The 144,179-nt window shown below is 41.7% G+C and overlaps 3 protein-coding genes across 4 annotated transcripts; 2 read left to right on the forward strand and 1 right to left on the reverse strand.

Annotated features, from left to right (window-relative positions):
• Nucleotides 1–36,178: 36,178 nt before the first annotated feature.
• STIL (STIL centriolar assembly protein) lies at nt 36,179–67,441 on the reverse strand. The gene is made up of 11 exons (XM_060021696.1): nt 67,152–67,441; nt 57,598–58,099; nt 55,427–55,513; nt 51,950–52,057; nt 49,444–49,556; nt 48,937–49,124; nt 47,738–47,985; nt 45,104–45,187; nt 43,483–43,569; nt 37,127–37,277; nt 36,179–36,495 (listed from the first exon to the last, which is right to left on the reverse strand). Exons 3-11 carry the CDS (start codon nt 55,468–55,470, stop codon nt 36,421–36,423), a joined length of 1,098 nt encoding a protein of 365 aa, XP_059877679.1. The 5' UTR covers nt 55,471–55,513; nt 57,598–58,099; nt 67,152–67,441; the 3' UTR covers nt 36,179–36,420.
• CMPK1 (cytidine/uridine monophosphate kinase 1) lies at nt 66,265–98,814 on the forward strand. Of its 2 annotated transcripts, XM_060021711.1 has the most exons (6): nt 66,265–66,583; nt 90,977–91,123; nt 94,896–95,048; nt 96,296–96,372; nt 96,615–96,711; nt 97,731–98,814. In XM_060021711.1, the coding sequence occupies exons 1-6, from the start codon at nt 66,413–66,415 to the stop codon at nt 97,770–97,772; spliced, it is 687 nt and encodes a 228-aa protein (XP_059877694.1). In that variant the 5' UTR covers nt 66,265–66,412; the 3' UTR covers nt 97,773–98,814. The 2 variants fall into 2 exon arrangements, with proteins under 2 accessions (XP_059877694.1, XP_059877702.1); XM_060021719.1 differs by lacking the exon at nt 97,731–98,814 and having other exon boundaries at nt 96,568–96,690.
• Nucleotides 98,815–129,241: 30,427 nt separating this feature from the next.
• On the forward strand, nt 129,242–130,195 carry FOXE3 (forkhead box E3). The gene has a single exon (XM_060004908.1). It carries the CDS (start codon nt 129,242–129,244, stop codon nt 130,193–130,195), a length of 954 nt encoding a protein of 317 aa, XP_059860891.1.
• The last annotated feature ends 13,984 nt before the right edge of the window (nt 130,196–144,179 follow it).

Consider the following 144,179-nt stretch of genomic DNA (forward strand, 5'->3'; position numbering starts at 1 on the left):
CCCTTCACCTAAAAAACTGGGAAATAAACCTAGTGATATGAGGTGACTTGCCCAATGTTATGGAATTTTGAGCAGAGGGACAAGTGGAACCCAAATGTTGCTGACTCCTAACTCAGTGTTCTAGATGTGTCTTTTTTCCCTTCCTATCTTTGGTTTCCTGCCCCAAACCCCCTCCTCCAATGCTATACCTATTCAGATCTCCATGCTTTCCAATAAGCTGTTCCCTCTGTCAGAAATATCACATCTTCCCCTTCTCTTCCATATTGCTCCTGTAAGATTTTGGAAAAACCTGGAGCATTCGCAAAATAACTGTCCTCTTAATATATCCTCACGTCATATAGTTTTATTATAAGCCCTGACCTCACTGTATTGCTAATGTTTGCATGTGTCTCCCCCATTAGATCGAGATCCTACAGGACAAGTTGTCTTGTTCATCACGGTATGCTCAGCATCCCAGCCCAGAGCCCAGCAGAATCAACATTAGACACCTGCTGAATGACTAGGGGTATAAAAGGTGCCGGTGGGGAGAGGAAGAATGGAGGGAATGGCTACTGCTGGGCTGGATGCTATGAAGGGCTAGGTGTTAACTATAAGTGTGTGACCTTGGCCCACTTATACCTTATTTGTGTCTGTCTCATCATCTGTAGAAAGAGGTTGATGATGTCTGCCATACATACTTCAGTTGGGTTTTTGTTGTGAGGATTATATGAGGAAATGTGTGGGAAAGCACTTTGAAGAGTGTGAAGCAGTCTGCAAATCTAAGACATTATCATTAAATTTATTTTGCAGGCATAAAGGTCTCTGTTAATCTAGGAGCTAGGAAAGGTTCTGCCCTCAAGAGTAATGTCTAGGGGCTTCCCTAGTGGCACAGTGGTTAAGAATCCACCTGCCAATGCAGGGGACACAGGTACGAGCCCTGGTCCGGGAAGATCTCACATGCCACGGAGCAACTAAGCCCGTGCACCACAACTACTGAGCCTGCGCTCTAGAGCCCGCGAGCCACAACTACTGAAGCCCGCATGCCAGAACTACTGAAGCCTGTGCACCTAGAGCCTGTACTCCACAAGAGAAGCCACCACAATGAGAAGCCCACACACCACAACGAAGAGTAGCCCCTGCTCACCGCAACTAGAGAAAGCCTGCTCACAGCAACGAAGACCCAACGCAGCCAATAAATAATTAATCTTAAAAAAAAAAAAAAAGAGAAATGTCTAGAAAACAAGGGCACAGAAAACTCTTTTGCTCCTCTAATTTCCTGGAGCCATTACAGTACTCAGTAGAGGTTACCACGATGTAAAATCATTGACGTGAATTCTTTAATATTAACAGAGCTGGGGTTCCCTTCTTTAGGACTGTTGACCAAAAAACCAGTAGTTTCTAGTCTTGGCCAAAGGGCAGGGGGACTTCTTGGCAGAAAATAAGGCCGGCAGCTTGGAGGACAGCACATACCTGAAATAGCACTGACTGTAGTATTCAAAATCATTCATTCAGCTCAAGATCTGTGCCTCGTAGGCATGTGAAGTGCTCTGCACAGCGCCCTGTGAGCATGTAGTTAAGTCTTAAAAGATGGAAGCTATCGTGATTACACTGTTGTGGCTCTTCATAGTCCGAATCACTCGTTTTGGCTTTTCATCATACACTGTCTCATACTGTTGTGCCACTGTTTCCAGTGTGTATCTGTTTCCCCTAGAGCCTTTACAACTGGCAAAGGCAAGACTTATGTCTAACATGTCTACATCCACTTCTCTGGAGCTTATTTAGCACAGGCAGGGAAAGGCAGAGGACAAGTGAGCATAGAGTAATTAACCATCAAGGGGCTCAGAGGTTGAGTGAAGGGACATTTGATGAAGGGTGTGGAGGTGCCGACTGGCCAGGACCTAGACTAACAGGTTTCTTTCCCAGGTAATAGAAGCTCCATCATTTCCTTATTCCATTTGACGTAGCGCCCACATATCTATAAACAGTATTCTGTGGGACTGGATGAAAGAAAGAAATTCAGACAAACGTCACTTGAGAGGCAATCATCTCCAAAGTCTTTTCATCCAACTTTTCCCGTATTAATGCTGTTTCCAAAGATGCCGAAAAGCTATTGTAGATAGCTAATTTGTCAGATAGCTTCCAGAGTGAGTTCTCTTCTTAGAGAACTTCTAGAGAGGCTTCAGTGATGGTCCCTCTTCTCTGGATGTTAGTAGGAGACATGTTTTATTGAATTAATCTACAGTCTAAATTCAGTCTCCAAAACTGCTTAAGTGTCTTATCAGAGGCCTTGAATTAGATGTGCTAACAGTAGTGATGGAATTAAAAGCCTTGGGTTCAGTTTTTATTGCTAAAAAAAAAAAAGCCTAAAAAGCCTTGAGTTCAGTTTTTATTGCTCAGATAGAGAGCTTCTTGTTTGGTGTGAAAATTACAGGATTCCCAGAGATAATGGTATAGTTAATGAGGCTGTCAGTGCATCAGCATTCTCTCAGTTTTTTAAATAATATGCAATATAAATTGTACTTACACCCACTTCTTGGGTGAAACACTGAGGGCTAAAGTTAAACAGAACACACTTGAAGTGGCGATGACAATTCCATTACTTAAAAATTTACTCCAATGAAACCTATAAGTGGATTTTTAAAATATTTATTAAAATAACCGAAGCCCCAGACATTGCCAATGGGAACAAAGGTAAACACAGAGAATCACCATCAGTGACATTTCTATATCTTGATTTTAACCTGAAAGGGCAATGTAACAGGGAAGTGTACACTAACTGGTGCCTGGCTCCAGTGGGGAACAGCAGAGAGCATCATGTTGCCATACTTTGGCTGGCTAAGTATAAATTGTTTCATCAGATTATTACCTTAGAAGTCCCCAGCTGGGTATTTAGAGACCCAAAGTCCATTTCTCTCCAGTTTACGTATCAAATTTTGATATAAGGCAACGACGTCTTAATTTAACTTCAGCAGAAGAGCTTTCTCTCTCAAGTGAATGAGGACTTTTTCATTTATGTTCAGAAATAACCATTTAAAACTTATTTCTTAAGAAGGTGAGGAAAGGAAGCAACTACTGATGCACTAAACAAGTTGGATGGATCTCAAGGATATTATGCTGAGTGAAAACCAATTTCAAGAAATTACATACTATGATTCCATTTATATTAGCATTCTCAAAATGACAAAACTTCAGTGATAGAGAACAGATCATTGGTTGTCAGGAGTTAGTGTTGGAGGGAGGCTGTATTTTAAAAGAGTAGAACTAGGGAGTTTCTTTGTGATGATGGGACAGTTCTGTATGCTGATTGTGGTGGTGGTTATGCAAATCTATAAGCAATAAATTTTCATAGTTACACACCAAAAAGTAAATAAATGAGTGCAGCAACTTGTGAAACCTGAAAAGTCTGTGGTTTAGTTACTAATATTGTACCCAATGTCAATTGCTTGGTTTTGATCATTTACTATGGTTATATAAGATATTATCATTGGGGGTTGCTGGATAAAGGGTACACCTGAACTCTCTGTATCATTTTTGTAATTTTTGGGGAGTCTAAAAAGTTTTTTTTTTAAAGTGGAGAAGGATATGCTACAGCAGAGGACAAAGGAAAGTAGTCAATCTAGACATTTTTATTAAGTTCCATTAAAAAATATTAAAACATCTGAAAAACTCACAAAGTTTATAAAACACACTCATACTCAATAATTTTATTATGTGATCGCTAGTGCTGTATGTTGAAAATGTTACATTAACATCAACCCACAAGAGTGCAAAAGTTTTACTTCCACAGTATTTAACAAATATGCATCTTAAGACAACATCTATACTCCTTGTATAAAAGATCTTAAGTTACTTTTAAAAATAAAACTTTCCCCTTAAATTCAATAAGGGTTGATTTAGCTAATTTACTCAGGGTCATGATAACTTTATATTCTTTTGGTGATAATGGGTAGATGCAAAATGCTAGGAAAACAGTCTTACTTTTCAAAATGTACAGTATAAAAGAGCAATTCAGATTCATAGTTGGATAGCATCTGCTTATCTAAATTTGTTGAAATAACTGATCTTAGGATTTGTTTAAAAAAAAAAAAATCCAGTGATGCTGAACACCACTATTTGAACAAAGGGCATTTAGCCCTCCTAATAGCCAGCCATCTCATAGACAATCAGGTCACTTGTTCAGCTCTTTGCCATCAGCTGCTACCAAGAAAGAGTGATCCCTAGAATGACTAGGAATTCCAAAACTATCAAAAGGCTCTGGCTTCCATAAGTATCTTCAGGAGACATCCCATCCTCATATCAGGAGGGCGGGGGAATTAAAAGTTTAAAATAATTTTGGCAACTGTCTGAGACGCTTCACATCTAAGAAGGTGCCTACTGAATTCATACTATTCATTTGCTTTAAAGTGTCAGAAGGTTTCAAACTTTCAGGAAAAATCGGAGTGTCCCTGACATTTTCTTTCTCAGGATGTTGGGTGAACTCTGCTTTTCCAGTTCGGAGTTTCACTGCAGGACTTGATTTAAGGTTCTTTAATAAGAAATCTGGGTTTTCATTCAACTGTGGTGTTGCTTTTGGCTGAACAACTTCATTTGTAATATTTCTCAATACTGGCATATCTGTGTGGGTGCCCATGGAGTCACAGTTACAAGTAGTTATCTCCCAAGCATTCCTAGAAGGCTCTTTCTGACAATCAAGTTGTTCAGCTATGCATGTAAGGTTTTGATTCGCTAAATGTTCACTCTTGGTATCTGTATTGTTTGGAGGCTCCTCTTCATCTTCACTATTGTCACTGCTTTGAATCAGTCCATATCTCTTCATGTATTTTTTGGTTGCAAATGACATGTTGTTTGGTGAAATTAAACTAAGGCCCACTGTGTTTCTGTCTGTATTAATATGTAGAAGACTAAAAGATGAGTCACAGTTATTTTGGTTTGATCGAGTGAGAGACAGTTGTGACAGCTGATTTTCATTTAAATATTTCAGAGCTATAGCATTTGCCTCCATGCTCAAATCCACACCGTTGGGGCTTAAGCCACTCATGCCAACATTAGCAAATGACATGCAGTTTAATCCAGAGATCACTGCTTCAGGGCTGATGCATGCCAACACACTGAAAGACAGAACAGAGCAGGCCATCATTTATCTTATTTTGAGTACTAAACAGTGTAATTGTAAATATGTTCCATTCTATGAAGGTAACAGTAAGTCTTCAGCTTTAAGCTTGATGGTGCTTTTTATCTGAAAGCTCAGACATCTAAGTCTTGATGATCCAGATACATTCAAGGGGTAACTATGATAACCTAGAAGGTAATCCATGATGCAAAGACTGAAAGTGGAACACAAATTAATTTTCCTAAATTTATATCAGTTATGGTTTTAAGACCAAATATAAGACCCCAAAATGTAAAGCTTTTTAATACTGGTAAAATAAAAATAAATAAAATCAAACAGAAAACACATCTGATAATATAACAAGATTTGGTGAGTAGCTCAGAATGTTACATTGTTCATAGTTGAAGAGATTCCATTTGTAATGAATGAAAAATATCAACCAGTCTCTGGATATGGACATGTGTGCGTGTGTGTGTGTATACACCAATTTTCTTTTGTTAGATATAATCCTCACTCACTTTGGCTGGTGTATCTCATTAACAGTAATCAACTGACTTGCCTTTTCCTGTATATCACATATACAATAATAGCTGCTAATTTTTATTGATGCCTTATTATGTGCTAGGCACTCTGCTAAACATTCAGTGCCTTATTTAATCCTTGCAGAAACCTTTCTCTGGGAGGTTGTCCCTATCATGTATTTCAAACTTATTCTCCATTACAACAATTCACATTTCTCTTCCCCTACTTTTCTGTTTTCTCCTCGGCACTTATGGCTACCTATATATTTAACTCACAGTTCTTATTTATAGTCTAGCTCCCTCATGAAAATCCATGAGGGCAAGGGATTTTTTGTCTCTTTCCCCCACCACTGCAGTATCCTTGGTGCCTGGAACAGTGCCTGGCACAGGGTAGGCATTCAATAAATATTTACTGAATGAATAGGTATTATTATCTTTATTTTACAGTTGAGAAAACTAAGGAATAGAGATTTTAACTAATTTCCCTAAGTTGAACAGCTAGTAACTGGCAAGCTGAGCCCAGGTCTGCCTTACTCTCTGGGACTCTATAACCACTGTTTCACTACACTGTATTCAGCAATTTGTATTTTGCTATCAGAGTTTTTCTATTCCCTAAAAATCAGAGTCCTCTGTGTACTATTATATTATATATATAATATTACAATATAGTATATTATTATTATATTCCAGTCAAACAATATGCTATGACTTTCCATACCATCCAACGAAGAAATTCAGCTGTTTTATACATGCCAGCCACTGCCTGCATCCCTACCCTCACAAAACCCAAATAACTATCAGGTATTTTTATTCTCACAAGTACCTGAAATTCTGAAGAAACTATTTTCAACCATCAATATCCCCTAAAACCAGTGATGTCATTACCAAACAATGGAAGAATGTGCTTAATAATGCTGTTCTTTATAACTACCTTGGAATTCTTCCTCAACCTTCTTGGTATTTACTGCTTTGGAGACTGTCTTAATAAGATGGAAGAGATAGTACCAATCTATCTAGATATTATTCTTTTATGATATATTCATAGTGCTAATATCTTCTGAATATAAAGTCATTTTTCTACTTTCTTTGCCTATTTCCTCAAAATTATAAGCAATTTGCATATTAAATCAGACTTGTACATATTAAAAATATATCTATAGATAATATTAATGTAAATAATATGAAGGCAAATAAAAACTTCTAATTCAAAATGTTAAATATTAAGAAAAAGTAGATCTAATTTGAATTAGATCTTTTCTTTTAAACCATTTTTAAAAATTGAAGTATAGCTAATTTACAATGTTGTGTTAGTTTCAGGTGTACAGCAAAGTGATTCAGTTATTTATATATATATTCTTTTTCAGAGTCTTTTCCATTATAGGTTATCATAAGATATTGAATATAGTTCCCTGAGCTGTACAGTAGATCCTTGTTGTTTATCTATTTTATATGCAGTAATATGCATACGTTAATCCCAAACTCCTAATTTATCTCCTCCCCCCATCCCCTTTGGTAACCATAAGTTTATTTTCTATGTCTGTGAGTCTATTTCTGTTTTATAAGTAAGTTCATTTCTGTCATTTTTTTTAGATTCCACATATAGGTGATATCATACGATGTTTGTTTTTCTCTGTCTTACTTCACTTAATATGATAACCTCTAAGTCCATCCAAGTTGCTACAAATGGCATTATTTCATTCTTTTTTTATGGCTGAGTAATAATAGATCTTTTATAGAATGGTTAAAAGATCCATATAAATCCATGAAAACAATCAATACCAGTTCAAAAGGTTCTTCAAGTTTCATTGTCTAACACAGCTAGCTAGTTTCGATTTGGGGTCTGGAGGAAACACCATTACTTTGAAAACAAAACAAATCAATAATACTCAGGACAAATGCATATAAACACTAGTGTAATTAAGATGAAAAGCAAAAGTAGGCCATTCCACTGATCAAATCCTAAAAGCCTTGATCACAGATATACTATATTAGAATCTCATTAGATATACAGTCACAAAAGGATGATGAGAGTCCATTTATGTTTAAATATGAGAGTCACATGCCAACAATTAAGGGAACGATTCCAGCTTACTTAAAGATGAAAACCAACCCTGACTACTGTCCTGTTTGAATCCCAATTAGTTACCTCCTACTTATCCTACATAGGGTTTTCAACTAGAGGAAACATACCATTTTCAAGTAGAGAGCAAGGAAATAACTAGAGAGACTGCTAAGGATCTGTTTTGAATTCAAAAGGTCACTCCAATTGGGAATATGCCTGTAGAGGCTGCTGCCAGTCCTCCATCTTCCCTACAATTTCTAGGTATGTCTGGGACCTTCTTTCATTGTTTTCCTGTTTTTGGACCTTCTTAATCTGCAGTGTTACGGAACAGGAAAACAGAAAGGAAATCTTCCTTCCCCTGTCTCAGCTACTCTTCTGGCTAGAAGATATGCTCCTGCAGTCCAGAACTGGAACGTGAAATAAGTTTTCACATAGGTACAATGACAAAGGTAGCTGGTTTATAGAACTAGGACAACAACAGGCATTACAAGGATTACAAAGATTACTTTTCTGGAATACCAAACTACAATTTATACACTATTTCTATAGGAAAAATGTGTCTTAAATTCTAAACAACTGCCTTATGAACTTTCAGCACACCAACTATATTATACCAATATCTGTTAAAAGATAACAACACAAGGCCATAAATACTGACAATAAGTATTACAGAGGTACTTATAAAAATAAGGCATTCATTGTAAACCTCAGTGATGACCCGAGTAGTTTGGATTTCCTTCCTTTATCAATTCATGAAGACCCACCAAATGTGGTAGAAGCAATGAGGATTCAGATAGATAAAACTCACAATCTTGCTGGAAAGGCTATCACAAGAACATGCTATATAATTTATTAGAAACAAGGTACTCTGAGAGTACAAAACATCAATATTCTGGTGAGGGGTACCAGAAACATTGACAAAGGAGGTGACGTCTGAGTTCAGCTTTGAAGGATAAGGATCCTGGCAAGCAGAAAGATAAAAAAGAGCATCCCAGGTAAAACTAACAGCAAGGAACTTTGCAAATGCCAAAGAGGGGTAAACTGGAATTTGGTAGAGAGTGGTAGGAGATTATACTAAAAGAACTAAGTTCAAGACAAACTGTGAAACAACGTGAATTAATTAGGTAGGTTTTAGATAGTCTTATGCTTGGAATCTCCTCTCAGCCTAAGACTACTGACAACAAAATATGACTTATATGTGTTAGAGAAATAGTTTCAGTGCAGTTTCATTTTTAATCACAATAACATAGAGAATCCATTAATAATGCATAAAATATAAATTAAAGATAATTTAAGAATTTTTGGTCTAATTTAGCACAGATCTTTAAAATGGTCAATTTTAATATAGGGTAATTATAATACAGTATGAAAATATGCTAGGTACCTCTCCTATGTGCTTCCATGATATACTATATCCTTCCTTTTCATAGCAGGTATCAGAGTATTTTATAATTGACTATTTATTTGTGCATCTTCTCCACTGAACTATAAGATCTATGAGGGGAAAGATGTCTTTCCTAGGTTATCTTGTATACCATGATATTTCTCATAGCTGGCTCACAGTAGCAGCTCATTGTATATTTATTGAAGTAAAATGAGTAAAAGTATTGGTGAACTACTAACACATATAGCTGGTAGGAAGGTAAAAATCTTACTCTTTCAGAAAGCAATGTAGTGACAGCCTTAAAATTTTCCTACCATTTGACTTAGTCTTTCTACTTCTGAGACTCTAGTCTAAGGAAATAATCCTAAACCTAAAAAATGCAATCTTGGCAAAAGGATGTTTATCATAGCAATATTTAAAATAGTAGACATTGAAAAAAATTTGACTCAGTTCTGACAAGAGGGGAAGGGTTAAGTAAACAAATACTATGCCCTACTTACTGGTTTATTAGTTCCCCACTAAAGATGATGCTTAGAAGACGTTACAACAACTTTGAAAACGTGATTATTTTCCAGTGTAAAACCAAAAACACTTTTTTGGGAGGGTATATACAGTATGGTCAAAACACAAAGCAGCAAAATATACACCACCGTTAAGACCCCACCAAAAACTTAAGCAATAAGCGTAGAGCAAAATAGTAAAAAAACAAAACAAAACAAAAAAACTATGGACTTTGGAGTTAGAAGAGTAGGTTTAAAATTACAGGTGTGGGGTCTTGAGTAAATTGGTACTTAATTTCCTCATCTATAACACATGTATAATAATAGTATCTATCACACAGATTATTGCAAGGATTAACTGAAATAATGTTGCATAAAACTTCAGCACAGTTCCTCATACATTATGAGCACTCAATAAATGGTTGCTGTTAAAATTATTTTAGAAAAATAAAAGGAAATACAAAAGCAAAATTTTTAATAGTAAATGAAGTTGGTTGGTATGAATATGTTTTGTTTTGTTTTTTTTGGCCTCGCGGCTTGTGGGATCTTAGTTCCCCGACCAGGGATCGAACCCAGGTCCTCAGCAGGGAAAGCACATAGTATTAACCACTGGACCACTAGGGAATTCCCCTGAATATGAGTTTTCCTTGTCTACTTTTCTAAATTTTCCAAGGTTTCCAAAATAAACATATTACTTTGACAATGGAAACAAAACAAACTCTATTTCCAAAGCTCTACAATATTTTACACAATTTATAACATAAAATAAAGCTTTTTAAAAAAAGTTTTCATGTGAAGATATAGCTATATCATTGTAAAATTTTAGCCAGTTTACCCCTCTATGGAAATGATTAATTTAATATATTGTTTTGAACTGAAAATAATTTTTTTCACATCAGCTTTTACTTCCTTGAGAAAATCATCTTACATGAAACTAAAATCCTATCTATGAATGTATATCTATGGATTTTTCAACTCATATAGGTAATTGAATTTTAAAAATGGGAACAGCCCACAATATTAAATGAAAATGTCTATTTTGTAATGGTAAGTAAAGAAAAATAAACAAAATTATATATATAGTAAAACAGCAACTATGTTTCCTAATTTTCTTTGGGTGTTATTAGTTCAGATGACATTTTCTTCACTTTGTAAAATTCCAACCCCGAGCATGTATTATTTTTATAGCATAATTTATAATATAAACTGTCATTTAAATAAAGAGAAGAATGTGACTACTCCACACTGATACATCAAAAAGGCGTTACTTTCCATTTCATTATAGGCATTTAAAAACAGAATCAAGTTCATTATATACTGAAAATTTATTCATTTCAATGTTTCATACTTAAGAGATTAAAACAGGGTGGCCACTATGAAGAAATACATTACTTAGAAACTATTCCCGGGCTTCCCTGGTGGCGCAGTGGTTGAGAGTCCGCCTGCCGATGCAGGGGACACGGGTTCGTGCCCCGGTCCAGGAAGATCCCACATGCCGCGGAGCGGCTGGGCCTGAGAGCCATGGCCGCTGAGCCTGCGCGTCCGGAGCCTGTGCTCCGCAACGGGAGAGGCCATGACAGTGAGAGGCCCGTGTACGGCAAAAACAAACAAACAAACAAACAAACAAAAAAACTATTCCCTACAGGCAGCCATACCAAAACGTAAGGGCTCCACACAGATAGCAGGGTGATTTATGCATTTTAACAGATGTATATAGCCTCTATCCCAAGAGTATTGAAATAAAACCTTCAAAAATGCTAGACTCATTCCTACACTGGTGGTAGGCATATAAACTAGTAAAACTATTTTGGTCGGCAATGGCAACATCTACCAAAACTTCAGATGCACATATCCTTTGATCCTGCCTATTTCCAGGAATTTATCCTACAAAGACACTTGTACAAGTATATGTAGAATGATGTTCACTTAGCATTGTTTGAGATAAGAAATAAGAGATTCAGCCTAAAAGTCCATTAATAGAGAACTTGGGTTCACTATATTATAGTACATGGGCACAACAGAATATTATCCAGCTGTTTAAATGCATGAGAAAGAACTGCATATACCTATAAAGAAAAGTACCTAAGATATAACGTTAAGCAAAAACCCCAAATTGCAACACTTATCACACAGATACATACTTGAACATGCCTAGAGCATTTCTAGAAGAATACCAAAGAAACAGTTAAGAGAAATAATCTAGGAGGAGTCAGACTGAGGAGTCTGGGACGTGGGGGCTTTTGCATTCTATCTGATATTCTTGCATGTTATTTGATATTTTTTTAAATCATGAAATTGTATTATTTTTGTAACTAGAAAATGACATCAAAAATAATTAATAGAAAGCACACTAGCCTTAATAACATAATTTCCAGATTTTATCCTCTTTAAAACAAGTATGTGTTGAGGTGATCTTTGATGAAGAGGAATCTAAACAGAAGAACATGGCCAGTTGGAACTGGTGAGCAATAAGTAAGGTTCATATAACTATATTCTTCAAAACACATTTCTACAAAAAGGAATTTTTTTTTAAAGGAAATAATCTTGTTTTAAAATTTATTTACTTTGGGCTGCGTTGGGTCTTCGTTGCTACGTGCAGGCTTTCTCTCTAGTTGCGGCGAGAGGGGGCTACTCTTCGTTGTGGTACGTGGGCTTCTCATTGCAGTGGCTTCTCTTGTTGCAGAGCATGGGCTCTAGGCGTGCAGGCTTCGGTAGTTGTAGCACACAGGCTCAGTAGTTGTGGCTCGTGGGCTCTAGAGCGCAGGCTCAGTAGTTGTGGTGCACGGGCTTAGCTGCTCCACGGCATGTGGGATCTTCCCGGTCCAGGGCTCGAAGCCGTGTCCCCTGCATTGGCAGGCGGATTCTTAACCACTGCGCCACCAGGGGAGTCGCACAAAAAGGAATGTTTTTGCCTTTTAGATGGCATAACTGCATTAACTGTACATCCAGTAGCTGGCGCAGACTCCATCACCTCCAGGAAAACTTTTCCAGACATCAAAAATGAGCAAAAGCTCATTTCTCTTTCTATAAGACTCCCAGAGCATATTGTTGGCCAATATCCCTCAAGTTACTTAGGTATATAACCTGCTCCTCTACTAGAAAAATCTAAAGGGTAGAAACAATCTCCTATATTCATCATATAGTAGACCCTGAAAAAAGGATAAGCCAATTGAATTGAGTGGCAAGCTTATACCTTTTTTCATGAGACAGCTGCAATACATTTAAATTTTTATCTTTTAAAACAAATTTTAAAGTTACCTGGCATGATCCACTTTATGTACATTTTTCTTCATTTTAGTAGGAGAATCAATTTTTACTCCAAGGCTTCTTAGTTGCTTAAGGGTTGCATTAAGAACACAATCTTTGTCCACCGGTCCTGAATCATGGTTTTTTTTTTTAGTATGGTAAACATTCTGCATTCTGGTGCATTCGTGACTGATAATTACTGCTTTGGTGGATGGCTGCTCAGTTTCCTTGTGGGAGTTATTCAATAGGTGGTTCCCTTGACCCTGATGAAAAAAGAAAAAGGACATATTTGAAAAATCACTATTAACAGTCTTAGGAAACAAAAATGCAAATAATAGTGGTAAGTAATGCCAGAGAAGAGCAAAATATTATCCTGCTAAATTCTACAAAATATCAAATACATTTGCCAAGTTTTATGGAGTTTTTATAAAAGAAGCCCATCTTAATGAATGAATGATTTCATCAGATCCTACAGAAAACTTAGAATGTTTGTTCAGAATTTGTTCATTTTAAAACCAAAAGATTTAAAATCATTTGAGTAATATTTCAAGTATTTTTAAGGATTTATAGTAAATTCTTTATAAACAAAAGTTTAAAATCATGCCTTCATTTGAAAAATGATAATGTTTCAGAGTTATAAGTTTGATCTTTATGTTACTTTGAGAATTTGACTCCTCTCTTTTCTCGCTTTGAATGAGAATGACCTGTGATCCTATCTCTGCCTTCCTGACATTAAATCATATTTCATTCCCTTGAGCACACGGCTGCTAGCACCAGTCTAGGACCTAGCAGGCAAATAACAAATATGTGTTAACTCATGAATACTTAAGGCCCTATGACATATGTTTAATTAGCCTTCAATTATAAATGGAGAAATCAAATGTTCCAAAGTCTACAATTGGTAAGCGACAGCCACGGTCATTTGACCTTCAAGTCCCAGTTTACATTCTAGCTTTTCCAAGATGACTATTTCCTCCAACCAGAATTACCCCTTTTTATTGTGTATTGCCTTTGCTTACAGCACTTCTCAGCCTGTCCTATAGTTATTTGTTACTGGTATCCATGGGCTATTTCCCATAGGTTTTCAAAGGCAGAGACGGTCATATTCATCTGTATATTATCCACTTAGTTCATTTTCTTATACTAAGCTAAATATTCAATAAAAATCTGCTTATCTGAACTAAAGTCAGTAAATATTATCATAAATATTCTACTACTTTCCAATTTTCAAGTTTCCTGCAAACTCTCGCTTATTTTTCTGGTACTAACTTTAGTTTGAATTTGGCATAATGTCAACATATTTTTAAAATAAGACATTTTTTCCCTGGCTATCTAAGTATCTGATGACTGGCATGCTTACAATGAGTTACTGAATTTAGGTTATCACAATTTATGAAAAGCTAAAAGAAATAAGTGACATATCATTAATTTGGGGAAAAACTTTTTATATCAAGGTCCCAATCAGTTTAAGGATAGGAAAGGCTTAACTCACATATCCTAGACTAAATAACCATCTCACAAAAGATGAAATGCTTTACATTTTCTTACCAACACATCCTGGAATAGTTTCTGGTTATCAGATGGTTGATGAGGCAAGGGTTGCATTACTTGCTCAGTTTTGGGTTCCCCTGATGTTACAGAGCTATTAGTGGCACCCTCTGTTGGTCCACTTTGGAAGCACATGCTTACACTCTCCGCCAGCAGAGGATTTGGAAAGAATACAGGCACATCAGGTTCTTTTTCCACAAGTGGAGAAGAGCTGCTTGAAAGGACATACATATATAAAGTAAGTGTTAGTTATCAAGGTATCTTTAATGTATATTTGAAGTGCAGTAACTTTGGGAGAACGGGGTAAGACTCGGCAGCATTCTGGTTTGTACCGTCAGCTCTTAGTGGTACTAGATAAGCATTTCATCTTGATTGGCTGTATATAAATGGTTAAGATGGTAAATTCTATGTTATTTTGTTTTACAACAACAACAAAAAAACAAGCAAAAACCTTAAAAGGTTTATTAAAACAAACACAATTCCTTATACTGTCAGTCAAAGCTCTCTGAAATTTGGTAGTCAACTTGGCTTTTCAGCCAATCTCTTTCAATGCCTGTTTTATTTTATATTCTGAACAAACTGGATTACTAACAGTACTCTGAATTCTGCCCATAAATTTTGTCTACAACAGAACAGTTCTCAATCTTGGCTACAAATCAATATCACTTGTAAAGTTTTAAAAAATACAACTGTTTGGACTTCTCCCTTCAGAGATTCTGAATTGGTGAAGGGTCCAAATTTACCTGTATTTTCAAGCGCCACTGAGCCAAGACTTACTGTTCTAATGCCTTTAAATTGGCACACTCTCATCAAAATCCTATCTACTGCTTGAGGGACATTTTAAAACTTTGCTTCCTCTATGATGTTCTAAAACCTTAACTGGATATGTCCTCTTGCTTCTTTCAACCCCCATTAGCACTTCCTTTTATCTCTTAGGTCACATATATTCTCATTTATAATATAGTTTGTTCATTGTGTCTGGGGCAAATTTCTTAATCTCTCTGGGCCTCAGTTTCCTCATTCATCAAATGCGAAAAATGATATCCACCTCCCTGAGTTGAAAAACATGAGACAGGATTAAAGGAGATACAAAGTACCTAGCATAGTACCAGATAAACATAGTGGGTGCTCCATAACTGCTAGTTCTCTTCATCTCCTGCTGCTATCCCCTTGCTTCCTAAATATCACATTGAACCTTTATCTTCAACCATGTTAACTAATTTCACTTTAGTGAAAATACCAAAACTCAAATGTAGAAGCAGAAATCCAGCCTTTAGAGATTTTATGGCTTTTTGGGAAAGTACTTGTACTGAGCAGGATTTTTATCATGCAAACATTTGCAAAAGCACTTTATAAGGAGAGTCCATGTCAGTTACTGAGTTTGCCTTATTCTACCTTTAGCTAAATGATGACAATAATTAGGTACTAATTCTGGTACTATTCTATGTGTTTTAAATACATCAACTCATCTAATCTTTACAATGCTGATAGGTACTACTTTCACCGTCTCCATTTATAGACAGGAAAACAGAGTCATCTAGACATTATGAGACCTGCCCATGGTCACACTGCTGTGATTCAAATCCAGGCAGTTTGGCACCATGCTCTTAATCACTCTACTATATTGCATTTTCAAGAATTTAAAAATATGTGTCTTGGTGTCTAACCTACCAAACAAAAATAAAAGCTAAAAAAGAAGACAAGAACCAAAACATTAAAGATTTCAAATTAAAAAAAATTGTTTAAAGATGATTCTAATATGGCAAGTATTAGTAGGTATGTCCAAAGCACGACTTCTTAAAAAAAAAAAGCAAGCTTGTGTCAAAAGAAATATCATCTACCACTCTCCCCTGGGAAAAAGCAACCAATTATCATATATGCTGCAAGCCAAAAAATTTATCTTTCACAAACTGCTTTAACATTAGACTGATTCAGCAAGACATCCAAAGAGGGCAGGGAACCCAGGTGGCCAGGTGCCATGTATGAATACTTAGCACTGGGAACCACAGCATGAATCAGACCAGATGTTTGGGAAGAATCTCCTAAAGAAGCACCCAAACCACCATATACCACACTGGAGATACTATTTAATCCAAGTCATATATTAAGCTGAACAAAAATCAGATTTACATCTGTTATATGTTGGAATCAACAGAGTTAGTTAATTGCCCTGAAAAAGCAATTAACTGCATTCTATCAATGAACTCAGATCTGTTTCTGAAGTTAAAAACCAAAATGGCTTGGAGATTTTTTTTTTTTTTGATGTGGATCATTTTTAAAGTCTTTGTTGAATTTGTTACAACATTGCTCCTGTTTTATGTTTTGTTTTTTTGTCCAAGAGGCATGTGGGCTCTTAGCTCCCCAACCAGGGATCAAACCCACACTCCCTATATTGGAAGGCAAAGTCTTAACAAGTGGACTGTCAGGGAAGTCCCTGGATTGGAGACTTTTTAAAGTTCTGACTTAAAAACTATTTCAGGGGTAAAACCTCCTAATTCCTGATAGTCTACAGTTTACAGAAGTTAGGGAGAATAAATAAGGATAACCACAGTTCATGCCTCTTTGTTCTCAGTTTCTATAATTATTCCAAATAAAATGTGGACTTATTTTGGGGCTCACCCCAAATTGCTCTTCCTATCACTGAACGTTTATGAAGGAGCTAACATGGGGAACCAGACACTGGGTCAAGTCCTAAAGATACAGAAATGAGTAGGATCCCTATCCTGTAGGAATTCAGTCTAGTCGGGGAGACACATATACAGATCTTTTTAATACACTTGTGGTACATACTATGAGTACTTAATTGAATTGTAAGGTTAAGACATATACTCTACTGAGCAAAGCAGATAAATATTTCTAGTTTTCTGGAGGGGTGTATTTATTGTTTTAATCATTATTGTAACCAGAATAATTTAAAATGTCAAATATTATCAAAAGGCTTATAATTTTAAAAAGTAATCAACGGCCTGCCCCATGCCACCCCCACCACTGAATTCACCTCTTTTAAAACTGTTTCATGTGATATATTACCCTGTAGTGTTTTAACTTACATTATTGCACTACCTTTAACATTTATGCTACACCTGATCCCTTCCACCACAGTCAATTCCGAGGCACCTTCACCTCACTTGGTCTTTAGTCTATTAACGAGTCTCCCTACTTCCACTCTTAATCCTCATCAGTTCACTTGCCACAAAACAGCTAGAATGGCCTTTAAAAAAAGAAAATCAGATCATACCAGCCCATCATTTAAAATCCTCCCTGGTTCTAATGAACACAAAATAAATTCAGAACTCCTTTTTACAACCTACAAAGCCCTACATAATTTGGTTCCTGCCTGTTATCTCTGACCATATTTCCTGTGCTCTCTCAGTCACTAAGTTCAGCCACAATGGCTTTCCTGCTTGTTTCTGGAACTCTCAAGCTCACGCACACCTCAGGGTCTACACTTGCCATTTCCTCCACCTGGAACACTCTTTGCCAGATATTGTCATGGTTGGCTTCTTCTCATCATTCAAGCCACTGCTCAAATGTTACCCCCTCAGGGAAGGCTTCTTTCACCACCCTACTTAATAATGCCTCCTCACTCCCATGCCACTATCCCAGTTACACTCCACTTGGTCACCCTGGTTTATTTTCTTCAGGCAGTTGTCATTATATGAAATTATATGATTTCCTGCCGATGTGGTTACTGTTTGTCTCTACAACTCATGGAAATTCCATGATGTCAGGAGCTTTGTCTGACCTACTGCTCAATCTCTAGGGCCTAGTTCTGTGGCAGCACATACCAGAAACTCAAAGAATATTTGTTGAATTTATTTCCAAATTTGCTAAGGATCTAAATTACTTCACAATCCTTATCTTTTTTTAATGAAAATTTCATAATGAAAAATTTCAGACACAAGAGGGAATAGTTTAACAAATCACTATGTACCATCACTTTTTAAAATTACCTACTCAGTCTACCTTACTTCAACTATACCCCTAGCCATTTCATCCCCACCAGCTTATTCTGAAGTATATCTCAGGTAACAGGTTGTATCTCTCAGAAATAAAGACTTAGCTATACATATATAATTGCAATATGGTAAATCTTTAAAAATTTACAAAATTCAGGACCCCAGCTCCAACTGGGATCTAGTGTTATCAGAATCTCTACAGTGAGGCCTGAGCATACATATTTTTGAAATTTTCTTCAAATGTTCTGATTCAGCCAGACTGTTTTACACATCCAGTGAGCGACATCTGGGAATGGTTCTAGAAGGCTCAGAATTATCTGTTACAGGGAATTCCCTGACGGTCCAGTGGTTAGGACTCCTCGATTCCACTGAAGGGGGCACAGGTTCAATCCCTGGTCAGGGAACTAAGATCCCGCATGCCACGCAATGCGGCCAAAAAAGAAAATTCAAAAAAAAGAGAAAACAATTGTCTGTTACATAGGAATCACATTAGGAAAGACACCAATGAAAATACTTTTAGAAAACAAACAGTTTCTGAGTTAGAGTACCAGAAGAATATTAGAATTTAAAAAGAAAAAAAGAGGTAAGATGAATACTGAATCAAAGAGATCTTACTTGGATATAGAAAGTTGCTGATTAAATTCTTCCACAGCAATGTTGCTCTCTTCAAAACTGGGAATATCAACAGCTTTTAATGAAGATGCACTACCAGGAGTACTTGTGACTTCATTATTAATATCGACAGAAAAATTCATGTCCTCACTGGAAATCTTGGTATCATCTTGTCTCAGCTGAGATTCAGGCTCTTGATCATCACCTGCCGCATTCCAAAACAAGCTGGCACCTAGACGTTAGATGATTTAACAGATACTGAAACAAACATTCACTTATAAAAATAATTCTCTGACAAACCTTTGTTAAGTAACACTAGCTATATTAGTTTAACACAATTACCCAGAACTGTTTTCAGATTATATTTTCTCAGAAATGCCATGAAGAGGTAAGTGAAAGGTGAAAAGAGAGAAAACTGGGGTACAAAGGGAAAGAGGACATTCTGGGCCCTACCTCTTCAAGAGGTGTGGCTCTCAAATGATGTGTTTTACCTATCAAGGTTCTAAATATGATTTGGGGTGTATATGTGTTTTGAAAACTGCTGTTCTGAAAAACAGGAGAAAATATATAAAATGCAAATCCCTAGGCTCTCTGATTTTGATTCTTAAATACAATATTTATGATGCTATATTAGAGATGTATCAGACATACATAATATCAGGCGAGTATTTAAAAATCAAATGTCGGGACTTCCCTGGTGGCGCAGTGGTTAAGAATCCACCTGCCAACGTAGGGGACACGGGTTTAAGCCTTGGTCCGGGAAGATCCCACATGCTGCGGAGCAACTAAGCCTGTGCGCCACAACTACTGATCCTGCGTGCCACAACTACTGAAGCTCGCGCGCCTAGAGCCCGTGCTCCACAACAAGAGAAACCACCGCAACGAGAAGCCTGCACACCGCAATGAAGAGTAGCCCCCACTCGCCGAAGCTAGAGAAAGCCCGCGTGCTGCAACAAAGACCCAACACAGCCAAAAATAAATTTAAAAAAAAAAAGGCCTTCTATTTTGCTTACCAAATGAAGTAGACATGGCTTTGTGAAATATGCAGTAAAGCCTCTCCATGACACAGTAATGTGTAGAGTACCAGACAACTCAGAACCCTGTGTTTCCCCACTGAGCCCTATTTTCTCTACCATCTGTTCTGCCATCTCTCAATTCCACCAAGATTCTACATTCCCTTCAAAGCCCAGAATCAATAACACTGCATAGATGAAACCTTCCCTGATCCCTCAAACCACAGATGACTTCTCTCATTAGAACTGGGGGTTCATCTTGAGAAAGCAGCAAAAACAAACAATATATTATGTTATATGGTTTCCAATCTGTTTTCAGGTATAGTTTTCAGAAAGAGTAAAATTACACAAAGACTTAAGTTATACTCTCATCACCTTGGTTTTGACATTATGTGTACCATGTACAAATTTAAAAAATGAAATTACCTGTGCTTACAGCAATGCTTACACTTTTTCTCATGTGCAAAGCAGGGGGAGATTGTGCTTCCATGGAAACCAACTCCATTTGTCTGGCAGCTTGCACTGTGTCTTCGACAGTGGTTGTCTTAGGGGAACAGGGCTGCAGAGACTGTGCTTCCAACAAACGCTGAATCTGTATCAATTAAAAACATACTTTACACTGACAGTGAAGTAATCAACCAAACTGGCATAAGAGTTTAAAAATGAATTACAAAGTGCCCCCGTTATAAATAACTGACTTTTAACTATATTTTCTCACATTTCAACTACATTGTACCATAAAACTTAATCAATGTCGAAAATCATTGTCATTAGTTATTAAGAACTTAAGTGGGCTATCTATAAATTTAAAAATAAAAACATACAGGTGTTTAGATTAGCATTCATAAATTGACACTCACATAGAAAAGCCTTAATGTTAACACTTCAAACATTTTATTCCTATTTCACTTACAAACCAAAAGTAAGATAGGAGGCATACTCTAACTCCATATACCAAATTTGAACAATTTTTTACACAAGATTCATCTTATAAAAGCTAACCAGAATTGCCCGCATTTGGTCATGCTGAAACTAGAAATATTAATAACAGTCTCTAACACTGAGTGCTTCCTGTTTACAAGACACTACAATAAGAGCTCTTATGTATGATTTTTACAATGACTCCATGAAGAATGTACCACTATTAAGCACACTTTACACAGAAAAAAACTTGAGGCACTAAAAATAAAGTTACTTGCCCAGATCACATAACTAACAAGTAGCAAAGCTGAAGTTCAAACACCAAAAGCTTCCCCTCCTCCTTTTAAAATTGAGATGTGATTCACATACAATAAAACTTATCCCTTTGAAGTATACAATTCCATGGTTTTTAGGATATTCACAAAGTCTGCATCCATCACCACCATCTAACTCTACAATATTTTCATCAATCCCCGAAAAATCTCTGTACCCATTAGCTGTCACTCTCCATGGCCCCAGAACCTAGCCTTTGGCAGCAACTAATCTACTTTCTGTCTCTGTAGATTTGCCTATTCTGGACATTTGATATAAATGAAACCAAACAATATGTGGCCTTACATCTTGCTTCTTTCACTTAGCATAACGTTTTCAAAGTTCATCTGTGCTGTAGTACCTATCAGTACTTCATTCCTTTTGATGACTGAAATATTCCATTGTATAGATAATGTCACACTGTGTTCATCTATTCATCAGTTGATAGACTTTGGATTATTTCATCCTTGGCTATTATAAATAATGTTGCTATGAACATGTGTATACAAGTTTTTGTGTGAACATATTTTTTCATTTCCCCTGGATATACACCTAGGAGTGGAAAAGCCTCCCTTTTTAAACACTGTAATTTTCTATTTCCCTGTAAGTTATACTGTTGTGTTCAACTCATTAACTTTAGTAGATTAACTTTATTAATATAGGAAAATAAGTATTATCAATAATTGTTGAGATCAATAGAAATACGACCTGCATTAATAATACAAAGTGGCATATGTACTTATAGTGGTTTGGAGCATGGGCTTTAGTGTCATGAGGATATAAGTTTAAATCCTACTCTGCTACCGTTTGGAAAAGCTATTTAGCTACTATGAGCTTCAACATTACCTAAAACTAAGGTTGTTGTGAGGACTAAGAGATAAACAAAATAACTGTAATTTGTTGAGTGTTTACTATAGCCTCATCCTACAGTAAGCACTTTATCTAGACTGACAGGTGTGTGTGTGTGTGTGAATATATATACATATACATATAAATTCATTTAACCATCAAATCTACATATAATACCAATCACTGCCCTCAATTTACAGCTGAGAAAAGTGAGGTTTAGAAAGACTGCCTAGGAAGTACTCGATAAGAGATTTATTATAAAGCTATAGAGATTAAACTGAATGGTAATAGTGCTGGAATAGACAGGCAGATCAATGGGGAACACAGTACAGAAACAGATACAAACACATGATACTTTAATTATACAATAAAAAATGCATTTCTAAATCACTAACAAAAAGATATATTATTCAGTAAATATATGGAGTCAGTCATCTAAGGATTAAAAATAAAAAAATCTTTTATCTCATATACCAAAATAAAGCAACAAATATAATCCTGGGGGCGTGGTGGTAATGAAGACTAAATTTTTTATGATCTTAAAGGGAAGAGGCTCTTCTAAACATAATACAAAACCCAAAAAGAAAATGACTGATAAATCTAATTATGTCTAAGCTGGAATATTCTGTACAAATGATTAAAACACAAAACACTTAAGACAAACTGTAAGAAATACCACATACAGATGATAAAGAACCAATTTCCTTAATATACAATAAGCTCTTATAAATTGATTAGAAAAGAACTTAATAGAAAAATGGGTAAATAGCAGAGACTTTATAGAAAGAAAATACAAATGGCCAATAAACAATAAAATGATCACTCATAATAATACAATGCAAATCAAACATTTCTATTAATAAAGACTGATAACAATTTAAGAGTAGATATGTCCAGTATTAGAGACATGGGAAAAATTTTCAAGTATTAAATTGGTATAGCCTTTCTGGTGGCCTTTTTCACTCATTCAAGTTACAAAATATGTATTAAACAACTGTTTTTTTTTTTTTTTTTTTTTTTTTTGCAGTACGCGGGCCTCTCACTGTTGTGGCCTCTCCCATTGCGGAGCACAGGCTCTGGATATGCAGGCTCAGCGGCCATTGCTCACGGGCCTAGCCGCTCTGCGGCATGTGGGATCTTCCCGGATCGGGGCATGAACCCGTGTCCCCTGCATCGGCAGGTGGACTCTCAACCACTGCGCCACCAGGGAAGCCCTGAACAACTGTTTTAAGTGAAGTATTATTCAAGGTGCTAAAGAATACAGTGATGAAGCTCCCTGCCTAGAGCTCCCTAGAGACAAAAAACTAAAACATGTAATTAAGGCCTGACTGAATGATGAGAAAGAGCTAGCCATTAGTAGAATTAGAAGAATGTTTCAGGCAAAGGGGACTAGAAGCTTAAGCACATAAAGTGGAAAGATGTTTGTGTTTTTGAAGAACAAAAAGCATACCACTGCAGCTGAAGTGTAGTCAACATGGAAGACAGTGGCAAGAGATGAGTGAGGAGAGGGAGACAGAAGATGAACCCAAAGGATTTTGAGGGTCAAGGTAAGAAATTTTGATTTTATTTTAATTGCAATGGAAAACCATTGTGTTTTAAGCAGGATCCCTATGATCTGACTTGGGCTTTTAAAAAGATGGCTCTCATGTTTCCAACTGCAGGAAAACATGAGGGAACAGTACTGGAAGCAGCATGTATGGAGAAGAGAAAATGATGGTTTGAATTAGGGTGGTAGCAGGAAAGATGGTAAAGAATAGTTAAGTTCAGGATACAGCTAGAAAAGTAAAAGCCTTGGTTTTTATGCATAGGATTTTGGCCTGAGCAGCAGGATGAGAAGTGATGTCATTAACTGAGATAGTAACGATAATGAAAATAATAATAATAGTTAACATTTACTGAGCACTATATGCCAGGCACTATTCTTGGCCCCTACCTAGTAACTCATTCAGCCCTTAGAACTCCATACACTTATGTATATTCCTCTTTTGTGGATGAGAAAACTTAAGTCAGACACATAAAGTAACTTGCCCAAGATTGTATAACTTACGTCACACCAAAATTGGATTAGAACCCAAGGAGTCCACTCTCTTTAACCACTACACCAAAATAAGACTTTGAATATTAGAAGAGGAGCAAGTTTGGGTACCTTTGAACATTTAAATGTGTGTTCCCTTTGACTTCAAAATTTTACTTCTAGAGATCTATGCCACAGTGGTACATGCATATATACAGAAGATACAAGTATAAGGGTGTTCACTGCTGCACTGTTTACAAAAGCAGAAACTTCAAACTGCTGAAATAATTGATAAGAGACCAATTAGACAATTTCTTGTACATAACAAGGGAATCCTATGCAGAATAAGACAGTTCTATAGAAACGTATATAGAAAATGTTATGATACTCTCAAAAAATTTAAATAGGGACTTCCCTGGCAGTCCAGTGGTTAAGAAGACTTTGCCTTCCAATGTAGGGGGTGCAGGTTTGATCCCTGGTCGGGGAGCTAAGATTCCACATGCCTCGTGGCCAAAAAACCAAAACATAAAACAGAAGCAATACTGTAAGAAATTCAATAAAGACTTTAAAAATTGTCCACATCAAAAACATCTTAAAAAAAAAAGTTTAAAAAGAAAGTTAAATAAGATGTTACCTTAAAAAAGTTTTAAAAAATATGTTAGCAAAATACTATGTGAATTTATTATAGAAGCATTTTCTACATCATCTTTTGTGTTCTCCAAGTATGACTCATAATCTACTCCAGAGCCAGTAGTCTATAATTTACATTTTAAGTATATAAATCCCAAGTACTAAGATTTCTAAATAGCTTAGAAGACCTTTTTAGCCGCTATTATCTTTTTTCAAAAAACAGGATCAAGGGCTTCCCTGGTGGCGCAGTGGTTGAGAGTCCGCCTGCCGATGCAGGGGACGTGGGTTCGTGCCCCGGTCCGGGAAGATCCCACATGCCGCGGAGCGGCTGGGCCCGTGAGCCATGGCCGCTGAGCCTGTGCGTCGAGAACCTGTGCTCCGCAACGGGAGAGGCCACAACAGTGAGAGGCCCGCATACCGCAAAAAAAAAAGACCAGAAAGAAAGAAAAATTTCTTTTCAATGTGAAATATTTAGCCACATTAAAAATTCTGCCAAATGTTTATAATCTTTTGTTACATTTTACAATTTCAGAGGATATACCTGGGTTCAAAAAAACAGCAAAGCTGAATTTTTCTTGGGTGTCTTATCTAAAGCATTTTAAAGCAGAATTTGAAAAATGTCATTATCTTGTTTTTGCAAAATGCGAACACTATGACCCCAATTTTATAAAAGACTTTTAAAAAAAAAATCACACATGTATATATGTCCATTTTACATATATTAGTATAGTTATAGGGTCATGGAAAAAACTATGAAAGTATCTACTTCAGGTTGTTTCCACTGGTACCACGGGGAAAGGAAGGAGTGGGGGGTTTGTGGTAGGTATGTGGAAGAAGGGTGTCAGTTAGCAAAGAAAGAAAAAGACACAATACAATAAAGACTACACTGTGCAAGGATATAATTAAAAGACTAAGAACTTTGTCATAAAGGCCTGAAGAAAGGAAGCATTTCAGAATAAAATGAGTAGAACAAGCCTAGTATAGATACACAGAGGCGGCACTACATGTACTCTGTAAGGGTACACTGGCTAAAGGTTAGTTTACACACTATAGGGTTGACAAACTACAGAGTATCAGAACCTACTGTGCAGGCTTTATATTTAGTTGTATATAGAGTTTAGTAAATTATACAGACTTCTCATTAGAGGCAAAAAGTGAAAGAAAAATACAATTATGTTGTAGGTTAGGATATGCACAAGACAGAGAAGAGAGGACTTGCTTTCTAGGCCTAGTTCTACTCCTAACTAGCAATGTGTCATTGGGTAAATTATTTTTTCTCTCTAATCCTCATTTTACTTACCTGTAAAACAGGGACGAGAATTCAGTTTCCAAGGTCTCTTCTAGTTCTGACATTCTACAATTCTACTCCATAAACTATAATTACTGAAGAGTTGCCAGTTATTTTTTCAAAACCCTATTAATACCAAGAATTTAACAGAAGAAAGCTAGCAAACCTGTGCCTGAAGTAGTCGCAGCTGTCTGTCTTGCTCTGTGACGAACCTATACGCATCCGGAGATAGTCCCATCATTCCATTATCTGACCCAGTCTTGGGGGTGTGCACGCATACTGCACAAGGCCATGGGTTACATGAGTCCACGTGTGGAGGTAGTCTTGCCACAGGCGATGGTTCTACATTGCTGTGGGAAGAACAACCCCCCATGTTTCCCTGAGGTCTCAAGGCTACAGGACTACTTGAGGAACAGAATGCATTATACTGAGCTGGACATCCACTTGGATGAAATAATGAATGTTTTTGAAGGGCTTCAGACTGGAGGTCTTGAGTGGATCCTACTGTATTCATTCCTTGCCAAGAATTTATTGGACTATATTGAATACAGCCATGATGCTGAAAACAATTGCAAACATTTGTGGAATAGTAAGATGGTGGTGGGGGAGTAGGTATCTGAAATTCCATTGGTCTTCCTGAATTATGGGGTGAAAAAACAAAATTGTGTGGGTGGGACTGTGGGGCAAAGGAAGACTGCCTGGAATTAAATGTGGAGGATCTTACAGGATACTCTTCTTTGTGTACATTTCCAGCAGAAACTGTTTGAAGCTTTTCAGATGCCTCAGGAGACGGTCCATTAAAAGAAGATGGTGTAACACTGCTCCTGATATGGGGGTTGTTCCCTTTCTTACAGGTAGATGGCCGTCTTACTTTGCAGTGTCTCAAAGGAGCAGTGTCCTGGTTTAATTGATTTGGTAGCCCTCTCACGGAAGGCTCTCCAGCTTCAACTTCTGGGCTGTGTTTCTCATCATAAAGCTGCGGTTGCAATGGCTCAAAGTGTTCAGAATGGTTAATCAACAAAGGAGGATTTTCATTATTCACCATTTCCAATGGGTTAGGCACAGGGTTTGATTCTATGAAGTTGCCATCCAATACAAGTGAAAGTTCAGGAACTGATGGCTGGATCTTAGAAACCTGTAAGTGGGAAAGAAATTAAAGAGGAAAAAGTACCTTTTAGGATAATGATATATGCTTCATTTTCCTTTGATTAGTATTTTCCAAATTACATCCAGTTATTTATTAAAAAGTGTTTATTCTTTATTTAGACAGTTAACAAATATTTTCTGGGCATCTATGTGCTAGTACTAGAAATGCAACTGTGAACAAAATAAATAAGGTCCTTGCCCTCACAAACTTATTTAACAATGAAACTCCTTTCCCTGGAACACTGATTAATGTTGCTTAGATCACAGAACACAATATGGGAAACTATGTTATAACAGATCTCTTTTTACCCTCTCTGAAAAAAAAATTATCAGACCTGATGCTTCAACACATCTAGTAAAGAATAATGTTTCTGCATCTTAAATAAGGGTCTTCCAATAAGTATTCAGAATATTCTACTAAGTGAAATTATTCACTGCTATTCTTTTTACTGATATCAACTAAAAGAGTTGGAAGAGAGCCAAAAAGAATAAACAAAATACTAGCTGTGGCGAATTTGGTTATAATTTAATATTAATTTTAAAAAGCCTTTCTCATTCCTTTTTCTTCTAATAAGTAATTAAGACACAACAATTCTAAAATAACCCACTAGTTGGCCTCAATAAAAAAATTATGGCAGGTTATTAGCAATCTCCAAAAGGAAATAGAATGTTTTCTCAGAATATGGTAATAAGAAACGATGTTGAGCTCTGGTTAATGTACAGAATGTTGTGTCTATATGGGTTAAAAGCACCAGATTCTGAAACTAAACCTCCTAAATCACTAGGTTTACCAAATCCCAAACTTCCTGAATTCCAGCTTTACTACTTAATAGTTATATAATCCTAGGCAGGTAACTTAACCAATCTGTTCCTCAGTTTTCTCTGGGAATAATAATTATATATACTTATTACAATATGTGTACATATTCATATATATTATTACATATAATAATTATATGTACCTGTGAGGAATATATATATATCTCTTTATATATAGTCAAAGCCATATACATATAGATAGCTATAGATATCTTAGAATGAACTTAAGGAAGTTTTAGGTAATATTATTGAGTGCTTTAACATGAAGAGACTTTTAGGTTTCTAATCACAAAGGTGAGTTCTAAGATCAGTGATACCTTCTGACTCACTGGATGAGGACTAGGAATTGGTCTTGGAGAAACATCTTCATCTTCAACACCAGAGTCATGATCACTTATTGGCATTTTCCCTGGAGGTAACTTTTGAGAAGACCTAAAGAACAGAGGGGAGAAAATATAAATCTTCAGTAATTTAGTTTTCATTTGTTCTTTCTTTCTGAAGCTCAATAAAGTCCTTTAATAAGCCACAATAGTATCTGGATCATTTAATTTAGTATCTGACAACCAAAAATTATTTTATTTTTTCAGGCCAGTGCCAGATGATCAGGAAAGCTGAGCCAGTCAGACTCATGCTTAATAATCTACCCTCTTCTCCTGATCATGGCAAGTTTAACCCAGTTATTCTTTTTTTTTAATTTATTTTTAATTGAAGTATAGTTGAATTACAATGTTGTTAATTACTGCTGTACATCAAAGTGACTCAGTTATCTATCTATCTATCTATCTATACACACACACACACACACACACACACACACACACACACACACGCACGTGCGGGCACACATACATTCTTTTCCATATTCTTTTCCATTATAGTTTATCACAGGATACTGAATGTATTTCCCTGTGCTATACACAGTAGGATCTTGTTGTTTATCCATTCTATATATACCAGTTTGCACTGATAATCCCAAACTCCTAACCCAAACTTCTCCCGCCCCCCTCCCCCTTGGCAACAAGAAGTCTGTTCTCTACGTCCCTGATTTTGCTTCTGTTTCACAGATAGGTTCATTTGTGTCATATTTTAGACTCCACATATAAGTGGCATCATACGGTATTTGTCTTTCTCTTTCTGACTTACTTCACTTAGTATGATTATCTCTAGTTGCATCCATAACCCAGATAATCTTAATGTCATAATAAAGCAATAGTTACTGAGCATTTTCTGATTAATCACTTAGGGGAGTATAGAAATTAATAAGATACAGAGCTTGCCATCAAAAATTTATTATCTGATAAGAGAAATGTATACTCACTGTATTAAACATACTGCATTAAACACTGTGTTAGAAAGAAAAATCAAGTAAGGAATTACATTTTCTATGTACTTATATCTGTGATGGTAAAAAACTCTGAGACATTAATTGAAATACCTCCTTCCATTTAGTCAGTTGAAGTTATTGTGTCACAGGTGCCATGTCCCAGTAGAACATAGAAAAATTTTAAGTGCTGGTACTGAGTTTCAAAAGCTGAAATTAGAGTTTAAGACTAAAATTTGAAAGACTATACACATCCAGTTTTTTTCCATCCTAAACTAAATAAAATCTCAGTAGATGAGGTAAGGAAGACAAAAGAAAAGCCAGAAGGAAGCTAAGAGAGCTTAGACATCAATGGAACTCCTAAGAAAGGGTCCTGTCTCCTTAGCAGGAGAACAACAGAAACCCCCAAGTAGATATGGAAGATTTGACAGCAGAATAGACCTTAGTCCCAAACCCTGATAGTCTGTAGAGGCAAACACAGAGTTCTTTCTGTGCCAAGGTGCTGCAATGAAACAATCTCACAAAGCTCTCCTCCCACACCCAAGAAGGACATGGAGAATACAGAATGATATTCCATATGCCTCAGTGCAGCATGGGCATGACCCAGAGAGCCAGTGACCTGAATAGGGTAAGGAGGTCGCAGCAGGATCTTGCACAAACCAACTGCCAAAAACCAGATGCAAATGAAAACACCTCAGGGACTTCCCTGGTGGCGCAGTGGTAAGACTCCACACTCCCAATGCAGGGGGCCTGGGTTCGATCCCTGGTCAGGGAACTAGATCCCACATATATGCCTCAACTAAGGAGCCAGCAAGCGGCAACTATAGAGCCCGCAAGCCAGAACTAAGGAGTCTGCCTGCTGCAACTAAGACCTGGTGCAACCAAAGAAAGAAAGAAAGAAAGAAAAAGAAAGAAAGAAAGAAAGAAAACACCTCAGCAGATGGCTGAGTGGTGTGGATGGATGATAATCATGTCACCCCACATCACCAGTAGTGGCAGAGCATTAGTCCCCTCTAAATTACATATAATCTCAGAAGAAACAGAATAAACAGACCTTGAATTAACTGAAATTTGGCTTCTATAACTGAGCAAAATGAATAGGGGCTCAAAATAGAAATTAATTTCAATTACTTTTTTTTTTGGCTGTGGCACCGCGCGGCTTGTGGGATCTTAGTTCTCCAACCAGGGATCAAACCCAGGCCCCAGCAGTGAAAGCACGCTGTCCTAACCACTGGACCACCAGGGAATTCCCTCAATTACTTTTAAAAAGAAAAAAAGTAGGGGACTTCTCTGGTGGTCGACTGGTTAAGACTCTGCACTTCCAATGCTGGGGAATCGGGCTCGATCCCTGGTTGGGGAACTAAGATCCCACATGCTGCACCAAAAAAGAGAAAAGAATAAAAACAAAAAAAGTTACATTTTTGGTACACCTGAGTTTGTGGCAAGGAATTAATATTTGCTACATATTTACTTATGATAAACATATACAAATATACACATAGATACACACATATAAAATTTCCCAACGCTGAGCAATAAAATCCATTTCTGAGGGACTTCCCTGGCCATCCAGTGGTTAAGACTGTGCTTTCACTATAAGGGGTGCAGGTTCAATCCCTGGTCAGGGAACTAAGATCCCACATGCTGCGTGGCACAGCCAAAAAAACACAAAAAACAAAAAATATTCATTTCTGAGCTTTTTTAGCACCCAAGACAAAAAGAAAAAACTTAATGTTGTATAATTTTAATACCAGTTATCTAGGTAAGATAAACATTTTATTAAAATTAAAATCTAAAAATAAGTGATCCTTGGGGCTTCTCTGGTGGTGCAGTGGTTGAGAGTCCGCCTGCCGATGCAGGGGACACGGGTTCGTGCCCCGGTCCGGGAAGATCCCACATGCCGTGGAGCGGCTGGGTCCGGGAGCCATGGCCGCTGAACCTGCGTGTCCGGAGGCTGTGCTCCGCAAAGGGAGTGGTCACAACAGTGAGAGGCCCGTGTACCGCAAAAAAAAAAAAAAAAAAAAAAAAAAAAAAAAAAAAAAGAGTAAAAATAACTGATCCTCATCAAAGCTTTGGTCAGAGTTGAAAATAGACACGGCCAGACTTCCCTGGTGGTGCAGTGGTTAAGAATCCACCTGCCAATGCAGGGGACACAGGTTCGAGCCCTGGTCCCAGAAGATCCCACATGCCGCGGAGCAACTAAGCCTGTGCACCACAACTACTAAGCCTGCGCTCTAGAGCCCAAGAGCCACAACTACTGAGTCCATGTGCTACAACTACTGAAGCCTGTGGACCTAGAGCCTGTGCTTGGCCACAACAGAAGCCACCGCAATGAAGAGCAACCCCCGCTCGCTGCAACTAGAGAAAGCCCATGCGCAGCAACGAAGACTCAATGCAGCCAAACGTAAATAAGTAAATTAATAAATTAATTAATAAATAAAAAAAGAAAATAGACACGGTTTTTCAACAATGTTAAAGAAATTCCAAGTGCCCCCTTAATTTGGCTTTTTCTTCCATAAACATTCAATAAAATCTTGAATAAAACCTTAAACCTTAAGACAATGAAGGTGGTCCTGCAAGTCTGTAAGAATATAGTTTTCTGCTGATCTAACCCGCTTCAAGAATAACTTAAGGGCTTCCCTGGTGGCGCAGTGGTTGAGAATCTGCCTGCTAATGCAGGGGACACGGGTTCGAGCCCTGGTCTGGGAGGATTCCACATGCCGCAGAGCAACTAGGCCCGTGAGCCACAACTACTGAGTCTGGAGCCTGTGCTCCGCAACAAGAGAGGCTGCGATAGTGAGAGGTCCACGCACCGCGATGAAGAGTGGCCCCCACTTGCCGCAACTAGAGAAAGCCCTCGCAGAGAAACGAAGACCCAACACAGCAAAAATAAATAAATAAACTCCTCAACATCTTCTTAAAAAAAAGAAAAAAAAAGAACAACTTAAAATGCCCAAAGATAGCGTATACCTCAGACATCTTTCTAATCCCCAGAACCTGTGAATATGTTAGTGTAAAAGGAAAAAGGGAGTTTGCAGATATGATTAAGTATCTTGAGATGTGGAGGCTCAATGTAATCACAATGGTCCTTATAAGATGGAGGCAAGATGGTCAGGCAGAGATGGAGATATGAGGAGGATAGAAGAAGTCAGAGAGAGATTTGAAGATGCTATGCTGCTAGCTTTGAAGATGGAGTAAGACAAGGAATGCAGGTGGCCTCTAGAAGCTGGAAAAGGGAATATGGATTCACCACTAAAGCTTCCAAAAGGAATGCAGCCCTACCATCACTTTGATTTTAGCCCCAAAGATCCATTTTGGACTCCTGACCCCCAGAACTAGAAGATAATAACTTTGTATTGTTTGAAGTCACTTAAGTTTGTGGTACTTTGTTAGAACAGCAATAGGAAACCAATATGGATATAGTCATAATTCCCATTTTACAGATGGGATAGTGATGTTTACAACCAAGACTTGAACACATATATGTCTTATACCATAACCTGAACTCACAACTATTATGTTATGTAGCCTCTATAAATAGTTGGCATAGCTGGCACTTATTTTAAAACTGTATCATAGTTAACTTCCACCTACAGAATCAAGTGTTAAGGACAGATGAATGAATGCTATTTAAAAAAGGTCAAGGGGCTTCCCTGCTGGCGCAGTGGTTGAGAGTCCGCCTGCCAATGCGGGGGACACGGGTTCGTGCCCTGGTCCGGGAGGATCCCACATGCCGCGGAGCGGCTGGGCCCGTGAGCCATGGCCACTGAGCCTGCGCGTCCGGAACCTGTGCTCCGCAACGGGAGAGGCCACAACAGTGAGAGGCCTGTGTATCGCAAAAAAAAAAAAAAAGGTCAAGCTAGGGACTTCCCTGGTGGTCCAGTGGTTAAGACTCAGTGCTCCCAATAAAGGGGGCACGGGTCTGATCGCTGTTCGGGGAATTAAGATCTTGCGTGCCAGGCGGCACGGCCAAAAAAAAAAAAAAGTGAAGCTATTTTCGCAATAATTGCAATAATCTATAATGAACCTTATACCTGCTTGTTTCTCATACAAGATACTAAACAGATAGTATTAAAGAGGCCCAAAGATAGGTTAAGGTTATAATCAAAAAGTTGAGAAAAGGACAAATCAGTTGTAAGTGCAAGTTAAAAATAACAAGTTTCTGAGCTACAGAATCAAAGAATAAACCAGCATTCCAAAGTAACTTTTAAATGAGGTTATTAAATACTTGGCAAATATTAACTTAAATTAATGAACCTCTCAAATAATACAGAGAATTCAACACTCCATTACTGAACTATAAATTCCATGAGGAAAGGGATCGTGTCTGCATCTGTTTTTAATACCACTATATCCCCAGCTCTTAGCACATTATCAGGCACATAGTAAAATAAATGAGAAAGCTAGAATAGGGATATGAAGAGTTAATTTTATGTGTCAACTTGGCTAGGCCACAGTAGCCAGATTTTTGGTCATACATTATTCTAGATGTTTCTGTGAAGGTGTTTTTAAGATGAGATTAACATTTAAATCGGTAGACTCTGAGTAAAGCATATAATCCTCCATAATGTGGGTGGGTCTCATCCAATCAGCTGAATGCCTTAATAGAACAAAGACTGACCTCCCCAAGAGGAGGGAATTCTGCCAGCTGACCACCTTTGGACTCTAACTGCAACTTTTCTCAGGCTGCCAGCCTACACTGCAGATTTTGGCCCCGACAAGCCTCCCCAACTGCACAAATCAATTCCTTAACACAAATCTCTCTATGTATATATATCCTGTCGCTTCTGTTTCTCTGGAGAACCCTAATACAAAGGAAATATCTACTTTACCATAAAAGGTATATATGGACCCAAAAATTCACAACCATTATTTAATATTCTCCAAGTGCATTTGCTTTAAAAGTTTTCTTTTTTAGGTAGAGGAGTTATTTTTTATAGTAGTTTATCTGATAGGCCTAGGTTTAATACTACAAGGAAGGGAAGAAGAGAAGGCAAACTAAACAAAAACAGGATGCTTCTTCTTAAACAAGATAATGTCTCGACAAATACTTTTGTTCCCCTATGTAATAAATCAACTCAAATGAGAACCATATTAGAGTTGTCACTTCATTAAAATGATCATCCAACTTCTGAGTATGAAGGAATGCATTTAAAGCAAGGATACCTATGGTAAAAGATTTACAAATAGTTTCCTCAGAAATATTTAGGGAGTTATTTAATTACTCACCAAAAAACTAATAAAATTAATTTAAAAAGTACACATGACAATAAAATATCTTTTACCTCTTAATTGAAAGATTCTTGGAAACTTTGTTAAAAAACTCTCTTTCTGCATTCTGGCTTTCAGCACTCAGTTCAAAATAGACTGGGTTTTTGTCAGAAGGTTCAACATTCTGAAATAAAGTATGTCATACTTTGAGATGTGACTTACATAAACACCAGAGAATTCTATTTAGATGACAAGTAGCTCTGAAACACTGGGGGGAAGGCGACTTCTGAAACTATAATCTTTTAAAAAAAATAATTCTTTCAACTGAGATATAATTGACATATGACATAATACTTTCAGGTGAACAACATAATGATTCAATATTTGAATATACTATGAAACACACACTACAATAAATCTAGTTAACCATCCATCACCATGCAGAATGATAAATATTTTCTTATAAGAACTTTCAAGGACTTCCCTGGTGGCACAGTAGTTGGGAATCCATCTGCCAATGCAGGGGACACGGGTTCGACCCGTGGTCCCGGGGGTATCCCACATGCCGCAGAGCAACTGGGCTCATGCGCCACAGCTACTGAGCCTGTGCTCTGAAGCCCACGAGCCACAGCTTCTTGGCCCCTGTGCCACAACTGCTGGAGCCCGTGCACTGGGAGCCTGAGCTCTGCAACGGCAGAGGCCACCACAATGAGAGGCCTGCACACCGCAACGAGGGGTGGCCCCTGCTCGCCACAACTAGAGAGCCTACGCACAGCAACGAATACCCAACGCATCCAAAAAGTAAATAAAATAAATAAATTTTAAAAAAAAAGAACTTTCAAAATACAATATAGCATTATTAACTATACTCACCATGCTGTATATTATATCCCCATTACTTATTTACTTTATAACTGGAAGTTTGTACCTTTTGACCACCTTTGGCCATTTTGGCCACCCTCAAACCCCCGCCCCCAACCTCTTGCAAACCACCAATCTGTTCTCTGTGTCTGTGAGTTCAATGAAATGTTTTTTTGTTGTTGTTTAAATACTGCACATATAAGTGACATATGGTATTTGCCTTTCTCTGTTTTATTTATTTCACTTAGCACAATGCCCTGGAGGTCCATCTATGTTGTCACAAATGGCAGGATTTCCTTCCTTTTTTTACAGCTGAATATTTTCCCATTATATTAATATAATATGATATAATGTAATATAATATAAGATAAATTACATTTTCTTTATCCATTCACCCATCCATGGACACTTAGGTTGCTTTAATATCTTGGCTATTGTAAATAATGCTGCAATTAACATGGTGGTACACATATCTTTTTGAATTAGTGTTCTTGTTTCCTTTGGATAAATACCCAGAAGTGGAATTGCTGAATCATATGGTTCTATTTTTATGCAACCTTTTAAAAAAACTATCCGTCTCCCTACTACATAAATGAAAGTAAAAACCTAATTATCTTTACTATGTAACTTACTCAATAACCAGGGATTCAGTTAAAATAGTAACTTTAAACTGAGCATACAATCTGAAGAATAAAATGAGTGATATATATGTGAGATATGTCTCTAAAATGGAAATAGACCTCATTTAAGATGATTATGTTTATAATTAAAATACAAAAACTTGATTCATGAATCAATACAACCTATAAATGAAATTAAAGGCACAAAATAAGATCTGAGTGGTAACACATGGTAATTTAGGGCTAGTAAAATTTTTTTAAATTTTATTTATTTTTGGCTGCGTTGGGTCTTCGTTGCTGTGCGTGGTCTTTCGCTAGTTGCAGCGAGCGGGGGCTACTCTTTGTTGCAGTGCACGGGCTTCTCATTGCGGTGGCTTCTCTTGTTGTGGAGCATGGGCTCTAGGCACGTGGGCTTCAGTAGCCGCGTCACGTGGGCTCAGTAGTTGTGGCTCACGGTGTCTAGAGCACAGGCTCAGTAGTTGTGGCACACGGGCTTAGTTGCTCCACAGCATGTGCGATCTTCTGGGACCAGGGCTTGAACCCGTGTCCCCTGCATTGGCAAGTAGATTCTTAACCAGTGAGCCAACAGGGAAGCCCGGGATAGTCAATATTTTTGTAAAAAAAAAAAGCAGAATTATTGTTCATTTTGGCCTTAGAATATTTTTACATAATGACATTTACGGTTTCAAAGATCTACTTTTTCTGCGACCATCACCTAAATGTATTGGGTTGGCCAAAAAGTTCTTTCAGGTTTTTCCATAAGATCTTACAGAAAAACCCAAACGAATATTTTTGCCAGTCATATTAATCTATTCTGATTCCTAGGGTTATATATTATAGACACTGACTTTTAAGTATGAGAAACCATTTGTTATACCCATACATTTAAAAATTAACAATCAGGACAAAGAAAACACTAAGATCACAAATTAACTCTCAGTATCATAAAATGATACAACATATACATTAAATTTGATATAGTCTTCAAAGGTTTTAGGAAAACATGGGAAAGTTACTCTGTAGATAACGTTTGATCCTGCATTAGAATTTGGTTCTGGAGATATGGCCTAAAATTTACAAAACAAAATTAACCATAAATGAATAAAGTTAATATTTAGTAAGACTGATTATAAATAAAGCCTAATAATTTGAGTACAACCCTGAATAGTCATAAGTGTGCTAGGAAATCAAATCACTTACTTTGAAAAGATGTAATGTTTCCTTACTAGTTAGTAGCTGGAATCGAAGGTCAGGCAACCTGCCATCACAAGGGAGGCATTCATAAAACTCAGGATCCTTATGTGTCACAGAATAGAGAACTATAATGAAATTTCCAGATTCTGAAAAAACCCTGGATAAAAAAATGCCATTTAATTAAAATTTACTGAGAATAACAAGAATACACTCAAAGAATTCTATGTGAGTCCCTCAATCTAGTTAATAGACTAACTAAACAGTCCAATTTTTGGAAGAAAACTGAGGGGCAAATTTATGCTTACTTTTCCCTGACCAGGGATCGAACCCATGCTCCCTTTAATGGAAGCGTGGAGCCTAACCACTGGACCACCAGGGAATTCCCTATGCTTACTTTTTAATGTTACTAATTTTTAATTTTTAAAATACATTTATTACAGAATACATATTCCTTGTAAATACTTTAAACAAAAACAGGAATGTATAAAATAGAAAATGAAAACATCCCATTCCACTCTCCAGTTTACAGTATTTACTTCCAGAATTTTCCCCTAGGCATACGCAAACATTTTATACAATTTAACAAAAACAAGATACTATACACACTATTTGCATTTGTTCCTTTTTTTTTGAGGGAAAAGAGAAATAACATTTAATTAAAAGCACACAACATGATTACTAGTGTATTTCTAAACCACATATTCAATAGGTCTGTGATATAGTTTTTTTTTTAATTATTTTTTATTGGAGTATAGTTGCTTTACAATGTTGTGTTAGTTTCTGCTGTACAGCAGAGTGAATCAGTTATACGTATACATATATCCCTTTTTTAGATTTCCTACCCATTTAGGTCACCACAAAGCACTGAGTAGAATTCCCTGTGCTCTACAGTAGGTTCTCATTAGTTATCTATTTTATACATAGTAGTGTATACATGTTGATTCCAATCTCCCAATTCATCCCATCCTCTCCTTCCCCCCTCGGTATCTTTAAGTTTGTTCTCTACAACTGTGTCTCTATTTCTGCTTTGCAAAAAAGTTCATCTGTACCATTTTTCTAGATTCCACATATAAGCGATATTATACAATATTTGTTTTTCTTTCTGACTTACTTCACTCTGTATGACAGTTTCCAGGTCCATCCACGTCTCTGCAAATGGCACTATTTCGTTCCTTTTTTATGGCTGAGTAATAGTCCATTGTATATATGTACCACATCTTCTTTATCCATTCATCTGTCGATGGATATTTAGGTTGCTTCCACGTCCTGGCTATTGTAAATACTGCTGCAATGAACACTGGGGTGTATGTATCTTTTTGAATTATGACTTTCTTCAGGTATATGCCCAGGAATGGGATTGCTGGGTCATATGGTAGTTCTATTTTTAGTTTTTTAAGGAACCTCCATACTGTTCTCCATGGTGGCTCTACCAATTTACATTCCCACCAATAGTGTAGGAGGGTTCCCTTTTCTCCACACCGTCTCCAGCATTTATTGTTGTAGATTTTTTGATGATGGCCATTCTGACTGGTGTGAGGTGATACCTCATGGTAGTTGTGATTTGCATTTCTCTAATAATTAGTGATGTTGAGCATCTTTTCATGTGCCTCTTGGCCATCTGTATGTCTTCTTTGGAGAGATGTCTATTTAGGTCTTCTGCCCATTTTCTGATTGTTTGGGTTTTTTTTGTTATTGAGCTGCATGAGCTGTTTGTATATTTTGGAGATTAATCCCTTGTCAGTTGCTTCATTTGCAAATATTTTCTCCCATTCTGAGGGTTGTCTTTTCGTATTGTTTATGGTTTCCTTTGCTGTGCAAAAGCTTTAAAGTTTCATTAGGTCCCATTTATTTTTGTTTTTATTTTTATCACTCTAGCAGGTAGGTCAAAAAAGATCTTGCTGTGATTTATGTCAAGGAGTGTTCTGCTTATGTTTTTTCCTCTAACAGTTTAATAGTGTCCGTCCTTACACTTAGGTCTTTAATCCATTTTGAGTTTGTTTTTGTATATGGTGTTAGGAAGTGTTCTAATTTCATTCCTTTACATGTAGCTGTCCAGTTTTCCCAGCACAACTTACTGAAAAGACTGTCTTTTCTCCATTATATATTCTTGCCTTCTTTGCCACAGATTAGGCGACCACAGGTGCATGGGTTTATCTCTGGGCTTTCTATCCTGTTCCATTGATCTATATTTCTGTTTTTGTGCCAGTACCATTCTGTCTTGATTACTGTAGCTTTGATGTATAGTCTGAAGTCAGGGAGCCTGATTTCTCCAGCTGTTTTTCTTTCTCAAGATTGCCTTGGCTATTTGGGGTCTTTTGTTTCCATACCAATTGTACAATTTTTTGTTCTAATTCTGTGAAAAATGCCATTGGTAATTTGATAGGGATTGTACTGAATCTGTAGATTGCTGTGGGTAGTATAGCCATCTTCACAATATTGATTCTTCCAGTCCAAGAACATGGTATACATCTCTCCATCTGTTTCAACTTTGATTTCTTTCATCAGCATCTTACAGTTTTCTGAGTACAGGTTTTTTACCTCTTTAGGTAGGTTTATTCCTAGGTATTTTATTCTTTTTGTTGCAATGGTAAATGGGATTGTTTCCTTAATTGCATTTTCTATTTATTATTTGACAATCTTGGATTTCTTTCCATGTCACTGTTCTATATTATACCTTAGACCTCCCTATTCTTTTTTAGTGACTATCCAGTATTACAATTTATAGATGTGCTATTATTGATTCACCCAGACTTCTAAAAGTGGATATTTAAATTATTCACAATAGTTCACTACTATAAACACTGATAAAATGAACATTCATTTTATTATTCACTACATGACTCAACAAATATCTGTAAAGTAATCAAGAGTCCTTAAAATACACACCAAAACCCACTATTTAAAAATGCTTTTAGGGCTTCCCTGGTGGCGCAGTGGTTGAGAGTCCACCTGCCGATGCAGGGGACACGGGTTCGTGCCCCGGTCTGGAAAGATCCCACATGCCGCAGAGCGGCTAGGCCCGTGAGCCATGGCCGCTGAGTCTGCGCGTCTGGAGCCTGTGCTCCGCAACGGGAGAGGCCACAACAGTGAGAGGCCCGTGAACCCAAAAAAAAAAAAAAACCTTTTAGTAGTTGTCTCTACTTTGTAAAATGTTGAATGAAAGATAATTTGGGGATATATTACACTATTAACAAAACAAAGCAGTGAGGGTTTAGGAGGCAGAATGCCTATTCTGCTCAATTCCTCTCTCTAGGGTCAGACAAGACCACTGATCAGAATGCTGTAAAGTACTAACCTAAGCTATGCCAAGCAGTGCTGATACCTCCCTGGTTAAAGGCCGGCAGTAATTAAAGAGTCCAGGTATCAAAGAAATTCCCTAACGCTTCATTTTGACAGAGAGAGCTTCAAAACTAACTTCACCAAGCATTTACTATCAATAAATAATTAAAGCAAGACCCGTCACTGATAATAAAACTTAATATTACTAATACGTTAAAATGAATATTTAATTTCTCTTTTATTGCAAATAAAACTAACTATATTATATAATTAAAATAAAATGTAAAAAGTAGAACTGTAGCTTCTGGAGAAAAAACAAGAGATTTTCATTTCAATAAAAATCCTTTCTAAGCAAAATAGAAAAAAAAAGATGGATAAATCGGACTTTAAAAAAAGTCTGGGGGCTTCCCTGGTGGCGCAGCAGTTGAGAGTCTGCCTGCTAATGCAGGGGACACGGGTTCGAGCCCTGGTCTGGGAAGGTCCCACATGCCGCGGAGCGACTGGGCCCGTGAGCCACAACTACTGAGCCTGCACGTCTGGAGCCTGTGCTCCGCAATGGGAGAGGCCGCAATAGTGAGAGGCCCGCGCACCGCGATGAAGAGTGGCTGCCGCTTGCCACAACTAGAGAAAGCACTCGCACAGAAATGAAGACCCAACACAGCAAAAATAAATAAATTAATTAATACACATGTATTCACACAAACACAATGGGATATTGGCTTAGAATGTATTGAACATATAATTAAAAGAAAAAAAAAGTCTGGGAAAAAATATTAACCGAAGTGAAATGAAATGACAATCTGGGGGAAATAAATTTTTGCCACATATCTATACCAATACAAATACATATATGTATGTACACACGCACCTTTTTATAACATATTTATATACACATATATAAAATCTTTGCAGCATATAACATACATTTTAAGAAATATATACTTTACATATTATATAAATGTATATATACAGAGAGTGAAAAAGAAAAAGAGAGCTCTTACAAAGCAATGTGAAAAAGATACACAACCCAACAGAATAATGGCAAGAGACATGATTAGGAGGTTCCCAGAAGATGAGATTATAAAACGTCAGATTTGCAAAGATCAAAAGTCTAATAATGGGGGCATCCCTGGTGGCGCAGGGGTTAAGGATCCGCCTGCCAGTGCAGGGGGCAAGGGTTCGATTCCTGGTCCAGGGAGATCCCACATGCCATGGAGCAACTAAGCCTGTGCGCCACAATTACTAAGCCTGCACTCTACAGCCTGCGAGCCACAACTACTGAGCTCACACGCCACAACTACTGAAGCCTGTGCACCTAGAGCCCGTGCTCTGCAATAAGAGAAGCCACTGCAGTGAGAAGCCTGCGCACCACAAAGAAGGGTAGCCCCGGCTCCCCGCAACTAGAGGAAGCCCACGCCCCAATAAAGACCCAACGCAGCCAAAAATTTAAAAAAAAAAAAAAAAAAAGTCTAATAATGGCCTTCCAGTTACTTCTCTGAGGTCTTGTTGTTTTTCCCTTCCCTCACTCCTCTCCAGCCACGCTACATCCTTGCTGTTCCTTGAAGATGCAAGGTGATCTTTCACCCACAGCTTTGTACCCATCACCCTGTGATACTGCCCCAGACAGCCACATGGCTTACTCCCCCATCTCAAGTCTTTGTCTGCCTGACTGCCCTATTTAAAACTGCAACCCTACCTGCCACTACCAGAGACACAACATCCACCTCCCCTGCTTATTTCTCCACAGCACTCATCACCTTGTAAAATACTATTTATTTTACTTATTTTTTCTGTTTACTGCCTATCTCTGCAGGGTCTTTATTTTGTTTACTGTTTATTGCCAATATCATGAATAGTGCTTGGTACATAGTAGGTGCTCAACAAATACTTGTTCCACAGTGTTAGTGAGGGGATGGAGAAAACAGGCACTCTCAAACACTGTTGGAAAGATTATAAACTGATAGTCTTTGAAGCACAAATTGGCAATATCTACAAAATTTAAAGTGATATACTATTTGACCCAGAAAAACCACTTTTAGGAATTTATTCCACAAATATACTAGTATATACACACAAAGATGTATACACAAAGTTGTCCGCAAGCAAAAGGAGTAGTTTTTAAAATATAGTATATATTATTTACTATTCAGTTGTAAAATATGTGTATTAAATCTGTATGTGCCAAGATTTAGTAATGATTTCCAAGGTATAATGATATAAAGAAAAAAGCAACAGAGAAAAGGTAGAACGGTTTGATCCCATTTGTGATTTAACTTTTACAGACCAGGGAAGGGTGTTATTTGTCTATGCATTGGTATTTCAAGAAGGAAGCACAAGATACTCCTTTAACAGTGATTGTCTCTGGGGATAGGATCTGGGGAAATGCGGTGGAAGAGACATTTTTATTATGTATCTTTATATATATCTGATTTAGTGCCATGTACTTATACTGCCTTTTCATTAAAGTTTTTTTTAAAAAGTGTATTATAGCCACCAAAGCAGACAGAAACAAACTCTGGAATTTTCATTTAATAGATGAAGAAAGTAAGAGGCAAATAATGGCAACATGTACAAAATAACAAAATTAAATGAGGAGTTGAGGTTAGAAATAAAGTTTCCCTATTAGTTCCAATGCTTGTGCTTTAGTTCCAAGAACATTAAACTTCATCCCAAGTGCTTCTTAAGGTACTATCAGCAGCACAGGGTAACAATAAAACACTTGAAACAAATTCAAACTCATTTTCAGGCACTTCCATGAAAATTAATCTTTTTTATAAAATAGGATGCTAGAGTAGATGATCCCTAGGGGTTTTCTTCCACTCATAAAAAGTATGTCTTTTGTGTTACAGTACTGTCATTAGGCAAGTGAATTCCTTCACATTTCCAAGTATAGCACAATGTCACCTTTTTTGTCTGGTTTTATTCCCATTTAATATAATGTTTGACTTCCTTAGTGTGCCTGTTCTTCTGGTTTCTAAGTATTATAAAAGGTTAAGGCATTGCATGAACGTTAAATAACACCAGTAAAACATGAATGGAGGTGAAGATCAAAATAAAACCCTACAGAAAAAAATATCACTTACCTTTCTTGAATAGAAGAACTGAACATATATCGCAAGCAGCAAGCCCACACCTGAGGACTATAGATATGTATAATTCCAGACAGCCAGCTAAAACAAAAAATAGAAATTAAAAACTATAGTCATTTTACAAATTAGTACTTAACATCCTTTAGATTATGCTCTTCTCAAGGTAATGTGGCAGAAATTCTTGGCATTCATCAGGAACAGATAAAAGGGCTCATAAATAAGAAATCTATGAACATTAAACCATGCTGATAATTAAGAGGGAGACTATAGATATACATATAACCATAGACAGATTCAGAGACAGAGCACTACTTTCTGTCCTCTTCCACTGAAATGATGGTAAAACTGTGGGAAAGAAAATGGTTAACAATAGAGGTGAAAGCAGAAATCAATTAGAATCAATTAGCCTGCACTAGAAAGAATAGTCTGAATTAGGGGAGAAAGAAGTTAGCAGCCTAAAACCATAGAGTTATTGAGAGGATTTAAGTCTATAATTATACAGGTAGGCTGAAAAACGGAAACCGCTTTTAAAAAAAATTTTTTTTTATTATTTTCTTAAGTATTTATTTATTTATTTTGGCTGCACTGGCTCTTAGTTGCAGCATGCAAACTCTTAGTTGTGGCATGCATGCAGAATCTAGCTTCCCGACCAGGGATTGAACCCCGTCCCCTGCATTGGGAGCACGGGGTCTTACTCACTGGACCGCCAGGGAAGTCTCAGAAAACTCTTAATAGATATTCACTTAGCAGCAATAACACACAGCCACTACCAGGACCAGAGCAAAAAGACTGTAAGGAGATTTCGTGGTCCACAGAACATTTCTGTACTCTCATTTTTTGTCTGCATACACCATTCCCACATATGGGTTCCCTTCCCAGTCAATCCTCTCTTCTATTATCTATACACTTAAAGGTCCAGCTCAAGTTTGCCTTCTCTAAGAAAATGTGCCCTATCATCTCTCTTGCAAACAGTAATAGCGCTCACTGTCTAAATTGTTTATTTCATAGTAAATCATACACTTTCTTATTATTTATCTTTCTATGTGGGAATATTTGAATATTTTATCGCCTCACCTTTAATTATTAATTCCTTGAGGAGCTTTAAATCCCAACACAGTATGAAACATAATACTATTTATAGGGTAAGCACTCATTAAATACTGAATTAGTATAAATTTCTGACTGAATAATCTATCTAAATGTCATTAACCACCAACTCGAAAAGAGATCTCCATAAACACTAAAGAGAATTTCTGCAAAATTGCCTGGCAGTGAATTTTAAACAGTGTTATCCTGAGTCCTGAGTTCTTCAAGATGCCTTAAGGACAGGGGTAGTGAATAAGGTTAAAGAAACAGGGCTCTAAGGCTTCAACTTCAACCAGAAGAATTCAGTTTTGTTTTATATACTGGAATTCTTCCTAAGATTGGACAAAAATCTTATTTTAACTGATTCAGCTGTTAAAATAAGAAAGCTTAAGCATCATTAGCATTTATGGTTTTATAAGGTGATCCAAATATTAATACATATTCATAGTACAAATGATTCACATGCTTATAATATACATTTGAATACATACATGGCTGAAAAGGTTTTCATAAGTAATGCAATACTTACATTCCCACTAATGGGAGAGAATAAATCTTGGGATCAGTTTCCAGCAAAAGTAACAATTTGCGTGTCTCATCCATGGTAAGATATCTAAACAGAAGACATTCATGTAAAAACAATTGGAAATATGCACTTTTACCTAAAAGAGATAATCTGAGTGCTGAAGAAGTATATTTTAGGCAGAGGAGAGGATTCAAATGAATAATTTCTTTTACATACACATGCACACAAAGAAAACAGTTCAAAGTGTAGAAAAATATTCTACTAATTATGAGGATGACATGGAAGAGATTTAATATCTTAAAATTTCTATGTATTAAAATGGTCACTGAAGATTACATACCTTTTGAAAAAGTTTGCTCTAAAAAGTATCAACTTTTTTAAATCAAAAGTATTAAAATCAAGGCTAACAAGTGCAGAACCAAATAGGTTTCCCTGGGAGAAATGAATTTCCTGTTGCTGGAAGTATTCAAGCATGCAGGTGACTTGACAAGATTGCAACAGATGTGACTTCTCACTGAAGGGGGCTGAATTAGGTGAGGGATATTCAATCTTCCATGTACTATATTCCTCCAACCGCTATCAAAGAATTTTGCAACCATCATGATAGAACCCCAAAGCTCACTTTTCCCTAAAAGGACATTATACTACATTTATACTTTGTTAATATAAGATACTTATTACTGACAATAAGTTTTAAGAATTTGATAAGTACAGTACAACTGTCAAGAGTTTACTGTTATGGCTTTAAAACACAAAAGTAAAAACAATGCCATTTGTGATATAAAGTCTTAATAGTATCACTGAGGATACATTTTATTGCTATAATAACCCTAAAACACAAAGATGATGAATTTATCAAGCCATGTGACAATATGATTAAGCCTGAGTTGGCACGAGATTTATGTATCAACAATGACCCTTACACCTGCTTTGAGAGCTCTTCTGCCTTGACAACCTGATAAACCAGTTTAGGCTTTCCATGATTTTCCCAGGCAATTTGGACACACCTTCCTGCTTTCCCTGCACTATATATAAAACCCTATTACGTTTATCCACATTGTGTTTACATGATAATATACTTAGTGGACAGTAAGTACGGTTTTTTTATATATTTAATGCCAGTGTATAAAACAATACTATTCCACAATGGATCCTAATAAATATTAGGGTAAACAAGTGAATGTGGTCAAAGAAAAAGGCAAACGTCATAAATTAAATAATTCTAGGTAGAAAGGGGCAAGAGGAATAGGTGATTAGGTAGAATACTGAACATCCTGGGTTACTACTGGTATGCCAAGGGGTCACAAAGGAATAATTCAAAGAAAGGTAAATTCATGCTTCACTAGATGGACTCAGGTACTAAGGAAAATAAATTAATTTTTTGGTTAATTTTAACACAAATTTCTATGTACCAATTGAGAAGTATTTTATTACTCCAAGAGAATTAAATGTTCAATTTAATTCAAACACTTTTTAATCACTATCACCTTTGACCATTCCATGATTTTGGAATATAGCAACGCTTTTTCTTTTGTGCCACCCCAACCAGAAAGGTGCTCTGATCAGCATGTGGGAACTTTCTTGCTGTTCCAGGGACACTCTGAAAAGAAAATCCTTTTTCTTATCCTCTTTTGAAGAGGCATATTTGGTAGACAAGACTTGAAGTTGAGTTTACTTTGCCAAACATTTCGAGCTCTAGAGACCTAACAGGAACTAGGGTGGAGTCAGTGGGAAAGGAAGCCAGAAGTGAACTGCTTAGACTTTAAAGCAGTTGGTGCTTACATTGTCTGATTTAGCTCAGTAGACAATGGATAAAGAAAGTGGATGAGGATTCAGGGAAGCAGCCCTGCTGAGGATCAGAAAGCAAGCAATTTGGCTTACATTTCCTAAGAAACTAAGAGTGTTAATAGGAAGCTAGAGAGGATGCTGCTTCAGCTATGTGAGGAAACTCCACCCTCAAGTGGTTGACAATTTGGTAAGCAAGAGTATCATACATTATAATTTAATAATCTCCTTTATCTGCAGTGCTCATTATTCACAATTAAAACTGCATATTATAGGACTTCCCTGGTGGTGCAGTGGTTGAGAATCTGCCCGCCAATGCAAGGGACACGGGTTCGAGCTCTGGCCCAGGAAGATCCCACATGCCGCGGAGCAACTAAGCCCGTGCACCACACTACTGAGCCTGAGCTCTAGAGCCTGCAAGCCACAACTACTGAGCCCACGTGCCACAAATACTGAAGGCTGCGTGCCTGGAGCCCGTGCTCCGCAACGAGAAGCCACGACAATGAGAAGCCCGCGTACCGCAACGAAGAGTAGCCCCCGCTCACCGCAACTAGAGAAAGCCCGTGCACAGCAATGAAGACCCAACACAGCCAATAAATAAATAAATTAATTAATTATTTTAAAACCCCTGCATATTATAAATAATTCTCCAGCCTCCATTAGGCTCATTACCAGAAAACTATATTCAGCAAAAATTAACAATTTTTTCACCTTCCTTGGTTGTTTATCTAGCTGCCACAGATCTCAGGCATGTAAACTGACCAAACAATTATTTCACATTACGTGAATAACATGAAAATATACTAATGTGACAAATATTTAAAATTTTGGATGAATAGGTCTTTTACTTACCCATATTTATAGGTACCTTGAACTTGAGAAATATTCAGATTACTGCTCAAGTTTCTTGCCAGAGCTGTTGGAATAATGGGGATGGGCTTCACAGGTGTGCATTTAAAGGTATTTGCTAGAGTTACTGCTGCCCAATCCAAGTCAAAATCCACAGTGTCCAAACTCTCCCTGGAAGTGATATGAGCTCTTAGGGAAAGCAGTTTACCACAATCCAAGGAATCTTTGCTACACACATGATGCTGCAGAGCCTGAGGAATCAATATTACACAATTATTTTAAAGCTTTGAAATTTGTCCGTATCTCTGAAGGTTTTGTTTCATATATCTTATATTAATAAAATTAAACAATTTCTGATTTGCAACATTTCAATTCTCTTATTTCTTCCATGTGACCAAAAGGTTATATGAATAATTATGTTAAAGCAAAAAAGATTTATATACCAAGCTCCATCATATATTTCCAACCTATATGTCCCAGCAGCATTTTAAACTCTTACTGGAGAATGTCGCTTTCAATAAATATTTATTACGTGGGTAAAAATGGACATAAATTAACTTTGACTCAGTCTCAGAGAATCTAAGGTCCATTCCTCTCCGATTCTTTTCTATTACTCCAAATTGTCAAGTTAGTTCTTCCTCTGTAGTTACTCATGCAGACTGTGCCCTTTCTGGTCTCACTGCCACCACTCTGCTATAGGCTAATACACCCCCCTCTAATACACACCTGACTACTGCAATGGCCTAACTATTCTGACTTCAGTCAGCCCTCCCTATCACATTAACCATCCCTGATTTAACAGTATTTCCTCTTTTCAGAAATTTTCAATGAAAAACATGGCCCATTAGATAAAGTTCAAATTCCGTAGCCTGGCAGACAAGGCTCTCTATGATCTAAACAAACTAATACTCAAGTCTGACTGCCCACAAATCCAGCAAAACTCTCCACCCTCAATGTTACCTTGAGTACATGTTGCACTTTGCTATCTTGGTCATGTTGCTTCCTCTTCTGGAATGCTACCCATATTACCTACCTAGGATTTCTCTCCTCAGAAACCATATCTAATTGCATTTTAGGTCAACATCATTTAGTCAGAAATTAAATGAATACCTATTAAATATGGGTTTATTAAAATATAACACAGTACACATAGTTTGATTCTTGTGTTGGATAAGAAATAATCACATATCAACAAATCTCACCTTAAAAGCTGAATTGAAGTCATCTGCATTGTGCACTATTATTTCTCTTGAACAAAGTCCTTGAGTATGAATTGTGCATGGGATCACAAAGTCCCCAGGAAGAGAAGCAGTAGGGGTTCTTTCTAAGCATTCAGGTACCTCTCGACCAGGATCAAAACGATCTATTGTCAATGTCACACTTTCTTCATCTGAAGAACAAAAATAGCAGTTATTATATAGCACGCCAATTATGAAATGTGAAATTAACCAAGCAAGCCTAGATTACAGGAAAGTATTTTGTTCATACTAAGAGTACATTAAACTTTCATTAAAAAAAAATGACTTACATATATATTTATCCACCTGACCAAACTGTAAAGTCTATGATGAGTAGTGTCAACTTTTACTCATCTTCATAACGTTGGTATACAGTAAAGAAAATTAGCCAAAGTACATTACAGTAATTGACTGAAACAGTAAACATAAAATCTATTATACTCATAAAAATAATTTTTCAAAGTATATTACCTTCATCTACTGTGAGAGAACCAAGTAAAAAGCATGGCAAGTTTTCTTTATTCTGCTTAGCATGACGACAAGCAAGTCGGATGGTCTTTTCAGTTACCACAAGCTTTGGATTTCTGAAAAATAACAAATGTCTTTTACGAATGTGGTGGATCTGACAGCCTAAAAAACCTTCCTGCCATGAAATGTTGCCTAAGATATAATACACATCTTTTAAAATGTACAGAAAGATCACTGTTGGGAAATCCTAGGGTCAAAGGCAGCAGGTAAGGAGGGCTACCTGGAAAGCAGAATTGCAATAAGCAGACACTGAAGTTATAGTTGTTCTCCAGGCATTCATAAAATTCTTAATTTTATGAATTTTAGGATCAAGAACCTATGAGCCCTCCTGTTTTTGTAAACAAAGTTTGATTGAAATAGTCACATCCATTTGTTTACATATGATCTATGGACTTCAGATACTAGCATTACTGAATACAGAATATAAATACAATTCACATGTTTAAAGAAATATAAAAAGGACTCTAGAATATGAGTAAGGAACAAGATACTATGAAAAAAGACAAGACAAATTTATTATTCTATAAACTGTGTGTATATATTATAAATAATCTTTCACATATATAGCATACTCCCACATTTAAAAACCTAAATGAGGGCTTCCCTGATGGCGCAGTGGTTGAGAATCTGCCTGCCAATGCAGGGGACACAGGTTCAAGCCCTGGTCTGGGAAGATCCCACATGCCACGGAGCAGCTGGGCCCGTGAGCCACAACTACTGAGCCTGCGCGTCTGGAGCCTGTGCTCCACAACAAGAGATGCCGTGACAGTGAGAGGCCCACGCACTGAGATGAAGAGTGGCCCCCGCTCGCCGCAAGGAGAGAAAGCCCTCACACAGAAATGAAGACCCAACACACCCAAAAATAAAAATAAACCCAACCAAATATTTTTTAAAAATCAAATTAAGGTATATGTTCTAAACTACCCCAGGAAAAAAAAAAAAACCTAAATGAACAGATTAGATGGCAACTAAGCACAGCTAAAGAGAAAATTAGAAGAGCTGAAGAGCAAAAGAAATTACTCAAAATGAAGTAGAGAAAGATGGCAATAGAAAATATAGGTTAACAGACATGTAGAAAATGAACAAGTCTGACAAATATTTAAACTTCCACAAGACACTCTCTGTTTTTGTCAATGATACCACCCTTCTCTGAGAACTTAAATACTTTTTTTTTTTTTTTAATTTATTTTTGGCTGTATTGGGTCCTCGTTGCTGCATGCGGGCTTGCCTCTAGCTGTGGTGAGTAGGGGCTACTCTTCGTTGAGGAGCACGGGCTTCTCGTTGCGGTGGCTTCTCTTGTTGTGGAGCACGGCCTCTAGGCATGCAGGCTCAGTAGTTGTGGCAAGAAGTCTCAGTAGTTGTGGCTCGCAGGCTCTAGAGCGCAGGCTCAGTAGTTGTGGCGCATGGGCATAGTTGCTCCGTGGCATGTGGGATCTTCCTGTACCAGGGCTTGAACCTGTGTCCCCTGCATTGGTAGGCGGATTCTTAACCACTGCACCATGAGGGAGGCCCTTAAATACTTTTTGACTTGTAATTTTCCTTTAGTTCCTCTATTCAGTTGATCATCAAATGCTATACATTTCTTCAAAACACCTTGTTTCATTCTTTCCTCTTGGTCTCAACACTGCTACACTGCTCTAAACCCTTATAAGAGCTAGCATTTATTGACTACCTCCTATGTCCAGGTACTGTGCCAACTGCTGCTTTACAGCCTGTCTCATTTAATCCTTACAAAAGTACTATGAAACAAGTGTCATATCCCCATTTTATAAATAAGGAAACTGATCCTTGGCTCCTTTACTGAGGTCACTTAAATAAGAAAGGGTAAAATCAGGATTTGACCCTCCAGGAAGTCTGACTCCAGTTACACCACCTTAAACCACTACAGAATAAATCTACGTTCCTTGGATTACAGAAAACCATCTTGCATTAGGCTGACTCTAGGGTCTCCCCACTATGATCCATCCTTCTTAGAACTCTGCTTTTAGCAAGTAACTTTCTTAAATATAAAATCTCAGTGGATCTCTATTTTCTATTACTTGAAGATTAAGCTTCTATGTCTTTCTTTCACAATCCTGGCCATAACCAAAATATTTTATGTTCCTTCTAATATGGTCTATTCAACTCAAAATCAATCTTCTCAGTGTTCCTCAAAGACACCATGTGGAAACATGACGAAAAACTCAGTTTTTATTATATTTTGTCTCTTTTGATTTCCTATAATACTTAGAACTTTAGATTTGCAGAATATTTTAACTGTGAAATTAAGATTACTTCTTAAAAGCACAAGGAACAGATTTAAGAAGCAGCAGAAAGAATACTTTGTATGAGGGGAGCTCCTGAATAGAAAAGTTTAAAAAAAAAAATTGGGTCACTGTAATCATTGCCTTACATATTCTTTTGACTCCTGTTTAACCTGGTTTGATTTGGAAAGAGAAACGTTTTATACCTGTGGTAATTGAGACGTAAGTAGATATAATCTCCAATTGGCATTGGGTTCCAAAGTGCACATTTTGATGGAGGAAAATAGAAAGGCACCATCCTGCTTGAAGAAAACCTTAAAAAAATTTTTTTTTTAAATCAAAGCACAATGAAAAACAGTAGAAATTTTACAAGAAACAGTTTAACTGTAAATGATAGGGTTTTCAGATTACTTTTGTAATTTTAGAATTGAAAAATATTTTTAAAAAGTAAAAAGGAAAGAAAAATCACTTGTAACTCTGCTATCAAGAGAATAAGCACTCAAAATTTAGGTATGACTTTCTGTCCTTTTTATCCTATCCATATATATATTTATATACACGTGAGTCTTTTTAAAAAGAACTGGGAATATCAATTCTATATAATCTTCTTTAAGTAACTGAAAAATGAATATAAACCATGTATTTACATTTAAATTTAAAATTAATATCCATCCTTCTGAACTGATTTCTAGATAACACTTAAAAAATCATGAAAAGCACAAAAACTTTTCAGGGTTTTCAAATTTGGTATCTTGGGCCCTATCACATGAGTTTTTTATGTTATTGTTCTGTGTTTTTTGGGGTTTTTTTTGGCAGTGCCACGTGGCATCAGGCACCAGGGATCGAACCTGTGCCCCCTGCAGTGTAAGCGTGGAGTCTCAACCACTGGATGGACAGGGAAGTCCCACACATAAATTTAATTAGTGAAGCATCAAAAGGACATCATTAATAAATCTCCACAAAGATCACTCAAGCAATGTAAAGCAAGATTTCAATGTTAAATCATATAGGATATCATCACAGAGTTTTTAATCACATGTAATTAAAGCAAGAAATCTCTGACAGTGAGCTACCTACAAAAGTGCATTTGCATGGTAGTAGATTATGAAATAGTTGAACTGAAAAAATATTTATCATATCATGCACTAAGAATATCTTGTTCTAGATCTTACTTTCATGTTTCATCTGATAAAACTTCTCAACTAAAATATTAGCCCCAGGGCCTTTCCTAATGGTCCAGTGGTTAAGAATCCACCTTCTGATGCAGGGGATGCAGGTTCGATCTCTGGGTTGGGGAACTAAGATCCCCCATGCCTCGGGGCAACTAAGCTCCAGTGCCCTCAACTAATGAGCACTCGGGCCACAACTAGAGAGAAGCCCATGCACTGCAGCGGAGGATCCCGCGTGCCGCAACTAAGACCCAGCACAGCCAAATAAATAAATAAAATTTTTTTTTTTTAAAAAAAGAAGTCAATTGCAGTAAAAAATATACATATATTAGCCCATTTACTGATCACCTACTATGTACCAGGCATCCTACTGGCCACTTTACATATACAATATTTCTCACTAAAACTGTTCCAGAAACACTTTATTGTCCACTTTATAGATAACAAACTGTAGCTTTTATAACTTGATACAGCAACTAAGTAGCAGAGCTGGAATTTGAATCTAAGTGTGGCTGATTTCAAAGCTTATACTAGTAGAAACTGAATGATGTAGTGCTTTATCCACCACATTCTTAGCTATTTGCTTTCAAATCTTTGTCTGATTTGAGCTCATAATATCTATAAGGATTTTTAATCTCCCTTTTTTGAAATGAGGACACAGTCTGAAATTAAGAAATTTGTTCAAGGTCACAAAGGTAGTAAGTGACCAACTGTCAAGTTATCTATACCTCTATATCTAATATATTTATTATTTACCAATTGGTGAGAGGCAGTATGATATAAGGGTTAAAAGCAAAGCCTGGAAATCAGCTGCTTAGGTCTGAAACCTGGCTTCAAAATTTGCTGGCTGTGTGACCTTGATCAAGTTATTTAATGTCTCCGTGCCTCAGTTTCCTCAGCTGTTAAAAAGAATAACATCAGTATCTCCTGGTAGAGTTATACTGAATATGAGTCAATTAATGTAAAATGCTTAGAAAAATTCCTGGCTTATTTTAAGTGCTCAATGTTAGCTATTTCTTTCTGCTCTAAGTAGTCCATTGTACCTTTAAAGCCCAACCTACACTACTTCAGGTTTACTTCCTTGCAGTACAGAGTAGAAATCATTTCAGGTTTAAATATTGGCTATACCATTTACCAACTATATAACTTTGGGTTAGTTCATCTCTCTATGCTAGTTTCCTCATTTAAAAAAAAAAAGAGGGGGATAATAATAGTACCTACTCCTCATGGGTTTGTTGTGAGGATTAAATAAAAATAATGTATGCAAAGTGCTTAGCACAAGAGCAAGATTTCAATAAATGCCATTATTAGTCTTTTTTCTTAATCTAAGGTATACAGGTAGACTTCAGAGGCAAGAGAGACACAAATGCCCTGAAATTGGGTGCAAAATGTTGCATGTATGTATAAAAGTATTTTTCCTTATAGGGAATGAGATTCATGGCTATCAGATATTCAAAGGGGTCTGTAACCAAAAATAATTCAAAACTGCTGCCCTAAAGCCCACAGATTACTGAAAACCAGAGTTCAATAAATGAATTAAAATACTAGAGTTGAATATACCAGGAATAATCAGTTTAAATCACACGAGTATATTAACTTCTCTAGAATGTAAGGAATGGATTTGACCCAATAATAAAATTAAAGAGAAGAACAGAGGTTGACAAATTTTCAAAGAATAAGAGGTAGCAACAGGACAGAACAGAAGGGCCAAAATTAAGTAAAAGGAATATGATAGCCTCTTTGGGTCATGCTTCCCATTGTCTTCATCAAGAACATCTGGCACAAAGAAAAATAATACAGAAAATAAAGGTAACTCATGGATGCAATTCTAGTTTAGAAGAAAAAAATTCACACGTCAGCATTAATTGTTCTTCTCTGGGGGAGAAAAGAACAATAAATGATCCAAAGAGCCAAATAACACAAGCCAATTTGCCTGGTCCTCACAGTAATGACAAACTGAGAAAATCAGGAGACAGCTGGCAAGCTCCTCCTTCCTATACCACTTGAGTGGGCAAAGGCTTAGGGACATGTAGGAAACTTGATACATCCAATGTGAAATTTTTCCCATCAAGGAATTAGGGTTTAGAAGAAGGAACTCAACCACTTTCCCATTTGTCTAGGATGTAAATAAATATGTATGTGATCTTTAGCCTCAAAAGTTCAGGTACTATTTCATGAATAAAAAGACCCTCTGTGAAACTAAAATAAGGGAAGGAGGAAATAAGACTAATATTTACTGAGTGCCTACTATGTCCCAGATCCTTTAGTTTAGTAATCTTATTTAACCCTTCACAATTATCTTCTGTTAGAGATTACTGTCCCCAATTTACAGATGAGGAAACTGAGGCTTAGAGAAGTTAAATAACTTGAACACGGTCATCCACCTAATAAGAGGTAGAGCTGGGATGTGGACCCAGATTTTCCTGGTTCTAAAGATTATTTTTTCCCTTCTATTCCAACCCAAGTTATATGAGCAGCTGTGAAAGAAAACATTTTGTAAAAATATTTCTATACCTGGTATTCATCTGGGTCCCTGTGAGAGGATACGTAGGCTCCATGATAGTTGGTGAATGATTTACTCAATTTCACATGCTCAGGATCCTAAAGAAGTAAAAAGAATATTACTAATGAGTGACAAAAACGAAAAACAAAAGGAAACACGATTTAACCACATATTAAGAAAATAACAGACAAAGTTAGGTTACTTAAGTGAAGTGTCTTCAACCATAATTAATAAGATAAAGTGCCTGTGGATTCTGATCATTTTCATACTTTACAGTATTCAGTATAATTAATGTTAATATTTATTCTAGGCAGCAAAACCCACCAATATATCTATTCATTAAAGAAAGTACAGATTCTGCCCCAAGATCCTTGTATGAATTTAGTGAGCTGGGTAGGGCAGTCGTAGTTTGGGCATGAGATTTTGACCAAAAGCCTCATAATATTCAGAAAACCACAAAGAAGCAAATAGGAACAATTTGGGCCAGATGTTTATTAGGTCTATAATAAAGTCAATGAATCTTCAATCTTGTGGAGATGGGAGGCAAATGCTGCATATCCACAAACTAACTTGTATCAGTGCCAAGTCAGTGGTGTTTCTTTGGCTCCACATACCTTCTCTGGGTAATCTCATCCACTCTCAATTGTTTCCACACCTATCTGTATATACCAAACTTTCGGCTTCTGCCTCTCTTTTGAGTTTCAAGCCCATATTTCTAATTGCCCACTGGATATCTAAATCTAGATATTATCTAAGCAAAATACAAACCTCAAAGTCCTTTCTTTACAGTTCATTATTTGCTATGTCTTTTTATTAAATCTTAGAGTTAATCTTTAGGCCCTGTACATTCTACTTCAATTCTAGCAAAAATGAATTGTTTAAAGCAAGATAAGGAAGGAGAGAGTTATTCATGCTGGTGCAGAAGTCATTTAGAAGAATTTTTTAGTTAAAGTCAGAAGTTGGAAATATTTACAAGAACAAAATCCTATTGAAAGTGCCCTTGTAAGGTTGATAAAAAGTCCCTCTTAGAGGCATCTGGACGTCACACAGCTTCCAGGCAATGCATGTTTTAAACTCTAAAGTCCTTCTATGCTACTTGGTTGTCATGGATAACAATATTCAGATCGATAGTCGTAACTCTAGGAAGTAATAAAGTGCCGTTTTTCTTCATTAAACAAAAGAGTCTTAAAACTCCATATTTGTCTGCTCTTCCTTTATGCATTAGGGTAAAAAGATAATGTTGACCTACTTCTCATTATTAAAAAAACACACGAGACAGTTTATTCTGACAGTAACACACAAGCAATTAAAGCTAGTGAAACATAACACATATACCTAGCAAAACATATTCTCCCTGGATAACAGAAAGCATCAAGTCATCCTTACCTCTTCCTTCCTCCCTCTTCCCCGATGTAAATTCTGTCTTTCCATCTCTGCTACCTGAGTTCCTGACTTCATCAGCTCTCACCAGATTTACTGAAATGTCCCCACAGTGCTGCTAGAAGGGTTATTTCTATATAAATCTGATCAAGTTATTCTGCTTGAAGAGTTGATGGCTCTTCTTTATGTACAGAATAAAGGACCTTCAAAATCTGGCCCCATCCTATTATTCCAAACTTAACCCCTATTCACTCCTCCAACAACACAATCAAAGTGAACTACTTGCAGTTCCCGAGTATCTCTGCATGCAGGCTGTCCCCTTTACTTGGAAAGCTCTGGTAAACCCCCAGCATCCTTCACAATCCAATCCGAATGTCAACTCCTCTGTGAAACCATTTCCTAGGCACCATGGTGGTGTTACTACCGCCTGTGTTCACATACACAGCATTTTCACGCTTTGTTGTTTATACATTACTTCCAGTAGACCACGAACTTCAAACGTTAACTGATTCCCTACTATGTAGCTGTCCGAGCACACAGGGCTTTAGTCAAGAAATTTTCACAGTAAAAACTTTAAACGGCACGTTATCGATTCCAAACCACGTTCACACACCTATGTACAAACGATTCCCAAGGAATTCATGGTCCGCTTAATTTGTTTCTCCTACTAGCTTCCCTTCATTTCATTAGTCCAGGCTCCTGGAGGCCTGAACCCACCACTGGGCCCTGAGTGTTGCCCACCCTCCTTCCTCTCGTCCTGCTGCCGCTCCTCAGGGGAACCGAAGCACATATCCCCACTCACCTCAACCTCCGCCGAGTCGAGGTTTGTTTGTTGGGCCGGAACAGAGGTCGGCCCCAAGGAGCGCCTCCGCCGACGCCGCCCCGCCTCTGGGACGTTGAGGTCGCGGGAACCAGGGCGGCAAACAGAAACTCGCGAAACCGAAGTCCGCGCCGCGCCTGTTGACTGGTCAGAAGCCCAACCCGTCAGGGAGCAAGGGCGGTGCCGAAGGCGTCACTCACGGTCGCCGCGACACCCTGGCGCTCCAGCCAATCAGCGCCCCGCACTGGTCCCATACCGACCAATCCCAAGCTTCCGTGGAGAAAGGAGGGCGCCACCCGCCATCCAGGATTAGATTCCGGAGGATTTAAACACTTCAATTTCGTCAACGGTTAAGTTCCGGGGTGGGGCGGGATTTGCGCACGCGCAGTGAAAAGCCCAGCCTGGCGGATGAGAGGATGGCAGAGGAAACCGGAAGTGCTCGTTGCCCTGGTCCTCGCTCGGCGACTAGAAGCGTACCAAATCCCTTGATTGGACAAAAAGAGAGGGGAAGTTAGATTTCTTCCAGTTTCTTTCCTAAGAATCGTCCTTTCCTCTCAATAACATAAAAAAATTTTAGTTCCTTCCTGTTTGAGCAGAAAAGAACGTGACAAATTTATAAGTCATTTATACTTATCTCCACAACGAAAACTGGTATTATGTATGATGTATGGTATTGGTATTATATATAGTATTGGTATTATATATAGCATATGGTATTAGTATTAGTGTGATGATTTATAGTTATCTCCACAAGTATCGTTGGTAATTGAGCCTTCTCCATTATCGTATTTGACTGTCCTAACAGTCAACGTAGGTATTACTATCCCTATTCAACAAGGGATCACACAGCTAGTTATTGCAGAGTCCAGATTCGAAATGTCAAATGTCACGTTTCTCTAGAGTTTTGTTAGTTTCTTGAGCAATGTGGGAGTGTGTTGAAGTCTGCGCTGCATTTGTAGCCTGTCTTGTTCTGAATATGCATCCACCCTTTTGACAGAGTGAAAACACCATCCTGAAAAATGTATCAAACGAGCCAAGAAATACATGCTCCATAGAGCGTCATTCTCTGCTTTCCTGGAAAAATTCCTAGAATCTAGGGCACACATTTTAAGAGAAATGCTGGTGAGTTCTTCAGCTCTGGTGTGAGAACAGGAAGAGGCTTAGCCAGTGATGCACGTCTGACAAAGTTGGCTGACCCAGTGGGGAACTCTGGAGCAAATATTGCCCATTGGAGGAGTCCCACATTAGGCAGAAATGACTAGAACCCTTGCTGTGCTCAGTCATTGCCTGGAGCTTCCCAAAAAGAGCAAGCACAAAATTAAGGCAGATCCAGAAGACCATAACAAGAGGCCGTCAGCTAAGTGTACTCTGCGCAGCTAATTGTCAAATTCTTTCTAGAGAGAGATACAGGTGGCACACTTAGATGGCTGCCATGCTTTACATTAAGTGCAAAGGCCCTGGGGTGAGAGTTTCCTGGCATCTTCAACGAAGAGCAGGAGGCCAGTATGTGCTGAGCAAAGTGGGTTAGAAGAATATCAGCAGCTGAAGAGGGAGGAGGTGTTGGTAGATCAAATAAGGCATTATAAGGACTTACCTGCACTCTTCAGTTAGACTGGAAGCCAATGGAAGATTTTAAATAGGAGAATGACAAGATCTGATTTTAGGTTTTAAAAGCATTACTATGGTTGCCACATAGAGAATAAACTGTAGGGAGCAAAGGCAGAAGCAAGGAGACCAGTTAGAAGGTTGCTGCAATAATGTAAGGGAGAGATTGATGGCTTGAACCGCAATGGAGGTGGTGAGAGGTTGCTGGATTCTGTGTATATTTTGAAGGTAAACTCAACAGAATTTGATTACAGAGTGAATTTAGGATGTAAAAGAAAAAAACTTTGTGTGGGCCCCTCATGATTTATGTTTTCTTTTAAGAACTACTTTAGGGCTTCCCTGGTGGTGCAGTGGTTGAGAGTCCGCCTGCCAATGCAGGGGACACGGGTTCGAGCCCTGGTCTGGGAAGATCCCACATGCCACGGAGCAACTAGGCCCGTGAGCCACAACTACTGAGCCTGCACGTCTGGAGCCTGTGCTCCGCAACAAGAGAGGCCACGATAGTGAGAGGCCCGTGCACCGCGATGAAGAGTGGCCTCCGCTTGCCACAACTAGAGAAAGCCCTGGCACAGAAACGAAGACCCAACACAGCCAAAAATAAATAAATAAATTAATTAATTAATTTTTTTAAAAAAAAGAACTACTTTAAAATATCTGAAACAGAAATGTAAGATGAAATGAATTAGACAAAAAGGAAGGGGCAAGCATAACACACAACTCTCTACTCCTTAGGTGTAGGCTGGGCATATTGACAGCTTTCCAAGGTGTACAGAATGTAAAGGAGTGGGGAAAAGAGTTACAGTGGAGAAACCTGACCATCAGTATTTCAGCCAGGTGATCAAGGCCAATAGTATGTATACTTGATATGCTGTGATGAAAATGGCACTTTACCTCTGTGGTCTTCCTTCCAATAATCTATAAATCCAGACTTATCCTGAGAAAAACATCAGACAAATTCCAACAGTGGGGAAACCTATTAAGTATCTGAACTGTACTTCTCAAAACTGTAAAGGTTATCAAAACAAGGAGAGTCTGAGAAACTAGCTAAGAGGAGCCTAAAGAGATAACTAAATGTAATGGGCTATCATGGAACAGAAAAATAAGACTGGGTTAAAAACTAAGAAAATGTAAATAAACTATGGATCTTAATAATAGTGACCAATATTGGACAGTTAATTGTAACAATGTACCATACTAAATATAAGATGTTAATAATAGGGGAAACTGGGTGGCGGTGGGGGGGTGGTATGAGGAGACTCTACTATATTCTCAATTTTCCTGTTAGTGTAAAACTGTTCTTAAAAATAAACTCTGTTTAAAAAAAAAGAAAGGAGGGGGCAAAAGGAGAGTTGAAGTATATGCTAATTTTTTGAACAACAGCAATAAAATAAGATAAATGCCTTCTTTTTTGCTTAATAATAACTCAAAAAGACTTCAATTAAACATTTTATTACCACTGGACTTCTAAGCAGGATATACGTTAAATGCTATGGATAGAGTAGATATTTTTTGAATTGAATGAAAAGTAATTACTGACTTCATTTTTGGATTGGAATGACTCAGCCTCATATTTAGGACAACGTGGAGGAGTCCAAAGGGCTTATTCCTTAGGTATTGAAAATTTTTTTTTGAAATATGGTATGATGTAACAAGCACTGGCTTTGGGCATCTGGCCCCAATTCTGCCATTTAAACTCTCTAAGATTGATTTTCCTCATTTGTATATTGTATATTATCATAAAAGAGTTAATTCATAATAAGTGTGAAAGTTAATTAAAAGGCTGCCCATATATTATTAGTCCAGGTATACTGACAACTGCCAGTGTTAATAAATGAGCAACACATTGCTGTACGTACATAGAGATTAAGGGAATTGATTTGTTAAATTAGAGAATAAGCTTAGTGAAATAAAATCTACAAATTTTCTACCAAGGATCTACTACACATTAAGCTTTGTGCTAGATGGCATGGGGAATTGGAAGGACATGACAAGCAAAGAACAAGGAAGGCACAATTTTATGGGGGGGTAATAAGAGGTAATTATCCAAAGCAAATATGAATTATTGTTAGATTACAGGCCAGTTTAAATAGACTGAATATATACTGTGCTATTCTTTGATCCTTGCTTATATATATTTATGTTATTTCAGGACACCATGGAATTGCTATGGCTATTGGCCCCTACAGAGAAAAGCTACCGGTATTATTTTTCAAATTTCTAAGCACTTTAATTTGCTTCACAGAGAACCATTTCCAGTATGTCATACTTTGTTTTTGTTTTTGTTTTGCGGTACGCGGGCCTCTCAGTATGTCATACTTTTAAAAAAATGTATGAATTTGTCGCATAAACAATGCTACAAAGAAAAAAATGTAAAGAGAAAAATTAATCCAAAATTCTACATTCTAACATATCAATTGTTTTCATTTTTCCTTATTCCCTTTCAGTCCCTGACCACGTGACATGCTCTTTATGATAAGACCTGGTAAATGTTCAGTGTTATAAACCCTGATGTACCTGCTAATAGGCTAGTCGTGGGAATTAAAGAGCTATTGTTTTCACCAGGAACAGGGAAGTTGGAATCAGTTACCGGTTCTGCCCTTATTTACTAAATTTCTCCAAACACCCAACTTTCCCTTTCTGTATTTACACTTCTGAGCTAAGCTGGACTGCTGCTTTTTCAAAACAACTACAGCTTTGCTTTTAAGCAACATCATATTTTTAAGGGGGACTGTTAATCTGTTAATTTATGCACAATTCCTTGAGACTCAAACCTCTTGGGAGAGGTAATAATAATTTATTGTGTCAAGTCATGTGACTTATTTTACTTATTTTTTAGAGCTTGGATTGTTTGGAATAAAGACTAGAATGAGCAAATAACACACATCGGTAAATTCTCTGTAAGTATTGGCCACACTGATTTTTTTTACCATCATCCTGATTTTGCAGACAAAGACACTGTAGGCATAACCAAACTACCTAGGCTTGCAAAGTTAACAGGCAAAAACACTGTAAGACCTGCCAAAGACAATCTCCCTTCACTGGTCAGGCTGCCATTCTGCAGTATGGACTGAGCTTAGCCGACAGTCACTCCCAGGAGGGTAGGCATATTGTCTGTTGCCAGATTTGGCACATCAGCTTTTAAAAGACCATGTTTCTTTTAACCAATGCTCTCAGAATCTTTGATAAAAGCTCCTTTGATAAAGCATTACAGCAATAACCGTGCAAATCTGAATAACGTGAATCTTCATTTTAGAACCTCCATTAAGCATCAGGCTGTGTAATGGGCTAAGCATCCTTCCAGGAAATAGATCACAATATAACAGATGGCTGTGAAGTCCTGAATGCAAAGCATATGGCCTGCCACCCACCCACCTGTGCCACCCACATGCCCTATCTTTGCTCCATCACCCAGACTGATCCTAGAAACCAGTTCCTAGGTACACTCAAGAAAGGTATTTCTGGAATTACAAGGAAGTAGTTGCCAAAGACCATTGTAGATAGAACTTGAGTGGCAGCAACCAAGTTATATATTCTGAATCTTCCAAGAACCTTGGAGTTCCCTTAAGAGAGCAAATCACGTTGTAACAGTAGACATTGTTATGTTGTACAAAGAGTAATCAGACATAGTCTCTTCCTTCAAGGAGCTCTAAATCTAGTAGGGAGATACACAATACGCCACAGTGTTAGGCCAGAAGTAAACAAGGAACAGAGTAAGTGTGGTGGTGGTGGTAGTGGGTGTAGAAACAAAAGAGGGGCACCTAACCCAGTCTTGGGAATTTAGAGAGAGCTTCCCGGAAGAAGTAAAATCTGAGCTGAATCCTGAAAAATGAACAGCACATACCAGCAAACAGGTGTGGTCAAGAGTGGGAAAATGAAAGTATGGGAACAGATATCTAAAGGACAATTATGATAAACAGGACATAAATGGTGACAAGGCCCTACTTCTCAAGACCCTCAAGAGTTCACTAGGAACATAGCTATACTCTGGGAACAGTATGCATACACTGAATATATGCCCCGAAGACCTAACGTACTTGATAAATAAACTCATATGGGTAGGAGTGGGTTTTGAGGATAGCTCTTGTAATACATCTTTCTGAGATCAGTCTTCTCATCTGTAACAGAACTTACTTTGAAGGGATTTTGTGAGTGTGGAACTTCTTATCTCATAAAGGGTCAGTAATGTATAGAAAGAACGCATATTTTGAAGCTATACACGCTAAGTTTGAGTTTGACTTTGCTATCTACTGCCTCTGTGGCCTTGAACAAAGTACTTCCACTTCCTGGTTCTCTTTTTCAATCTGCAAAATGACAGTACTAACTTCATAGCATTACGAGCATTTTATAAGGCAAGGCTTGATGTTTAGCCAACAGACAACTGGTGAGATTGTGTTGGTGGTTAAAAGTGAATTATTTCCATATGAGTTAGATATAGCTTCTCTCCTGAGAACTTTGAATGCCCTCTTCCCCTCTCCTGGGACACCTAGGACCTCCTTAAGACCCCACAATTAGAGGACTGATGCCTGGCACAGCAAATCCCCGCCCCAGAAATCTCTATAAATATTCTGATTGTACTGATTATTTAAAAGTTTGAATATCATCCAAAAACTAAGGAATATAAGTGAAATCCTTGGCACATAGTGGATATTCAATAGATATCAATCAAATTTATGTAATCTATGGATTCAATCTATGGATTTAGGTAGGAAATGGCCCTCTACCATTTACAGGTGACAGCCATTTACTCAATATATTCTTATTGAGACATTTTCTTATTGAGGGTCTGATTGTTTGCATCTAGGTGGAACTCATTGCTTCTCTGCCACCTCCAAGGAGTAGAAGCACTGATATAAGGCTAAGGCAAAATGAATTCTTTGGGGACAAATGAGGACCAAGGCACTAAGAGTTAGACCTTTCACTCTAGACAAGCAGAGGGGTTAAATGTTCGAGCATCAGAGTAGCACCGTGTCGTTTACGGATCCTAGCCTCCTTGGCTTGGCTCCATGGGACTGCCTGGTGTGGTAAACAAGTGTCTTGGAAAGACACTCCCATGTGTCTCCTCTCTCTACCCACAGCACTACTCAAACCGAACACTTCTGGTCACCAAATGTGTGTGACGTTTGGGCTGGGGGTGGTGTTCCCACGCCAAGCATTTCTTGTTGTTGTAATCCACTAAGGTTTGCTGTGTAAGAACAGATAACCAGAATAGGCCCAAAGAGCCAACAAATAATAAACTGTCCTTTTGGCCTAGTCTTGTTCTTCCTGGAAATAACTTCCTGGAAAACCCTTGGTGGATGTGGATATCTAGGTTTCACTTTTTTTTATATCTTTCTTCTTTAGTATTTTCCTCAGTTGCCTAGCATGGTTGGCAGGAGATGGGCAAGGTGGAGGATACTAAGAACTTAGCCTACTGTAGTCAAGTTCTCCAGGGAGTCAAAGAGAGAAAAGTCACTACATATTGCTCTAAGTATACAATGAAGTTTTGAACCCAGACTCATATGTGGAATCATTAGTACTGGTGGATTCTATCATGGGAGCCAGAAAGACTATCTTTTTGTTTCTCTCCTAACGCATGTGAAAAGGGCACAAGGCTTTCACTAAAAGCCAAAGAATAGCTTCCTAGGCCCTTTTCCACAGACCCCCATCCCCTTAACATCTTTCAAATCTGGCAATTATGCCATAAGATACAGAAAAGTCACTTAAGAGAACATGCACAATGGAAAAGAGGCACATTTGCTTCAATATGGCCTTTTTTTTGTACTCCTACTACCTCTTTATAACATGACCAGTCATTCTTACTTTCAGCTGACATGTCCTAGGTCCTCCTCCCTGGTAGGTGGAGGATTTGGAGCGTTCCTCTAAGCTTGGATTGGACTTCTAACACCAGGCATTCTGCTAGGCCAGGGGGCAGCAACTATAGCCTGTGGGCACCTGTTTTGGTATAGACTTACAAACTAACAATGTTTTTTGCATTTTTAAATGGGGGCTACCATATTAGACAGCAGGGCCCCTATCTCCCATCCTAAATGAACTTTGCCTTGACCCTTATTCTCAGTATTGTTTTCATTTACTCATCTCCTATCCACTCCTTTTTCAATCGGGATTCAAATTAGATACAGTGTATGATTTGCTTTGGGCAGAACTGTAGAGTTCATAAGTTTCCCTGCTGCCAAATCCAATTTATCTGTACTCATTTGTTTTTAAGTGTTCACTACTACACCACCACAGTCCCACCCCAAACACTCTCTTTGCTGGAACACCACATTCTCCTGGTTTTCCTCTTAACCTTTCTGGCTCTGCCTTCTCAGGTTCCTCCTTCTCTCTCCAACTTTTAAAGGTCTGTTCACTAAGACTCATTCCTTGGACTCCTTTTGTTCTCAAGGTTTTTCCCTAATGCAAGGGGCAGGGAAATGGAGTTATAGTTAAAAGGGCTTCCCGTTGCAATTAGAATATAATCCAAACTGCTTTCCTTAACCAAAGGGCCTGACTGATCTGCCGTCGGCCAAACTCTCCCACCTTTCATTCCCTCCTTCGTTTCACACAACTCTGATCTCACTGGCCTTTCAATTGCTCTAACAGTTGAAAGTTTTAGGCTTTTTGCACTCGCCTTTTCTCTTTTTGTGGGACACTCTATCCCAGTCTTTGCCTAGTTTTGCTCTTTGCTATCCTTATGCCTTGGCTTCTATGTCACCTCTTCAGAGGTCTGACTACCTTACCCAAATTACATTCATCTCTTGTTATTCCTCCTTTTGGTTCCTTCAAAGCCGATATTGCTGTTTGCATTTATTTATTCGTGTGTTGACTTGTTCAGGTCGGCTGCCTGGCCCCTGGAATTTAAACTTGCGAGCAGCGACAATGGGCTTTGCTCTCCCGTGGGTCACATCCCTTACGCCAGCACAGGCCCGACACCAGGAGGCTCAGGATAAAAGACCCGCGGACCGAAAGAATCAATGAGCCAGCAGAGGGGCGGGGAGGACGCGAGCGCGGCCCCGCGTGGGGGACGTAGGGGCGCGGCTAACGAGAGAGCAGCGGAAGCCCGCCCCTTCCGGCCGCGGCGCGGACGCCTCGGCAGCCACGGCGGCTGGACCGCGGCTGGCGCAGGCTCGGCCCGCCCCCTTTTCCGTGCCCCGCTCCCGCTCCAACGCCTGCCCGGCCGCTGTCAGCTGCATCAGCGTCCTACCGACCACGGTGCATGCTTCGCCGCTGCGGCCGCCGGCTGCTGTACGTCCTAGGCCTTAGCTTCCCGCTGCTGACCGGCCGGCCGCTTTTCCTCTGCCCGCACCGCCTCATGAGGCCGCAGGTCGTGTTCGTCCTCGGCGGTCCCGGCGCCGGCAAGGGGACCCAGTGCGCCCGCATCGTCGAGGTGAGGCCCGGGCAGCCGGCGGCTCCCTGTGCTTGACCGGACGCCGGGCCGGCCAGTCCCGCAGCGCGCGTCTGTCCGCGCCTCCCCCACGCGCCCCACCCCCCACCGCCCCGGAGCCGCGGACTACGGGTCCCGATGACCGGCGCACCGTCGGCGTGGCGGTGCTTCGGGGGTCCGCCGGCGCGCGGCATGTCGGAACTGGTAGTCCACGTCCGCCCGCCTCGGGGGTACCCAGAAAGGAGGGGGACCGTTTGGGATTGCTTTGTTCCTGCGCCCCTCTTTCCTTACATTTTGGGGACCAAGTTCGTCTCGAGAGTGGGCTGGGAGAGGTATCCCGGGAGGGTCCGCTTCCGGGGCCCCCAGCGCGCAGAGGTCACTGTGTCGCTGGTTGTGGGGCGGCCGGAGGCGGCAGCAGCGTCGATTTGGGTTAGAGGCTGGGTGAGCTCACCGCTGCCTGAAGGGGAGACCGGTTTTTCCACCACGCCCATTCCTGCAGGCCCTCTAAACTCTGAACCGTCTACTAATTAGTCTTTATCCTAGAAAGGAGACCCGGGCGACAGGGCGTTACCTTAGGTGTTCTGAACCCGTCCAAGTCAGTACCAGCCCTGAGGCTCAGCCCGGGTTGGTGTGGTTGGAAAAAGCCGTGGAGTATGAGATCAAACTTCAACCTCTGGCCCGGCTGCCAACTTACCCTGAGTCGATGGCCAAGTCACTTCCTCTCTCCGAGTCTCGGTTGCCCCCACTAGAACAGTAGAGGCTGTGCACACAGATTTAAACTCAGTATGAAATGCCTCCCAAGTCTAAAATGGTGTTACTTTTTTTTTCCCCCAAAGCGTGGTAAGGTTAATGCTTCAATTCCGTTAACAATTTTCGAACAGATACGTGGTTAGCTGCAGTGTGGGTGAAAGGCTTATTGGAGAATCTGGGGAATGTTTGCGAGAGAAGGAAAACAGAAGATATCTAGAAACAGAAGAGCAGACCAGTAGTGCTGTAAAACACCAAAGAATCCTTGTGAAACTCGGTGACCAGCAAAAGTTTTGACCCAGAACTTCGAAAATAGTTTCCTCCTCTTTTCCAGGTTATGGCTTTTATTAGCTTTGGGATTTTACTCCTCACCCACTCCTGTCCTATATTTTATTCTCTAAAGAGCATCCAGAAAAAGTTGGATGGTAAAATCTTCATTATGTGTTTTACAGCTGTATTTATAATTGTTGATCATTTGTAAGACTATAAGTGGAGCTAATTCAAGCAAAAGATACATAAATATTTTTCTCCTTATTTTTGTTCGTTCTTTTCACTTTTTAAAAGACATGACAATTGGATGGTTTAAGGTTTTTGTTGTATATATGAAACCTCTTACATGTAAATAGCATAGTAGGGGAAGGAGAAAAGACTTTATTTTTGTTTGTTTTTTATTTTTATTGAAGTATAGTTGATTTCCAATGTTGTATCAGTTTCAGGTGTACAGCAAAGTGAATAAGTTATACATATACATATATCCACTCTATTTTAGATTCTTTTCCCATATAGGCCATCACAGAGTATTGAGTAAAGTTCCTTGTACTATACAGTAGGTCCCTATTAGTTATCTGTTCTATACACAGTAGTGTGTAAATGTCAATCCCAATATCCCAATTTATCCCTCCCCCTCCCTTCCCCCCCCCCCCCCGCCCCGTAACCATAAGCTTGTTTTCTACATCTGTGACTCTGTTTCTGTTTTACAGATAAGTCCATTTGTACCATTTTATAGATTCCACATGTAAGAGATATATGATACTTGTCTTTCTCTGTCTGACTTTCTTTACTCATGATGACAATCTCTGGGTCCATCCATGTTGCCACAAGTGGCATTATTTCGTTCTTTGTTATGGCTGAGTAATATTCTGTTGTATGTATAAACCACATCTTCTTTATCCATTCTTCTGTCAAGGACATTTAGGTTGCTCCTATGTCCTGGCTATTGTAAATAGCACTGCAGTGAACATTGGGGTGCATGTATCTTTTTGAATCATGGTTATCTCTAGATACATGCCCGGGAGTGGGATTGCTAGCTCACATGGTAGCTCTGTTTTTAGTTTTTTAAGGAACCTTCATACTGATCTCCATAGTTGCTATACCAATTTACATTCCCACCAACAGTGTGGGAGGGTTCCCTTTTCTCCATACCTTCTCCAGCCTTTATCGTTTGTGGATTTTTTTTTTGTGGTACGCGGGCCTCTCACTGTTGTGGCCTCTCCCGTTGCAGAGCACAGGCTCTGGACGCGCAGGCTCAGCGGCCATGGCTCACGGGCCCAGCTGCTCCGCGGCATGTGGGATCTTCCCGGACCGGGGCACGAACCCGTGGCAGGCGGACTCTCAACCACTGCGCCACTAGGGAAGCCCTGTTTGTGGATTTTTTGATGATGGCCATTCTGATGTGTGTGAGGTGATACCTCACTGTAGTTTTATTTTGCATTTTTCTAATAATTAGCAATGATGTAATGATGCTTTTTAGCCATCTGTATGTCTTCTTCGGAAAAATGTCTATTTAGATCATCCGCCCATTTTTTGATTGGGTTGTTTGTTTTTTTAATATTGAGCTGCAGGAGCTGTTTGTATATTTTGGAGATGAATCTGTTGTCGGTCACTAATATTTTCTCCCATTCTGAGGGGGAAAAGACTTTACTAGAGTCAAACAGATATGGGTTCAAACCCTAACTGTTCCATTTACTATCTCTTTAGTCCCAGAGAAGTTGTTGTTTTACCTTGGGTTCCTCTGTAAGAAGGAAGAAATAACACCTGTCTGGTATGGTATTTATGAATATGAAATGAGGTAAAATATCTGGCATGCATGGATGCAAATAATTTTTTCCTCTGTTTTAGAGTTCCTGTTCTTAATTTATGAGGTTGGTTGTTTTTACTTTGAAGTGCACTGTAGTTTTACTTTTTAAAAATTGGTTTATGGGGCTTCCCTGGTGGTGCAGTGGTTGGGGGTCTGCCTGCCGATGCAGGGGACACGGGTTCGTGCCCCAGTCCGGGAGGATCCCACATGCCGCAGAGCGGCTGGGCCCGTGAGCCGTGGCTGCTGGGCCTGCGCGTCCGGAGCCTGTGCTCCGCAATGGGAGAGGCTGCAACAGTGAGAGGCCCGTGTACTGCAAAAAAAAAAAAAAAAAAAAAAAAAAAATTGGTTTATGACTGATGTTTTGGAATGTATTTAAATATTTTGTTTTTGAATCATAATGTGACTTTTAAGTGTTCACACCCAAACTGATAATACCCATATTACTCCAATGGGTTAAAAATAATCTCCACATTCTGTAATTAGTATTTATTCTTTACTCTGTTTGATAATGGTGGATAATATTTTAAACCTGTTAATTAAGAATTATAAGGTTTCCATGATGAGATATGTTCTATAATGTATTATCTTATTCTTTAAGATTTCAACACTTATATGAGCTTAAATTCAACTGTTTTCTTACAATTGCAAATAGCTTATAATTCAGCAGTTGCTGTCTTCTAGTGGATTAAACAATGGAATGTCTATCGTCAGTTAAGTCAGAGGATTTTTTGTTTTGTTTCTTTTGTGAGTCTCTTGCATTTTTACTCAGTGTTTTATTATACGGGCAAATGTAAGCTGAATCCCAAACGATTGTAATTTTTGGAGTTAATTTTTTTCTGTAGGGGAAAAGTTATATAAATCAAGGTTAAATTCCCCAACTATCATGCCATTACTAATTTAGCTAACAGGGTACCTGAAATGTGGCTGAAACAGAATTGTTTCTTTGGGAAGATTACATTAATTTCTAACTCAGGCCACCAGAAGTACATCTTTGGACCCTTGCTACAGAACCTGAGAATATCTGGCCCTCTAATATCCTGGGACATTGCAGTTATGGTTGAGGGTGTCACCACAGGGAAGCTGTTGCTTGTTTTTTTTTTTTTTTTCCTGCTGTGAATTCTACCTGTACTACTTGCTCTCCCAGACCTTGAGGAAGAAAAGGCAAATCTGATGCAGCATCTTCTGAAAGTGTTGTGAACTGGAAAGGAAAGGTTTGAGGGAGGCTTTGAGATTGAATTTTGCCCATTTAGTTGAACTGATCTTTTTCAGTTTTGTTTTATTTTCTAACTAATTTTTAAGTCTGTCTTCTCACACTCAAATTTGTTTTTGAAAATTAGCCATTTTCTAAAGCAGTGCAATCAGGAGTCAAGTGCTCAGAGTGGAGTTATTATTGTGGAATAACTTGTGACTAAAAAATCATGATGGAAGATACTGTGTCATTTTTGAATTTTTTTAATTAAGCTTTATTTGTATTGTTTTGGCCCAAGAAAAATTATAGTGCCATAACCTAAACTTGTCTGAAAATAACAACCACAGTTTTGCATGTGTTAGCTGGGATATTTAAACCTACTCTCTTTTAAAGATGGTGAACATTCTCCTTAAATGAACAATTATGCTAAAGTTTATATCCATGCCAAATTGCTTTCGGGAGCACCCCAGAAGCATTTTTATCATCTTGTGTTTTAACTTCCTCCAGGACCTGTATGGATAACTTAGACATTGTACCCTACCTGCTATGCTTAGAAAGTTTTGGGTGATACTGACTTTAAGTATGTAGAAAACAGAAATTTGATTTTATTTATCTTTTTGTCTCTAGTGTTGAACATTGTGCCTGACATATAGGTGCTTAATAAGTATTCTTTGAATGAATAGATAGCACACCAGTTTGTCCTAAAGATGTAAAAAAATTTAAAATTCGGTCTCCAGGGGGCGCCCAAGGAGCAGTTAGTACTCCCAATTTCAGGACCAGAAGCATTTGAATGAAACCTCTGTCTTACTCTGATTTCTCATGTAACACTTCAGTTTACTCTCAGTGAATAAATGGTATAGTTGTAAAAATCTGATGAGCATTCTAAAACTTTTAAGCTCCTGGTTACAAATCCCTAAAGCAGACTACCACTCATTAAAGAAACGAGATAGGAAGATCCACTGGACATTAAGCTTGCTTCAGAACAGGCCTTTCTCCTTTTGGTGGGATGGGCTGGAGTAAGAGATAGGTTTTTTGGGCTTTTTTGTTTTTTTTAAAGGAAAGTTTAAATTATCTGTAAAAGAGAGTCCACAGAATCCTCGACTCTCCTGAAGCACCACCCTTTCATTAAGGTAATGGTAATGTGGGATTTTTGTTGTTGTTGTTGTTAAGAATTTGGAGGAGGGGAGAATATGTTCAGGTTATTTACTATTCTTACTTTTGAAAACTTCATTTTTTTCTTTCCATTTTAAGTTACAGTAGTAATACATATTTGTTGGTGACCTCTAACCCTGAGTTGGTGACCTCTCACCAGTATTTACTGTCTGGTATTAACTCTTTCTCAATATTTTTACAAATAAAAGTGCATATAGTTACCTTTTTAACCTCCAAATGGGACTATTCTGTTTTTTTTTACTGAATGTATCATGGCCCTCTCAGGCCTCTACACATAGACTTAACTTATTTTTATTAGTAGCTGCAGAATAGTCCATAATATGGATGTTACCATAGCATAGTTGTACCATTCCCCCCATTGATGGACACTCAGGGTAGATTTCAGGAAATTATTCTGCTATTGCAAACAGTGCTTCAGTAAATTTCCTTGTAAATATAATATTGCATATGGATGCTTTTATTTTTGCAAGCAAAATTCCTAAAAGTGGGATTGCTAAGTCAGAAGATAAGTGCATTTTTAATTTTAATTGATAATTGTTTGATTACTTTTCAAAAACATTATACTTACATTTCTATCATCAGTTGTATGCTTTTTTTTTATTAGCACTGGATGATTATCAATCATTTTAATTTTTTCAAATCTGTTAATCTCCTCTTCAAAGTTTTTCTGAGTAAATTACTCATTTTTTCCAAGAAGTCCATTAAGGTGAACGGCATAATTAGACTTAAAAAAAAATTTCCCTTTACTTGTCATTTATTCAGAAAACATTCTTTGAGAGCTAGGCACTGTGATAGTTGCTAAGGTGAATAAGACACAGACCCTACTGTCAAAAGTTTACAGTGAGCTGTGAGATATAGAAGTTAAACAGTGACTGTGACAGGACAGAGTGATAAGTCCTATGACAGAAATATACACACAGACCATTTAGATAAGGGACATTTAAGTTACAGCTCAGTGGGTCAGGGAAGGCTTCCTCGGGGGCAGTGATATGTATGAGCTGAATTTAGAAGGACAGTAGGAAAGAAGCAGCCAGGAGATGTGGGGGAGTGGAGAACACTTAAAGCAGAGTTACCCTTGCATAGGGTAGTTGGAGGTTTCAATTCTGAGAAAAGGCTAAGGAGAGTAAATGGACGCAAGTGAGATTGACCCAGAAAACACTTCCTAAGTGCAAACTATTTGCTCTGTGTTGGGGGATACTGCCTTCTAGAGGTTCTCAATTTAGAGTAGAGATAAGACACATACTTAATAGAATTTCATGAGAAAAGATATGAAAGATTTTTGCAAATATTAAAGTTAAATTAAATTTTTAGACTAGGTCAGATTTCTCTATTATGTGATCTCAAAGCACTTCAAAACATCTGTCAGTTTGTTATTCTTTTGTCCTTTCAGTTTTTAATTCTGTTGTCCTTTATAACATTTATGTTTGTAGTTCACGTTTAATTTCATGGTTATTGGATTGTCTCCCTCATTACACCATAAGCTCCATAAGGATGAGAACCTTAGATTTCTAAATTTACTCTTATATCTTCAGTGTCTAGTACAATGTCTGGCATAAATTGATGCTGAATAAACATTTGGTAAGTAGATTTTGAAGCCAGTCATACCTGGATTTCTGCCATTTAGTGAGTTATTTAAATTTTTGGCTCTTTGGTTTTCTCCCCTGAAAATTTGGGATATTAATCTACTTTACAGGGTGATTATGAGGACTAGCCAAGAGAATCCATGTAATAAAATGTCTGGCACAGTGCCTACTTTGTGTTAGCCACTTCATATATGTTAGCATCTCTCTCCTTGCCTATTCTGTGCTTATCTATAAATAGTCAATGAAAGAAATATCTTGAGCAGCGTCAGTAGCTACACTTCGGCGGTCATTCTTAGTCAGTAGACTGAAGAAAAATTGATTTGCAAGGATATGAACAAATGTCAAAGTGTCATACCAGTGTATTGTCTACTAGGCAGTATGTAGAGTTCAGACTCCGGAGTTAGACTGTCTGGGTTTGAATCTTATCGTAACACCTACTATGTGTGAGATCTTAGCAAAGGTTTAGTTTCTCTATGCCTCAATTTCCTCATCTGTAAAATGGGAACAATAATATATAGTATCTAACTCAGAGGGGTGTTGTGAGGACTAAATGAGCTAATGTATGTAAAGTACTTAGAGCAGTGCCTGGCATGTGATAATTCCTATATAAATGTTAACTATTATTTTTATTATCATCATCATCATCGTACTTTTTCTGTGTTAGTTTTGCCTGCCCTTTTGACTTGCTTAAGAATTTTTTCCTTCCTGATTTATTCCTTTGTACTTTGGAAGCTGTACAATCTGTTTTTAGTGGTTACCCTAGAAATTTTAAGCACACATATTATTTAACTTAAGTCTAATATTAATATTTTTACTCTCCCCCAAACAATACAAATACCTTAGGACACAACTCTATTTTCTGTCCTATTCTTTTTTTTAGGATTTTAATTCTATATTGACATTTTTTTTAATCCCCGCAAATGACCTGTTAATGTTTTATAACAAATGTTTGTTTAGAATAACTTACATACATACCATTTTCTTTACTAACCATTTATTTTTGCACCTCAGATCTTCCTTCTGAGATCATTTTCTTTCTTGAAGTATATCCTTCAGAAGGTTCTTTAATCAGTATGGGCTTGTGGTTAGGAAATTTTGCTGTACTCTTTACATGGTAGGTTCTTTTTTCCTAGTTCAAGCACCTAGGGTATCATCCTTGAGAGGTCCTGACTTTATGTGGAGCTCATTGATCTGACCTCCAATCCTATTTAGGTCTCAGTCTTTGTCTCCTTGCCCCTCTCTGTGGCTGATTAAATCCTGGGCTCTAGCCACCTGTGATTTGGGGATGGGGAAAGTCCCCAGGGCAGCCATAGCTCCAGCACTCTCTCGCTCTTCTGGATTTGTGCTTTCTTGATTTATCTGAATTTGAGTTACTCCTTTAATTTTTGGCCAGCTCAGTCATACATTAAAAAATAATAATAAAATTATATATTAATAAATATACAAATATTAGAGATTATGTATATGTATCCAACTACATGAGTGTGCTGTGCTGGGAGGGGTTCCTCTCTTTTTTTTAGTAAGTTTTATTTATTTATTTATTTATGGCTCTGTTGGGTCTTCGGCACGAAGGCTTTCTCCAGTTGCGGCAAGCAGGAGCTGCTCTTCATTGTGTTATGTGGGCTTCTCATCTCGGTGGTTTCTCTTGTTGCGGAGCACGGGCTCTAGGCTCACAGGCTTCAGTAGTTGTGGCACACAGGCTCAGTAGTTGTGGCTCGCAGGCTCTAGAGTGCAGGCTCAGTAGTTGTGGCGCACGGGCTTAGTTGCTCCGTGGCATGTGGGATCTTACTGGACCAGGGCTCGAACCCGTGTCCCCTGCATTGGCAGGGGAATTCTTAACCACTGCACCACCAGGGAAGTCCTGGGAGGAGTTTCTCTGAATGAATGTATATTTTCCACCCCCATCAAAATTAGACACCTCTACCTAGGTCTGCCCTAGCTCAGAACACCTCTTCAATGTCAGTTCTTCCCCTTATCCTTACTCCCATTGAAATCTACTTGATTTACATCCTTTGGATTAAAGTTTTAGTGATGGTAATCGATTAAACACCTAGTTAAGATGCTAATAGGAGAGGACTGTAGTCACGTGAGACCTCCGAAAGTCACATAGGAGTACAGTATTTTAATGGTTGTTCTTCTGAATTGAAATTGAGAGCATTTCAGAGAAACCACTCTAGTAGTGGGACTTTCAGACTAGATAAGAGAGAAAAGGTGGAGACGGGATAACCATCTTACTCTTTGTGTCATGTTAGCTTGATCACACTGACTCTTGCTAACCTTAAAGCTAGTACTTTTAGCCCAGTTGGCATATGAGAATGTATTTATTCTAACATTTCAGTTAAATTAAGGACATTTTTATAGACTGAACATGTGATAAGAGCATTTAGAACTTAATAGAGAACAGGTGTGACTGAACATACTGTTAGCTGACAGTTTCCTGCTGCTGGTGAACAAAGCTAACCAAACAGCACTTTGGTAAAGGAAGAAGCCCCAGTTATTACGTACCATTCTTAGAAACTTTCACTTTGAGGAACTGGATCCCCAAAAAACCACATGTTCCATGCTTGGTTTCCATCAGTTATCTCCAGAAGACCGGTAAGTTGGTTCCATTTATCATTAGGGTATATTCTATACCAACAATCAATTGAATATGCTTAGTTTGGGGCTCTACAAAAGACTGCTTCTTTGCTCACTTTGTGTTTGGAATTTCCATGATGCATTAGTCATTGATGTTTGCCACTGAAAAGTTCTATGTGTTTAACGTATAAGACTTTAAGTATAATTAGGTAGATAATAACATGAATTTCTGTTCTCTTGGTGTCTACTGGGAGTAAAGAGACAGTCCAGAAGATGTTTTATTGATATTATGTAATTGGGAATTGACTTGATGGTTAATTTAGGTTTTTAAACTGGAAATTTTTATTTGCTACTTATTTAATGATTGTTGGGTGAGGCAAGTGGAAATGGAAATGGTGTCACAAGTGGAGAAAGGCAAGAACGAAGCAAACGAAGGATGGTCAGAATCTGGCTGAATGGTGGGTCAGATATGCCTGGCTCTGTGTGTGGATAAAGTTCCTGATCCTCTCTCCATGCTAGAATACAACAAAATGATAAAGTCCATGAACTTGGAGTCTCCTTTTCAATTTCCACCAGCAGATTCTGTCATGCGAAGGCCATAGTAGCTTGATGGCAAGACTCTGTATTTCCATGTCTGTCACCTAGGAATTACCTCAGAGGCCCACTGTGGAATAATCGTCACTGAGAGTCAGGAGACCTGAGTGCCAGTTTCCTGTCTGCTAACTAGCAAGTCAGCTTATCTCAGTTTCCCCTTTCATAAAATGAGAGGTATGGAAATAGGTGGTCTTGCCAGCCCTACAACAGTTCTGTATACTGAGACTTCATTGTTAGATAGTGTTGTAATCCTGTGTAGTCACATTCAAGAGGCATGTTAATCCAATCATTATGAATATGTGTATCTTCTTTGCCATTCTATGCTGTATGAATGGGAGCACCAAGGAATTGTATTTAGTAAATTCCCACTGTATTTCATGTTTACATAGAACTTCAGAGTGATAACAAAGAAAGTGTAAAGGCTGGAAAAGGAGTAGTTTTTTGAAGTAGAACAATTGTGTGTGAATTTTTTTTAATTAAAAATATTTAAGAAATGGGACATTGGAGCCAACTTTCTTACAATATAGCATAGTAGTAGAAACAGTGTAGACTTTGAAGTCAGTTGTTGGTTCACATCTCAGTCTAACACCTGTGACTGTGTTGCTTAACTTTTCTGATTCTGTTATCTTCATTTGTAAACTGATGATAATAATGACAATTTCACTAGATTGTTATAAAGATGAAACAGCATAATGCTTCTACAGTGTTCAGCACAGTACATGGCACTCAGTAAATTTGTAAAGGCTAGCATTATTTTAGAAAAGATCTACAGTGAAGAGATCAAAGAGTAATTTAGATTAAAGTAGTTTTGGGGAGCATTGTATTCCCATTGTTTACTACAGCATAAGGAAATGATTACCCACACTAATCAGTTTACAGATTTTTAAAAACCCAGGATGGTATTTTAGAGTCTATCAAACATGAAAGGTCTTTCTACTTAGAGAAAATGTTTGGAGTTAACTTAGATTTTAAAATCCTAGAAAGGGCAAGTGGATTTAAGGAAAAGTTTATAGTATACATGCTCTTTATATTCAAAATAGGTTACTAGTTGCCAGATGGAGCTAATGACCTAATGACTGGATAAGTTTCATAAGTTAAGCCTGAATATGCACCTTAACTGTCCTGTTATTAAAAATATGCATACTTTTACTTTTGGTTACTTTTAAAAAAAAATATTTATTTAATTTATTTGGTTGCACCGGGTCTTAGTGCAGCTCATGGGCTCCTTAGTTGTGGCGTGTGAACTCTTGGTTGCAACATGCATGTAGGATCCAGTTCCCTGACCAGGGATTGAACCTGGGCCCCCTGCATGGGCTCCTTAGTTGTGGCATGTGAACTCTTGGTTGCGACATGCATGTAGGATCCAGTTCCCTGACCAGGGATTAAACCTGGGCCCCTGCATTGGGAGTGCAGAGTCTTAACCACTGCACCACCAGGGAGGTCCCACTTTTGGTTACTTTTTAATTATATAAGTAGTACACATACATTATAGAAAAATTAGAAAATACAGATGAGTAAAAAGAAGGGTGTAAAAATTACCAGTAATCTTACCATCCAGAGAAAACCACCATTAATCAATATTTTGGGACATATTTTTCCAGAGATTTTTTTTTTTTTTTTACTAGGCTCATACTCTGGAAACCTGATTTTTACTTATAATATCACAAACATATCACCATGTTAATAAATGTACTTTTACTACATAATCTATATGATATTGTACTCTGTAGATTACATATTTAATTAATTGATTCCTTGTTTTGGAAATTTTGTTTCTGACTTTTCAGAAGTTGTATTCTGTGTTTTTTGAAAAATACTTGGAGATATAATTTATATACCATACAACTCATCCATTTAAAGTGTAGAATTCAGGACTTCGCTGGTGGCACAGTGGTTAGGAATCTGCCTGCCAATGCAGGGGACACGGGCTTGAGCCCTGATCTCGGAAGATCCTACATGCTGCAGAGCAACTAAGCCTGTGCACCACAGCTACTGAGCCCGAGCTCTAGAGCCCGTGAGCCACAACTACCGAAGCCCATGAGCCACAACTACTGAAACCCGTGTGCCACAACTACTGAAGCCCACGTGCCTAGAGCCCATGCTCCGCAACAGGAGAAGCCACCAGTGCGTGAGAAGCCCACGCACTGCAATGAAGAGTAGCCCCCACTTGCCACACTACAGGAAGCCCGCACTCAACAATGAAGACCCAACACAGCCAAAAATTAATAAATAAAATTATTAAAAAGAAATAAAATTTAAAAAGCATAGAATTCAGTGTTTTTGGTATATTACGTTATTAATTTTTTTAATTTTGGTAAAATATATCATGAAATTTACCATTTTAACCACTTTAAGTGTACAGTTCAGTGGCATTAATTGCATTTACAGTGTTGTGCGACCATCACCACGATTTCTAAAACGTTTTCATCACCCCAAACAAAAACTCTATTAGGCAATAATTTCCCATTCTTCCCTTCCCCCAGCTCTTAGTAACCTCTAATCTACTTTTTGCCTCTGAATTGCCTATTTTAGGTACTTCATGTAAGTGGAATCATACATTTGTCCTTTTTTTTTAATGGCTTATTTCACTTAGCGTAATGTTTTCAGGGTTCATCCATGTTAGCATGTATCAGAACTTCATTCCTTTTTATGGCTGAATAATGTTTCATTGTATGTATTTATTACATTTTGTTTATCCATTCACCTGTTGTTGGATAAGGGCTGCTTCCACCTTTCCGCTATTGTGAGTAATGCTGCAATGAACACTGGCATACAAGGATCTGTTTGAGTCTTTTGGGTATAGAGCTGGGAGTGAGATTGCTGGATCATATAATAATTCTGACTTGTTGAGGAGCTGCCAAACTGTTTTCCACAGCAGCTGTACCATTTTACATTTCTGCCCGTGATATGTGGTTTCTTTATCCTCACCAACACTTATCATTTTATGTTTGTTTGTTTGATTATAACCACCCTACTAGGTGTGCAGTGGTATCGCATTGTGGTTTTGATTTGCGTTTCCTTAATGACTAATGCCGTGAGCATCTTTCTTGTCTCACGTGTCCTTTTTTTTTTTAAATAACCATCCTGAAGGGTGCACTGGCATCTCATTATGGTTTTGATTTGCATTTCCCTGATGACTAATGAGGAACTTTCCCATACTGGCCATCTGAATATCTTCTTTGGAGAAATGTCTGTTTGAATCCTTTGTCCTTTTCTTTTCCCCCCAGAATATTGCATTTAAAAAATTATCTTTTGCAATTTTTAAAATTGGGTTATTTATCTTTTTATTGCTAAGTTGTAAAGTTTTAAAAATATATTTTTGGTACAAGTCCCTTATCCAGATACATGATTTGTAAATATTTTCTCCCATCTTGTGGCTTGTCTTTTCATTTTCTTGGTAGTGTCCTTGGAAGCACAGAAGTTTTAAATTTTGATGAGGTCTCATATCTTGCACTTTAGAACATACAGTATGCTTTCTATTGCCTGTGGTGCAGAGATTAAAAGATTGATAAAGTGAGGCCAGAACTGTAAAAGAGGTATAACTGGTAAGTGTATTGTGCCTGGGACTGAGAGTTGAGGGTGGAAGAGAGAGGAGATAGTGGTAGATGGAAAGGAAGAGTGGGAGCAACAGATTCTTGATACTTCCTTGACTGATTCCAGGGCATAATTGGGTCCAAGTTAAGTCAGGCTAGAGAGGTGGGAGAGGTGGTCCATTTTGCAAAATGGTTTTCAGCATTCTTCCTGTTGTGTAGTCGTGGCAGGAAAGAAAGCTTTCCATAAATATTTCCCATAAGCTTACCACTTTTTAGGACATTTCCTTTGTGTGAAGAAGTTAGATTCTAATCAAGAACCAGTAATCCCTTATATCCTGTTCTACATTATATAAATGGGTACAGTTGTCTATGGTCAACATTGAATCCCAGGCTGGGCTAGGATATGACGGCTATACCATCAAAAATGTATATTCTTAGACTGACTTTAATTTTAGATTGAGAAAAATGTAATCATGAAGGTAAATTTTACACCAAAAAAGTTTGGAAACATATACTATTTTTTAAAGCCAAATATTGATTTTCTTCACACTTTGTCCTATTAGCACAGGTTGATGGACTAAAAATGAAGATGATTCTTTGTTGTCTAAGCTAGATTAATTTTCTCTTTTTAAAAAAACGTCAGTTGAGAGTGGTTGGCACAATAAAGTTCTGAAAGTGCTCCAAGGGGTCATTCTGGAGACTAGAAGTAGTGTGGGTACATTGTCTGTCATGGAGGTGTCATTTCCAGAACATCTTGCTTATAATTTTGAACTCTAGTGTCTAGAGTAAGGCTTCACTGAAATATGTTTCCTTTTAAACTTTTGCTGCTGTGCTTTTTGGATCCTCTCAACTGAGTATGTCTCTAAATTTCCATCTGTTTTTAGGCTATAAAACTGGACTGCTTTCTGTCTCTTTCTATAACTCTTGACTTCATGCCCATGCAGTGTGTTTCAGTGTTGCTATATTATACTTTTGTTTCTCCTTTGTTTAAGGAATGGATCACTTTCCAGAGAAATTTTTATCTAAACATTTGACTTGATTTTTGCTGCTATTCTCTACAGTGATTTAGTTTTAAATTTTAAATAAGTTTGTGATTGTACAGGTACTGTTTTTCTTTTTTCTTGAACTTAGATAATGTTTTTTTTTACAGCATTCCATTACACACATTATTGATAGAATATATTCTTTTATTTATTTATTTATTTATTTATGGCTGTGTTGGGTCTTCGTTGCTGTGCGCAGGCTTTCTCTAGTTGCAGTGAGTGGGGGCTACTCTTTGTTGTGGTGTGCAGGCTTCTCATTGCGGTGGCTTCTCTTGTTGCAGAGCATGGGTTCTAGGCACGCAGGCTTCAGTAGTTGTGGATCGCAGGCTCAGTAGTTGTGGCTCACGGGCTCTAGAGCGCAGGCTCCGTAGTTGTGGCACACGGGCTTAGTTGCTCCGCGGCATGTGGGATCTTCCTGGACCAGGGCTCGAACCCGTGTCCCATGCATTGGCAGGCAGCTTCTTAACCACTGCGCCATCAGGGAAGCCCTTAGACAATGTTTTTTATGTAGGGATTTTTATTCCTAATGTGAGGCAGTTCATTTTGCTGTTCTCTTAGGATTTGATATTAATAAAACACTTAAATCAACAATCTTACTTTGTGATGCTGTATCAAAAATAAATTAATTAAATTAAAATTTAAAAAAAAACAGTCTTTGTGATATTTGCCATTTAGAGATGTGTGGATAGAATATATGCTTTTTTTAAATTAAAAATTTAGTAAGTTTATATACATGTACATTGAGATTGAAACAATTCAGAAGTACGTAAGGTGAAAGTTCTCCTTAACTTTAGCCTACTCTTTTTTTTTTGGTTGCTTTGGGTCTTCATTGCTGCGCATGGGCTTTCTCTAGTTGCGGTGAGCAGGGGCTACTCTTCGTTGCGGTGCGCAGGCTTCTCATGGCAGTGGCTTCTCTTGTTGTGGAGCATGGGCTCTAGGTGCACGGGTTTCAGGAGTTGTGGCACACAGGCTCAGTAGTTGCAGATCGCGAGCTCTACAGCACAAGCTCTGTAGTGGCGCACGGGCTTAGTTGCTCTGCTGCATGTGGGATCTTCCCGGACCAGGGATGGAACCCGTGTCCCCTGCATTGGCAGGCGGATTCATAGCCACTGCGCCGCTAGGGAAGTCCCAGCCTACTCTCCTTATGTAATCACCTACCAACGTTTTTGTGTGTGGCTTTCTGGTCCCCTTTTGATGTATTTATACACAGATAAAAATGCACGCACACAAACGTTGTCTATTGTTATTTTTTTGCTTAACAGTGTATCTTGGATAGCTTTCCATATCAGAACATGCAGATAGCTCAACTCCATTCATAATATATACAATAATCTATTTAACTATTCATATATTTGTGGACATTTAGATTTTCTGTTTACAGATGATGCTGACATAAACATTCATTACATATGTCTTTGTGCACATGTGCAACTATTTCAGTAGCACAGCCCCTAGAAACGGAATTACTGAGCCAAAGGGTATGCAAACTTAAATTTTGTTAGACTCTGCCAAATTGCCCTCTAAAAAGGCTGAACCAATTTACACTCCCACGAACTGTCAGGATGCTGGTTCTTCCCCACTCCCACCCTTGCCATAGCGAGATATGTCTTTATTTTAACCAATCTGATGGGTGAAAAATGAAATCTCATTGCTTTAATTTGCATTTTCATGATTACCAGTAAGGTTGAGCATCTGTTGTTTTCTCTGAATTGTTTTTTCTTTGCCCATTTTTGTATTGAGCTATTTTCTTTGTTAGTAGGATCTCTTTGTATACAACGTATATTACCCTATCACCTTTGTATGGTGAAAATATTTTCTCCCAAGCTATTGCTTGTCATTTGGTTATATCTGTGATAAGTTTTTATTGTTCACGTGGTCAAACATAAATCTTAGCTGTTTTGGTTCTTGTTTTGGAGTGTCTTTCTCTATCTCAAGATTATCTTCCCCTGGTACTATCCTAGGGTTGTTTTGTTTTTTGCTTATATTGTATTGTTTTAGAACTCTAATTTACCTGGAATTTAGTTTTGCATATGATATGATGCAAGAGTCTAATTTTTTTTCAGATGGGTAGCCAGTTGCATAGTATCATTTATTAAATAGTTCATCTTTTCCCCATTGACTTTTAGATGATGACTGTCACTTATTGAATTCCCATTTATACTTGGGTCTGTTTATGGACTCTGTTGAATTTCATTTTTCCGTTTGTCTATTTTTATACCAGTATCATGCTGTTTTAATTACTGTAGCTTTATAATATTTTATGCCACCTGGTAGGACACGTTCCCATTTGTAGTTGTTAATATTATTTTCGAATTTGGTCATTCTCTCACATTTACCCTTCCTGATAAACTTGAGAATCAACTCATCAAGTTTCATTAAAAAATAAATAATCCCAGGTGAAGTTTGATTGCGGATGCCATCAATTTATAGATTAATTTGTGGAAAATTTAAATATTTACAGTATCGAATGTTTCTATCCAGGAACATAGAATGCCTTCTTTTTATGATACTGATTTTAAGTGTTTCTAGTTTCTTCTTATAATTCTTATATACTAGTTTTAGATTTATCCCTAAATTTAAGTTTTTAGTACTGTTTTGTATAGGATTTTTTAAATTGAGGTACAATTGACTCGAATAGGATCTTTTAAAATGTATATTTTCTAATTAGCCATTGCTAATTGGTTGGAAGGCTATTGATCTGTTTGTTTATAAGAAGATAGTAAGCATTCTTGTTCTCATAAGATTTTTAATGTACTCAAATACATCTGTGATGCCAGTTTTTGGAGCCTGTGTGTTTGAGGGTATTTTCATAGTGAATTGCATTTTCATGTATCATATTTTCCTTGTTCTATAGTTATTCTTTGACTTCACTCCTTTATTGCTATGTAATTAGTAGTTTAGCCACTGATTATCTTGGACTTTGCTCCAGGAATAGCCTATATGAGTTAGTCTAACTCCTCCCTGACCCGTCTGAGTGCTCTCATAGTAGGTCTTGAATCTAGTAGCGTAGACCGTGTTTTTAGGAGTATGTTCTTCACACTCCTAGTTTTAACAGCTAATAATGATATTTGGCTGTGGCTGATAGTGTAATGTAGTATAGATATGATTTCTGGTAGTATAGATATTATTTGTTTTACAAATGAAGAAACTGAAGTCTAAAAAAGGTTAAATAAATTTCCTAGAGTCACACTGGATTGTGAAAGAGTTTAGTTATAAAACCTTATCTCGGGCTTCCCTGGTGGCGCAGTGGTTGAGAGTCCGCCTGCCGATGCAGGGGACACGGGTTTGTGCCCTGGTCTGGGAAAATCCCACATGCCGCGTAGCGACTGGGCCCATGAGCCGTGGCTGCTGAGCTTGCGCGTCCGGAGCCTGTGCTCCGCAACGGGAGAGGCCACAACAGTGAGAGGCCCGTGTACCGCAAAAAAAAAAAACCCAAAAAAACCCTTATCTCACATTATTAGTTCAGTGTTCTAAGTATGTGACTTCATGCACGGTTCTTATGTTCTTCTGATCCTTGCTGAAGCCTCTGTGTTTCTCTAAATGCATTTCTCCATTTGTTTGATAATGTTGCAAGTGCTCAAATTTTATGTTTGCATATATTACTGAATTCAGTGTTTGGTATCCTTTGCACATTTTTCTCAAGTGTTGATTGGTAAATCCAAATAAATTCTAGTTCTTAAAGAGAACCCAAGCTGTTAAAATGTTGTGGTTATTTTGTAGTGAGGCTCTTTACAAATTGTATTCCCAAGTAGTTATATTTCTTAGGGTGACTTTCTTTTGGTATTCCCTGGGTAAATGGTATTCTCATTTTAATGTTACTTACCTTTTTTTAAAAAAATAAGTACAGTTGGTACTGTACTGCTTAGTGTTTAAGAAACCTCTCTTTCATAAAGTGAATAGAGGCTAGAGATTCATTTGAGTGGTTTGATGTATATCCTCTGAGTGTTCTCACAGGAATTGAATTAACTGTGAATTCTAGGCTCTTAGACCACCTGCAACAGCGTTTGTGTTGTAGTGATATGAGTGTGTTGCTTGTAGGCTCTGCAGTGACTATACGAATTGATTATTTAGGGCTTCCCTGGTGGCGCAGTGGTTGAGAGTCCGCCTGCCAATGCAGGGGACACGGGTTCGTGCCCCGGTCCGGGAAGATCCCACATGCCATGGAGCGGCTGGGCCCGTGAGCCGTGGCCCCTGAGCCTGCGCGTCCAGAGCCTGTGCTCCGCAACGGGAGAGGCCACAACAGTGAGAGGCCCGCGTACCGCAAAAAAAAAAAAAAAAAAGAACTGATTATTTAATTAACAAGATGAGATGAGTGTTTCTTAAAGATTAACAAGACCTCTGTACCTATCCATTAATGTTGGAAATTTTCAAATTATTGAGCTCCTGGAATCCCTGGAGGCTTCTGGGCCTCATCTTCATCTTTGACTATTTTCCATCCCTTTCTGTTATAGGGAATGTGCATTGATTCAGAATGGCTGAGATGAATTAAAAGAAGTAAAAATACTGGAAATGACCAACTGGAATGAAATTGGAGTGTGAAAATTCCAATTCACAGTTGCTATAGGGTCCATTTGGTATGTAGAACAGATGCCAAAATCCTCAATATTCTGAGAAGTCTTCTGCAAAATGTCAGAGGGATATTGAGGCCTTACACAAATGAGAAAACAGTCTATTTCATGGCTTCTAAATCACCCTTTCTTTAAGTTTTATTTATTGTTCTACCTTCTTGTCATTGCCTCTGAAGAATCACCTCTTCCCCAAGCAGACAGTGCTGGTAAAGACTGAATTCCTTAGGAAAAGTTAATGCAAATATGAAAAATTGACTTTATTAATTAATAGTAGGGCTCAAGTCACTGTAAATATGTAAGTCATTATTTCATCCTTTGTGAATATAACCTATTTATTTCCCCAAATTAGCACATTGCCTGGCACTTTATAGAGACTTAATAAATATTTATGGATTTAAAATAAGTTCCATGTATTGCCTGAATTAAGGTTTTCTTACGTGAAGAGGAAAACATTGAGGAAAATAAAATAGTGCTGTAATTGTCTGCAGTTGAATGGATTATATCCCTCCTCCTTTCTCCTTTGCAGGATATAAGCTTTTAAACTATCACTCTTTAATTAGAGAAAGAAATATGCTTCATGTTAATTTGGAGTCTGTCTGCTAAAGATTTTGCCTAGGAAAAGATTTAGCTTGGTTTATAACTTTCATAGTTTATAGTTAATATGTAGATTTGTAATTAAATAGGCATGGTCAGACGTGATGTACACATTTGGAAATACAATGAGGGCGGAGTAAAAATGAGATTGGAAATCAGCTAGCAATTTAAGTCAGATATTCTATTTAACCTTTCTCCCACTGTCTTCTTTCCTTCCTATGCCTCCTTTCCTCCTTCCGTCCTCTTTTCCCTACCCCTTCCCTTTCTCTCTCTCTATCCACTCCCATTCCTCCCTCCTTCCCTCCCTCCCTTTCTTTCTTTCTTTCTAACCTCTGTAAAATGGTGATTATAAGAAAAATCCTTTTTCTAACCCTCTGTGGGTAAAACTGGAAGGAACCCTAAACAGTTCACCAATTTTAAGCATCTGGGCACTGTACAGCAGTTCTTAGAGTCAAAAGTAAGTTCTCCAAGACTGGCAGGTAATGTTACTGGAAAGTGCTTATCAGACATCTCAAAGTAATCAGAAAAAGTTCTGTTGGAAATGCCTTTTGAAATAAATGATAGCCTTACATGAAGTGTTGCTGGGATGCTGTAAGCTCTAAAGACATTGTTTGCAACAGTGCCAAACTGGTGAGTCTGGATGGCTCCGGATAGCATTTCCAGGTGTTACGCTGAAGGTGCCTTGTTCACAGTACATAATCAGAACTAGATTTTTAAGGTTCACTCATCTTACAGGGAATGCAAAGTAACTTAGTCTTAGATGCTTCATAGATGTGTCAGCTATTTAAAGGACCAATAGTTTTAATTCAGTTGCTTTAAAAATATATTTGTTTCTGCTATCTCTGCTGTGTTCCCTCTATGTAGCTCAAGGCTCAGTAGCAGTCCAATGGCACTTTCTAATTGCCATACTCACAGGAGGAGGTGCCTGGCATGTGGTTCTCCTCTGCCCCCAAGGACTTGCCATTTACGCATCATTTGTACCTTGAACTCTTTTTTTTGCTATTGTTTTGGTTTTGATTCTTTTTGTTGTTGTTTTTATTCACATAGAACGACATTACCTAAATTTAGAAAGGAAGAAAGAGAATTGCTAAGAAGGGAGAGAAGTTATCAAGATGATTTGAGATTTGATACCGTAAAATTGTCAACATTTGCTTAGTTGTAGTAACAGAGTGCTGTTCTGTACTTGCTGAGAGTATGGTGCATTTCTCCTCCCTCCAAATCTTAGTGTCTAATTCACAGAAGTTATTGAGTTGTTTTTCAGCTTCTTAAAGGAGAAAATGAAAGTAAAAAAATTTAGACGTTTACTCTAAATGAATTGAATTTATACATTTGTCACTAGAAAACTACTATTTTTAGCTGAATAGTGGCTTGTAATTGTAGCTATTATAGTTTATAGTGTTTATAATTTGCTGTGGTTTAAATGTTGGTCTTAAGACTGTAATTAGTGACCCACTAGATTTTAATTGCTAGGAAATTTCAGAGAATGTGAAAAAGTTTGGGTTAAGCCTGGGAAATATCCATTCTTGCTTTCCTCAAAATTGGCCTCAGTGACTATTTAATGACAGCAGAATGCTTTGAAAACATGCTCTTTAAAGTCTAGCTATAATTAAATACCATAATAACTAGTGTGTAAGTGATAGTTGCTTTTTTGTTGTAGAAACTCTGTGGTAAGTGGAAAGCTTCAGCAAAATCCTAAGAAAAATATAGTATAAAAATGTAACTAGTAAATAGAGGATTTTAAAAAATGGAATGTGGATGAGAAATAGACATATATAGATTTGACATGATTATATTTATTTAAATTCCTTATCTCCTTGGACTTTGCAGATAAGGTTGTTTTCTGTGTAATTTTTAAAAAACATATCATTTGTACACTTCTACAGTTTACAGCTAGTCTCTCTTTTAAAAAAGTGATATGCCAAAACCCATTGTAATGTAATGTAAGCTTGCAGATTTGAGCTCTTCAATGTCAGGAAACAAACAGTGTGTGTACTAATTTCTAAATTACTAGCTGGGTTTCTAAATGTATATGTTGTTCATACAGCCAAGGCAATCTGTACAGAGCAATCTGTATTGTTGGTGTTTCACTGAGCGTTTGCCATTGTTTAGCACTGTTTGTCTCTGCATTTATTCAATATTACCATATGCTATAATCTCTAGACCAGATGAGAGCATCCAGCAAGCATAGACTTCCAAGCAGGAGCCAGAGTAAGCAGTGGAAAATGAAGCTGCTGTAAAATTTTGTGGACAGCCGTTGCAAAATGCTTTCTGAAAATTGTACATAGTAAATGGGAAAGTAGGTCACATCTCGTTTTTTATAAAGTCTTTTCCATATCCATACCCGTCTTTCAAAAATTTATACTTGGTGATAAAAGTAGACATTTAAAAATGGTGTGGTGTGAAAATAATTTTAAAATAACAATTTAAATAATTAAGTACTTTTGTATTTATTTCCATTTTCTGTAAATGATGGGAGTGTTTTTAAAAGCCTGTTACAACAACTAAATACACTTTTGATCATTTCTTTTCATGCAAGGAGCTATTGTATGCCTAAGAGAGACATGAGTGATACTATGGTTTTTGTTTATTCTCCTCAAACTTTATATCCAATTTTAGTCAGCAAATAAACTATTTAGTTTGTTTTTCTTTGCTGACTACCTTATTGTTGGCTCACTTTAGTAATAAACAAGAACAAGTTTAGCCAGCAATTTTTAGAGATAGAAAAGGAGTAAAGAATGGCTTCTGCAATCTTAAAAAAAAAAAGAGAGAGAGAGAGAAAACTCACTGTAGCCTCAGTAATTGAGAGAGTTAAGTTTTGTAAAATGTGCAATTGAAACATTCTATTCTGGAAGGAGGGGTGGGAGTGTGGGCTGCCTCAAATCTTAACATTGAAATTAAAGATAAAATTTAAGTTATCAAATATTTATGGTACACTTACTATGAATGAGATAAAAACCCATTTAGGGAATCGTAAAAATTTGGGACTAGATGATTGCTGTAATTGAACATTGAATATAGATCTCAGTGTTCTGATATTTGAGAGTAAAAATAATCTATTTTATTATTATGGAAATTATTATTATGAAAATAGATTTTACAGTTCTTTTGATTTAATAAAAGGGAACATGCTAGTTCATGTGGAGGAAGAAGCTTTTCAGTATTCATAATTGTCTCTTAGATCTGTATTGTTTTCTCATTCCAACCACGGGGAAATGGCAGAATAACACTATAGCATCTTATGTGACTTAGTTCAACTATTATCCTATACCCTGACCTAATACATCATTTGTAAATCCTTAATAATGACTATCACAATTGTAATACTACTATACTCCTGACCTTTCACAGTGTATTCATATCTTTTATCTCACTTAAGTCCTTTGATTGGTCTCTCTGTCAAAACCTTTAAAGCCGGACTTCCTGGTGGCACAGTGGTCAAGAATCCGCCTGCCAACGCAGGGGACACGAGTTCGAGCCCTGATCCGGGAAGATCCCACATGCTGCGGAGCAACTAAGCCCATGCACCGCAACTGCTGAGCCTGTGCTCTAGAGCCCATGAGCCACAACTACTGAGCCTGCGTGCCACAACTACTTAAGCCTGTGCGCTCTGGGGCCCGTGCTCTGCAGCAGAGAGAAGCCACTGCAGTGAGAAGCCCAGACACTGCAACAAAGAGTAGCCCCCACTCGTCATAACTAGAGAAAGCCCGCGCACAGCCATGAAGACTCAACACAGCCAAAAATAAATAAATAAATTTATTTTTTAAAAAACCCAAAAACCTTTAAAGTGAATACATATATATGCACACATGCACACACACGCGTGTATGTAATAATATAAAAATGGTGTGTATATATAATATAAAAATGCTTCCAGGTTATTTAAGATAAGTATCTTCATGATGTCAAGGAGGTAATTGATGGCTTTTATCTCCTGCTGCCTGTCAGGCTCTTTGGTAGGCATTTTATATAAATACATTATCTCATTTAATCATCACCACTGAATTATAAAATAGGTATCTATATTCCCATTTTACAGATGAGACCTCTCTAGTCACAACTAGAGAGGTGGGAAATGGACTTTTGAGAGTGGTAAAGAAGATACTGGTTTAGATGGAGAGACAGTGATATTCTAAGACACTATTTGATTATGTGTCCACTCTCCAGAGTGGTCAGGAAAGCTAATTTCATGGAGGGGTAGGACTTGTACTGTTTACTGAGAAAGGGAACAAAACAGAAGAATGGGGTTTGTGTAAGTGCTGATGAGTTCAATTTAGATGTGTTGAGTTTAAGGAAGGGAAGATCTTATAGAGGGTGGGTACAGCCAACTGTGGTAAGATTTGGGGGGGTTTTGCCTTGAATTATATAGATTTTTGTTAGACATTTCTTTGAACATTATTAAAAACATTTAAACTTTGTGTTTGTGAAGGAATATGATGAGCTGTTAATGCCTTGAATGGTTAAATAAGTTTCGGGTTGATTGCATGATTTGTGAACATTATAGCTACCATATGCTACATAGATTAAGGATATTTTTTAAGCAAACTGGATTGTATGAAATCTCTCTTCAATTTTTCTTTATTACTTATTTATTATATAAGCAGAGCTTGTTTATTATAGAAAAATTAGAATATAAAAGTTACCATGAAGGGAAACAAACAGTAGTCCTAACCCTGGGTTGAATGTATTTTGATCTTTTTCCTATGTGTTTGTTCTTTCAGAAATATGGCTACACACACCTTTCTGCAGGAGAGCTTCTTCGTGATGAAAGGAAGAACCCAGATTCACAGTATGGTGAACTCATTGAAAAGTACATTAAAGATGGAAAGATTGTGCCAGTTGAGATAACCATCAGTTTGTTGAGGAGGGTAAGGAGTGTGAATGCCAACCAGTTCAAACCACCAAGGAACTGAGAAGTTAAATCTGCTTCCCTTTGAGCAACGAAAAAAATCAGAGTATTGAATTTCTTGATTGTGGAGGGTGGTCATGGTGTTTGAGAATGGCAGAACTGGAAATTCCACTTCACCTGGGAAGAAATTGGACCGTAGGAAACATTCTCTACCTTGGTCTAGGATCAGCTACAACTGAACATTCATATGTGTACACTTGACCCTTCCCAGCGTGCAGACAGTCCATCCTCCTTCCATTTCTATTTCTTTTTCCTCCTTTCCCATTTCCGTTTTCTTCCAGACTTTGTCCCTCCCTCCCTCTTTCTTTCCCTCCCTCTTTCTTTCCCTCCCTCTTTCTTTCCCTCCCTCTTTCTTTCCCTCCCTCTCGCCCTCCCATGACCCTCCCATTGTTGCCATTCTCTCAGTCTTGATGTTTCCTTTTCTGGTGCATGCATCACCATCTTCAGTGTGAAATGCTGAGACTAACAGCTATCAAACTAAAATAGGTCCCATCTAAAAACAGATACCTTGCATTTACATGAAAACTCTCCACTATAGATTCTCAAGATTATAGTCATTAATAGATATTTTCACACACAAGAAACGTGAAGGAGAAATGGAAGAGTGGGCACAGCAAGAAATAGTTGAAGCTCAATGGAAAAGAGATACATGAGCTTCTGATTGGAACCAGAGAAACTTGAAGAGTGGCTCATTCACACACATTCTTAACTCTTGTTTCAGAGATTGGAATGCTTCCATTCAGAGTAACTAAATCCTCTCTCCTTGTTCTCTGGATTTAATGCCCTTTCTCCACTTTTATGCTTAATTGTGAAAGAATAGTCTACATTTTTTACTTTTTCATTTTCTACTCTTCAGCTCTTTGCACTAAGACTCTATTTCCATCTTCATTGAAACTATTCTTGCTGATGTTACCAGTGATCTCTATCAAATCTAGGGGATATTTTCAGTCATTTTTCTTGTAGCCTTTAACTTCCTGTCTTTTTGAAACTCGTTCCTCCTTTGTTCTCTGTGACACCATTTCTCTTGATTCTCTTCCTCCTTCAGTGACTGCTGTTTCTTAAATCTCCTTTGATAACTCTTCTTCTGCAAGTTTCTTAAACCATGATGCTTCTTGGGGTTTCATCCTTCATCCTCCTGTTATTTTATACATTTCTTGCTGGATGTTGTTAGCCATGTCCAAGGTTTACACTGTGCTAATGATCCCAGAATCTATGTATAACTCTAGCACAAACCTCTTTTTCTGAACTCCAGACCTATATTTCTTTTTTTTTTTTTTTTTTGGCTGCACTCTGCCTCTTGGAGGATCTTGGTTCCCTGACCAAGGATCGAACCTGCACCACCAGCAGTGGAAGCACAGAGTCCTAACCACTGGACTGCCAGGGAATTCCCCAGACCTATATTTCTAACTAACTATTAGGCATCCATCTGAATGTCTCACAAGTATCTCAAAATCAACATGTCCGAGTCTGACTGTATCATCTAAAATGTGATCACCCTTTATTTCCTATCCTGGTTAATGGTTCTACCGTCTACCGAGCTGCCCAAGCCAGAAATCTGGGAGCCATCCTATATTTTCCACCTCTTCCTCAATTTCCCAAATCTACTCAGTGAGAAGATCCTTTCAATTATCTTTCTCTTTATCCTCATTTATTGATAGTTTTTTTCTCCTCTATTAGTACTATCATCTTAGTTCAGACCCTCTTTTTGTCTTTTTTTTTTTTAAATAATATTGGGAAGAATGCAGACATTATGTTGGGAGATCAATCACTGAAATATATTTTTCATTTTTTACTTATTTATATTTTGGCTGCGTTGACTCCTCGTTGCTGTGAGCGGGCTTTCTCTAGTTGTGTCGAGCAGGGGCTGCTCTTCGTTGTGGTGTGCGGGCTTCCCATTGCAAGCCCGTGCCCTTGTTGTGGAGCACAGGCTCTAGGCATGCAGGCTTCAGTAGTTGTGGCTCGCAGGCTCAGTAGTTGCAGTGCATGGGCTTAGTTGCTCCGCGGTATGTGAGATCTTCCTGGACTGGGGATCGAACCCGTGTCCCCTGCATTGGCAGGTGGATCCTTAACCACTGCACCACCAGGGAAGTCCCAAGATCCTCTTTTTTTCTTATTTGGACCATCACTAGAGCCTTATCATTAGTCTTTTGCCTTTAATCCATCTTTGTCCCCTTCTAATCCATCCTTCATGGTACAGTCAGTGATTTTTTTTTCTAAAGGTGATGGGAGCATGTTCTTCTATTACTTAAAATTTCTCAGTGATCCTGTATTGCTTGCAGAATAAAAACCAAATCCTTAGTGTGGTATAACAAGTTCTTCATTAATTTTGGCCCTACCTACTTTCTAGTCATTTCTCCTTCCACTCTCTACACGCATCCTAAGGTTCACCTCTACCAGCTTATTTCAGATTCATCAAAGCTGTTATGCTTCTTCATTTCTGAGCCTTTAACATCCAGTTGACACCATCTGGAGTACCTTGATCCCTGTCTGCCTGCCATTTCATTATTCAGAATTCAGCTCCTCTGCCACCTCTTTGGTAAAGCTCTTCCTGGCAGTTTCCCAGGTAGTTTGTGCTTGCTTCTTCGTTTTATCACAGCATCCTTGCATACCTCAGTATAGAACTTAGCACGTTTACTTACACATATTTGTTACGCACTGGACTGTGAGCCCGCCAGGGGCCATGACCTTGCTCTTCATGTTCCCTGATGGTAGGCCTTGAATGAGTGTATGTTGAGTGAGTAGAATATTGATGTACCCCTTCAGATATCTTCTACTACCATAATTGTGATAGAAATGCTATAGCAGGAGTCCAAAAGCATTCTGAAATTTTGTGGATATTGGAGAAGCTAGATGCTGGGTTAAAGCCAACCCTCAGATAAAGGAATTAGGGGTCCTGACAGCCATTGTTCTTCTTGAGGAACCAGGAAAGTTTGAGCACTGAGGGAACTGGATGTCGGTTTGCTTTAGAGTAGAGGCTCCTCTGGAGTTTGTTGAAGGCATGCATCTGTGCTTACCTCATGGTGATTGATAGCGGTAAGGATTTGGAGATTCGAGATCTGCATCTCCCAGTCACATATTTCCACATTCTACCTAAATTCAGACTTTGGAAGAGGATGGTGAAATGTGCAATTCTTGCTGTCTTTCTGAATGTATTGTTTCCTTTGCTACCTGTGTTTTGGTGTGGCCAGTGGCATTTAGGTTTAAATTAGCTTCAGTTTAAAAAAAAAAAAAAGAGTATTGACTCCTACACTAATAATTAATGCTAGCAATCTCTTTATATATCCAAAGCTTTTTGCAGTTGGACTTGAATTATTGCAGAGAATCTGAGTACCTATAGAAGCAGCATACTTCCTACCATAGCAAAATGACCTGGGACGAGGAAAGGGAAGGCAAGATAAGGGTCTCTGTTGACTGGAGCAAAGATACTGGTTAATGCTTATTTTTCTCTTTTTGCTGTTTATAACTTCGTGAAAATAATATATGCTTAACTGTAGAAAATTTTAAAACTACAGAAAAAAATTGTGTGTGTATGTGTATAAAATGGGGGATACATAACCATAACTCTACCAGTTTGAGGCAAACATGTTATTTCCTTGAAGTCTTTTTTTTCCTATGCACCCTCCATGCTTATGATTTAAAGAAGAATAATAAAACACACCCATATAGCTACCACTCTGCTTAAGAAATTGCATTAATGTAGTGTTGAACTTAAATCTTCCCTTTTTCATTAGGAAATGGATCAGACGATGGCGGCCAATGCTCAGAAGAATAAATTCTTGATTGATGGGTTTCCAAGAAATCAAGACAACCTTCAAGGTTGGAACAAGACCATGGATGGGAAGGCTGATGTATCTTTCGTTTTGTTTTTTGACTGTAATAATGAGGTAATGAAAATCTTTATCTGCCTATATGGGCTTTAAACAGCTGATGGTCAACTGTTAGAGAAAAAGAAAGTGATTTGTTTCACTTATATTTACATTTTATATTGACAGCAGTATTTTTTGAATTGGTAAGTTGGATGCACAGAACAGCACTGTCTTAAGCTATTTGGCATCAGCAATATTGTGGGCCTAAAACTTGCTTTATTTTCAAAATAACAAGAATTTGTGTTTTGCGTTAAGAATTGACTCATACCATGTTAGGTAATGAAGCTGCATTGTTACTTCTTGAGTAGGCACTATTATCAGAGAGTATCTTGCCTTAGGATGTCGTTTGCTGGAAAAGAAACACACATTTCTGGGAAGTTGGGAAAACTTTCTACTTTAAAGAAACATGTATGATAGCCTGATTTGTCTTCTAAGAGTGAAATGAAAGAAAGCAGGAAAGCAGTCTTTTTCTTTCTGGTTCTTCTAATAACATACCCAGACATACTTTCGAATAACTAAATGAATTTCTCGGTATCTTTTTTTTTTCCCGGAATCATTTAATTAAAAGGCCTGACTCTGTATGACAGCTGTAATATAAACTTTATTAAATTAATGCCAACGGCCTGAAAGAATAAGAATCAGCAGTACTGCCTTGAAGGAAGTTGACTATTCTTAGGTTGAATTGCAAATGTGCCTGTGGTGGAGAGACTTGCTGCAGCCTTTGAGTTGTTTTAAAATGTAACTCTCTTTTTCCAACCCCCAAAAATATGTTTTCACTTATTCTTCAGAGTTAATTTTAGAATGTTACCACAGCTTTATAACTAAGGAATGTTTATTCACGATTAACAAGGGATGCTTTATTCAAATGCAAATATGTTAACTCTTAAATATTTGGATATTTATGGAATTATCAAAAAGTAAGCAAAAATGGAACAAAGTTTGACGCATGTAATTCATACCTAATAAGTTAATAATAGATGGAACCATACACATAGAGATCATCTCTTTATTGCGGTTTGAAAAAAAATACACAGGAAAAACTGAGTCATGAATGAATTCTTATTATGCTCTGTACTTATTTAACCTAGTTTATATAAATTGAACCACATGTTTCAACTTTGCATGTTGATTAATGAATTAAACACATTGGGTTTAATGCAGGGTTTTGTTGGTAATCTCTTCGAACTTTCTTCTCTTTTCAGGTTTAAAAGACTGGCAAATTCATATCTTTTTAAAAATAACTTTTTATATATTTCTCTTTTTAGATCTGTATTGAACGATGTCTTGAGAGGGGAAAGAGTAGTGGTAGAAGTGATGACAACAGAGAGAGCTTGGAAAAGAGGTACTTTGCAGTTTTTACACATTGCCACCACGTCTCAGTTTGGAACTTGAGTAACAGATTAAACACGTGCCCCATTTTGGACCAGAAAAAGAAAATGTCATGCTTAAATATGTAGAATGGCTTGTCTAAAAAGCTGATAAGGGAGGGAGCCAACTGGGTTTTATTCTGTATTGTCCCCCGATCTGTCCTAAACAGGGGAGAGAAGTATGCTTAGAACTTCGCAATATTTGCTTCTGTTGCAGAATTCAAACCTATCTTCAGTCAACAAAGCCAATTATTGACTTATATGAAGAAATGGGGAAAGTCAAGAAAATAGATGCTTCTAAATCTGTTGATGAAGTGAGTATCCCTAGCCTGCCTAATAGTAAAGTAACAGTGTGATTTGGGGCAGGGAGGGGAGCAATATGCAGGAGAAAAAGAAATACCATGACAGATTAGTTTGCTTTTCAAAACACTGGAGACTGAATGAAAAGCTAGGCTTTTTCTTCTTTTTTTAAATTAAAGTATGTATATTTTATCAATTTACAATATTGTGTTAGTTTCAGGTGTACTTCTTTTTGAATAGAGTCTAAAATGGGTTTTACAATTTCAGACTTGTTCTTTGTAAAAAGTGGGTGGTGTATTAATTCCAAACCTCTTTTCTCAAGCACTGGAAAATTGGCATTTTCAGAACTGTGATTTGGGCCATGATCATTTTTTAAAAATCTGTAACATGAATAGCAAATCATCTAGCTGAAGAGCCCCCGGTTTCTTTCATCTCTTCCATCACAGAGCATGTAGCTCCAGAGGTACAGGGTTTCCACGACCCAATGCTTGCCTCTTCCTTCATGAATCTTGGGTCTCTGTACTGTGGTTTGTGGACTCTCAGTGCCCAGCCGCTACTAGTGTCTCTTAAATTCACCTCATCTTTCCCTGATTCCCTGAATCATCTTCCCCTGGACCTTTTTTTATCATGTAGTCATTTTTGGTTTTTTATCCACGGTCCCTTCCTGTAGAGGTGAGGTAATACAGAAGACTTAGTGTTTTAGAATCAGAACTAGGAAGATAAGCCACTTCAGTTTACTTTTACTTTTTATAATATTGGTAGCCTATCAAGAAGTTTGTTTTGTCCTAAAAGCACTAGTAAAATTGAAGCAACATGTTCATAATTTTATATTGAAGCAACACGTTCATAATTATTTACGGTATTGTACTACTGTCTAAAGTAAAATAGATGAAACTAAGAAATTATAATGTGTTTTTTTTAATAATCCATTTTGAAAATTCATGTAAAATTGACTTTTAACAGGAACTTAGCCATATGGTGTTTTAACAATATTTGCCTTTTAAATTATTATTATTATCCTTTTCCTTTACAGGTTTTTGATGAAGTTGTGAAGATTTTTGACAAAGAAGGCTAACTCTAAACCTGAAAGCATCCTTGAAATCAGGCTTGAATATTGCTTTGATAGCTGCTATCACAACCCCTTTTTAAGGCAATTTTAATCTTTCATAATTACATCTCAATTAATGGCTGGAAAGTATGTAGTAAGACAAATTAAATTTTTTATCTTCATCTTTTTTTTTTTGGTCACAGGAGTAGACAGTGAATTCGAGTCTAACTTCATCTTAGCTATGGTGCTCACAAAACAAAGAAGGGTGTTAGCTAGTTCTTTGTTTTTATTCAAAAAGAATATCCCTTTTATAGTTTGTGCCTCCTGTGAGCAAAACTTTTTAGTATGTGCGTATATCCCTTAAGTAATTACAACATGTTTGGATTAGGGATTCCCCACGTCTTCTTTCTCTTGCAGGATTTAAATTTCCAACCTGTTAAGTGAATTTATGGACCAAATTCTAAGGAACTTTTTGTGTAGTGAGTTCTTGGACAGTGTGTTTGGTAAACAAAGTCATGAAATGAATTCCTAGAAGTATTTTAGTATTTATCAAATAGCTGACCATTTCCTATAGAAAGGTAAGAAAACTTAAGCTTTGTTTTACTACAGTTTGTACAGAGTTGTTTGCAGGGCATAGTCTTTGCTTCCAGGGGTTGGGATGGGGGCACTGGGGTTTCAGAGCCTGGTGGAATTGTCAGTTTTATTCTGACATAAATCTGAGGGTAAGGGGCAAGGATCACATCTAATGACATGTGTTCCTTTTGCTCTATTATATAATGTTATTAATGATTAAACTGATCTTAACAAAATTCCTAGTAGTGGAACCTTGAAATGCATGTACTTAGTAGATTTACGGTAAAATGATTTGGTTAGCGTTTTAGTAAAACTTCAAAGCTTTTTTTGTTTGTTTTCTAGACTAAGCATAGGGTTAGTACAAAGCAGAAGAAATCTAATGGTTAAATTTCCCATTTGTATTTTATTTTCTTGAATACTTTTTTTCGTAGTTGTTTAAGAAGATTTAAAAATTGCACTTTGGTCAGAAAAATAATAAATTTATCTTACAAATGTTTGATTCCCTTCCTGGCTACTTTTATTCAGTAAATTCTTTTCTTGGCATCATGTTGAAGTATTAAAAGGTACAGAATTCTTAAAAAAGTATAGAGTCCAAAGGAATTTTCTCTTACATTCATTCTTCCTTTAAAAATCTCTGGAAAATTTTTCTCCTTACCTTTTTCCGCCATCACTAATGCAAAGTGGTATCCAAGGTTCTTAATGTGAGATTTATTAAAATTTTTCTCATTTTCAGCACTTATACTGTTTGGTATACAGGGTTAAACTGGGCAAGGAATTTTGATTTTGTATAATTACATTTTATATTTAAATCATTGGGAATAGTGAGGACAATTTATGGATGTTCTTAAATTGTAATAGATTTATTTATTTCTGTGTGTGTTATGAAATTCACTTATTAGTGATGAATTTTCAACATACTTGCCATAGAAAACAAAGTATCCATAAGTACTGTAACATATTAGCCACTAAAATCTGTGTTAAGATTATCTTGGTTTCTTGGAAGAGATTGTAATGAATTCTTATCTAGTGATTTAATCTAGCCAATACTGAGGGATTTTACTGGTAGTGGTAGTTCAATCAAACAGCTGTAGTATGAAGCAAGAGTAAAGACTAAGATTTTGAGAACATTCCTGCTCACATAAGTGAAGAAATCCATTGGATGGGGATCTAAATATTTATATTTATATTGTGAAAGCAAACTTAAGGTTTTTAAGAAGACTGCTGAGACTAGGTGCTTTGCTTCCTTTCATCACATATCTTTCTGTGGCATTTGAGAGCAAAAACCCAGAAACATAGTAATTGCTAAATTACGAGGCTTTCCTTTTTGTTTGCTTTTTAAGTAGAAAAACATGTTGGCAATATTGAGTTTAGGAGTTGATTGAGTTACATCTGACTTCACTAGTTTTGGTCATTTCATTTATTAAAGATACAGTCATCAGTGAGTTTTTGACTTTAAAGACCCCAATGGAAGGCTTGCTGTTTTTAAAAAATTGACTAACATTATTTTTATTCGATGATGTTGGATGTGTATGAGTTATCAATATTTAGTGAGTAATCCCAATAAATTCTGTGCTGTGGGCTTTGCTGTTTGCTGGTTCAGATTTCTGTTCTCTCAAGCGTACCGAAGATCCAGAAGTATCATATTTAACATGTGGGTCCTCACAGGGCAAAAGCAGAGTTCAGGATCCAAGAGAATTTTCCGCTCTGTGTGTGATGTTGATGCGTCTTGAATTAAGCAGAAAGCATGACTTTATCCTGTTCCTTCAAGAAGTAATCCAGATTGAGGCACAAGTAGCCCAATTCATTACTGGCCTGCAGCATTAATTGCTTGTCTCTTTGAGGGGGAAATTGGCAGCAGGCAATGTGTATCAGGATGCGGGGTTTTCTGTGGCCTTGTAGCTTTGTCCATGTAATTTAAGTGGTTGCCTGACATTCCAGTGGTCCCTGGAGATAATAGTGGTTGACAGTTTTGGCCAGACAAGGTCAGCATCTTTTCCCTGGAGGTTTGGTCCTTCATCTGCAGACATATACTAATTGCACAAGCCACAGTGCTATAAACACATACTCTGCCTTCCAAGAGTTTTCTATCTAAAACTAACACTCTGACGTGGACAGACCTTCAGATGTCTTCTGTTGGCTAACTTCAGTCATTTTTATATAGCTTATTGCAATTCTCCCTAGCCTTCTTGCATACTTCAGCTTAATTAAGTACTCCTTTATTCTAAGCAATTTTTTTTAAATGAAAGGAAGGAAGTTCATATATTGTGTACCAAAGGAAAAGGTAAAAATGGTCCTAATCACTTATCCCTTTATTTCTTCATCTCTGACTTCAGTGTAAGTACTCTCTTGGATTCAAGTCTGCTTTCCTTTGAAGGGGTGTGGTTATTTTGATTGTGATGTTAATTCTGGACTTTAGCTAAATTCTGCAGGTCATCATCTTTCCTGTTCTGGGGAGAGCTGAAGGACTAAGTTGAATTTCTGGCTACCACCCTATGCCCTATGTCAGCCATACCAGCTCCAGGCTATCACCAGGGCTCAGACTCCTGTGGGATCTCTGCCATCCCATTCATTCTTCAAAGAGGTTTTTGTTTCATGACTTTGTCCTTCTAAGACTCAGGCATAAGAGAAGCGGGCTTAATTATTTTGTACTGTTCAGTGAGACAGAGGTAATTAATCAGCATTTCTCTAGGTGGTGAAGTTCTTGCAGCCACAGAAAATTGTTTTTTTTATTTTGTGATACATGTTGAAGTAACTTTATGCAACTTCTTAGCACTGGTCTTTGATGCCCTAGCCAACCAGAGGAAAAGCATCTGCAGAGGTGGGTTACTGCATCCCAACCCTAATGGTAGATAACCCTAAGAAATATTAAGAGCTGTCTTCCACACAGTGAAATCAAGCAGTTAGGCAGCGTACTACAGAATAGCAGATGTATTCTTGTTTGGTTGAGTAACCACACTTAAAAAGAGAATGTAAAATTTTTAAAAAGCCACGTATGTGAACTTCGGGAACACACATATAGTTCCCTTTAGAAGGCTCCCTGGAAGAAATGTACTTTCGGTGGCAGTGTCTATGAAATTAAGGGGAAAAAATTGCTACAGTGGACTCAGGATGGACTTCCAAGAAAACTCCTGAATTGGATAAGTTTCCCTGCTAGTTGGTAAATACTTGCAGCCCTTTGAGGACTGCGGGTGGAACTGGCTGTCTCACAGCCACCTGGCTCCAAGGGCTTCCTGAGCCAGAGGGGAAAGATGTTGAATCGGTCCAGCAGTTAGTACTGAAAAGCACAAAGCTCTTGTACGTGGCTCACCCTAGATTGTTTATTAGTTTTATAAAGAAGCATTTTTATAAGTGGCTCCAAAGCAGCTGCCAGAACTTGGCCAGAGTACCTATGAGCACTGCGAGGCTGCATCAAAGTGGCTTTGTCAAAACGTAAACCTCTGTTTTGTTTTCTTTTTATTCTACTATTTAGTTTTGGCTGCGTCAGGTCTTAGTTGTGGCATGTGGGATCTTTTCTTGCGGCTCGTGGGCTCTTCGTTGCAGTGCGCGGGCTTCTCTCTAGATGTGGCATGCGGGTTTTCTCCTAGTTGTGGTGCGCAGGCTCCAGGGCGCGTGGGCTCTGTAGTCTGTGGCACGCAGGCTCTCTAGTTGAGGCGCGCGGGCTCAGTAGTTGTGGCACATGGGCTTAGTTGCCCTGTGGCATGTGGGATCTTAGTTCCCTGACCAGGGATCAAACCCATGTCCCCTGCATTGTAAGGCAGATTCTTTACCACTGGACCACCAGGGAAGTCCCAACCTCTTTTAAGTTATCAGGTAATGTGCGCAAAAGGCACAACTGTCATCCTATCCTCAACTGGGATGGTGGTCAAGATGAACACATTATTTACATTATTTAAGGGGAAAAAATGCTAAAGTTTCATGGCTAACTTTTCGATTGAGTCAATATTCCCACATCAAAATGACCAAGTTAAAACAGCAGCATCAAAACTCCTCTGGTGTTGGAACTTCCCCAGCGGTCCAGCGGTTAAGAATCCGCGCTTCCACTGCAGGGGGTACAAGTTCAATGCCAGGTCTTGGAACTTAAGATTCCACATGCTGCATGGTGGGCCAAAAAGTAAAAACAAAAAAACAAACACCTAGTGTCAAATTCTGTGTCACAATGTCTGTGTCATATCCAATATCAAACGTGACTGAGCAGAGACTGTATCTGTGTTCCTTCCTCTATTTAGGGCCTTTACTTAGGTCTGGATAAGTGCTATTTAGGGAAAGAAGGTAACTGCTGACTTGAGGCTGCTGCTGGTAGTGTGTACTAATGGAAGATTCAGAAATTTAGGGGATGGGATGGGATGAGGGTAGGGAGAATAAAATCATTTGTATAGAGAAGCAAGAGCTGGTTGAGCCCAGTTCTGCTTCATACATAATGGATTTCAGGTGTTAAGGTGATGTCCTTAACACCCTCTATCTTTATCCTGTGGTTTGAGTAATTTCATGGATATTTCTGAGTTTAGGTTGTGTATTTGACTTAGGAAAGGAGCTATTTAATTTACAGTCATCAGCTAAATCATTGTTTTATATGACAATACACAGATTATGGCCAGTTGCTGAAATAATAGATGCATATAGGAGGCATTAGTACAGTCTATAATCACATTCATGCAAGGATCTGCCATCTTAATTGAGCTAACTGGTCACGTTAGCAAGCCAAATTTCAGAGATGCTACCCCTTGTGACTGAGATCAGAGGGTTAGTTACAGGAGATGACAATAGCACTAAAATGATGACATTACAAAAAAATTGGCCGCTCCTTCAAAATATGTTTGATGCAGGTTTGTGAGGAATACAACAGTATACAACCTTTGGTTTCTTAACTGTATTGTGTTTCTGTAGAGTGCTTTTAATGCTGGCAAACTTTTTTACCTCTGATCTCATTTTGTTTTCCCAGCAAGGCAGGCTGCGATGATTCTCTTACCGACCTGTTTCATGGGTGATTAAACTGAGGTCCAAGGAGCCCAAGTCAGTTGCCCCACAATCTTTACAGCTAGTAGTTGTGCGTCTGGAAGCAGAGCCCAGACCTCTGGGCCTTACCACATCTGCCTCCTGTCTTTCTGGTAGTCCATGCCTACCTGTAATTAAGCCCAGTTTTGAAGTGTGACCTCTAATACCCCACCAGACTTCCTCCGTCTCTAGCCCATTACCCACATTTATTTCTCTATTGCACATATGCATAATTTGTGAAGTTTCTTTGTTTACTTCCTGTTGATCTCTGCTAGATTATAAGTGCCAGGAGAGCAAAAATGTTGTCTGTCTTGTTAATCTCTGTTTCCTATTACCTGCACATAGTAGTCACTCAATAAATATGCATTGTAGGGCTTCCCTGGTGGTGCAGTGGTTGAGAGTCCGCCTGCCGATGCAGGGGACACGGGTTCATGCCCCAGTCCGGGAAGATCCCACATGCCGTGGAGCGGCTGGGCCCGTGAGCCATGGCCGCTGAGCCTGCACATCCAGAGCCTGTGCTCCGCAATGGGAGAGGCCACAACAGTGAGAGGCCCGCGTACCGCAAAAAAAAAAAAACAACAACAACAACAAAAAGAAAACAAATATGCATTGTAGTTCTTGATTAATGGAGTCTTTGGGAAAGAAGTTTCTAAGAGGTCTTAGTTGTATTTTTTTATTCTCTTACTGACTTGGCACAGAGTATATTCTTAATAGGTTTTATTATTAATACATTTTATTGGCTATTGATGTAGCAGGGAAGAGAGACTGAGGAACGTGATGAGAGTCTGTGCCTTCACATAAGAACTCAAATACTGAGAAGTTTCCCTAAGCTTTCTTTCTGCTTCCTGGGTCCCCTCCCCAGTGCCTGGGATAGGTACTCAAAGAAGTTTGCTGATGGGAATGCTGTCGGTGGTCAAGAGGTGCCTGGTTGGCATTGGAGAAGAGGAGAAGTGTATTCCAGGAGAGGGAAACAGCACTAGCAAACCCACCCACATAGAAGCAGAACTAGGCCTAGAACCCAGCTCCCATTCCTTAGCACCACTATGCTTTTACCTCTGTCGTTACTAACGAGGATTTGGGAAGGCAAAGTAATATCTTGTGATGCTTCGGAACCAGTACTTTTCAATGGATTGCATTCAGTGTGCTGAACTTTTAGTCAGTGTCTTTTAAGCCATTTTTTAAAAGCCAATGCCTCAGGCTCCACCCCAGAAATTCTGATTTAATTTTAAAGGCTCCCCAGGTGAATCTAAACCAGTGGTTCTCAGACTTTCAAGTGTATGAGAATCATTTGCAGGGCTTCTTAGACCCAGATTGCTGGGCCCACACCCAGAGTTTCTGGTTCAGTAGATCTGGGGTATGGTCCAAGAATTTGCATTTCTTTTAAAGTTCCAGGTGATGCTGATATTGATACTTTGAGAACCACTGTACTAAACAGAGTGGCCAGAGGCAGTATTGGAAACTCCCAGCCTTGCATCTTTCCGGGCAAGGGACTATGTGTTCTTGGTCTTTGTTTCCACGGTTCCTAGCATAGTGTAGGTACTCAGTGCATGATGAATTGACAAATTGATAACAACCTTAATGGAAGCTCACAGCTCAAGCAGTTGCCTAGCCTGCCATCCCTGAAGCTCATGGGTTGAGGCAGGAGAAGTACTTCGAGAAGATCACAAGTGTTCCCCCACTAAGGAAGTTGTCAAATGGCCACCAGCTTGACATAGGAGAGCTGCCTTTATCTCTCTTAGTAGCTGCCACTGTCTTGAAAGGTAAGGCGAGCCCAGGGGGCCACTGTCACTTTCTCTAGACTTCTGAAGAAAGATGGAGTAGCTGTGTTCAGTGTGGGCTTGAGGGCAGAGCAAGGGCAGCAGAAGCAACATAAGGAAGACCTTTGAAAGTCAGAGCTGACCAACAGTGAATTGATCTGCTTGATCAATTGATCAATTGATGAGCTCCCGATCACTGGAGGAAGCAGAGCCTAGGACTCTACTCAGCAGGATGCTTTAGTGTCTTCTAGCCCAGCGATTCTTTCTTTCACAGACCATCCTGTTCAAGTTGTAGTCTCAGTCTGAAGTCCACCTGGCAGCCCAGCCACATTCTCTGGTCCCTCCTGAAACCCAGGACACAGAACAGCTCTCTGTCCATAGTAGCAGGGAGGAGAGACTGAGGAACGTGATGAGAGTCTGTGCCTTCACGTAACTCAAATACTGAGAAGTTTCCCTAAGCTTTTCTTTCTGCTTCCCAGGTCCTCTCCCCAGTGCCTCGGATAGGTACTCAAAGAAGTTTGCTGATGGTAATGCTGTTGGTGGTCAAGAGGTGCCTGGTTGGCATTGGAGAAGAGGAGAAGTGTATTCCAGGAGAGGGAAACAGCACTAGCAAAAGGATGGCAGTGAGAATGCGTGAGGCATAGGGGAGACCATGTTCCAAACAATGGGAGATGGGAGTATGCAAAGATAAGGTGGAGAAATACAATGGACGGACCTTAAAGACAAGTAAAAGAATGTGGATTTGTCCTGTGTCTGTTTAGCTGGGTCTAGACCAGAACGCTGGGTAACTGCTAGGCTGGATGAGCCAGCGTGACAGAGTCTTTTCAGATTTTGGAAGCTGCACTTTGCCTCCTCTCACCCCTCCTCTTTATTCTTCTCTTTCTCCTCCTCACTGTAAGCTGTCCCTTGAGTTCTATTCTGAACTCTTAATGGTTTTTCCATCTCACTGGGGACAGTGTGCAAACCCTCCTTGGCTTGGCCTGGTTGGGGCTGGGCCCGGGGCCGGCTCAGGAGAGCCGGGGAGAGGAGGCGGCTCCCAGCAATAAGCAACCCACAGAATTGTGTCTGTTATTTATGAAAAAGTTTCTGGGTTTTCGGCTAATTGCAAAAATACATAATGGATGCTTTTCGCATCTGCTAGTTATTCTGGAACAGGCCTGCATCCAAGAGCAAACTTTAAACAAACAATAAGATTATGGAGCTTAACTATTTCAATGTGTGACAGAAAAGAAAGCCAAGGCCCCAAAAGTTGCATTAATACACATGCACTCAGACACAAGCAAAGGAGCGACAGATACACATACATACAAATACACAGATTCACATCCTGGTACCAGTGCACACAAATGCGTGCTTGGGTACGAGCACCTAGTACATACGTGGACATACAACTCGAACACATGTGCCCAGTCACAGGCACCAGTGCATATACACACGAAGACAAATGCACATGCATGCACTCATGTACATGTATACCCCTACGCAGTTGGGCAGCGCAAGTGCGCAGACACAAAAGCACACAGACACACAACCCCAGACACCAGTGCAACAAGCGGTCCTCCTAGGTGGGTGAGTGGGTCTTCCCAGTCCAGAGGTAAGTAAAGTACTCAGCTGGGCACTGGCTGTGCCTGGGTGGTATCGGGTGTAGTTATTCGGTGTGGCCACCAAGGGGCACCCAGGATCCATACTGCATCCTCTTTTTTGCTGGTTCTGTCAGCCCGTCAATTGTTTTTGTACCCACAAGCTTGCGTCTTCCTGTTCCGGATCCCTGAACAGAGCTGAGAGGCTCCTTGCTCCCAGCTCCAACCTTCTAGGACCCACCGTATTCATTCTCACCTTGTCCCTGTCTCAAACCACTGAAACAAGCACAGGTCTCCATCCCTCCTCCCTCCCAGCTGAACATACACTTCAGAGCCCCCTGCTCAGTCCTCAGACTGCTCTTTGGAGAAGTGGATCTGTCAGGTCTTGATCATAATGTAGCCTCCACCAAAGCTTCTCTCCCAGGAGCAGCTGTGAAAATCCCACCTATTTTTCAAAGTCTGCTTCAGCATCTCCCTGTGCAGGACTGCCACAGTTAACAATGTGTGTTAAAATAATTGAATAGATGAGTTAATGTCCAGCTCAACACCTGACTCTGCCTCGTCCACTGACCCCAGCCGGAGAGGTCTCTCACCCTCTAGTACCTGCCTCCCGGCTTTTTATGTGCTTTTATGAAACAAATCCAAGCTTTAATACACAGCAAAGCAGAAGTCAACCCCTTTCAGCATCCCTGACAGGTAGCTACCCTAGTAACAGAGAAATCACCCCTTCCTGAACAGCCCTCCTCACTGGGTCTAGAAAGTTCCTCTGTGTTCCTTCTCCATAAACATTCTCAGAGCTCCTTCATGACAGGGGCTGTGGCAGGCTCCGAACAGACAAGATCTCTGCCCTTCAACAAATTAGTCTAGTGAGGGCGTTTAACCAGTACAGCATGAAGCATGCAATAGTACAGTAAGTACAAAGTGCAGGGGAGAGTGTGATGAACTTTCCAGAGGAGTGAGGTGGGGAGTCAGGGAGACATTTACAGGGGGAGTGAGAGCTGAACTGAGACTGGAAATGAATAAGAACAATCGTTATAGTTCTGCGTACTGAATGTTTACTGTGTGTGTGACTGCTCATCCTCAGAGGTGAAATTCTAACTCTAACCCGTGTCTGCCTATCTGCAGCCTGAGAGCTTAGCCACTAGTCTAAAACACCTCATATGACATAAATCAAGTAAGAGTTTGGGGGCAGCAGGGAGGGGAAGGGCATGCCAGGTGTTTTAGTTTTCTATTGCTGCCTAACACATCATCACAAACTTGGTGACTTTGAACAACACCCACTTGTTACCTCAGTTTTGTAGGTCAGAAGTCTGGGTTCTCTGCTCACAGTATCACAAAGCTGAAATCAAGGTATCATCTGGAGGCTCAGGAAAGAATCCACTTCCAAGCTTCCATACTGTTGGCTGAAGTCAATTCCTTGCGGTTGTAGGACTGAGATTCCTGTTTCCTTGGTGACTGTTGGTCATGGGGTACTCTTGGCACTAGAGGCTGTGCTCGCATCCTTTCCATGTGCCCCCTCCATTTTCCAGTCAAGAAAGGCAGACAGAATCTTCCCCATGCTTCAAACCCCTGACTTCTTCTGTCACCAGCTGGTCAAGCGAATCTTTTATGCTTTGTTTATAGATGCATCTGAAAACTTAGAAACTAGTAAACTGTTTCTCATGTAATTGTGTTATCATTGTTCATTGCAGATCTGGGGATTCCTAGATTGCATATTCTTACTTGCACCACTTTTTCTTTTCCTCAAATTCCTAACTGCCTTTATCTCTCCCTCATATTTATCCAGTCTCGCTTTTATCCAGTCTTCCTCTCTCACCAGAGACTTCCTTCCAAGTCCCTCTATTCTCATGCTGTAATGTGATCAGCTAGTGTCCAAGCCTGCTGGAAATCCATCACTTTAACTTCCTTTCACAGCTTTCTGTGTGGGGTCCACCCTTTTTTGAAACATGTTTCCCACTTTCATGATTTATGTCCATGTTTGTCTAGAGCACACCCACACCCTCCAAGTAACCACCTGAGGAAGAATGCATAGGATGTAAATATTCTCACTCCTGGCGTGTCTTCCTATGTCTTTACTATATCTGTATAGTTGATGGTGCATACGACTGTGTTCCCTCAGCACTTTGAAGCATTTCTCTACTAACTTATAGCATCCTGTGTTGCTGCTGAGAATTCTGAAGTCACTCTGATTACCATTCCTTTATGACCTTTTCTTCTTTATTTTTATCTTTCTCCCATCTGAAAGCTTTTAGATCTCCTCTTTATCTCCCTGTATTAAAAAAGTCAGGATATGGTACCCAAGGGCAGGTCATTTTTTCATTCATTTTTGGGTGCACATATGGAGCTCTTTTAATATGGAGACTTTGTGAACTTTGTTCAAGGGAAATTTTCTTAGGTAACTTTTAAATATAAATTTCTCCATTTTTATCTGTTTTTGCTAGAATTCCCATTTAGATTTTTAACTTCGTGTATTGATCCTTTATGTCTCATATTTTCTACCTTCTTATCTTTTTATTTCACTCTCTGAGAAATTTCCTGAACTTGAAAACATTGAAACCTACTAAAATTTGAAATATATATTTAAATTTTCAAGAGCTCTCTCTCGTTCTCTGGTTGTTTCTTTTTTCTTCATACCAGCTAGTTTTTATTTTATGGATACACTGTCTCCTTGAATCTCTATAAGGATTCTATTGAGTGTAAAACTTTTTTCATTTTTTTTTAAGTTCTTTTCTGGTCCTTGCATTATTTCCATTTCCTTTGGGGTCATTTTATTTGTTTGTCTTACTCTTTCAGTTTGGTGGCTTTCCTCAGATGTTTGGCAATCCTTGGATGTCCATTCATATTTACAAATGAAGAACCAAAGAGCTTGCTGATTAACTAGTGTGCATGCCTCAGGTTGACTGGGCAGTCAGTCAATCTATAGTAGAGGACTTGCTTCCCCTACTCCCACCCCGATACCAGAACATGAAGGTCTTTCATCTGGGGACAATAGGTTGCTCCAGAAGCCCCCCTGATCTCCCCCTGGAGAGTAGACCCTGACCTCTTGGTGCTCTGTGCCTGGCGTTGGGGAGAGACTGTCCAATGTCGATTTTTAATTAATCCCCTGTTTTAAGCTCTGTGTCTTGCTGGTTCTGCCAAGACAGGCTGCCTTCTTCCTTGGCTGTATCTTCCTCTCCGCACACTCTGTCCTAAGACTTTCTCTGCCCTCCTGCATCAGTTACCACTCCTCCACCTGCTTTCTATTGTTCTGTTGTAATAGCTTGTCTACTGAGGTTACCTCACCCATTATCTTTATTGTTGTGGTTTGCATCCTTTGTATTCCCTAATAGTCATTTTATCAATAGAAGTCTCTCAAGCAAAAGGGGCATAAAACAAGAGTCAGTTTATCATCCTCAAGGACATGTCAGCCCAAGCTCTTCCTTATTATCCCTCTAATTACAGCACTGGCCCAGTTGTGAGGTCTTCCAAGTGTGTCTCCTGTGCACACTCTCTCCTCTCCTGGCCCCAGGCACCTCTTCCTCACCTATCAAGTCTCTCTCCTCCTCAGGAAAGGACCGTAAACTCCTTTACTCTGAGGGTGCCTGTCAGAGGGTGAGAACTTCAGAGAACACAGTCCCCATTGGTTCAGACCTAACAAATGAAGAGTGAATGGTGGGATCTCAGTTCTAGGGCTTAGTTTAGGGAAGTTCTACCTCAAGTGTGAGTGCGGGTCTTCTATGCCTCGAGGCCCTAAAACGCTCCCATGTTACTCACTGGTGATAATAGTACAAATGTGACTCCACCAGAGGACTGAGACGGCCCAACTGTGGCTGGAGATCGGCTGCTGCTTCTCTGCACTACAACCCCTGCCTCCGGGCCTGGACTTTGACAGAAAATCCAACTCACTCTGGCTTAAGCCTTTAGAACATTATTTGCTTATTTAAGTCCAGAGACTGTGTGGTGGCTCATAGGTAACAAGGACCATGACCCTTTCCATCTTCCACATCATCGTCCTCAGGGTGTAGGTGTGGTAGATTACATTTTCCAAAGATGGAGGCAGCAATATCTCCCATGCCACTTGCTCTTCTGCAATGTGACCTTGCCATGCCTTCGTTAAGAGGTGGAGTCATGGATAAAGAAGATGTGGTATATATATATACAATGGAGTATTACTCAGCCAAAGAAGAGTGAAATAATGCCATTTGCAGCAACATGGATGGACCTAGAGATTATCGTACTAAGCGAAGTAAGTCAAGCAGAGAAAGACAAATGCCATATGATATCATTTATATGTGGAATCTAAACTATGACACAAATGAACATATCTACAAAACAGAAACAGACTTACAGAGAACAGACTTGTGGTTGCCAAAGGGAAGGGGGAGTGGGGGAGGGAAGGATTGGGAGTTTGGGATTAGCAGATGCAAACTAGCGTGTATAGGATGGATAAACAAGGTTCTACTGTATAGCACGGGGAACTATATTCATATCCTGTGACAAACCATAATGGAAAAGAATATGAAAGAGAATATATATATATATATAACTGTGTCACTTTGCTGTACAGAAGAAATTAACACAACATTGCCAATCAACTATACTTCAATAAAATTTAAAAAAAAAAGGTAGAATCTAATTCTCTTCCCCTTGAATCTGGGCTGGCCATAGTGACTAGCTTAACCAATATAATGTGGTAGAAATGACATTTTGAACTTTCAAGGTTAGGTCATAAGTCTTGCAGCATCTGTCTGGGCCTCTTAAAATGCTTACTGTTTGAAACACTTGCCCTAGGAAACCAGCAGCCATGCTGGGGTCACCCAAGCCACATGAAGGGGCCATGTGCAGGTGTCCTGGTCAAGAGCCCTGGCTGAGCTCTCACTGGACATCCAGCATCAACCGTCAGCTATGTGAGTGAGCCATCCAGGACATCCAGACCAGGTGAGCCTGCAGATGACTCCTGCCCGAGCCTCCACCAGATTGTAACCTCACAAGAGACCTCAAGTGAGAACCATCTAGTTGAGCCCAGGCAACCTACAGAATGGTGAAAGATGATACTTAATTGTTGTTTTAAGATACTGAATTTGGGGAGGTAATTTGTTACATAGTAAAAGATGACTGGAACAGTTGGCTTTCTTCCTCTCGCCTGTAGCCTCAAGTTACAAGATGGCCTCTTCAGCTCCGAGCATCATTACAAACAACCACATCTAAAAACAGAGGTAAGGAAGTAAGTACAGACCAAAGTCTTTCTGCTTGAGTGACTTTCAGGGGGAGGAATATCTTACCCAGAAGTCACCCAGCAGAATCCCCCGTATCCTCATTGGCCAGAACTGGGTCCCACAGCCTCTCCTAACCACTAGACAGGCTGGGTACAGCCTCTTCAGTGGGAGGTAGGCAAAGGAATAGGAGGCTGGGAATCGCTGTCGTTTGGTCAACCAACAGCGTCGGCTCTACTTTGTTGATGTGGTGGTGGTTCTAGGGGGAAGAACAGTCAGGTGGGAAAATGACCCCATGCTAAAGACGGAACCTTCACTGCTCCTTCCAGAAGCGAAGCTGCCTCAGTGGGAACAAGTTTATTGAAAACTCCTTTAGGTAGGAAGCATGGTGTACTGCCTGGAGTCCCCCGCTGGGAGGCAGAACCTGGCCCTAGAGCTTGCTAGTGGTGCGGTATTAGTGGGTTAGTTCCCCGTTCTGTGCCTCAGGTTCCTTATCTGCACACTGAAAGGATTCCTTCCAACTCCGTCACGTTAGGAGACGCTGGGGCAGAAGGGAAGTGCTGGACGCTTACAGTGTGTGGAGGCCATGCACTGCCCAAGTCAAGCTCGGCAGAGCCTGCCTCTGGCCACAGATGTTGGGATTTGCCAAACAAACTCTAATCACTTAATGAGAAATGAAAATGGTGCCTGGTTCCTCCACTTAATTGCCCCTTTGAAAACAACACACGGGAGATTTACAGTGATCACCATAATCGCCTCGTAAAAACCCAAGAATTTGAGGACTGACATGCCTCATTTCTGGGAGGAATTAGAGGCAAAAATTAAGGCAAGGAATTCCTGGCCTGCCTTGGCCTTGGCTCCCTGGAATCCAGGACTCTGCCCACAGAGAGCCTGCCACCCTGGACAGCCTCCTGGCCCCAGCAAATACGGCTCCAAATGCTCCGCAGCAGTGTTTCCTCACAGGTCTGCTCCCTGCATCTCCTTGTCATTGGTACTGCCTAAGGGAGGTGGACCAAATGCCAGAGGGCCTGACATCCCTGAGGGTCCGATGGAGGTCCTCAAGAAGGAGAGAGCGGAATCTTGCTGCACCCACTAGCGACATCTGAGCTAAAGGACGGGAGGGGAGGGGAGATGCGGAGGTGGGAGCACAGTGTCCCTAGTCACTGGAAAGCCGCAGCTCTCAGGTTCTCCTGAGGCCATCCACCTTGATTTGCACACCTCCCACGACAAGGTGTTCTGACCTCCCAGGACATCTACTAAGGTAGCCTGGCAGGGAGAAGCTTCACACTCAGCTCAGCAGAAGTCTCTTGCCTTTCACTGCCTCATAACTGGACTCAGAATCACTGAGTGTCAAGGTTAGAACTGTCCTCTGGGTTTGCGTCTCCAGCTTCTCCCCTCGACAGCAATATTCCTTTCTTTCACTCTACTCATTCATTCAAAAATATCTATTAAATCCCTGACGTGCATCAGAAACTACCGATTCTTACCACAGTAGCCACAGTGGTGCTTTTAAAACCTGAATCAGATCACTCTCCAAATCAAAGGGAAGCCGGCTTCTGCATGGCTCTCATGCCCCGCCCTTCGCCCACTCTGCTCCAGCCACGCTGGCCCTCCTTGCTGTTCCTGGAAAACACCAGGGACCCTCCCACCTCAGCGCTTTTGCCCTCGCTGTTCCCACTGCCAGGAAGGCCCTTCCCCGGTATATCCAAATGCCTCCCTCCCTCACTTCCTTCCAGGCCTTTCCTGACCTCCCTACATAAAATTGCACCCCTACTCTCTCTATTATCCTCCCCAACTTTATTTCTGTCCATCGTGCTTGTTACCTTCTGAGACACAGTCCACGCTAAGATTTGCTGATTGTCTCTCTTTCTACACTAGAAGGTAAGCTCCAAAGGGCAGGGATTTTTGTCTTTATTATTTTTTTCACGATTATATTAAAACACTTAGCACAGCAGCTGTCACATGGTAGGTGCTCAACAAATATCTGTTGAGTGAATGAACCATGTGGAGAGAGCAGAGAAAAAGATAAACCCCCCACCCTTGTGGAGCTTAGAGTCTGGTGGCAGAGGCAGATGTTAGGCAGATAGTCACCTGTAGGACTAAGTGACTCAACTGTGGTAAACGCTGGTGGGAACGCGGCAGGTGGAATGAGGGTGATCTGACCACAGGCCAGACAGGCCAGTTGGCGGAAATTTGGCACAAAAATCCTCTGTTTGCGAGAGGATTGGACATGTAGGGGAATGAGGGTTTGGGCCGCGAAGCTTCGGGAGGAAAAGGTGCTGGAGAAGTTTGGGGTGCCACCTCTAGACCCTCTAAAGGCAACGGGACTCTGTGGCGAGAGGGTGGCCGTCCGCAAACTGGGTTCAAGTCCCCGCTCCTCTGCTTCTTCCCAGCCACTCACCCTGGGGCAAGCCACCTCAGGGCCAGAGCACTAGGTTCCTCGTCTGTGGGCTGGAGAAGGGATAACTAGGCCTGCCGGGAGGAAGGGATGAAATATCGGGTAGAGCCGGAGCCTGTAGGTGCTTGGTGAGTGCCAGCGCCTTTCTGGCCCCTTTCTTCTTTGTTGAACTTTTCAACACCCAATCTCTTTTCAAACGGCTGCTCCGCCTTCTCTCCTGGCCCCTCACAGCCTTTGGGAGCAGTATGAGGAAGGGAAGCATCTAATCGACCTGAATGTCAACTGCAGGTTAACAGAAATGAACAGGACCTTTGGGGGCAGCATGTGACAGAGGATTAGACTGATTTCTGCTGAGCCCCAGCCCCTCCTGGGCTCCGGGCCAAACAGGGTCGGCTTTGGAGCTATTGACTACATCTCCCATCAGCCTCCGGGCCGATGCCTGCTGACCCATCATGGGACCATGTGACTAGAATGAAGCTTGGGGTGGGGGATGGCTGACAAAGCTAGTGACACAACTAGTGTTGCCAACTGCCAGGCTCTGGGAGGAGCCCTCCTTGACTGACAACCTAGAGAGAGCTCCCAGCACCCATGCACGCATATACACGTGCTCGCGTGCGCACACACACACACACGCACACGCATATCCACACACAGCTCCTGGCTCCACAGCCCCCCCCAACCCCCATGGGAGGACGAACTCCCTGCTCCCTCACATCCTGCTCTCTCTCCTGATTGGTAAGTGGGGGAGGGAGGTTGGTAGGAGGCAGCAAACACATCACTTCTTCCCATGGTTAGCGTGGACAGTGGCTACACTCAGGCGTGTGGCAAACTCTCCCGTACTGTGGGCCGGCTCCAGTGTTAAGCAACGGAGAAGCAATGAATCAGATCTGAGTCTTGGCCTCAGGGATCACATTCTATTGGGGACAACAGACATTTGCACAGATAATTACTATATAAACTACACAGTAGAGGATCCAAGAGGGAACCTGCAGAAAGAAAACCTGGATTACACTTTGGGAGTTGAGGGTGGTGACAGGAAAGGCTTTGGGATAAGGTAGCCTTTAAGCTGGGCTGAGGTTGGATGGAAGGGCTCCTAGGTTGGTAGAACTGCGCAAAGTCACAGAGGCGGGAGAGTGAGGGGCCGGCAGGAAATGGCAAAATGCCTGATGTCAGCCTAGAGCACAGGTGGGATGTAATTGCTTTCACCACAGCGATTCGGTTTGTAACCAGCCCTGAGGAACCCTCCCAGGGGCTACTGCCTCCCAACCCTTCCCTGCATCCGCCGGACACCTCGGATGGCTTTGGATGGCTCCTAGGGGACCAGAAGACCACTGTCTTTCTTGTTTGCTACTTCACTGCCCTGCTTGGCCCTACATTCGACTCCTTCAAATTAGCCTCTCTTGCATCATCTCAAGTGTCCCCTGGAGGTGCTCCTGCCTCTTCTCTCCCTGCTTACACGCATCTCATCCTTCAAGGACAGAGGAGTCCTGCTTCCTCCAGGGAAGCCCTCCTAACCGCTCCAGCTCACTCTGGCCTCCTCATCAGGTCACCTGAAATGCCTGAAGTAACCATGTGGTTCACTCAATGACCCCTTTTCAGTAAAGGTGCTTTGTCACATGCTGTAGAATGATGCTACTTTCACAACAAGAAATTCACTAGAGTCTGTTTAATATATGCATATGTATAACTGATTCACTTTGCTGTACAGCAGAAACTAACACAACATTGTAAATCAACTACACTCCAATAAAAATTAATTAAAAAAAGAAATCCACTGTCTAAACAAAGAAAGGGAGATTGATTACAAGGGACTTAAGAGTCTCAAGTGACCTAACGCAGGAAAGGACTTGACCTAGCTCAAGACCCCAGGGGGTTAGTTCTCCCCACCTCTATCTCTGCCCCTTTGCTCTTTTCTTTTCCCAGACTGGCCTTCTCTGCCCTTCTGATCAGATGGGGGAAAACATGACAGTTCACAGCACCCATCATAGCCAGCCATGTGGAAAGAATCTCCACATTTTCAAGAGAGGGTGATTGGACCAATTGGAGCAGGTGTCCCACTCTAGGCCAATCAGCTTTGGGAGGGGAATGGGGTCACATGGTGCTAACACGGCTGCCAGGCTACCCCTCTGGGAGTCATTCCTCACAGTCCTGGGGGTTGGTGAGTGGTCTGTTCTAAGAGAAAGGAATTGTCATGAGCAGAGCAGGTACCCCAAAGGTGCCTGTTACATATCTACTGATGTAATGTGACTATGTGCTCATGAATTTCAGTTCCAGACTATCCTACTGACCTACTCTGCGACTTCAGGCAAGTCCCTACCCTCCTCTTGGGGTTGCAGTTTCTTCATTTGTACACAGAGGATGGTGGGTCTAAGTGTTCTTTTGGGCTCCCTAACTCTCTTGGACTTTGGGCCAATTACCCTTTTTGAATCTCAGTTTTCTCATTTATGAAATGGGATAATGATATCTACCTCACAGCGTTATTGTAAGAGTGAGCATGAACATATCTAACAAGCGTTGGGTACAGAAATGCTCAAGAAATGCTAGTGACTCTCGTAGATTTAAATTGGGGTGGCTGCCTTGCTCACAGTGATTTCCCCCAAGGGTCATGGCTGTGATGCCCTCATGTGTTTGGGAGAATTGCTCCTCCTTTAGTTGGGGGCTGCCATCCTCTGATAGTGATTTGCAAGGAGTGAGCATGGGTCCCAAATTGGATCATTCAAAGTGCTTCTCGGGGGCTTTTTTCCAACTGCTGCCCTTTTGTCTCTGTTTGCAGAACTGTGAGAGCAGGAAGCTTGCCAACAGCCAGGTCCCCAACCTTGTGGAGAAAGTGGTCTGGAAAAGTGATGCTGACATGAAGAGGATGTTTGAGTACTTGGTTCCAGACCTCACTAAATCCAGTTACATCCTTGCCATGAACCAACGGCTCCTGATAATACCTTCTCCCTTCCCTTTCTAAGCCTCAGTATCCTTATCTATAAAATAATGGGGCTGCATCCTTCCCCCTTTATCTCTGATGCTCTATTACTAGGTTCATTAATTTATTCTTTCCATCAATTAGTCAGTCAGCATCCCTTGTGCATCTGTTCTGTCTCCGGCCCTATGGTGGACACTGAGACTCTTGGTAAAGGAATAATTCCCATCCCCGGTTCTCAAGACTCAGAGTTAGGCAGGGGAGGGAGTTAAGCAACCATTCAGGACTGAGTGTGGTAACGGCTGTGACAGAGGGAAGCACAAAAACTGTGGGGATGTCAGAGAAGGAGACATATCCTCATTTGTAAGTCTTCCTGGAGGAGGTGGCAGGAGCTGAGTTTTTCAGACAGGGGTGGGCGCGGAGAGAGGAGGAAGAGTATTCCAGGCAGAAGAACCTGCCTTTGTAAGGGCCCAAAAGAGAATGAGAGAAAGTAGCTGCCTGGGGCCGGAGGGGAGGGGACACAGGAGGTGACCTTCTTTGTATTTTCTACCCATGTAACTTCTGGGAAAACAAGAAAAAACTCCATTTTTTAAAGCTTGGAAAATCCCCAGGGTGGAGTCTTTAAACAGGGATGAAAAGAAGTGACTTCTGACCACAGTAAAGCCCTGGAATGAATGATGCTTCCCCTAGTAGGCTGCCCCATGGGTCCTTGGTCCCATCACGAAATCCACGCTCACAGTTGCATTCAGCGGCTGGTCCTAAGGCTGTTGGATCCATCTAAAAATAGGAAGGCCTGGAGCCTAAGGCCAAGCAGATGACAGAAGAGCAGCCCAGGAAGGCCTGGGAGGAGTGTAAACATCCCCACCTCATAGGAAACACACTCATTACATTCTGAGCAAAAGCGGTTAATGATGCACCCTGGAGAAAATATGCAGTTATTGCCCCCAAACATGCCAAAGCCCTGCTAATGACTGCATGCCTGCTCCGAAGCAGAAGCTGTTCCAGATGCTGCCGCTTGTCTCTGGAAGAGCCCTTCCTTCTTCCTGCCTGAGGTTCCGGAATTTTCCTTGGATTCTAGTCCTTAGGGAGACATATGGTGGGCTGGGGTGGGGAAAGTGATTGCCCTCCTGGGCCTCATAGGGGCAGCCTAGGGGATCTCTGCCTTACAGACTGCTGTGGAGGCTGTGCCTTCCTGCCTGCCTGGCGTGGTGGGGGAAGAAGGGTGCCAGGCGCTAAGCTGGGAGCCAGCGCTCTAGATGACGCTGGGCTGAGGGAGGTGAGCTCTAAACTTGAGCATTTTCAGCTTCTGCATCTATAATGAGTAATGAGTCTATAGGGAAGCAGTAATTTGCACACTTGAAGCCCCAGAAACACTCAGCGATGGCTGCCACTGGACGAGCCCTGGGCTTGGAACTATCTCCCGGCTGGGTGACTCTAGGCAGTTGCCCCACCTCTGTGAACCTCCATACCCTCATCTGTAAACTGGGGATGGTTTTGGAAATTAACATTTTTTTCTCTTGTTAAAGAACTCATGCATGCTTATTATCTATTTTTTAAATATGTAATCAACCTGTCTTTGTGATACACTCCTATGATTTCAATTCAAGAGATGCAAACGGAGGAATTCCGCGGCGGTCCCGTGGTTAGGACTCTGCGCTTTCACTGCTGAGGGCCCGGGTTCAATCCCTGGTAGTGTCTTCCTCTCACTCCTGTTTTATAACCGCACCATTTCTCTTCTACCTTGTCAACTGCTCTTGGTTTCTGGTGTATCAAATGTATAAATTTTAAAAACTTTTAAATGAGGTATTAGCACATATAAACACAGCAAAGTGCATATACCTCAAAGAGCAAAACTTGGTGAGTAATGTTTATAGTTTTAATTCCTAAAAAAAAAAGAAAGAAAAATGACCCCAATCTATCACCTAGAGATAAAACTGTTGATATTGTGGTGTACTTTCTTCCCATTCTTTTTCTATGTATGTATACATACGTAAACATTGATACCATACTGTGTGACTGTTTTGGGGTTTTTTTTGCGGTACGCGGGCCTCTCACTGTTGCGGCCTCTCCCGTTGCGGAGCACAGGCTCCAGACGCGCAGGCTCAGCGGCCATGGCTCACGCGCCCAGCCGCTCCGCGGCATGTGGGATCTTCCTGGACAGGGGCACGAACCCGTGTCCCCTGCATCGGCAGGCGGACTCTCAACCACTGTGCCACCAGGGAAGCCCTACTGTGTGACTTTTGTATGCTGTTTTTTATATCTAACATTATATCAAAAATATTTCCTCATGTCCTTAAAAAGCCCTCAAAAATGTTCTACTTTCAACGTTTGCCCAATGTTTCAAGGAACAGAGCAAACCTACTGCAGGACATTAGGTTCAATTTTTCCCCTATTATAAATAACACAGTGATGACCACCCCTGAATGAACATGCATCGTTGAGCACGTCCCTCAAGGTGAATTCCTAGCAGGGGAATTACTGAATCAAATAATATGAACTAAGTATTAGAACTCAGAATAAAACGGAGGGGGGCGGGGAGCGGTCAGGTCTGGCTCGCAGAGCTGCTGTGTTAGGGATGTTCTGTAAGGCTCTGGCCTAGTGCTGGACACAGACACAGGGTTCCAGGAGTGTGAGCTAAGGGGTCCTAGAGCGAGGACAGGTCAATGCCTGCTCCTCCCCCTCCCCCGGGGCCCTGCCCTCTAGGGCCTCCCTCCCTGGAGCCCTCTGACAGCCACAAAGGAGAGTCTCGGTCTTGTCTGAGCTTTATTATTTTAATCACTGGTGCTTTGCCAAGTGGTGGGCTGGTGAATGTTTAACAGCTGGATTGCGGGGAAGGGGCACGGAGTAGAGAGGAGTAGCTTCTGATTTATAGCATTTGTCAATTTCTGGTATAAAACCGCCCACCGTGACTGATTTCAAACTACCGACATGTCACTGAAAGCAGGGCTGGGAGGAGATGCGCTACTCTCACCAGCGGGTCGGAGCCAGCTCCAGCACTCCAGTTCTAGTCTTTCTACCTGCCCGTCTCCCACTTCTCCCTCTTCTTAACCCCTCCCATTCATCCCCCACCCTGAGGCTCATCCAAGGTGACAGAGAAGGAAGACTCTGTGGGATGTGAATGTGGCTAGAGAGCGAGAACATCCTCTCCCAGGTCTCTAAAGGTAAAACTGAGGCTCAGGGAGGTCAAGATGATTGCCCCGGCTCACCCAGCCAGGGGATCCTTCACAGGGTGTTCTTCTCTGGCCCCTGCTCGGGGACACTTCTCAATGTTAGCCTGTGCCTGCTACTGTGGGAATACACTGGCTTTTCTAACCACTCCTCTTCCTCTCTGGTGACTCCAGTGCTTGGATCCACAAGAGGTTGGGTCCCAGGCCTTGCGTTCAAGGAGCTGAGAGCCACGTAGGGAGGCAGACACCCGAGGCAGAGAGGCGAGTGCTCTATAGAAGCTGCCCTGTTCAGTGGACTCCAGGCTGGGCTTCCAGACTCCTCGCTTCTCTCTTTATAGCAGACTTTGTCCCTTCCTCCTTCTTAAGGGAACCTGTTTTGTTTCAGTATCCACTCTTCTAACACACAGCAACCCACTTCATGTGAAAGTGACCCATTCCTGGGAGTATGTAGGTTCTGATTTGTCCTAGTCAAAACTGTAATTCATTCCTCCTTGCCAATGATTGGTTTAGGAGTGGGGAAGTGATCCAACTCTGGCCAATGAGAGCTGAGGAGACATTGGGGGAGGGGGAGGGGAGCTTTTTTCTCCTAAGAAATAGGCAGAGAAGGAGACAACCTCTCTTCTTCTGGATACTTGGAACTCAGTGTTGTAGTTCTGGGTGCTGTAATTACCTGTTGCCAGCCTGAAGATGAAGCCAACCCATGAGGGACCACAGAGCCAACAGAATCACAGAAAAGGGGAGCCAGAGCCCTAACTGTATCCTGCCTCTGACCTTCTTGTTAGGGAGAAAGCATATTTCCCTTCAGCCTAAATCACTTTGAGTTGAGATTTTCTGTACTTGAAGCCCAAAACATCCTAAATGATAAAACCCTTCTGGTCTATCATCCACATTGCAAATGCAGTGATTACTAGACAACAGCAATCTTATCATATCACTTCCTGATTCCAGTCCTCCCATGGCTTCTCTGAGGAGTTAGGATAAAGTCTTTGTTCAGTGTCTTCTCTCCCTGACAGATAATGTCAGCCCCTCAGGATAGGACTGTGGTTCTCCATCAATGGCTCCCTGGTGCCCAGCATAGAGTCAGCCACAGGCAGGTACTAGTAAATACCGTTGAATAAGTGCAGAGAAGGAGGAGTTGGGGGACAGAGTCCTAGCCTCCATTTCTGGCTTTGCACTGACTTGCTTTGAGACTTTAGGCAAGTCTCTCCCCTTCCTGGACCTCAATATCCAAAACTGTGAAGAAGGTATATTGGACTAAAGTGGTAGTTTAAGAATGGGGATTAAGGGACTCCCCTAGTGGCACAGTGGTTAAGAATCCGCCTGCCAATGCAGGGGACATCGGTTCGAGCCCTGGTCCCAGAAGATCCCAGATGCCAAGGAGCAACTAAGCCCGTGCACCACAAGTACTGAAGCTGGTGCGCCTAGAGCCCGTGCTCCGCAACAAGAGAAGCCACTGCAACAAGAAACCCGCGCACTGCAACGAAGAGCAGTCCCTGCTCGCCGCAGCTGGAGAAAAGTCCTCGTGCAGCAACAAAGAACCAGTGCAGCCAAAAAAAAAAAAGACTTTAAAAATAGTCCACATCAAAAAGAGCTTAAAAAAAAATGAATGGGGATTAAAAAATACCTCTCAGCTACTCCATATGATAGTAGTTGTGCTTCTAATATCCACCAATGGATGAAAAATTAAAATGACCACAAAGCTTTTCACTGAGGGTATTTCTCAGTCACAGCAGCTTCGACATTTGCAAAGCATTCATACCTGTGTGTGAGATACATTGTGCGTCCTCTTTACAGACAGCACAGGGTGCCACGTGGTTTCCAGATGACGTGCTTTAGCTAAAGGGCCTGTAGGTTGGGAATCAGTGGCCCAGGTCCTCTCAGAGTTCTCCAGGCCCTGGGTTCATGTGTCTAACATGGACCACAGGAGCTGTGCAACTTGCTCAGGATCACACAGCGAATGAGTGGTGGATTCTAACTCACTCTTCTCCAGCCCGACTCCCTTGGCTCAGCCGGCCTGGCTGACAGCACCGCTCTCTCTCTCAGCTACCCTGGAAATGAGAAGCAGGGAGGCCCGAGAGCCCTGAGATTGCCTAGGGTACAGGTGAGGTGGATGGCAGAACGCTGACAGTCCCAAATGACATGGAACATGCTTCAGATGCCAGGTGTGTGGTTTAGGAGCAGCTGGAATTACACGCTCAGGGCTGCACCAACATTGTCTGCGTCTGAGCATGAACCGAGTCTGGACCTTGCAGAGGCAATGACTGCGTTGGGGGTCTCAGCCCAGGGCCACGGAGCTGAGCAGAGAGGCAGCAAGGGCAGGAGGCAGATTCCTAGCTGGAAATCAGGCACAGGGATCTTTTCCCTTTCCAGACACTTGTGGTCATTTGTTTGTTTGTTCATTCATTCATTCATTCAGCAAGGTAGTCAGTCAGTCACTCAACAATGCTTACTGAGCTGTACAGCTCTGCAGCCTGGCACAGGGTCCAGGGATGAACTGGGCACAGAGGACAGCAAACGCAGAGCACGTGCTTAAGGCTCAGTCAGGCCAGAGGCGCGGGTGGGCCTTTTGCCTGCCAAAGGAGAAATGGGGAAATGTTTTCCGGAAGATAAAATGATTATCTTCTGTGAGTGGTTCTCAAAGGACAAGGCGGAGTCCATCAGGCAGGTTAGGTGGAATCCTTCAGAGGGAAAGGTGGGCCTTCCCGTTAATTAAAGTCTTAGGAGATCGAGGGGCTGGCTGGAAAAGTAAATGAGACTGCCTTTGTACCCAAAGCTGGCAAAGCGGGTTTGCTCACTTCAATTAGCAAAGGCTCCGAGTGGGACAGGACCTCGCACTTTGCTGAAAATGGCTCTGTAGAGAACGTGTGTGTGCTGAGGGGGAAACAGGGTGCAGGGGTACCGGGGAGAAAGGAGGCGGTGGGGCCTCGGGTGGGTCAGGTCGTGCGGCCCCTGCCAGCCGTGTTAAGGATTCAGCTGACTTCTGAGCTGATGGGGAGCCACTGCACGTGTTTAACCGATGAGGCATTGCTCCAGCTGCTGAGGAGAGAAGGAACCGGAGTGGGAGGTAGGGGTCCCAGCCAGGAGGCTACCGCAGTCGGCAGTGTGAGAACTGACACTGGCCTGAATAAGAACTGAGACAGAGGGACGAGAGAAGAGACAACAACTGAGAGAAACTTCTGAGAACCAACAGGTCTTGGTGAGTGGAGGTGGTCAGAGAGGGAGAGAAAGGAGTAGAGGGTGATGGCCCGTTCCTGGATGTGTGACAGAGTTGAGGTTTAAGGTACCATCTGAGATGGATGCTGGAGGCCCTCCCTCTGCCCTGGTCTGAAGTGAATGGGTGTGAAGGGTCTGGTGCTTTCGCAGAAGCAGAGCCTCGGTTCACATGGCATCGTGTGCTCAGCCTCCCATCTGGTCTCTTAGCCTCCAGCCTCTTTGCTCTCCTGTCTCTCTGCTGTCACACTGATCTAAACAAGGAATCTGATCTTGTCACTCCCCTGCTGAAAACTTTTCAAAGGCTTCCTGTTGTCTCTAGAAAGAAGTAATCTTCTTAGCCTGGCAAATAAGTCATCTACAATCTGATTCCATCTACCTTCTTGGTCTCAGTCCCCTGACACTCTACGCTAGCCACAGTGAACTATAATAGTAACAAGAAAAACAACAACAGCTACAATAGCTCCACACAGTATTGATATGTTCCAGGCAGTGTCCTAAGAACTTTACACATATTAGCTCATCGAATTTTTAGTAGAAAAATACTGAAAGTCTTGCGCTTCCCAGAATGGACTATATCCCCTTGCCTTTAGACCTTTGCACCTGAGGTTTTCTTGTCCTGGTAGCCAGCCGTCCTGCCAGCCATCTGATTCACATTTATCCACCATCAGCTTGTGCCAGGCACTATACTAAGTGCTAGGGATCCAAATATGAGTGAGACATGGTACCTTCCCTCGAAGTATACAGAGTCTAGTGTGGGAGACAGACACATGGAGAGTCAGTAAGGTAAGTGCAGTGATGAGATGAGATGGGGCACAGAGAATGAGCCTTCATCCAGCTTGGGCCTGCTCGCCCCCCAACCCCTGCAACTGGAGTTCTACCCCCTCCAGGAAGCCTTCTGGCTTTGCCAGGCTGGGTGGGCTCCCTTTTCTGTGTCCCTGCAGTCCCTGCTCTGCCCGCATCACACACTGACCACACAGTGAAGGGAGAGGACAGTCTGATTCATCACTGACTCAGGACCCAGGGCAGCCTGGACACAGATCCTCGGGACTTGCTGAATGGAAGTGCCTGAGGTATGAAGAGGCACCAGGAGGAGCATCCTCCTCCTGGCTTCTTCTCTGATGCTGTCTCCAGAGTCAGGCCTGCCCTTGTTCTCGTTCCCGAGGCTGGCGCAGGCCCCTCAGCCCAGAGAGCACTGCAGGGGTCAGGCTCTGTGGGTAAGGCTGGGGCTGCTGCTTTCATCCCTAGTTCAGGAGAAGCCTGGTTAGAAAAGACCACACCAAAATGGGCACCCAATATGCCCCCTCGCCAGGCTGCAACTGTCTGCCCCAGGCTTCCTCTTTTTTTTTTAATTTAATATTTATTTATTTATTTAGCTGCGTCAGGTCTTAGCTGCTGCTCGCAGGATCTTTCGTTGTGGTGCAAGGGCTCTTCGTTGGGGCACGCGGGCTTCTCTCTAGTTGTGGTGCGCGGACTCAGTAGTTACAGCACGCGGCTCTAGAGCGCACGGGCTTAGCTGCCCCACGGCATGTGGGATCTTAGTTCCCCGACGAGGGGTCGAACCTGCGTCCCGTGCATTGAAAGGCAGGTTCTTAACCACTGGACCACCAGGGAAGTCCCTGCCCCAGGCTTCTGAGGAAGGAGCACCATCTTGGACAGCTCTGGACTTGGAAGAGAGAGGAGGTCCTGCAGCAGCCCTTGGGATCCCTGGGCGGCGGGGGTTGAGGTGAGGGTGTCTCTGAGAGTTCCCGAGCCCCTCCTGAAGCCTCTGGGCTGTGGGTTCTGTGGCTGCTACTAGGGGCTGCTTTAGAAATAAATGGCTCTTGAGTGGTCTCAAACTGGGGGAAACTTTCTAGAAAGCCTTACGGGGTCTGGTGACAGCTCAGGCCGGTCCCTTGAACCCTCATTGGGTTAACATAGTTCTTTCTCTCCAGAGCTCTGGAGGGGCAGTCGGGGGCCCTCCTACAGTGGCTGTGAATCTTGGGGCAAGGACCTGAAATGCCTTTCAGCCTCAGCCCTCTCTCCCAGGCGGAGTGGCTGGAAGCTCGATCCCCCACCCTCTGCTCCTTGCCTCGAAGCCCATCTTGGCTCACGGTGCCTCTGTAGAGGTGGGGCTGGGGGCAGGGAGCCTTGGGGGCTGATGCTAACAGCTTTGGACAGGGTGGGAATTTCCACTCCTATCTAGGGAGCCATCAACACTGTGTGCCCTGACCTGGGCCTTTGGCCTCCAAAGGGCAGTGGGAAGGCCGGCCCCAGGGCCAATCCCTGGCCATTAATCCCTCCTGCCAGCCTGAATATCCACCCAACGTGGTCAGACAAAGGCCTGCCCAGCCCAGCCACTGTGTTCCTCCCGCCCCAGGGGCTCCACTCAGACGCTGGGCCGCCTGGAATCCAGGCCCATGAGAAAGGGGCCGCCTTCACTGGCCATCTTATGCCCGGATGCTCAGCCGCATCCCGTCCGGCCCAGGGCCTGTGAAAAGAGGGCCCAGCCACGCTGAAAACAAGGATTAGCCCTTGGGCCACTCCCTGACACCGGCCTGCTTGGCTCCGGGAAGCAGGCCCAATGGAGGGGGCCAGGCAGACACAGAGAACTGGAAAAGTCTGGGTTCTCACCCCTTTGGCCCAGCTCCCTGCCCCCACCCTTCCCAAGAGTAGCACAGCCAACCACACATTCAGTATCATTTATTGAACATATACTATGTCCCAGTCTCTACACATGGACAGGAAAATCTAAAGTGTAAGAAAATTGCAGTCTGCCAGGGGAGGTAATAAGAGCCATTCTCCACAACCCGCCCCCTACCCCAGGAGGCTGTGGGAGAGGCATCTGGAGGGGAGCTTCAGCCCTAAGGGAAGGTGAGAAAGATGGTGGCTCTGGTTCTGTGCGAGTCTAGCTGCAGGGTTCTGCTGCACCTGGTTGAAAATATGCAGGCTCTGAAAGCACTTCTCTGGCTCTGCCTCTCTCCTTCCCTTCCTGGTTTAATACCAGACGTGCCAGATGAGTAGTAGAAAGGAAATCTCCTATTACCAGTTGCCAATGTGGGCCAGGCCCTTTCATACACGATCTCATTTGAACCTCATAACAATGCTGAGAGTGTCCATTATTGTTCCTCTTTGGCAGGTGAGGAAACTGAGGCTCAAATGAGCAATCGGCAGCCCAGGTCACTCGGCTCTTGGAGCCAGGTTCCCTGCTGCTGCCGCTGCTTGTCTTGCCTTCCTCTTTGGTGAGCTGTTCATTGCGACTGTACCATCTTATGCTCCTAAGGCCTGTGTCAGGCAGTAGCATGCAAGGTGGAGAGGGTACTGAGGTCAGGTCTGTTTGTGTATAAGCCAGGCTGACTCTTCACTGTTTTGAGTGTGGCGGGGCGGGGGGAGGGGTTGTCTCTAGATCTCGGAGTGTCATCTTCTCCTTCCTCTCTGCTTCTACAGCCCCCTCTGCCTACCTCTCTCCGAGTTGTAATTGTTTGTGTGTCCATCTCTCCACCAGATTGTGAGTCTCTTCACCTCTGTCTCCCCTGAGCACTGGCAAAGGGCCTGGCACAGAAGTGCTCAATGAATGATGTGGGCTAATGAGGCCAAGAGAACTGAAGGAAGGACGGATTTGGATTCATGTGGAACTGACAGCACTTGCAGATCGCTTGGACGTGGGGAGTGATGGGGGAGGTAGGAGCCCGAGATGGTGTCCATATTTCTGATCTGGGTGGTGAGGGGCAAGGGGTCCACTGGCTGAGATTTGAAACGCAGGACGGGGAGGAGGATGGGGTCGGGGGTGCACGAGGTTGAGCGTCATGCCCAATGCACACTTGGACATGCTGACCTGGAGGTCAGCAGAGTGGCTAGGCATCAACTTTGCAGCTGAAGTCGTGAGAGCTGGAAGGCCTCCAGAGTAAATTATTTCTACAGTCTCGGCTTTAAGCTACGGTGTTCCTAGTCTTGGTGCCAGGGCACTGAACTCTGGGTTTAATCCCATTTGCCACCTACTAGCTGCGTGAGGTTAGACAAGTCTCTTAACCTCTCAAAGCCTTCGTTTCCTTATCTGCAAACCAGGGGTATTAATAGTACCTACTTCTCAAGGTGTTCACGTTTAAGTGAGCTAATGTGCGTAAGTGTTTACCACATACACAGTGCTCTGTGATGGTGGCTGGTGTATTATCAGCTGAGATTGGAGCTGGGAGAGCGGAGTCCTGGAGCTTCAAGTTTGGAATTTGAAGTCCTAGGCCCTCTGGCTGCTATAGCTAGTTTTGATCATCTGTACCCAGGGGCACTCCACATCAGGGCCAGAACTGGGGTGAGGCACCTAGGGCCCCAAATTTAAGGAGGCACTGGCTCTCAAATGCCGACCCTGCACTTGCACCACCCCAAGAGTGAGAGGCCCCTTAAATCTGGGCCACTTCAGTTGCCTTACCTACTCCCAGGCCTGTTCCCTTGAACTTGCCTACCTCTAAGACAGACAAGTCTCTTTAAGACAAGACTCTTTCATCCTTTAGTTCCCTCCAAGCCAGGTCTGGCTTTCCTGTCACTTTGGAAAAGTTTCCTGAAATAGGCTCAGGGTTGCGTCTCTTCTGAACCGTGTGGTGTGTGCTGGTATTTCCTAGAGCCGGGTTTTAATAAAGACTAAGACCACCCCGCCTTCCCCAATGAGATGCGAGTCTGGCATTTCTGGGCCAGTAAGCAGCTCTCTCAGACCTCCAGTCTGTGGAAGCACTTGGGGGTCACTCTCTGACCCAGTAACTGCTCCTTGGAACTCTGGGCTGTGCAGGCTGTGTTTTGTGCATCTTCCCAGTGTGCATGACATGAGTGTGTGAGAAAGGGAGCCCTCTTTCTAGAAGAGAAAGTGCATGGAGGAGAGGCAGCCAGAAGGCAACTCCAAGTTATAGATTTTCCAGGGGGCTCTTGATTTAAAGCCGTCAGTCCTCCAGTTCCCAAATCTGCTAGCTGGACCACTTTTCACGATTTTGTTTTTTCAAAGGATGCTGGCCTGGATGGGACAAGGTTGTGGGGGAGATAGCAGAGATCGGAGATGCTGACCCTGGAGCCAGGAAACATCCTCCCCTGAGACAAGCCGGCCTCCTCCTCTCCCCTTCCCTCACCCTACCTTTCTCCATTGCCTAATGTCCCAGGGTGGGCCTGGCATCTCCCCGACCAGCACAGTAGCAGGATGCTGAGGGCTAGCAAGGCGGCAGGCCCTGGGTGGCTCTCATCTCTGCCCCAGCTGGGGTTGGAGGGACCGAGAGGGGACTAGGAGAGAAGAAGGATGGAGGGGACAGGAGTTGGCTGGGAGAAGCATAATGGGGAGGGGGCCCAGAGAGTGCTCTGAATGGGTGGATTTGTGATTGGCATTGAGCCAAAGGGGTGGAGGTTGAGGGAGGAGCAGAAAGGAAAGGGGCCTGACGGAATCTGGTGGGATGGGGCCGGGGCCAGGGCCAGGGACTGACCCCACGGAGATGAGGAAGGGATGAGGCTGGGTCTGGGGCTGACTGACCCAAAGGGACGAGACCAAGGGAGGGGTGAAATGTTGGGGGGTGGGGATGGGAATGGGGGAGAATTGTCAGCATCGTAAGAGGATTGGGAAGGCAAATTAGAGGGGAGGCGCTGGCCAGAGGAGAAGGTCCGAGCCCTCGCCCCTGGTTTGGGGCACAGGGGGAGGGGGCCGTGTCCATATAAGGAGGGTCAGCGGCCCCAGCTCTCTCCGAGAGCTCGGGCAGGCCGCCGCATTCTCATGCCTGGGCGCAGCGACATGGAGCCGCCCGCTGCTTTCTCGGGCTTCCCGGCCCCGCCCTCGGTCGCGCCGTCGGGGCCGCCGCCGTCGCCGCTTGCCGGAGCCGAGCCCGGGCCGGAGCCCGAGGAGGCGGCCGCGGGCCGCGGGGAGCCGGAACCTGCGCCAGCGCCGGGCCCGGGCCGCCGCCGCCGCCGGCCCTTGCAGCGAGGGAAGCCGCCCTACTCGTACATCGCGCTTATCGCCATGGCGCTGGCTCACGCCCCGGGCCGCCGCCTCACGCTGGCCGCCATCTACCGTTTCATCACCGAGCGCTTCGCCTTCTACCGCGACAGCCCGCGCAAGTGGCAGAACAGCATCCGCCACAACCTCACGCTCAACGACTGCTTCGTCAAGGTGCCCCGGGAGCCGGGCAACCCGGGCAAGGGCAACTACTGGACGCTCGACCCGGCGGCTGCCGACATGTTCGACAACGGCAGCTTCCTGCGGCGCCGCAAGCGGTTCAAGCGCGCCGAGATGCCCGCGCTCCCTGCCGCGCCGCCCGCCCCCGCCGCCGGCCCGCCGCCCTTCCCCTACGCGCCCTACGCGCCCGGCCCCGCGCTGCTCGCGCCGCCTCCTCCCGCCGCTCCGGGCTCCACGCCGCCCGCGCGCCTCTTCAGCGTCGACAGCCTGGTGAGCCTGCCGCCCGAGCTGGCGGGGCTGGGCGCCCCCGAGCCGCCCTGCTGCGCTGCGCCCGACGCCGCCTTCCCGCCCTGCGCGGCAGCCGCCTCCCCGCCTCTCTACTCGCCGCCGCCCGACCGCCTGGGGCTGCCCCCGACGCGTCCTGGCCCCGGACCGTTGCCCGCAGAGCCGCTGCTGGCCCTGGCAGGGCCGGCGGCCGCGCTCGGCCCGCTCGGCCCGGGGGAGGCCTACCTGCGGCCGCCGGGCTACGCGCCGGGGCTGGAGCGCTACCTGTGAGCCCTTCCAGCCCGGCGGAGTGGCTCGGGCCCCTCTCCCCCAGGACGGGGCGCTGCCTGGGAGCCCCCATCTGTGCCCCCTTGGCTTGGAGCGCACCTCGGAGCCCCAGTTCTGCTTGATGGACTGAGCACACCTGTTGCATCTGTCTCTAACCCCCATCTCTGGGGAGCCTCCCGCTGTCTCTCCACCGGACTGAATCCCCCTCCCCACCGCGAACTGTAAGGCCCCCGTTTCTTCGCCCTCCACTGTTTACGCCCCCCACCCGCCAGCGCCCTTTTGGGTCCCACGTCTGGAGACCCTGGATCACCACCTGTGAGCCCTCACCTCGGGTTTCTGGTGAAGTCCAAGCCTTCTGAAGCCAGACCTTCGATCTCAAGCCACTTCCCGACTGGCTCCTCACTTCTTTAACCTTCCCTGGTGTTTTTATAAGACAAGGAGTCAAACCCAGGTCAGACTCCCAGGTTTATGACTCCCTTGCTGTTGTCCCTTCATCCCCCCACAAGTTTGTCCCCGCACCCCCCCAGTTACCTGTACGTTCTCGGTTTCTTACTGGGAGAGCGCTCCCCTTCCATACAGACGCACCTAGCTGAGCTCTTGCAGACCCTGAGGACAGTTCTTCATCTCTGAGACAAGCAGCACCAGGGGTTCCTTGACTGCAAGGGGAGTTAGTGGGCTGCCCCACCATATGGAAAACTTGGGACTTGTTAGGTTATTATTTTTTTTAATTAAAACTAGTTTAATTAAAAAGAAAGAAGAAACCTTCCTCTGGGCCCGGTGTGTCGGCTGGTGACTTGGGGGAGTGGTCTGGGGAGGCAGTGGGGGAGCTTTGCTCAGGATCTTGGGTCACCACATGGGGTGAGCCCCTTGTGAGTTATTAGGCAGAGGTTCATGAAGTAGGATTAGGATGCGATTAAGCCATAGCTGTGCACATAGTAGGCCTGGTAAAATGCCATCACCTGCCGCGGAGGTTGGTAGAGGTGAGATGGGGCTTGCAAATGAGTGTATTTGGCCAGTGGGTTTGTCTGCTGTGTGGGATTATTCCCAGCTCCCATGGATAAGGGAGCGCTGGCTACTCCTCCAACAAGGACTTACTGAATGTGCCGAGCACTGGGAATATATCACTAAACAAATGGGCAAGATCCCTGCCTTAAGGAGCTTACGGATCCGTGGGGAAGAGACATTACCAATCAGTTCTCAGAGAAATGAGACAAGAGGTCTAGAGCCTTCCACTCAAACTGTGGTCCAGGTCCCAGAGACCTGGGAGCTTGTTAGAAATGCATAATCTCAAGCTCTAACTCAGATCTACTGAATCATCAGATTCCACATTTTAACAAAATTCCCGGGTGATTAGTATATGCACAGTATTCTGGAGGAAAGGCACCGTGCCAAGGCTGGGGCTCAGTTTAAAAGTCTACTCCCTACTTTAAGGAGTGGGACCAGGCTGCAGAACCATACATGCCCCGCTGGATGAAGCCTGAGTCTGCACCATCAGCTATGTCCCCTGTTTTACCTCCCCTGCTGGATTGGGAGCTGGGGCAGCAGGGACCTGAGCTGACTCATGACTGTCCCCAGCACCAAGGACAGGGCAGCACTGAGCAGACACTAGGAGGTTGCAGCATGAGGGAGGGAGTTGGCCTTTGACCCTATCCTGCTCTCTGGTGCTGACCCAAATGCTAAGCGTCAGGCTTTTCCAAGCTCCTTTGCCCCAGGGTTTTCAGTCTAGTAGGGCCTGGATGAGGTGTGGGGAAGGGCGGGGGAGGGGATCAGTGTGTCTGAGCCCCGGGTGAACGTGATTTGCATGTTGGACGTGCCTGGTGCTCCTCTCTTAGATGCAAGAGTTTAAGGCTCCAGGGCAGTGATTGAGGGTGAACATGGAGCATAGGCAGCTCATAGAGAAGACCGGTTCAGGAAATCTGAGAAGGCAGGGAAGGCCCTCTTTGGAGGTAGGGCAGTAGGTATGCACAGTCTTGGTATGAAATACCCTGGATAGACCCTGCTCCCTCAGCTATTAACCCCTGTGGGCAAGAGTCAGATCTAATTTGCCTGATGCATAGTGGCCCTTCACTTAATATTTGATGACTGACTGACTGAGTGAATGAATCCCTAGTGTCTAATATTGTGCCTGACGTACTGAATAATGATTGGGTTGACAGTACTTTGGCACCTTCTTACCCATTCTCACTTTTAGTCCTTGTGGTGATCTGCAAAAGAGCTGAAAGAGGTGAAAGAGGTGGAGGTGGAGACTAGGTCCCCACTGGTCCAATAAGAAAATTGTCCCTTCCCGGGGCCCAACAGGTTATCGAAGATCCTGCCCTCAGTTCTCTAAGGAGTAGAGCTCCACAGAGATGAAAATGCAAACTTTCTTCTGCTCCAAATGGTGTTACAGCCCTTCCTCCTGCCTCACAGCACTTCTTGAAAAATTCCTTCTAAATCCAAAAAATGTCCACGGAAGGGAAGGTGAGGACCCTTCTTACTCTACTGAAGCCAGGAAGTGCTTCTTGAGTTCTGAATTCAATTCCTGCCTCTGCCACATAGGTCTCTGTCCCTGGGATCTTGAAATAGTGAGGACAAGATGGAAAATGTCTCCACAGAAACACTAGAAAGGTCACTACTGAACTGGAAAATCAGAAAGATTTTATTTCAAAAATGCCTCTTTAATTTTCCTTTATTCAACAGCATTGAGGGCTTACTGTGTGCCAGGCCCTGTGCTGGGCTCTGAGGCCAATACAGATACAAATACGAGAGTGTTTATGCCCTTACAGAGTTCATTGTCTGGAAAGCTACATGTCATAGAGTGCCTTAAGAATTTTGACACCTTGGGAGGTGTTGAAAAAACAAAACAAAACCCTAATTCAATTCTGTCTTTAAAAAATCACCAAGTGGGACTTGCCTGGTGGCGCAGTGGTTAAGAATCCGCCTGCCAATGCAGGGGACATGGGTTCGAGCCCTGGTCCGGGAAGATCCCACATGCCGCGGAGCAACTATGCCCATGCATCACAACTACTGAGCCTGCGCTCTAGAGCCTGTGAACCACAACTACTGAGCCCGCATGCCACAACTACTGAAGCCTGTGCGCCTAGAGCCTGTGCTCCGCAACAAGAGAAGCCACCGCAATGAGAAGCCCATGCACGGCAACGAAGAGTAGCCCCTGCTCACCGCAACTAGAGAAAGCCCGCGTGCAGCAGCGAAGACCCAGTGCAGCCAAAAATAAATAAGTAAATAAGTAAATATATTTATATTTAAAAAAACAACTGATAAAGAAGGGGTGAACACGCAAAATAGTCATTCTCACATATGAAAGAAGATGCAGAGCTCCTCAATGAAATATCAGCAAATTGAAGCCAATAGTGTATTACAAAAATGCACAATCAAGCAAGTACAGTTTATTCCTGGAATGCAGGATGGCATTATTAGAATTCTTAGCTCCACTTAATAGATGATGAAATTGGGGCTCATAAAGGTTAAGTGACTTACCCAGGTCAAGCTGCAAAGTAACTGACTCAGAACTGGACTCCAGTTTCACCTGGCTCCAAAGTCATTCTCTTCCTCTGAGAAAGAGGCCAGTGGAGGTGGAAACTTAGATGGAAAGCCCCAGACACCAATAAAATTCCTCAGCTCACCCCAATATCCATGTCCCCCCAACTCACACCCACAGTCCTGATCTTGAAAGCTACTTTTCCAAGCCAAATGACAAGTTCTGGTTTCCTTTTTCTTCCAGTTTTCCACTTCCTCCCTCTTGGACACTTCCCCTCTCTCTCCCCTTTCCCTGAACTCCTCTCTCTCTCCCCCCTTCTCCCCTCATTAATTTTGTGGAGACAAAAGCGCCACCTATTGGCCACCTTGTATGCACCTGATTTGAGCCGGAAATCAGTGGAAGGAAGCCAGGATCCATTTGGATGCTATTTGGGGCTGGGGGTGGCTTCTGGTGGCTGAAAGGCACTTGCTCATCGGGAGCCCAGTGATTTGTTTTAGAAGAGGAAAACTGGCTGTAGTTCCCACCTCCCCTGGGTAGCCCTCCCAGATCTCCTTTCCTCCCCCATTCTTCTTGGCAGCCCTTGATGCTGACCCATTGTAGAAGGGCTTGGAAAGTGGGTGGGGTGGGCAGTCCTAGGTGCAGAGGATTGAGCCACTCTGTAAGAGGGAAAGAGAAGAAAGCGTGCTGGGCTGGGGTCAGAAATCTGGGGTCTAGTCCCAGGTCACACACTTAGACAAGGCATTTCCTTTCTCTGTCCTTCACAGCAATTCACAACTCTCTCCAAGGTCCCTGATTGTGTGCCCCTCCCCAGCTGAGGACTCAGAGCTGAATCAGACACTGCCCTGTTCAGAAGAGTCCAGTATCAGCGGGTGACAATAGAGTGTGCAGAGTGCTGACAAGATGAGGGAGCTATTAGGTCACTTTGGTCACTCACCAGTTTGGGTCTCTGCCCTGAGCCCAGCCTCAGGCTCCTTTGAAACAGGGGGGATGTGCCCTGGCCTCTCTGCCTGGGTGGGATGGCCTTTGTAACCAATCAAGCCACTGCGACCGTGGGTAAGGATATTCTGACCCGCCTGGCTGGGGGCTTACCAGGACAGGGTCTGTGTCTTTTCTGTCCACTATCTCCCTCACTGGGCAGCCTGGCCAGGGCTGGGCACACCTGGCTGTGGCCTGAGATATCCCTTGTCTAGAGGCTGGACTTGGGGTTTAGAGGATGAAGAGAATTAGAGACAAGAGGCCTGAACCCTGCTTCAGGGAGACACAGGCCCCATCTTGGGCATCAGACCACCTCCCTGAGTTGAGGAGGGGCTGGGGCTTGGTGAGTTTCACAAGGAATTCTTCCTGGAGGAGGTGAGCTTAGTTTGGGTTTTGAAGGAAGGGAGGGGAGAGTCTGCTGCTCCAGTTCCTATGAAATCCCCTTTCTTCAATCCTAATCTTTGTCCAGATTGGCAAACTGAAAAAGTCTGACTACTTCCAAAGCCATTTAGGTGGGACCAAGAGGTCCCAAGGACAGAGGGCTGGGAACAGAAGAGAAGGAAGGCAAGGAAGGAAAGAAGTCTGGGGTCCTAGCTTCCAGACTCCCTACTGCTCTGCCTGAGGGTGGCAGGCCAACGCTCACAGGTACCCACTAGGTGGGGCTCTGACGTCCCTGCTTTCCACACTGCAGCCACCACCCATTTCCTCAGGATGGAGCCCAGAGAAACTGTTCAGTGCACAGTAATGGTTTTTATTACTCTTATGTGCTGCACACTCAGCCTTAATTATTGGAATGATTCCACTGTTTCTTTTAAAGTATTTATTTAATTGTTAAATAGGCAATACATTTACTTGGCTTTGAAAGTATAAAAAAGTATTCAATGAAAAGTCTTTCTTCCATTTGTGTTCCGTATTTGCCCCAACGGGTAATCAGTTATTAGTTTTTAATTCATCCTTCTAGATATTTTTGTTGCATATACAAAACAAAACAAACACACATTATTTTCTCCTTAAAAAAACAATTGGAAGCATAATATTTACACTGTCATGTATCTTGACTTTTTTCACTCAACAATGTATCTTAGGGGACTTCTCTGGTGGTCCAGTGCTTAAGACTCTGCACTTCCACTGCAGGGGACACGGTTCCATCCCTGGCTGGGGATCTAAGGTTACCGCATGCTGCATGGCGCGGCCAAAAAAACAAACAACAGCAAACCCCCCCCCCCCAAATATATCTTAGAACTCTTTCCAAATCAATACATAAAGAAATTCCTTATTCTATTTTACACAGCATACTATTCCCTTATGTAGATGTGCCATTATTTGCTAATAAACCCACTATTGATGGGTATTTGCATTGTTTCCAACCTTTTGACATTCCCAAACCAGCCACAATGAGATCTCGTACATATATCATGTGTGCAGGTATATTTGCAGGAAAACTTCCTAGAAGTGCATTTCCACACAGCCCTTATCAAGACACCAACCTCCCTGTGTGGTCACAATGGTTCTTTTGGCAACTGTCCTCTTTTATTTATCAAAGGGACCCTTAGTGACGGGGTCAGAATTTCACCTCTCAACCCTCACTGCCCTCCTCCCCAGTGGCCTTCCCGCAGATGCTTTGGCCTCTGGATTTGGGAAGGCCGGGCACTTGCCACCTCCACCTGGGTGGGGTCTGTGCTCTGGCCGTCAACCTGTGCAGGGTGATGGCCCCTTCTCCCTTCTAGCCCCCAAGCCCTGGGCATTATTGACAGGTGCAGGGAGCTAGCTCTTTGGACCTCTACTGTTCCAGCCTCCAGGCCTCCTGTCAGATGCTGCCGTCTCCCCTCCTGGCCCTCCCCGTCCGGGCTCCAGTCATGACTCCCTTTTCCTGATCATAGAATCACATTCTAAGATCTGCTCCTCTCTGGCCTCGGATTTCCCATTTCATTGCTTCTAATGCCCCAAATCTGAGTAGCCCCTGCTTTGTGAGACAGAGTGGACAAGGGAAGATCAAACAGAGCCCCTTGAGAGGCAAGCATGTGACTAAGGGGAGACAAACTCCTGGCTGAAAGCAAATCCCTCCATAGCCTGGGAACCTTGGGGGTCAACCCAGACCTGTGACCTCAGCTCATGTGGCTGAGAGCGTGCCATTCGGGGCTGACCTGGGCCAGAATGAGAAAGAACCTGGGTAAAGCCAGGCTGTGCAGAAACATGATAATTAGTATTGCTGTGAATGGTAATTGCTCACACTTGGAATTATAGGTAGGGCACAGTAGTTAAGAGCCCTGATTGTGGGGCTTCCCTGGTGGTGCAGTGGTCAAGAATCCACCTGGCAATGCAGGGGACACGGGTTCGAGCCCTGGCCTGTGAAGATCCCACATGCCGCAGAGCAACTAAGCCCGTGTGCCACAACTACTGAGCCCGTGTGCCACAACTACTGAAGCCCATACGCCTAGAGCCCGTGCTCTGCAACAAGAGAAGCTACTGCAATGAGAAGCCCGCACACTGCAACAAAGAGTAGCCCCCGCTCACCGCAACCAGAGAAAGCCTGCACACAGCAACGAAGACCCAACGCAGTCAAAGAAAAAAAAAGAGCCCTGATTCTGGATCCAGACTGTCCAGAACAGAAGATGCACTTCTCACATGTCAGATGAGGATACTGAGGACCTGGGAGGGACAGAGGTTACACAGGAAGAAAGGGGCAGGACTGGGAGAAGATCCCAGGCCTCGGGACTCAGGTGCAACTGCTCTTCTCCAGTCTCACGGACAAACCAGGGGGAGATGCATTCTCTCGGCAGCTTGGAGCAGGCATGCTCAAAAATGTCAAGGTTGAAGAGAGCGAGGCACCTCACGAAGGCCTCCTGACTCATAGTTCGTTCCAACTAGAGTACTGACTGGGTCTCAGGAATCCCTGCGAGGTAGCGCTAGGAAATTCCCTTGGTCTCTGTCTCCAACCCAGCTATCTGGATACTTTACAAATGAGAAAACTGAGGCTGAGATTATTTGAGACTAAGAAGTGGTGAGAGCACAATTAAGACCCAGCTCTAAGACCTGTACTCCTTCTGCTACACCTGGATGCCTCTAAGATTCCTGCCCAGTGATTATCCAGCCTCTACTCATGCATTTCCAGCGATGCAGAGCTCACTACCATCAAAGCAGCAGATCGAATCTCTGAGGGACAGCCCTGTTGGAATTCTTTCCTTCCATGGAGTCACAGAAATTGAGTCTCTTTACAACCTTCAGGCTCCCTTTTGCCCTGGCCTTTGTGTTCCAGGTCAACCCTGCAGAGGTTTGGAGATGGCAGCTGTGTCAGCCCCGAGCCCTTTATTCTCCAGGCTAACACCCCAGACCAGGCCTTTATGTCTATGGGACGTTTCCCCACCCCTCCCTGTGTTAATTAGGGTTAAGTTCAGCTGTGAGTAACAGACACCCCTCCCCCGGAACCTCGCCAACCAAAGAAAATTCCACAACAGTGGCTTAACCAAGATTGAAGTTTGTTTCCTTTTCACATAAAAGTCTGTGCAGGCAGTTCAGGATGGCGTGGCACCTCAATGGTCTCAGGAACCCAGGATCCTTCTTTCCCGTGGCTCCGCTGTTTGTGAAGTTAAACTCAACCAAGCAGAAATTTGATGCAACCGACCTTAAGCAAAAAAGGGGAATTATCTTTAGAATATGTGGGAAGTCTAAGGGTTCTAGTTTCAGGCAGAGCCAGAGGACTGAACATTGTTACTAAGCTGTGTCCCTTTAGGGTGTTTTCTTCTGTGGATGGGCTGTCAAACAGCTCTCTCCACAGGACAGGAAGGATGGTTGCTGGCAGCTAGGCCTACGTGCTAATCTTCTGATCCAAAAGGAGAAGCGCCCCTCCCAGAGCCCCAGAGTCCTTATATCCTGGCGTCTCAGAGTCTATATATCGAATCTTGTAGAAGGAGTGATTGGGTCAGCTTAGGTCACTTACTCCTGCCTAGACCTATCACCAGGCCTTGGATGGGCAATGCTATGTTTGATCCAGACAGGTTGCCTGTCTGCTCCTGGAGGTAAGTGTGAGGGGTACAGAGATTGGACAGTCCCATCAGGACCACATGGAATACAGGAGGGGAGGTGTTACCCAACAGAGAGGTGGGACATCTCAAAACTGAACATGTTCGGCTCACTATGCTAAGGAGATTGAGTTTTGTCTCATAAGCAATGGAGAGCTCCTGGGAGACTTTGGCAGGGTTCGGCTGGTTTGATTGGTCAGAACCATTTTAAAAGAAGGAAACTGAGGTAGAGAGCATGAGAGAGAAATCCAGTGACTGCTGGGGTCAGGGACCAGGGAATAACTCTCTCTGATGGGGGGCACACATTCTCCTCCCTTCAGGGATGGGGACTGATGGGGGAGAAACAATGTCTGACCTTAGAGAACACATATCTCTGTTGATGACATAAGCTAGATACAACCTTATCTAGAGTCGCAGAGTGAGAAAATGTTGTATGATTCACTCATTCATTCAGTTTCCACATATCTAACATTAATTGAGTACCTATTATGTGTTGGATCTTGTGCCTGGCAGGAGGCAGAATGTTTAATGATGATGAAGATAGTGATAAGAAACATCTATTGAGCTTCTTTCAAAGTTTCAGGCACTGGGCTAAGTGCCTTCTATGCATTATCTCATTTAATCTTCACAACAACAAATGAGGTAGGTACATTATTGTCCCCATTTTATATAGAAGGAAAGATGAGGATGAAGACAATATAATGCCTGTTCTCAAGGAGCTCACAGTCTGCAGAGGGTGACGGACTAGAAAACAAATCATGACAAGAGAGGGGAATTAGCATTTTGTGAGAACAGAGGCAGGAGCCCCTCACAGCCTGGCCAGTGTGGGGTGTTATCGGGGGAAGCAGCTTATAAAACTTGACATTTGAAATGCACAGAGGATTAGGAGGAATGAGCCAGGAAGAAATGAGCTGCATGCAAAGCTGAAGAGGTGAGAAAAAGCAAATCAGAGGTAGTGTAGTGCAGGGGTTGGCAATGAGGCTGGACAAGCAGGCAGGGGCCAGGCTGCCTGGTAGCCTGTGCAGAGAAGCACATGATACCCAGTAGGAAAGCGTCTCTGAGGAGGCCTCAGGCTGCCAGGCAGGTATCATTGGAGCCTCATACAAATTACATGCAAATCACCACCCTCCTCCCACAGCTTCTCCTTTAACTTTCTAACTGCAAGCACCAGAAGGCCTCCTCCTGCTGACCTGGGATCTCAGAAACATCCTCTGGGTATTTATTAATGCCCACTCTCTCCTTTTCCCTGGCAGAGGGGAGGGTGGTATTTGCCTGAATTGAAGCTGTCTGCAGCCTCCAGCAGACGTGACTGCTGATGTAAGACACTCAGCCAACCCCTGAAATATGCAGCCCTTCAAAGTGGTTTGGGAGCTGGGGGAAGGAAGAGTCTGACCTTCCAGGGCAACTTTGCCCTCCCTTCCTTCCTTACCACCCGGTCCTGGAACAGGAACCCGCCCCCTGCCTCACCACACACACACACACACACACACACACACACACACGTGTTCCTTCTTGCATTTTCCCTCCCCATTCCGGTGAAATGGAGAGGGCTCTGGGCTGAGGAATGGGAGACTAGGGATCTGGTTCCACCTCTGCAATCGATTTGCTGTGTGACCTTGGGCAAGTAAGCCGCTCTCTGGGTCTCTATTTCCCCATCTGGGAAAGGAACTTTGAAAATCTACAGTCCAATTTTGGGATAAATGACTTCATTCTTTATTTACTGGTGGGGTGGGGTGGGGAAGAAAAACAGCACATCCAGCGAGGAATGCAAAGGGTGGGTGGAGTGGATGGACTAATGGTTTCTTTGAAGAAGGGGAGGCAGGAAGCAGGTGGGTCGTGTAGTGCAGTGTACTGCTGGAGTAGAGGTTTCAGGCTTTAGGTTCTGAGGAGCTCAGAGCAGGAAGAGGGGAAGATGAGTTGGGTTCTCAAAAAGGCTTCTTTCTGGAGAAGGCGGGATTTGAGCCAGGATTTGAAGCCTGGGTACAGGCTGGGAAAGGAAGCAAGCATGCGCAAAGAGGAGTCTGGAGGTTGAGTCTCTGGGTGACTTTGCCAAAGGAGTGGGGTGGGGAAGGGGCGCTTTGGTCCCAGACACGGTCGTTCAGTTCCTGCCTCTCTGCGTGAATGCGCGGTTCCTCCAGAGGTCGCTGTTTCCCAGGAATCCGTCACCAGCGTCCGCGCCGCAGGGCCAGAACTCCCGCTGGTCCCCTCGCTCGGCTTCTGCGGGGCTTATGTGACTCCGCAGCAGCTTCGGAAGGCTCAGGCCCGGCAATGTTTCCCCGCCCGCGCGGGGGCTTACCGCTTCACCAGTTACCCTGCCGGGGGCTCCGAAAGGCTAAACGTGACTGCGTGTGTGTGCGTTCGTGTGTATAGGGTAGGGGACCGAATTCGGACGGCTCTGCACGCCCACCCCCCTCGCCGCCCCAATTCCGGTCTGCGAAAGGCCGTCCGGTTCCCGAGGCACTGCTGCCCTCGCAGGCGGCGAGGAATGGGTAGGAAGGAGGCGGCCGCTGCAGTTTTCCTGGCTCTCCGCTCGAAGCCCCTGTACCCTCTCCTCCCTCTCCTCGCCACTGTCGCAGCCCCCTGCCCAGGCTCGCATTCTCACATCCTCCTTCCCTGCCGGGGTCACGCTGTGGCCCGAAGTGGGTCTGCAGCCCCCGACCAGGTCGCACCCCTTCAGGACCCGAGGCGGAGCTGTGGGCCTGGCTGGCGAGCCTTCCAGGGCTGTCCCCGTCACAGATGTGCGGTCGTGAAGGGAGAACTCGGCACCGGCGCCAGTCGCTCACGGACGTACTTGGGCACACAAAGCCACCGTCGCCCGGAGGGGCAGTCACACGCGCGCGGACCCGGCAACACAGGACGCACTTACACAGCAGGGCACTTTGACCTGAGGCCCACGCTCTGCCACACCTGGAAGCGTTCCCTACTCCCCTGGCCCGGCGGCACATCTCCCACGCGTGTGGGGCCTGCCCTGGTCACTGCGAAGCCGGCGCCCCAAGTCGGGCGGTTTGGGAGCCGCGCTGTTTTCACCCTCTCCTAAGCCCGCAACCCTCTTCCCGCGAACGAACGGGAGTGCACAGGCTCCGAGGCGCCCTGGTACAGCAGCGACCGCGCAGTGCTGCGGCCGGAGGGTGCTCGCGGGGGCCCCGACCACGTAGCCAGGGGGCGGTGGCCGTGCACACTTGGAAGAAGAGAAAGACTTTTCCTCCAGGAGGTGGAGGGTACCCGAGCTGTGAGGGGCCGCAGAGGCGCCGACCCCTGAGCCCGCGCCTGGGGGTGAAAGAGCGCACGCGGAGGCCCTGCCGTTTCTGTGCTCGAAGAGGGGCCGGCGTCTCCCTGAACTCCCGTGTGTGGGGAGCCCCGCCGCCTGCAGTTCGCCCCTGCAGGTCACACAATCTGGAGTCTCCCGCCTCCCACTCAGGGCCAAGAGAGCCGATCGCCTTTGAGCAGGCGAAGATGTGGAGGAGAAAGGGGTCGGGAGATGAACCCGCAGCGGCCACAGGGAGGGACGGGAAAAGGGGGTGGCTGCGCGGGTCTCGTCGCTTTCCCTGAGCCTGGCCACGTTTGTGAATAAAATTAGAGAAGTGTGCAGGCGTGGGGTCCCCTGCCCGGTTCAGGCGGAGCTTTGCAGCCCGGCTGCACCGAGGGCGGACCTCCGCGCTCGCTGCACTTGAGCCCTCGAATCCTGGGAAGGCAGAGGGAAATCTCCGCGCTGCGCCCCCGCCTCCAGCAAGCTCAGCGCCGCTCTCGGCCGGTTTTGCGATTGACTTAATTACATTCTCATAACCATCCGAGAGTTCTCCTTTCCCGCGAGGCGAGGAGAACAGCACGTCTACAGGGAGCAAAAGAAGGGAAGGGAGGAGCCTGAGGGGAGGGACGCCATTGACAGCAACACATCGCAATAAACACGCAACAACCTCTCCCCGGTGCTCCGAACATTTTGGAGTGGAAAACCCCTGAACAGGCGCTCCCCAAACGCATCCTCCCAATCGTTTCTGAGCTGCTCAGGGGAGGTGGCTAAACAGTGAGATAGAGGAAGGAGGGGGACTGGGAACTACCAGTGACATTGTAACCAAGACCTGCTAAATCTGTCGCCTCCTGCTTCTTGGAGGCTGCAGGCATGGGTGCTGGTGCCCGGGCTTCTGGGAGAGCACCCAGTTTTTCGCGGAGCGCAGTGACAGACTCACCCGGGGACGCACACACGACCCGAAGACGTCAGAGAGGCTGAGCCTGCAGATGGGAAAGCCTGGAGCCACGGGAGACGGGCAGGAAACTAAACGAATCCCGAATACCGGGTCGCCCTTCTCCCATCCCCAGTGCATGTACTTCTGGCATTGTTCAAAACAAATTTGCCCAGAGCCTTGGGAAGAATGAGAGGCTCCCAGAAACACCCCTCCCCAGGCAAGAGTCGAGCTCGTCCAGGGGTTAAGCAGAGTTACTTGGATAGAGGAGCTCTAGACTGGGAGCCTGGACATCTGGGCCCAACTCAACTCGGGGGCCCTTCGAAAGCCTTGCAAGTCACTGGATCTCCTGGCCCTCAGTTTCCACTCCTATAAAACTGTGTGTTTTTAAGAATCTGGAGAATTTCTTAAGAATCACCTTGCAGAATGGGTTGGGGGGCCATGTCCCCTTTCCTTAACTTGGGTCTCAGCAGCATGGAGTGTGCAGCAGGGCCAGGCAGAGGTGGGGGCTGGTGGCTGCAGCCGCTCTATAGAGAAGTAGAGTCCTGACTGGAGCAAGAACCAGGATATTTGGGCAACAAATGCCTCCGCTAGTCTTACCCTGAACTTGGGCAGGGCGCTGGAGCGTGGGGAGCCAGGAGAGAGTGCTGGCAAAGAAAGAAGCTACTGGTTCACGTTTGCCGTTTTAGAAATGAAGACATTTAGAAAGTGAGACGGAGAAGCGTGATGTCAATGCTGATTTCCCTCCACTTACTTAGACATTAGCAGAGCTGAGCTGGGTTGGAGCTGGTGTGTATGTGGTGGATGGTGAGTGTCAGAGAGAGCTCCACGTAGTAATGAGCAAGCTTGGGGTGTGTGTAAGTTTGCCAGATAAAGTAAATCTGCTAAATCTAGCAATGCTGGGTATCTGAGTTTATCTGGACTCATGCAAAATATCAATACTTCTCTCCAAGGCCTTCCCCCCGCCCCCGGAGGGACCTATCACCTAGGAAATTCTGATTCCAGGGCCACTAGTCCCTGTCCAATTTCCTGACAATGGTTTGAGGACCGGATCTCTTCTTTTTCCCAAGGACAGTCTTTTTATGCAGACCCAGCATACTGGGTGGATCCCCTTGGTCTGAGGTCCCAGAAAGGGGTGCCCAGTGGACGTGCTCTCACGGGATATGAGCAGCCAGACCTGCCTTCCACTCTCTTCTGCTCCTAGCCGGATGGCTGGAGAGGATGGAGAACCCTATCATGAGGATTCCACGACAAGGGTGCACCTGGCCATGCTCTATCATGTTGTAAGAGACTGAGTCCTCACCCGCCCACCCGCCCACCGCGGGCTTCTGTTGCCC

Source organism: Delphinus delphis, chromosome 1 (assembly GCF_949987515.2).
Source record: "Delphinus delphis chromosome 1, mDelDel1.2, whole genome shotgun sequence".
Classification (NCBI taxonomy): Eukaryota; Metazoa; Chordata; class Mammalia; order Artiodactyla; family Delphinidae; genus Delphinus; species Delphinus delphis.

Bases quoted from the DNA above. Each gene is read 5' to 3' on its own strand.
- STIL (XM_060021696.1), bottom strand. From the start codon at position 55,470: ATGGAGCCTACGTATCCTCTCACAGGGACCCAGATGAATACCAG. The intron at 37,278-43,482 runs GTAAGTGATATT...TTTTTTATCCAG, and splicing joins AGTTCTTCTATTCAAGAAAG to GGTTTTTTCAGAATCTGGAA. The intron at 36,496-37,126 runs GTAAGTGATTTG...TCACTGGTTAAG, and splicing joins AAACATTACATCTTTTCAAA to AATCTACTTGCCAATGCAGG.
- CMPK1 (XM_060021711.1), top strand. From the start codon at position 66,413: ATGCTTCGCCGCTGCGGCCGCCGGCTGCTGTACGTCCTAGGCCTTAGC. The intron at 66,584-90,976 runs GTGAGGCCCGGG...TTGTTCTTTCAG, and splicing joins AGTGCGCCCGCATCGTCGAG to AAATATGGCTACACACACCT. The intron at 96,712-97,730 runs GTGAGTATCCCT...TTTCCTTTACAG, and splicing joins CTTCTAAATCTGTTGATGAA to GTTTTTGATGAAGTTGTGAA.
- FOXE3 (XM_060004908.1), top strand. From the start codon at position 129,242: ATGCCTGGGCGCAGCGACATGGAGCCGCCCGCTGCTTTCTCGGGCTTC.